The sequence below is a fragment of the Ascaphus truei genome, chromosome 5 (assembly GCF_040206685.1).
Source record: "Ascaphus truei isolate aAscTru1 chromosome 5, aAscTru1.hap1, whole genome shotgun sequence".
Classification (NCBI taxonomy): domain Eukaryota; kingdom Metazoa; phylum Chordata; class Amphibia; order Anura; family Ascaphidae; genus Ascaphus; species Ascaphus truei.
Window position 1 is genome coordinate 101,692,261 of NC_134487.1, and position 144,179 is coordinate 101,836,439.

The 144,179-nt window shown below is 42.3% G+C and overlaps 1 protein-coding gene across 6 annotated transcripts; it reads left to right on the forward strand.

The window, feature by feature from the left end:
- Nucleotides 1–17,351: 17,351 nt before the first annotated feature.
- On the forward strand, nt 17,352–96,153 carry TBC1D30 (TBC1 domain family member 30). Of its 6 annotated transcripts, none has more exons than XM_075600350.1 (15): nt 17,352–17,476; nt 18,467–18,973; nt 59,019–59,183; nt 72,825–72,886; nt 75,351–75,416; nt 76,055–76,180; nt 76,741–76,926; nt 82,265–82,433; nt 82,844–83,012; nt 83,462–83,567; nt 84,752–84,864; nt 91,033–91,172; nt 91,678–91,878; nt 93,255–93,314; nt 94,024–96,153. In XM_075600350.1, the coding sequence occupies exons 2-15, from the start codon at nt 18,484–18,486 to the stop codon at nt 94,776–94,778; spliced, it is 2,808 nt and encodes a 935-aa protein (XP_075456465.1). In that variant the 5' UTR covers nt 17,352–17,476; nt 18,467–18,483; the 3' UTR covers nt 94,779–96,153. The 6 variants fall into 6 exon arrangements, with proteins under 6 accessions (XP_075456465.1, XP_075456464.1, XP_075456463.1 ...); XM_075600349.1 differs by lacking the exon at nt 17,352–17,476 and adding an exon at nt 17,491–18,372; XM_075600348.1 differs by lacking the exon at nt 17,352–17,476 and having other exon boundaries at nt 17,491–18,973.
- The last annotated feature ends 48,026 nt before the right edge of the window (nt 96,154–144,179 follow it).

The following is a 144,179-nucleotide window of genomic DNA, read 5'->3' on the forward strand; positions in this document are numbered from 1 at the left end:
GGGCGAGATCTGACGTCAGATCGGGGCGTTGCTCCCAGATGGGATAGGCCCAGCCTAGAGCAGCGTTAGTCAACAAGGAGAGTATGTACGTGACCTTTGATCGTGAGGAAGGGAAGTGAAAAGGAAGCAGCTCAAACTGTATGGAGCACTGGTTCAGAAACCCCTGACAACCGGTGGGATCCCCTGCATACCGGTTGGGCGTTGGTAGTCGTGGCTCAGAGGTAGGCGTCGTGGGAACGGGAGCGGTTGCGAGTGGGACGGTGTTGGCTGTAGATAAGGTCAGGCATCTAACTTGCTCGGTAAGGGTATCAACATCTCGTTTAAGTTGGGAGACTAGTGGTTCCTTAAGTGTGAATGATCCGGTAAGTTGCCGGAAGCATTCCTCGTGTGTGTCTAAACGTCGGGCCACCTCAGCGGCCATGTTTGTTGGGCTGAGCATATTGTTACGCTGCGCTCACCACAAACAGGACTGAAGACCGCGGGGCTGAGGTGGGGATGGAAAGACACCGACCCACAACCACGCAGTCCTGTCCGGAATGCGTAGTCCAAGTCGTACAGCGTCGTAGGGTTGGAGAGGTCAGGGTAGTCAGGGTACTTGCCGTCATTCAGGGTTGGAGAGTGGAGGATGGTAGATTTCCGTAGCCAAGGTCCAGGGTAATAGAAGGTAAAATGGTCAAGGGGCGAAGCCGGGGTCAAAGCGCAGCAGAGTGTAGGAATCCAAAGAACAGCCAGGACCAGGACAGGAGAGAACAGACAGGTAAGGCAGCGGTGAGCACAATGCATAAACAGGAGTTTATGCTCAGCAAGGAATGACAGACAAGAGCAGGTATATAAGTAGGAAGGATCCAATTACCTTGCAGAGATGTGATCCGGTCCTCCAATGGTGTCAGGAAGATACTAATCTGAAACAGACTGCAGGTCAGGCTTCCCTGGTGATTACTTTGGTTGCTGGGCAACCCGCGCGCATGACGTCACGCGGACGTGCGGCCGAGTTTCCTCCCTGTGGGAGGCGCCGACGGCTCCCTTCAGAGCGTGCACGTACCGGCTTGGCAGTGCACGGGCGCGTGGGTCTACCGTGTGACGCGTCAGCCGGGCGGTTTCCGGCAGGAGTTGCGGCGGCTGTTACAATAAAGCACAGAGAGCCAATGGGAAGGCTGCAGGCAGTGAGTCATCACAGGTAGACTGTGTACTGATAGGCAGGGGCGGAGTGATTCCCAGCTGTGGAGTAATGAAGAGAGTTAGCATAAACCCCTCGAGTGTTTCTGGTCATGCGACGCCGACGTGTATTGGAGACAGGAGCGTTGCGTCATGGGAGGCGGTGCATGGGCGGAGCCTAGATCCGGTGCCGGCAGGAGTACTGTGGTGCTCGCGCGAGAGGCGTCACCCAATGCATCACGGGACGCATCATGGGGGCGGGACTAGGGTTTCCAGGTATCTGGTTTTCACCCGGACAGGCCGGTAATTCTGCTGCCTGTCTGGTATAAAATTGGAGGTAATACCGGACACCTACGTGTCCGGTATTACCATTGTTGCGGCAGCGCGAGGGCTGGCATGGTCAGTGGCGAGGGCGGCGGCAAGCGTTAGTGCTGAGAGGGCGGGCAGGGACGGTGTCTGGGCAGAGCAAGGAGGACTGGTGTGCTGTCCCTGATTGGAGGAGAGGACAGCCAACCAGAGGACAGCGGGGGCGGAGCCCACACCCCGGCGGGCCAGAGACATGATCCGTGCTGTCTGTGTCCGGCAGGAGATAAGGTAAAGTACAATGTGGGGGGGAGGTGGGGGTATATTTAAAATATGGATATGGATGGTGGTGGTATATTTTATATGTATTGGGGTGGTAGGAGTATATTTAATATATATGGGGGTGGTGGTGGTATATTTTATATGTATGGGGATGGTGGGGGTATATTTTATATGTATTGGGGAGGTGGGGGTATATTTTATATGTATATGGGTGATGGGGTATATTTTATATGTATTGGGGAGGTGGGGGAATATTTTATATGTATTGGGGTGGTGGGGGTATATTTAATATACAGTATATGGGTGTGGTGGGGGTATATTTAATATATGGGGTTGGTAGGGGTATATTTAATATATATGGGGGTGGTAGGAGTATATTTAATATATGGGGCTGGTAGGGGTATATTTTATATGTATTGAGGAGGTGGGGGTAATTTTATATGTATATGGGTGGTGGGGTATATTTTATATGTATTGGGTTGTGGGGGTATATTTAATATATATGGGGTGGTGGGGGTAGAGAGTGGGTGGAGGGGGAGAGAGTGAAAATAGGGGGAGAGACAAAATGTAGGGAGCGAGAGATAATGGGGGAAGATAGAGAAAATGTGGGGAGAGAATCGTGGGGGAGAGAGAATTAGGACAGGGATAGAGAGAATTGAGGGATGATGGGAGAGAGAGAATTGAGGGATGGTGGGAGAGAGAGAATGGAGAGAGGGGGAGAGAGAATGGGTAGAGGGCGAGAGAGAATGGAGGGAGAGAAATAAATCAATAATACAGCATAGTTGGAGACGCTATTAGACAAATACCATTATCATAACTCTGTGCCCAGGACATACTTGAAAACGAGAGGTAACTCTCAATGTATTACTTCCCAGTAAAACATTTGTATAAATAAATCAATTATAATATTTATTTTGTCATAATGTAATTTTTTTTCATAAATAATTTTTGAATGTGTCCCGGTTTTTACTTTTGAAAATCTCGTCACCTTAATCATAATAGATTTCTGGATTAATATAGGTCAAATAAAATGTATGATATCATGTTATTCCAGAAACAATCCATTTACTGAATGTGTTTCAATGAGCTAATTTTTACGTGACATCTTTGGTATGTTCATATTTTGCACTCACCCATTTGCTAACATAGAAACAGCCACCACTTACATGGATATTATTATTTTTGTCTCAACAGTGGACTGTAAACAGGGTCTTCCAGGAAAATAGTGTCCAAATGGTTATGCTTTATGATGAGTTATATGCAAGTTATACAAGTTTTCTTGTATCTTAGCGGTGAGCTTGTGCACTTAGCGAATAGCTGTGAAGTGTGCAGAACTTGCAAATAAAAACAAAAGTATGTGCCGCATTTACTCTTAGTCATGGTGAAACATAACTTTTCCAATACAATCATTCCTACCTGCCATCTGCCTTGTACCGTACAATTTATGATTTGTGTGAAGAATTTTTTTAAAGGTCACTTCAATTAAACAGTAAGTCACCACTTCTAAGCTTCCTTGTTTTGCCCACTAATTCCACTCTCACATATGATTCACGCTCTCTGTTTGTTCCACTGTTGTAAATTTAGTTGCAATGGCCTCATATGTAGACCTGCCCACGTTACTACATTTAACGTTGACGTAAACTTTCCTATGAGCCTCATGCAGGCTCCTGCTGAAGATCTGTTTGCTTTTCTTAGATTTTTTGCTTGTATTGCAATGTCTCGGCTCCTGGTATATGGTAATCTCACTTTTCCTTCTGCTGTGTGGAACTCTACCCCTAAGAATTTTAGGGACTGTGTAGGCACTAAGTGACTTTTGTCTGTGTCTATAAGCCAGCCATGTTGTTTTAGAAAGGACATGATGATGTCTTTGTCTCGCATTAGTTTTTCTAGACTTTGCGATTTCACCAGGATATCGTCTAGATATGGATAGATCTTCACGCCTCTTCTTCTTAGTTCTGCTACCAACGGAGCCAAGACCTTTGTGAATGTTCTGGGGGAGGTCGCCAGTCCGAATGGCAGCGCCGTATTTTGATAATGTTGCTGGTCTATTGTAAACCTGAGAAATCTTTGATGTCTCTTTGCTGTAGGGATATGTAGATATGCATCTCTATTGATACCATCCAATCTTTTGGCTTTACTTCCTAAATGATGATGTTTAGAGAAATCATTTTGAACTTCCTTACTCTAAAAAAGTATTCATGGTTCTTAGATCTAAGACTGCTCTGCAACCTCTTGATGCTTTTTCTACCAGGAATATTTTGGAATAAATCCCTTTTCCCCTCTGTATTCGAGGAACCTTTATTATTACGTTGGACTGTAATAACTGCTTCAAGACAATTCTCATTTGTTGTACTTTTTACTTCGTCTGTGAACTTTATGTTGTCAGGAATATATCTCTTCTTGGTATATTCTCGAATTCCAGGTGGTACCCGAAAAGAATGGTCTGCAATACCCACCTGTCCTTTATCGATGGGGCCCATGCTGCTCCGAATTGGTTCAGTCTTCCTCCCACCGGGAACTGCTGGGCCCCCTGACCTTCATGCAAATCTTCCTCTGGGAAATGACGCTCTCCCTCTGGCGCCATGAAAAAGTTTACTTTATCCACCTCTCCATGTCGCCTGTCTTGCGAATGGTCTCCCAGGCCGATACGTCCTTGCTTCTCTATACTGATTTTTTCCCGTCTGCTGGAATGTAGGACCATATCTTCTATTCCTACTCTCTTGGGGTAAAAACGTACTCTTACCTCCTGATGCTTTAGTTATAATGGCATCTAATTTATTTCCAAATAGGAATTCTCCTTCAAAAGGCAGGTTGCACAGACTATTTTTGGACGCTGCATCTGCCATCCATTGCCTGAGCCACAGCGCTCTTCTTGCAGTTACCGAAAAAGCTATTGATTTGGCTGCTAATTCTACCCCGTCCAGTGAGGCTTCAGCTGTGTAGTCTGCTGCCCATCTAACTTCTGACAGTGCTTTTAAAACAGAAGTTCTCTTCACTCCTTTTTCCAGTGCTTCTTCTATATTAGCAATCCATATACGCATTGCCCTTGCTACTGACGTTGTTGATATTGCTGGTTTACATGCTGTGCCTGCTGTAACATACGCTTTCTTTAGAACGCTGAAAAGGCAGGATATTCAGTGCTGGTGCTGTAGTAATGCAATGTGGAAAATCCCTTTGCAGCATGTGCATGGAGCGTCTCCCCAAAGGCTCCTACTTCAAGGTGATCCCCCCTATGAGAGGGGGGAGGGCACCCTGAAAAACAAGGTAAGAAAAAATGCACAAATGCGCACCAGGGATTAATTAATGGTAATTTATTAAAAAATACACACAGATACTGAGGGGATCCAACCCCACCTCAGCAATAAATGCTATACAGCTAAGACACAGTGATCGTGGAATGTGACCTCTGATGCTAACTGAACCCTAAACAGTACAACATACAAAACACAGTAAAAATACACAGTAAAAATACATATGATAAATAAAAAGTGAAATTCTAACTAGCGATTTAGAATGAAACCGCCATAGAAGTATGAACAGCTGGCAAGGGGAGACGGACACTTACACTGAGGCAGAAATGCAGGTTCACGGTGTCTGCAAAGGGATCCGGATCTCGACACCGTGAAGATGGAACACACCGCTTGTGCCTCTTGCAGGCTCCGTCTCAGCTTGTCAGGAAACACGCGCAGGATGACCTGTCGTGACCTCTACGCGTTTCGCACCACGTGCTTCATCAGGAGGGACTTGAAAGTGTATCACTTTCATCGCAGGGGGCTGGATATCCTGGCTGGTATCCAGCCCCCTGCGATGAAAGTGATACACTTTCAAGTCCCTCCTGACGAAGCATGTGGTGCGAAACGCGTAGAGGTCACGACAGGTCATCCTGCGCGTGTTTCCTGACAAGCTGAGACGGAGCCTGCAAGAGGCACAAGCGGTGTGTTCCATCTTCACGGTGTCGAGATCCGGATCCCTTTGCAGACACCGTGAACCTGCATTTCTGCCTCAGTGTAAGTGTCCGTCTCCCCTTGCCAGCTGTTCATACTTCTATGGCGGTTTCATTCTAAATCGCTAGTTAGAATTTCACTTTTTATTTATCATATGTATTTTTACTGTGTTTTGTATGTTGTACTGTTTAGGGTTCAGTTAGCATCAGAGGTCACATTCCACGATCACTGTGTCTTAGCTGTATAGCATTTATTGCTAAGGTGGGGTTGGATCCCCTCAGTATCTGTGTGTATTTTTTAATAAATTACCATTAATTAATCCCTGGTGCGCATTTGTGCATTTTTTCTTACTTTCTTTAGAACGCTATCCATCTTCTTGTCCATAACGTCCCTAAGAGTTGCTGCTTCTTCAATGGGTATGGTTGTTTTCTTTGATATTCTAGAAATTGCTGCATCAATCTTTGGACTAACATCCCAGAATTTAACCTCCTCCTGCGCAGAAGGATACATTTTTATAAAATTTTCTGGGAATGTTCAATTTTCCATCTGTACGTGACAATTCTATTTGTATCATATCCTTGATTATTTAGTGAACCTGAAAAACTCTGTTTTTCTTCTGCCTTGTTCCAAATAATTTATCCTTTCTCTGAATTATTTCTTCCGTATCTTCTAACTCCAATGCTTCCCTCATTTACTTTATGACCAGATCCACCATTTCTAAATCAAATTCGGATTCTTCCTCTTGCATTTCTTGCTCTGATGAATCAAGTTCACCTTCTGACACCTGATAACATCTTATCTCTGAAGACGAAGCTCTCCCTTTATCTAGGCTAGTCTGAGACCTTGACCTCTTCTGAGCTGGTTTTACTGCTTCCTGTACAGCAGACTCCACACTTTGTTTAATTGTGTCTTTCATACAAACTAAGAAATTATTCATTTGGTCAGTTGACTCTCCTGCTGCATCTTTAAGACAGTCCGCACAAAGCTTTTTTTTCCCTCTGAGGCTGGCTTTTCACATGCCGCACACCACTTGTTGTTTTTTAGCAGTCTTCTTCTTCTGGTGCAGGGATTCTACTGCACCTTTAGAAGTTCCTTCTTCTGGTTGATTAACCATAGTACTCATTTAATAAAAACTAGATATAATTCCTATAATTGCTTGAAATCAACTCTCTCAATCTTGAACACTAATCTAAGGACTCACCTAGCATTGGATAGCGACCCTTTAACTCCTCCAGCTTACATACTGGCCTTAGTATCCTGTGTCTGGCTCCGTCTGCTGAACGCTCCATGCTGCAGCAGCACCGGTTCCTTCAAATGCTGTGGGCCGTTGCGCTGTCGCTCTGACGTCAGCCCAATAGGAGTGTTTTATCTCTCATGCGCTCGTGCGCACGCCCGCCAGTGGAACGTAGCGCGCACGTGTGAACTTGTGCGCGCCCGATACTACTCTGTGTCCCACACCGCTGCGTTCTCAGATGCGTATGCGGTAAACAGGGAGCCTCCACTCACACAGCTCCTGCTGTTTCCCCCCCGCGTTTAGCACGCATCCTCCTTGGGGTTGCCCGGTCGCACGGTCCTCTGTCTTGCCACCCCCTAGGGATGTCTCGACCGGAGCTTCTGGGCAGAGAGGCTGAGAACCCTGGCTGACTGTACTATCTACAGTCAGTTGAGTCCCTTCTTACAAAATAATAAAACCTGCTACTAGCTGTTAGGACAGGACAAAAACTAACTTCCAGGTAGAGGGAGGGGACTTTATGGCCTACCTGCAAAGATCAATTTCCTGTTCTACTAAGCTAAGGCTAAGGCCCCAGTGACTCCGCTGCACGCGCACCCACGAGGCTGGCGGCGCGTTCAGCCGATTCCCAGGTCTACAGTGAGCTGCAGGAAGAGAGACCGGGGGGGAGGGGGGAGTGACGGGGGCACGGGCATGATGTCACCTGGCAGGTTCGCCCTCATTGGCTTGGGGGCGTGGCCTAGCACTCCGTCACGAGTCCTGCTCTCAATTCTACTGAGAGCAGGAGAAACTCTCGCCACAGCGCTGCGGCCACCCCTCGCAGCGAGCCCGGCACCATTGAGGGGGGGGCTCTCGTCCCTGCAGCGTCCGCCACAGCGGGTGCTGCAGTAGCATGCGGGGACTCAGCCTAAGGAGGGAGTTAACCCAAGAGTGCCTACTGCCAGGGTGATCAGGAAATTACAATTTAAAATGTTAAATACACGGTTTTGCAATGAATTAAAATGGGATAAAGAAGTTGATTTTACAGTGACTGATGTCTTTGTCTTTATCTCCGATTTGATCTTGTACTGAATGATCTTTTAATCCAATAGTTTTGTCTCCTCCAGACCATGCTTTTTTGCTATGGGTAACTGAGACATTTCATGAATGTGATTAGTCATCACCAACCCACCATCTGATAAGCCTGAGAATAAAGCAGAGAGAGAGGGTTTAGAAGAAAAATGATTCATAAAGTAAACATTCTGAAATCTACATTTATTGCAAAGCCAATAATCACCACTGACAAGCCTCACACTGATGAGACCCAAAAGGTGGAAACAGCTGTCTGTTTTTTTTTTAACACAGGCTGGGCTGAAAAGCTGTGTAATGCGTCAGGCATAATTTTATAGGGGTCCATGTTAAAGCTGCAGACCAAGCAATATCCCACGTGTGTTTTCTTTAATAAATCCGTTCTGTACTATGAGAATATACATGTAGCATTTAAAAAAAAAAAAAAAAAAACTGAATTACATTTTTATGTATTCTAATATTCCAAGCATTTTTTTTGTTTCTATAGCAACCATTTACAAAGTCACATCCCCTTTCTCTTCTGAAACAAGCTCTGGCACAACCCTTTTTGAGCCCTGTCCTCTCTCTAGCAGTGCACCAATTGTATCTAGTGACTACCTGGCCACATGATCTTCCCACAGAACTTTGCATCGTTGCCCTCTTCTGCTGCACTGACAGCCATTTAGTGAACCCCTGAGCCGAATCTTCGCCGATCGATCACAAGAAAACGAACTGATCGGCAATTTAGCTACTTATCATTGTGTGGATTATATTGATGCACATATTAAAGCAAAAAAAAATAAAAAAATGGCAGCTTAGACTGCTGCTTTAAAATGGATTTGAAACAAAAGATGACACTGTGCTGATTTGCATGTTATTTCTCAGAATCCCTAGCTGCAGTTGACGCATTGTATGCAAGATAATGGTGAAAAGCCGGATTGCAGACCTGTCTGAGACATGTGAATGTGCTCACAAGTTATTCATTTATTGGAGAAATAAAAGAGACCTCTTGAGCTATCCATTCTGCAGCAATGCTGGTGACAGGGCACTGCATGCATTTATTACATGTGTTGGACAATGGATGTTTCTACAAGAAAAATAAAGAGAAAAACAATATAAAAAGTAAACAGTAGCCACTGCAGCTGTCATCCATTGTTGCTTTTTTCAAGTCATGGTCTCCACTTCACAGCTGTGATAGACAAGCTGTACTGTTTCACTGCTGCGAGGAGTATACCAGACTTACACAACATAGGTAATTATTTGAACAAGATTAGCATTTCCTTATAATTCAGTAACAGTTGTATTTCCGTGACTGCTGCTTTGAACACTGGTGATATGTGGTTTTGAAGGACAAATTGCAGTGATATGTGTAATAGGTTCAGTGTTGATGATGGGTGGTTGTTAATAAATCGGACAAGTATAAATATTTGTAAAATATAATTTCTACGTCTTCCTTGGCAATATGTCTGTAAGTGTCCCTTGTCCTGTCTGTCTTTCTAGTTGGTAGTATGGTATGCAGGATATGTGAATAGTCTGCTTATCTTATCATTGGTGAGGAGCAAACAATATTAGTCAAATTAACAACAACCCTTCAATGTCCCTATTATGTGCAAAACCAATACGCTTTTACAATGATGTAATATTCTAGTTTTATCTTACTAAGTCCAAGTTAGTCCTGGATAGGACTGGTCATTAATCGCAGCTCTAGCTCTGGCCCTAGATATTACTTATTGGCCTCAGAAACAAATGGTACCTGGAGGGTTAAACATTGACCCATGTGGCTCTGATGTGCCAGCATTAGTAACCTCTTCCATACAATCCGTTGCAAGCCCCTCCAGCACTTCATTGGCTAAGAGTCCAGACCCGACTATTTGCCACTTTCCTTAAAAATAATCTGACGGTGCCCTTTGTATTAAACAATACCAGCTAAATATTATACAGAAGATGCTACTCTGCATTACAGGGACATAAGACGACAAACAATAGGGTTGAAGTGAGGTCAATATGACCTGTCAGGGCAAGCTTCCTATTATTCTTAATATGGCTGACTGGCTATTGTGAAGTCCTTTTGCTGCTGTATTTATCAGTGACACCTCGGAAGATATCAGTTGCTGAACATGTGCCTCTCTGCCATTCACACAGATTAACACAGTTGATGCTTGGTATTGTTGATGATCACTGTTAAAAATGACACATGGTCTCTTTTTTGTTAGTTTATGACACTCCGTTTTTTTATTTAATTGTTTTTACATTCAGAATCTCATATACAGTATTTTGTATTTATTATTTTCATATATTTAAGTAGATCAAAGCTCATTTAATGTCTTAGGCCACGTCCATAGAAGGACAAGCCGTGCTGAGCCGTGCGGACGCTCCGTGCTCAGCCCCGGCATCCTCAATGAGGATGTCTTTAGAGGGGGCTCACGCGAGCGTCCGTAGGCGTGCTGAGGAGTTGGAATTTTCAGCCGACAGCCAAGCTGTTTTTCAGCGCACTGTCGGCTGAAAACATCCAATCAGCGCGAAGTAGCGTCAACGTCACGGCGCCGTGACGTTGACATCGGTGCGTCATGGGCGATTGGCCCAGCGAAGTCACTGCTCCGCCTCCCTCTGCCTCCCCCCACCTCCCGATCGCGCACGCTGGCTCGCCTGCAAGTCCATGAAATCGCACAGGCTTCAGCAGGCGAGCCTCAGCGTCAGCGCGCCTCAGCACTGCTCCCCCCTCTATGGACTCAGCCTAAGGCCTCGGGCATGTCAGCCGTGCTGAGGCGCGCTGGTGCTTACCAGTGAGCCCCTACAGCCGCAATGAGAGCGGCTTTAGTAGGGGCTCGCCTACGCTTCCGCAAGCGTGCGGAAGCGTAGGTCTTATACAAAATTTAGATTTGGCGCTCGCTGGAGCGCAGGGCCGGTCACTGGCCCGCCCCCCGACACGCCCCCGGAAGGCGCGCGGACCAAGGCCAGGGAAAGCACCCGCTTTCCCTCAGCCTCCGCGCGCCTAAGCACAGGAGAAGGCACCATGGACGCAGCCTTAGGCTGCATCCCCGCTAGCGCTGAACTCGCTGAGCGGGCGGCGCTTGGTGAGGTGACTGGCATATAAATATATATGCAAGTCCTCACTCACGCGATGCGCGCGCGCATAATGCACACACGCTCACCGGCGCTTTTATACTCTCCAGCATGCTCAGCTTCCCCTGCATCGTCCCCGCCCCCCACGAGCGCTTGCGAAATTTTAAAGGACAACCCGCGCTCATACTTGGAGAGCTCTCCAAGCATGAGCAAGCTCAGCGCCAGCGGGGACAAAGCCTGAAGGGAACATTTGGGATCTTATTTTCAATAGTGACACATCCTGTTAAGATTTTTTAAAACTCCCTTTTGTATATTTCTAATCATTATTATTTGTTAAATAGGTGTGAGTATTATGTTTATGATTGGTGGGTGTTGCGCCAATGGGGTGGCATCATTGCCATCGCGTCACTGTGATTCGCTGAGCTGCAACCACATCACGCATGCGACAGCACATTGCGATGCACTGTTTTTTTTTCTCGTGATTTTATGTGTGTCTGGCATGTTGTGTAGCAATGCGGCGATGGACCGTGGTGTCCGCGGTGATGCCGCCATGATGCAGGCCCGGGGACACCATTCTTTATTCAGCATTTTTCTGTCACCAGCTGAGGGCCTATTTAAAGGGGGTTTATGTATATATACTTTCATCATTTTGATTTACTGTGAGATTTTTTTTTTTGCATATTCTCCACAAAAGGCATGGGTAATGAGTCAGAGATCCATAACGCTAGTTTGCAAAACTTTGGTTTTTACATGTTTGAATTCAATACTTAATGCCGTCCAGTTTTTTAATCAATTATATCTACTACTCTCAGCGTAAATATATACTTAATCATTGTCCATCAATCCAACATCAACAGCAATCTCCAAGCCACAAAAACTTTACTTAAAATATTAATTTATCTGCCTAAAACAAATATTCTGTATGTTTGAATGGAGGTACTCATAAAATATTGATTGTTCTTCAAGCAACATCTGGTAACACAAAAAAAGTGTCTTTATCATCTCATTGGAACATTCAGCCTCCTGAAAACATGCCAATAAAATAATCAGTTTACATTAATTGTTGTATAATTGAGTACATTTGGTTGCGGAATTATATAGATTTGCTTGCTAGGCAGGGAAACGGTTATCAGAAGAAGTTATTGTCTCACATGGATTATAGCTCAGTGCTAATAGTTCAGTTCCTGCAGAAAAAATTGAATGCTGCTACAATTCTCAAGTTTCATTGACACGGATTGTATCTAACCTTCATCTACTGGCGTCCGTCTTGTGTATGAAAGAAACACCCGTCTGCTAGGTTACAGTGTAATTATCATCAAAACTTCCATAATGTAGCATTATGATCATGTTCATCTAATATGTATCTTCTTTTTTGTTCAGTGTTATCAATACAAAGATTCAAATCTTGGTCTTCACTAAACTGTGTTCAGACCCTAAACAATCTATGAGTAGTGTTGGCACCACATGGACAGGATCGTCTTATGTGGTGCCAAATGTAATGCATCAAACAAACTGTGGACTGCCAGCTTAATATAATTCCTCATTGTAATGTCGCTGTAAATGATGAAACTGTAAGTATTCCAGAACTCATTTTGAATGTATTAGTCCAGTAATTATATATTAATGTTTATTCTTATACGATATGTTGACAATGTTTACATTTCTGTGTAAAACCTGATGCGTTAAATAGTTTGGTGGAGGTTTAGAATGGACTTCTGGTTAGAAAGTCTGACCAAGTCTAGCAAAATATAGGTAAATCCGGCCATTATTACCTTGGTATGACTTTCTTAGTGGATACTCCCCCAAAAATATCCATTACAACTCCACGGTGCTGCTTTTGAAGGCGAAGGAAGGAAAAGGAGTGAGAGGAAGGAATAGAAGGGAAGCATTTAAGATTAAAGTGGTTTAAGGCTCACTATCAAAGTTGGCTACAATTGTATGATTAACCCCTCCCTGCTTAAACTTCCTCCAATGCCTTACCATTGACAGAAACACAGACAGCAATCTTATGTAAGCATAATTGATGTGCCATGTTAGCCATCATCAAGGAATGTTCTTTGATGTCAAATACCAAATATAAATTTGACAAGTGTAATACTTCAGTTGTTCAACTGATGTTTAAAGGGGCAGTCTCTCATAAGATGCAAGTGAACTAAAGACAGGGACATGTTTAATAATGTAGGTTAAATGTAGCTGATTGAATTAAACAACAAAATATGTTGTATACATTGCTCAGTGTTTACAATGTACACTGCTGAACAAAAGCTTCTTCTGAACCGGCAACTTGTTTGTATTCATGTGTCTCTTGAATAGCTACAAAACCAACACAAAAGGCGTAATACATATTGGATAAACATGGGGAACAAAGGAACAAGAGGGACGGAATGTCGTTAGTGGTAAAAGTAGTAGCAGTAAGTTAGTGCATGTTTAAAATAGAGTTGAACCTGCAAGTCAATGTACAGTCATCATTTTTCAAACGTAATATTTCCATGGTAAGCAAATGCTTTGGGTGTTTTGTTTTGTTACTATCTTTATCTAATATCTTTTGGTGATAAGACTGTTTGTCAGTAATTTAAAGCCCCAGGTATATTTTCAGATTTCTCCTGTTTTTGTTTTTTTGGGGGTTTTTTTGGGTGCAAAGAAATGGTGGTGCCATTATTAATCAGACAGACAGACATAAGTAGCTCATATGCTTGAACCAAGTGTTCCCGAATAAAAGTGATACATATCTATTATTCACAGGATAAGGCCGAGTCCATAGAAGGACAGGCCGTGCTGAGGCGTGCGGACGCTCAGCGCTGAGCCCCTGCATCCTCAATGAGGATGCCTTGAGAGGGGGCTCGCGCGAGCGTCCGCAGGCGTGCTGAGGCTTTGGAGTTTTCAGCCGAGCGCCAAGCTGTTTTTCAGCGCGCTGTCGGCTGAAAACCTCCAATGAGAGCGGGGCTGCGTCAACGTCACGGCGCCGTGACGTCGGCGCCATGACGTTAACGTCAGTGCGTCGCGGGCGATTGGCCCAGCGACGTCACTGCCCCGCCTCCCTCAGTCTCCCCCCACCTCCGATCGCGGACACTGGCTCGCCTGTATGTGCATGGAATCGCACAGCTTCTGCAGGCGAGCCTCAGCGTCAGCGCGGTGCAGCACGGCTCCCACCCTCTATGGCCCGGGCCTAAGTCAGTTACTTTAAGGGTGACTGAATCTTTCTAACAAAGCAATTGACACTAAATTGTTAAAAAAAAAAATGTTTTGATCCACAACTTGAGCCAGGAGCGGATTGTACTTACCTGCCGGCCCGGGCAATTCCTTGAAGAGCGGCCCTCATCATGCAGCGTCGCGGCATCATCTGACGTCCGATGACTTGAGCTGCCTCTCAGGTCTACCCTTTAGAAATGAGCCCACATCCTAAAGATTAGAATCCAGAGTTTGAATGTGATTAACACTGTTTCAATAGGATCAATACATATTTTGTATATGATTTAATATGATTATCAGTGCTGATTTTTTGGGGCTCAAAGCAAGAAATGTTTGCCTTGGCATTTACTAACACATCACTTGTACACAGCCATGTGAATGTTAACTTAAAAATTATAGATACAGTATATATATATATATATATATATATATATATATATATATATATATATATATATATTCTTTGCACCACAGGGTTAATAATACGCACGTGGAAGACTGTACATATCACCTGCGCCGCTCCTCCCTTTATGAAGCATGCTGCTGGTAAAAGGATTGGCCTTACATTTATGGAAAACAAAAGAACAGATCAATTGGGCTAAAATATACCAGTGATGTGAATATCAGCATATGCTTCATTTATTTAACCCCTTTAGAGCACTTTCACACATTTCACAAAGTTTAGTCCACAGGACAATAGGAAATGACATATATTCAGTGTAGGTACCTGCGAAACGGAGTTTACCATGACGAGGTTGGCAGGCTTGAATCATGTTTTTATGAAAAGATGCAACCAAATGACTCCTTTGTCACACAGACTTAGGTTCCAAATGTAAACATGTCACTAGTATATTTTAGCCCAAATTGGTAGGAGCGCAGGATCTGTTCTTTGGTTTTTTAATAATATGCACGTTCATCCCAGTAAGCAGGAACCCACTTTCTGCAGATACCATCAAGATATCCTTATTATTCTACACATCTACATCTTTTGGCATACATATTTGGTCATGTTCCTTGTCAACTGTGATTGATGGTTGCAATAGTACATTATTGACAATGTTTTTTGCTCTCAAACAACCAGTTGAAATGAACCTATACATTGTTGCAATTGTTACACACTGTTGCAATTTATACTATGTCTCTAGACCAGTGACTCACAACAGTGGCGATTTTAGCCGTGGCCGCAGGTCCCATTCCGCAGTTTGGGGCATTATTGTGCATGTATTTTCCCCACAGTACTGCCTGGGATCGGTCAAACAGTTTTATTAGCAATACTCAGATGAGTAGGTAATAATATTTATTAATTAGGGTTCGTGGAACATATATTTTCTAGCAAGTGTGGCACAATGTAAAAAAAGGTTGGGAAACACTGCTTTAGATTATCTGGATCCAGTGTGCTGTGTGTTATTTGTTTTGCTTTTTCTTCTCTTGCACTTATCACTGTACCATGAAGCTTGTCTATTACATATGCTAATCGGGAGTGAGATCATCACAGTGGATTTGTGGCGCTGTGCTTGTACCTCCTCCTAGGCCTCGGACATGGTAAAAAATACCGCGCCCTGCCGTGCTGATGCTCTCCTGCTCAAGCAGGAGCTTTTTTGTGTCCTGGCGTGAGCGCTTGAGAGGCGGTGCGGGAGGCGGGGCTAGTGCGCCACATCACGGCGTCGACATCACTGAGTGCCATTGGCTTTTGCCGGTCACGTGACCGGCCCTCCGCTTCCCTCAGCGCGAAAACTAAAATCAATCTGTCTCCTGCAATTCCGCACGCCTCAGCACGCCTGCGGAAGCGCCTGCTAAAGCCACACACAAATACCAAATGCAGGAGGTAAGTGTGCTGGCTCAGCGCGGTATTTTTTACCATGTCCGAGGCCTTACTGTTAGCACCTGAGGAACAGGCTCTTCTCCCCTAAAACATAGTGCTGTTTTTGTGTTCTTTAATACACAATAAATGGTCTGAGGATCTTTCATCATTTGTGTGCCTGTATCCCCCTTCTTCTCTCTATATACAGCAAGGGAGATTTGAACGTTATGAGCCAAACAGCAAGTGAATCTTAAACTGTTTTGCTGCAAGGGGTTAATTAAATAATGCTGGTTTTAATCCCTGAGCATTATACGTGTCCGCATGCCTAATTTATTAACTGTTAAGACTGTGTGTGTGGCTATTAGAAGCTACTGGCAACTTAAAGATGCCATCATTAGCCAAACTAATAAAGTGTGTCAACCAAAACGTATCTTATAGGCTTGAATTTCAGATGCCCTTGTAAAAACAATTAAAAAAAACAGCTATTTATTTGAAGTGCCGAAGTTGTAACTTAGAGGTAAAGTCAGTGCCTTTGAAGCTGGTGGCCTTAGCATCCAAGTGTTGGTTCCTTGGGCAAGTCACTCAAACTCCCTGTACCCTAAGCACCAAAAGTATATTGTAACCTCCTTTGGGTCAGGGATGCACGGTGCCTGCAAAAATCTAGGTACAGTGCTGCCTACATTGTCAGCAGAACATAAACATATTATTTTATTACCGTGCACAAATAAATACATTTGATACTCTAAGGTTGCATAAATCCTTATAAAGAAATGTATTACTTTGATAAGACCTGAGTTAGTGGGGCCTGGTCACCGTCTATGATAGAACCCTTTGACACGGGGCTTTGCTACTGATTTTCTCCTGAATTAGGTTGTTCTTGGTCATTAGAAAGCAATTGCTCGGCAGACTAATTTTAAATGTAAAAACAAAAAACATAATAATAATAATGATAAAATATAAGCATGTACATGGGGGATTGCTGTTCATTTTACGTGCCCTTTTTTAACCTATGAACCCAGCCGAAAATCAGGTGTATCATTAAATCAGTACAGCATTTTAAGGTGCAGATTTTGTGTGCAAATGCTTTCAATATCCTAGCACATGATGGAGCCGTTCCCGGGGGCTGTGTCACCGTGATAAATATCCTCTCATATCCTGCCAATACTTTTAGACCAGTTATGAGCTTGTAGTGATGACGATTTCCCCCTCCTACTGTTCTATTGTCGCTAATTCCCTATTATTTCCCAAATAGCCGCCGCCAGCAGCCGCCCTGATTCTCGGGCACAGAGTGCAGCTCCGCCCCCTCCCCCCACTGAAGTTTGCTGCGGTGCGGGGGTCAGTTTGCTGCAGGCACCAGTAGATTCAGCAGCAGCAGCAGCCTGGGAGGGAGCAGAAAGTGACCGGGCTGCAGTAAACATCAGAGGGGTTCTCAGGGGGTGCAGCTAAATCCAGGGCTGCCAGGTACACATGGGGTTAAACCCCCGTAGCAGAGGTGAAGCTGTTGAAGGATTGTTAAGCAATGGTTGTGTAAGACTGACACTGACTGTGTGTGATGGTGTACTTGTCAGTATTTAGGCTGTATGTTTCAGTTTGTGAAGGACATTGAATATCTATATGTGTTGGTATATGAAGTACTATTTTTGCAGGAAACGCACAAAAACCTGCGTTTCCTTTCTTTTTCTTGGAGCTCAGCTAAACAGGAACTGCCATATAATGTTAAATACATTAGTTATGGTGTTGGGATTCTGTGTTTTTTTTTCTTAGCTACTTTTCATTAAAAAAAATCAAAACTGTAATCTTTATTGTAGTTTTAGATATAAATATGTTTCTTTGCTTAGAGTTTCTGCAACCTTATTCCTTAGAAAAACAGAGTGCATCTGTGTTTATGTACTGAACAACTGTGTGTGTTTGTGAACAAATGGAAAAGTAGCACAAAGAACTTCAGAGACAAAGCCCCTGGCCTTTTATTCTTGTTATTGAGGGCTCCTATCCCCTTATACCATAGAAAAGATTTGTTAGACCTCATAAGTGCATGCCATTCCCTCAGCCCATCCCACTTTATCACTTCTGCCCCACCTCATCCTGAAAAATGAGCAGGGAATGATGACGACAAGCATGCCTGCGAGCTGCAGCAGGTGGAATGATCGGAGACGTCACTTCTTATTCACCTGTTAGACAAGTAGCTGAGAAAGTTACCAGACAGGTTTGCACCACCTGAGTCAGAGGGAGATAATGAAGCAGCTTAACTGTAGGAGCTCAAGGAATGGAAAGCGGACCCACCCCCTGTTGCTCGGCTTGGTATGATCCCGGAACTCTTTCCAGAGTCAGAAAGTTTGATCTGCAGGTGGTGTGAGAAGGTAAGCAGCAGGTAGGGCATGGGTGGTGTGTGCCCCTGTCTGTGCTGCTCCCTGTTTGCTTTCCTCTGGGTGACATGTCCGTAACAATTCCCAGGGCAGAGTTCTGCAATCATGATGTCACCGGTACCCCACAACGGAACCGCAGAGGTGGCTGCTCATGAAATATTGGATGACAGTGAAAGCGATGTGTTTGTCAACGAGAGCCACGGAGAACCTGGCTTCCCTCCGCACTTTTACCAATGGCCCAGCACTTTCCCAGTTTTGTGGCCACTACCAACCCCTGAAGATTGTGGAGGTGAGGCGCTGCCCAGTGGGGCATCAAGTGGCAGAGGCAGTACCGATAGCGCCAATTCTGTCTGCCCCCAGGAAGGGCACAGTCGTACCTCATCAATTGTGAATGGGCTGCTTACGGAGCTCTACGACACATACCGTGGCGGAGCTGGATCTGGCCGGGGGTTCTACCAGGATAGTGTGGACAGCTCAACAGAGGCATCCAGTTCTGATGCCTTCCTCAGCAGGAGCAACCCTGAGTCTGGCTTCCTGCAGGAGCTTTCAGAGAAGCAGAGCCGCAGGCATCAGATGCAGTACCTGAGACAAAAAGGTGAGTGTAACATGTTGCATGTGTGTACGACTTAGCGAAAATGTAAGAATATTGTTTGCAAATAACTACTTCAGCAGTATAAAAATGTGCTCTCCTGAATTCAGCATGGGCCTATATTTTAATAATGCTTATTTTGTAAAATCAGGCTTAACTAGGCTCTTATCACAGTGGCATTCACCTATTTTCAGTTAAAACATTTTGCAGGAACTTTTCAATTCAATTGGTGGAGAATAACTCCCTCCAAGCTACCCAGAGCCTCAGAAACTTCCCCAATATTCGCTCTAATATCTAGTGTATAAAGGCTAAGGTTTCCCCTTTAAGTTTCAAAAGGAGACAATCCCTCTGTAACCTTTCAATATTTTTGAAGAAGCTCTTCGAGTCCCTCCTATGATGTAACTGTGACATTGTGCAACTTCACAGTATGATATTTTGGCTAGTAAGTACTGTCGGGCAGCCCTCTGGGTTAATGAAGGTATGGCAGGGAGTTCAGGTTGGTTTGTGAAGGCCATGCAGCATGTCTGCGATTTACAATACTGCTCTATATCTCTCGATTTAAGGGTATTGGGGACAAATTACAAGACAAAGCCAACTCTCACCCCATTGTGTTTGTACAGTATGTGGATAGAAATAACAGCAAGACACAACTTCACAAATGCTATTACCATGTTGTGTGTCAAGTCGTCCGGTAGCAGCAATTGTTGATGGAAATATGGAAAATCAGTATTGTGAATGACTCTCTCTTAATAGTAGTAATGAGGGAGTAGGTGGTATGATACATTTTATTGGACCAACAAGTAGTTATGTTACAAGCTTTCAAACCTCTCGGGGTCCTTCATCGGATATGGCAGAAATACAGAAACAAAATATTATGTACAGTCTTTTTGTAAGAGGGATATCTGGTTCCAATGGATGTTGAGAGGAAGTGGGAAATAAGATAAGGCAGAAATTGGTAGCCTAGTGTGAAAATAAACAGATATAAGGCTTAACTCCTATTAAAAGCAGGCTAAACACGGCTACTCACCCCTCTGAGTCTCCATGTAATTGTAAAGCGTGAGATAACTCTGCAGAATCTATTCTACAGCGATGTGACTATTGCTGTTGGTAAAATGACAAACATTTGCTACTCTGTTTACCTACCACTTTAATTTTCTGCCAGAAGGTCTTGCAACATAGTAGCCCAACTGAGAGGAGGGGGGGGATGCACATTTGCACACCCCAAGTATTAGTGTTGCGCTTACAGAGGCCCTGCGCTCTTCCCCCACAGCAATGAACTGATTGCCAGGGGAGAGAGTGGGGCCTCTGTAGCAGAGCAGCCCTCCTCATTGGTGTTGTTGAGACGCGTTGTCATGGCAACCCGCCACCATGTGACAGTGACATCATGCCGATGGGGGCCTGCAGTGTTTACGTGCCCTCAATCAGAGCTTCTGATTGCATCCCTGTTGCAACACATTGCTAAGTGATAACCTTCTCTGGCAACGTTGGGTTAACAAGAAATCATTTGTGTCAATGCATTAACCTACTTGCCTTCAGAAGAGGCCTGCAACACATTGCAAACAAATGCATTGCTGGCAGTAAATTGGCTAAAACAATTGTGCAACTGCTTTAAAAAGCATCACATGTCCTATACATGTGCTCAGTTGCTTACAGCCCTGAAGGGGTTTAACCCCTTGAGTGCCGGAGGGGCTGTGGTACCTGAGGGACATTTTTCAGGAAATGGAAGAGGAGTCGTCCTGTGTCGTTTCCGCACAGGGCAGATCGCAGACGCGGTTGACCCAGGAAAAACAACCTTCCTTGGGCATGACGTTGTGACCATGTCCTTGGGGCACCCAAAGAGTTAACACCTAAACAACGGACTGCTTCCCAATTCGGCTCTAACTGGTGGGGGCTGTGCCCATGAGATACTTATAGCTGGGCCATGTCGCTGTTTGCAAATCTGGTGCTCCTGAACGCTGTTATTGTCATCTCCTGTTACTTTCATAAATAACCCAGATTGTCTAATTTCGGGAGTGTATTAAAGCAGCAGTTCAAGCAATATCCTACATGTGTTTTTTTTTTTTTTTTTTTTTAATAAATCGGTTCTGTACTATATGAAAATACTTGTAGCATTTGAAAAAAAATAAGGTTTTCAAGACATTTTTAATGTTTCTAATGTAGGAAGCATTTCCAAAGTGACAGCCCCCTTCCCCTTCTGATAGGCTCTGGCTCTGGCTCTTGAGCGTCGCCCTCTCAGTGAACCAATTGTATCTAGTAACTGCCCAGTCAATCATATTCCAGGACTACATTGCCCAAAATGCTGTGCAAGAACTGAATTTAAATAGCCCCGAGCAAGCGATTGGTTACAGGAGAACAGATCGATCTGCAGCTTAGCAAATCACTTGTCAGTGTACAGATTGTATTGATGCACATATTGAATGGGGGAAAAAATAAAAATAAAATATCAGCTTGAACTGCAGCTCTAAAGTGTCCCTGCTGCAAAACTGGGGCATACAACCTGCTCCCCCTCCCTGGTCCCTCTCTCAATCCCGGAGGCAGCAAATGGGTTAATTTGGATAAACATTTTAAAGGGGTAATTCCTCCTAGTACCAAAGTGAAAATATTCCAGTGGCGTTTATAAGGTCTCAACTGGGTAATTGGTATATGTGTGTTGGGTTATTTAAAAAAAATGTTTTTTAACCTATGTCTATAGATTTTTGGGAGTAACTTAAACTCTTTTGGCTACTTTTTGATTACCTCTGGTTTCTTACGTCTCTGTATTCAGAAAGTGATTGTACAGCCAGGAACCCCTACTCATTGGTTCTCTGATAAGATCAGGGTGGTATAGGGGTAAAGAAAACACTTGATTGACAAACATTCCCCATTTCAGAGGCTCCTAAGAATTTCAACCTGTAACTAATTTACAGAAAAATGAAAGCAGCCCAATCTTTGCTAGAGAACATTGTTAAATGTGTATAGGGAAGCCTGTAAAAAGAATGTTTTCTGCTCAACTATGTATGTGAGATTGCATCTTCTAAACACCAGGAACTAACTAGAACGAAAAACACTTCGTTACCCTTATTGACGCTCATCTCTTGCTTGTGCCTTTGAACATTGGAAGACGGCAGCAGAAATCACGTGTATTGTGAGTGTTTAGAAAAGGGTTTGATTATACACATGAATCAAAGGTGTGTGTTTTTTTTAAATTTATTTTTTATTATATATAATTAAGAACTTTTACTGGTGCAGAAATACAGATTCATGTAGTGTTTAACACAAATGTACTATAAAAGCATCACCTCCTTGTCCCTTGTAATACGTTTACCATTTAACTATGGCCAGAGGAGCCTATTCCCACTACCCATCTGCTAATCCAGTGTTTTTCAACAGGGTTCCTAGGAACATTTGGGTTCCCCTGCATCCCTAAAAGGTTACCTGCCAAATGCAGAAGAATTTATAATGCATCTGATATCGGACGCAGGATTAGAGAGGGTTGGGGTTCCTCAGAATTTCACAATAATAGGGTCCCTTAACAAAAAAGGTTTGCAAACCACTGTGCTTCTCTAATGTTCTGTAACCGATTCCAGGCACCAACAGAAAAAACTACTATAGAGCAGGTGTGCGCAAACTGGGGGGGTGGGAGATTGTGTTTTTTTTTGGGGGGGGCGGGGGGGCTTGGAGTTACAGAGGCTACACACTCTTAAGCACGAGGCCTCTGTAACTCACTTACCTGAATTCAGCCGGCTTCGGGCAACGCGGGGCCACATGACCATGCGGCATCATTTGACGCCGGATAAACGTAAAGGGGGCGCGACACTAGGAGAGAGCAGGCACGGGGGCGCAGTGCAAAAAGTTTGCGCACCCCTCTAGAGAATTATGTTCTGCAGTGTTGGTATATATATATCTATTTATATAGCACCCAGTGTGCTCAGCGCTTTGCTAAAGAGACAATAGAGGAAATTATAACAAAATCAGACAATAGGAAAGGAAATGCCCCATAGAGCTTACAATCTACGTGGTGTTATAAAAGTGTATCTATCTAACACACACAGTTGCTTATTTAAATTTAAAAAATATATATATTTTTTGCACAGGAACATTTATCCTGTGTGCTGATCTCCAAATGAGAAAACAAAAACGTTTCACACAGACTGTGATCTGCTGTTCAAAGAGAAACAAGTGGTTGGTTTTATTAATGTGGTTTATTCTAGGCATGAACTTTAATGTCTCAATTTCAGTGTATAAATGAAAAAAAAAAAAACCCCACTTCTAATCTTTTATTAATCAGTCCTCAGCGATGCGTCTCCAGTATAAAATCTGTAATCTCCTCTGAAGCAGCTTGGAGGCCGCAGGTCTTATTTCTTTCTTGTCCTGCTTTTTTGTTTATGGAGTTTATTTTGGTGTGTCGCTAACCAGTGTTACAAAGAGGCAAGAGGAGGTCCCAAAGTGAGGAAGACATCCTGAGGCAGTTACACATTTTGTAATGAGCTTCCGTGCATTACCAGATAACACTTCCATCTATGCTCCCAGGCGCCACCCCTCCCCCTCCCTTTTTCCTATATTCTTTGCATTGCAGCTACACTCCCGGGTTCTGGAGCAATTTCTACCAAACTTTGTTTCAGCAGAAATTCCCACCAGAAGCCAATAAGAGTTTAACTCGGGGGTAGGCAACGCCAGTCCTCAAGGGCCACCAACAGGTCAGGTTTTCAGGATATCCCTGCTTCAGCACAGGTGGCTCAATTATTGTGACTGAGCCACCTGTGCTGAAGCAGGGATACCCTGAAAACCTGCCCTGTTGGTGGCCTTAGAGGACTGGAGTTACCCACCCCTGGTTTAACTCATCATGTTAATGTCTTGCTCCTTGGCATGTGCTGCTCCCTTTTTTTTATTTAGGGTGCGTTTTTTTTTAAAATAATTATTTTCTTTACCGCTAGCGTATGACGTTACCATGGTAACATTCAGATTGCACTGGGCTCTGGGGAGAGCTCCATTTTTAACCGCCCAGACACTTAATATTTCAAATGCTTCTCTCCTGAACAAAAAGCATCACTTGAAAGGGCAAGAAAAGATCACTATTTTTTTGCATTTAATTTTTAGAAAGAGAACTGTGAGGGCTGCTGCTTTTTAATAGTAAAACTGAAAAAAAAAACCCATGCGAACGATAACGGTCATCAGTCACATTTACAGACTGTCTCACTGTGCCCTTTGTTGTTCGGGAGGCTTGCCACCTAGGAACAGTTGGTGGATATGCTGCAAGAATGTATGCTGTAAGCAAAAACCACGCTGGTCGCGACTGCTTATCACGTGTCAGATTTTTTTTTTTGCAAGAGAAAATTGGACATTGTTTCTGTAACTGCCAAAGACTCGGTGGTGTTTTTTTTCCCCCAGGGAATTTCTCCATTTCCTCTTCTAAAAAGGGCAACACATCACTTTGTTCTGGTTGTCCCCATGGCGGTGGTCACCAATGGGTTGAGCTCCACCCCCGCAGCTGAGAGAGAACAGAAACCTGTACCTGTGTGAGGAGGATAAATAGCTCCACCTCTTTTCCTCAGGTAGTCCTTCCTTTTTTTTTTTTTTGGTCGTGTTTTCGATGTAGTAGCTGTTGGTTTAAGCAGAAAGACGGGACTTACCTGACTTTCTTAGGTAGTCCAATCCAGGGGAGTTGCCGGTCCGTGGAGCTGAGGGAATGACTATGCTGTTTGGACGGAATTCCTTTCGCAGGCTTATCTTTCAGTGAGGCGTGTGGGAGAGAAGCATGCTTGCGCACGTGACTTGTCCTCCTCTCTCGCCGTTACTGCTGCCGCCGCCACCCATGTGGCCGGGGATGGAACTACAGTGAGTGATTGCAGCCAGACAGGAGTGTCCATGTCCAGAAAATTCACTAAAATGTACTCCCCATTTGTGGGGGGGGGGGGGGTGGTAGAGAAGAAGGTACAGAATCCCAGTCTTCTACATCAAGTGGGCACGGCGAACTTGAGATTCGAGAGACATACATTGCTGCCAGTGGATGACACAGACTCATTTTGGGACTCTATAGGACAGACCGATAGAGTGGTCCTTGAGAAAATAATTTACAGCAACAGCTTGTAGGCCATCAGTGGCCATAACATCAGTGGCCATAACAGAGTGGCCAGAGCACTAAAACGAAGGAGTGCGAATATAGAAGCCCTAGGGAAGGGCTTCCAAAAGGTCTCAGATCATCAGGGCGCTCTCTGAGCTGAAATAGGCGGTTGATATTTATATCCGAGGCATTGTTTGATTCCGTAAGGCTGGCGGGAAGTACTATAGCGTTGTCTGTAGCAGCAAGGAAGGCATTCTGGCTACAACGTTGAGAAGCAAGAATTTGTTTAATTTCTTTTGAGGGTCATCGCCACTTTAAGTGGTGACAGAAAGTTAGACTCCATAATCGAAAAAAGCACTAGGAGTGAAAGTATTTTTCTGCTACAAGAAGATGAGTTGGAAGCCCAGCAGTAACGAGCTAGAGAGGCACCATCTGGACCTATATGAGCTCATATTCCAGAAGTGGGTATTCAAGAACAGACCTGGCGGGCTGTCAGGGTCTCCTAGACCTCCTGCCTAGCCATAGTTCTTCTTTGTCCACTGGGTGTGCTGCTGTCTTCTGTTTCCTCTAGGTTCCTCTGTCTGCCTGTCTGTCTTCTTGTTGCTCCTGTCTCTGCCCTTTATAGCTTCTGCTTCCTGGTTTGTTCAATTGCCTTTGCTTCAAGTCAGACTCCTATCACATGCCTCTGTCTTTGATCCTGATCTGTTCCTGTACCTGTGTATATATATATATATAGTCTGTTCACAGTAAAGGCCCTTGCTAGTAATCTGGCTTGTCCCTGTTTGTTCCTTGCTCCCCGGTCTCAGTCCCTGCTCCCCGGTCTCAGTCCCTGCTCCCCGGTCTCAGTCCCTGCTCCCCGGTCTCAGTCCCTGCTCCCCAGTCTCAGTTCCTGCTCCCCGTTCTCAGTCCCTGCTCCCGGACCTGTCCTGCCCCGCCTGTCCTGTTCCAGTCTCCTCGTTGCCGACCTCTGCTTGTTACCTGACTTCGCTACCTGCTGCCTGCCTCGGACCCCTGCTTGTGACCCCTACTTCGCTTCCTGCTGTTCCGGCCACCGAGATCCTACCCGCCACAGGAGTCTCCCATGACAGAAAGCAAAGGCCAATTCTGGATCTCGCTGGAACAGATTCTTCTTCTGCCTGCACCCTTTCCTGCCTGCTGCAGCAGACCACATCCGCATGGTTGAAGATAAGTACTTTCGTTTCTTTTTTGGAAATCCCAGTTGGGAAGGTTTTTTTTTGCTGCTTAGTGTTCTGCAAGAATTATTGCAACCTTTTTAGACTCTGACTTTTCATTCCCTGGATAAGGCTTGTCTCTGCATCACTGGTTGGACCACTGCTGTTCACAGGGTTCCCATTTCAAAAGACAAGAGTGCTTCTATTATTTTGTTACTGCATACTGTGATTTTTCCTGCAATCTGTAGTTTTTCATATGATTGGTTCTAAGGTTTCAGGTTTACCTGCAAGTTCCCCTAAAGTTTGTTTCTCTGCAACATATGATATCCCTACGCCTGATATCAAAGGTTTCAGATTTAACTGCAGGGTTCTCTGTCTGATATCCCTACGCCTGATATCTAAAGTTTCAGATCTAGCTGCAAGTTTTCTCTGTAGTAGTTTCCTGCTGTCTATGATATTTCTATGCCTGATTTCTAAAGTTTCAGATTTAAACTGCAGGGTTTCTCTGTCTATGTTTTTTCCTTGCATTTATAAATCTCCGTGACTGATGCTAAAGTCTCAAAAGGTCAGTCCTCCCATCTTGTGTCTCTCTGTGTCTAATATTCCTGTTGTTCATTCTAATGCTTCTGTTTTAAAAACCCATTTCCTCTTTACTGGTTTCTTGGGAAGGGTGGTTTCCCCATGTCTGAAATTATGGCTCCTACTCAAACAGTCTTGAGCAGTAAATGTGAACACAGTACCACTGATTCTTCAGAACTTCTCAAAGCAAGGAAGAAGAAGAAAAAGAAGGGAGGCATTACTGTGGAAGTTGCAGAAGAAATTAAGAATGAAAATTTAACCCCAGAGTCTGCATTTAATGAAAGAGATATACTGCAGCTTAAAGCAACTCACAGACGTATCCCAAGAATAGTGGAAGAAAAGAAAGATGCCCTAACTCAGACGCTTCAAGCTGAACAGAAAGCGATTGATTGTCTTTATGGACGTTTAGATAAGGAGCAAGAAGCCAAGGCTGCACTACAAAGCTGTCTATCTTCAGCAATTGCTAAGTGTGTTCTCCAGGAGAAAGAAAAAGAGCAGTTGGAGAGGGACAGGGTGATCCTGTCAAGCAAGCTGGAGAAGGCCTATGCTGATAATGCCCAGTACCAGAGTTTCATGGCTCAAGTTGCGCAAAACTGGAAGCCTCTGAGGAGAAGAATTGCCACTTCAACACAGAACTACGTTATTTGAGAGAGATCTTCGAAGGGTTAAATAGCAGTTTTGAAATGGTAACCCAGGAGTGCAAGAATCTCTATGTCCAAGTCAGTGAAGGAGATAAGAAACTCCATGAATTAGGAGAGGAGAAGAAACAGTTGGCCCAGGAAAAGTTAGATGTGCAGACAGCACTGCAGAATGCAGAGAGAGTGCTGCAAGAAGAACGTGTCTCCCTGGAGCGGCGCACACAAGCAGAAAATATGCTGCAGAGTCAGCTGCAAGAACTGCGTACACATCTGCAGGACACCAAGGAGAGATGGGTGAATGCTGAAGAAAAGCAGCGAGTTCTGCAGGAAGAAAGTTTCCAGACTGCCTACAAAATAAAGATGCTGCAAGATTATTTGAGTACCCAGTGTGTCCCCAAAGAACAGCATGAGGAGCTGAAGGCCACACTGAGCATAACCAGAGCCTCGCTGGAGGAAGAGCTAAAGCTAGCAGCTGAACACACATCTCAGCAGCTCACAGCGCTGCAGGCGCAGATCGCTGAGCTCAAGACACAGCTTGCCAAAAAGGAGGAGAGAGAGAAGGTGTCCGTCTGTCAAGTGGCTGGCCTGACACAGTGCTATGAGGTCAAAATGGCCGATGCCTGCAAATTATTGGACCACACAGCCCGTGATAAGGTCCGGCTGCAGCTGGAGCTGTTCAATGCCCGGGAGGAGTACCGGCAGCTGCAGATCAGAAATGAAGAAGATGAAACATATTTAAGCTTTACTCTGAGTCAGCTGGGAGATATGGAGTCGCGACTCAACTCCAAAGAAGCCGTACTGACAACTGGATTGAGTGGGAAAAGAAGTGCAGAAGGACAGCTTCAAGAGCTGAAAAATCAAATAGCTGGTCTTAATGAGAATTTAGTTGATACCACGAAACGGCAGTCACAAAAGGAGACCATGGAGCGTGAATTCTATGTTCCCACTTACCCATGTGAAAGTCTGCAGCCGTCCTTGATGCCCACATTCCTGATGTCCATGCCTCAGCAATGGAGTTGAATGTATCCATTGGGAAGTTCCAAATTTCAAAACTAAAAGAGATATATTGGTCACAAAAAGAGACCACGGAAAGTGAATATGTCCCCTCTGCCGCATGTGAAGAGCCTGATGTATCTGTTCCCGATGCCCCTGCTATGACGTTAGACGGATCCCTGGTGAAGTTCCTTGCTATGCCTAATATTCTTGATGCTGATGCCAACGCTCTTGTGATGAGGATAAATGCACCTCTCACAGATTTCCCATCAGCACTTGACGTACACATTAAGTTGGCCTTCCATCAAGATTTCCCTGAAGAGCCTGGAGGGTTGTCCGGAGTTGTTGCTGATCCCTATGTTCCTGCAAAACATGGAGTGTTGTCCGAAGGCCATCGTGAGTCAGCCTTCCATCAGGGACACCTTGCTAAACCTGGAGGGTTGTCAGGAGGATCTACTGGCTCCTCTGCTCCTGCTGTGAAGACAAGCGCACGTTCTTCCGTTTATCTACGAATATCTGATGCGTCCTCTGCTGAGCCTGTGACCTACTCTGCAAAGTCAAGCTTACTGCTCACAGATTCTCTGGCGTTTGGGTTGATGCATCCTGACATTCAACTGTTCCGAGAGAGAATTGAATTCCTCTGTCGGCTTTCTGATGGACTTTTTCAGTCTGTACCTGTGGAGTACTCTCTGCCCGCTGACAAACCACCAGAGGTGGGTCACCTTGAGTCCACTTTTCATCAAGGCCTCCGTGAAGAGCCTGGATGATCGTCCGGAGAATGCTCTTGAGAGGGGGTAGTAATGTCAGGGTCTCCTAGACCTCCTGCCTAACCATAGTTCTTCTTTGTCCACTGGGTGTGCTGCTGTCTTCTGTTTCCTCTGGGTTCCTCTTTCTGCCTGTCTGTCTTCTTGTTGCTCCTGTCTCTGCCCTTTATAGCTTCTGCTTCCTGGTTTGTTCAATTGCCTTTGCTTCAAGTCAGACTCCTATCACATGCCTCTGTCTTTGATCCTGATCTGTTCCTGTACCTGTATTTGTAGTCTGTTCACAGTAAAGGCCCTTGCTAGTAATCTGGCTTGTCCCTGTTTGTTCCTTGCTCCCCGGTCTCAGTCCCTGTTCCCCGGTCTCAGTCCCTGCTCCCGGACCTGTCCTGCCCCACCTGTCCTGCCCCACCTGTCCTGTTCCAGTCTCCTCGTTGCCAACCTCTGCTTGTAACCTGACTTCGCTACCTGCCTCGGACCCCTGCTTGTTACCTGACTTCACTACCTGCCGCCTGCCTCGGAGCCCTGCTTGTGACCCCTACCTCGCTTCCTGCTGTTCCGGCCACCGAGATCCTACCCGCCACAGGAGTCTCCCGTGACACGGGCTGGCCAGAACTCTTTTTTTTGACGACCAAGATGACGTGGCCCCTCATACAGAACAATGAAGATTTAGATGAAATGAGATGACTGACAATCCATGTAAGAGGGAGACGTCATCATTTTTGAGAGGTCTGTGCTTGAACCATTATAATAATCCAAAATCAAACAGATTCTGTTCGAGGATATATATATATTTAAAATATATCCAGAGGTAGTCTGTGTGGACTCCTTTTTTTGTGTGTGTGTATTCCAAACTGGCCATGCAGAACCTGGTCTCTGCAATTGGACAACGTGCTGCGTATGAGACACACACACACACACACACACGTGCGCGTCATAGCCTGTCGCTCGCAGCACGGACCCATACACACAAAGTGTGTGGCACGAGCATTCGTGCGCGCGCGCCCCAACTATAAAACAAGCTTTAGTTGTGAAGCAGATTTCATTTGAAGAAGCTGTGTGCAACTGGGAGAAGCTGCAGTGCACATTGCAGGAAGACAGACAGGGAAAATCTTGTTGGGGAGTTTCCTGCATCTGCGTTTATAGGCTACCCCAGTTTTCCGTGTGTGTGTTTTACTTTAAATAGTTTTGGATATTTTTCTAATAAATTAATTTGATAAACTCTGTGTTTCTGTCTGGCAAACTGATCCCTGGTGTGTTGGTCCTGTCTCCCGTGACAGCCTATGTTCCCAAGTCCTTCTGTCCCAGGGCCCCGTTCAGCATTCCAATCCAAGAATCTGGAGTTTGACGGCATGGAGATTGAGGGGAAGCCGCTCAAAACCAGGGGGTTGTCCCAGTCATACAGACATTAATGGCAGCAAGGAAAATGTCAACATCTGCAGTTTATTATAGGATTATTATTTTTTTTGGGGGGGGAGGGGATAGTGTGAACACCAGAATATAAAAGCACATTTGGAACCACCTGTTCCCACAATTCTGAAATCCTTACAAGATGGCTTTGAATTGGGGCTCCATGTTTCCTCCAAATTACAGATCGGCGTTGCTGGGAAGACCAGTATCTACTGTGGATCTTATAGTGAGATTTTTTTTTTTTTTTTTTGCAAGCACTGCGGAGAATTTAAACCTGCACTTCAAGGGTCCAATTGCCTCTCGGGATTTGTTATGCAGGGCAGCAATTTGGACTTCTATTCCTACCTTTTTTATGCAATACTATCATGTGGATGTCCATGTCCTTGGCAGACTTGTGCTTTTGGCAGGCAAGTCCTCCAATCAATTCTGCTCCATAAAGGTTTTGCTTCAAGATGTGGTAGTTATTCTAAAAAAAACCCTCCCACGCCCCTTTCGGGTAATGCTTTGGCAGGTCCCATTAGTGACCACTGCCATGGGGACTGTGACGTTATGGACAATGAGGCTCTTATAAAGGTGAAGCCCAGCCATTGCCCAAACGTCCGGATGAATATACAGGGTTGCCCTGCATATACATCCCATAATGACTCATCTGGCCAAATATATTATGTGAATGTATGTGTGTAAACCTTTGTTTTCTGTCTACTGTAACTGCAAATAGAAGTGTGATCAAAAGGGCTCAAGTACCAGGCTTGTGGTAACTGCAAGCATAAAAATGTGTTTTGACGCATAGCCCAGGGCTCCAGGGACCTCCTGCCTCTCTCATATAAAATAAAAGGGGCAGGAGGCAAAAGGGAAACTTCTTAACCTTTGTGAATGCCTCGAGATGTCAAGATGTTGCTTCTACATGACGGGCCGGGCAGTCCAAGGACCCCATGATGTAGCTGTCCTTTTGAGTGCTCATTTTCCAGAGGAGAGCGTGATCTGAAATGCAGGGAGATGGCTCTTCTTTCTGGCTTAATGGACGCAGCGGTCAAGTGACCAGTGAGGAACCGCCCCTCTGCTAACCAAATGGTTAACGGGTGTAGTCTCAAATATATATATTTGAAAGAATGTTGTGTAATTGGCTACCTGTTGAAATATTTAATCACAGGTCTGTGAAATGTAAGCATATCTGGTACTTTGTTTGAGGAGTAATTACTTCATAATTACTATACAATGGACAAAACAAAGTTTTTGAGGTCGATCAGTTTTATCCCCAAACGACATTACATAAAAGCTTTACCATGGAAAAGTTAGGTTTACAAAATGTATTTTAAAACGTGTTAAATTTCTTTACAAAATACTATTAATCCTCTTTCAATACTTCTTTTCTTTTTGCTTTTATAATAGAAAACATTTACTGAGCTAGATATATCAATCACGCCCTCCCTGATGGATTATTATGCATTAATAGGTTGTTTTACATTATTTTTCAGATACCTGATGTGCTGTGCTGTCTTCTTCATTCCGTATAGGTGTGTGTGTTTGTGTGTGTGTCTGTGTGTATGTTTGCGGCACATACAAAATAATCTTGTCTGGGTGCATAGAAAACAAAATGAAACAGGCAAAAAAAACAATCCAGTACTCACTGTAGTATATGTAACAGTGCTTTTAAAAAGTAGTGATTGTATGTTGGATGCAGAGGGGCGCCTTGTGTTCAGTGTTTCCACTTCCAAGGAAATTTGATCCATAACTGGGATCAATTTTCAAACACTGGGAAATGGGAACACTGAAAACCCAGCAGTAAAGTGTGCATGCGTAATCATATCCACGTGCAGGTTACACGAGCTGGAGTCACTCCCCATCCAGCACTCGTTGCCGCCTCCTCTGTCCCTCACTTCCTCGCGCTTCCCCTTGCCCCCCATTTGTCTCCCCTTAGTTCCCCCTGTCTGCCCTTGTTCTCCACTGCCCCCCATCATCACCCCTCCCCTTCATATCACCTGTTACCCCATCCCTTTCTTGTCTTCCGTGTCACCCCCTTCCCCCCACTTGTACTCAGTGTAAGGTTATACTATGTGTTCGTGTATTGTGGCGTCAGATTATACTGTGTATAGTGTGGTCTGGTACTATACTCTGTGTCCATCTATACACTGACCCTGAGTATAACCTGACTAGACACGGGATATAACCAGACTGTATTTGTGCAATGCCAGGCCACCTCTGCAGCATGCTGCACTTTGTGCGGTCCTTGGTTGTTTGTTTGTATGTTGTTCTGGCGGTGCATATTTAGTACTCCAGCACCAAATGAAAATGTGCCACAATCCTTGCTACGCCTCTGGATATAGCTATTATGTATCACCATGATGAGATTGGGTTGTCACTCACTTTAAATTAGCCGGGCCCCAGGGCAGACAGACTCACACACTGACTGCAGCAGATTTATTACCTGCAGAACAACAGACAGCAGGAAATCGCACACCAGCAGCTCTAACCCCCTATAAGTTTTTTAATTGCTGTTAAATTGTCTCATCGTCTTTTTAAGTACGTTTTTTGGACAGAAAATTTGATCTTTTGCCCAAGAAATTTAAGGTTTGGACCAGGAAATATGAAAGTGGAAACACCGGTCTTGTGATACAATTCAGTTCTGCAATGGCTGCAGACTCAACAACACTCTACATGTACTTTTCAGTTTACATGTTGTATGTTTAATAAACATCATGGTTTAAGAAATAACAGGGACCTGGTATGCTGACATACAGTGGCGAGAGTTTCTGAACCTCTTATGTGAAATCCTAAATCCTAATAATAGATTTAAAGATAACCTGATCAAATAAATGACACACAAACCTGATAATGTTTTCAACATTTAGTTATCCACAAATGATTGACCATTCAATATCCATGTGTCAAGAAGTATGTGAGTCTTTAGATTCAATACCCCTTCAGCAGAAATGGCTTAAACTAAGCATTTCCTGTAACTGTTGATCAGTCTCACATCGGTTTTGAGGCCATTCTTCCTTACAGAACTGCTTAATCGCAGTGAAATTTAAGGGCTTCCTTGTATAGACAGTTTGCTTTAGGTCCTGCCACAACATTTTGATGGGGTTTAGGTCTGGACTTTGACTTGGCTTTTCTAAAACGTGGAATTTCCTTTTCTGCAGCCATTCTTTTTGTAAATATGCTTGTATGTTTAGGACCATTGTCTTGTTGCTTCAGCTGGAACGAATGACCTGATAGTCTCCTCTTGAATTTTCTGGTACAATGCAGAATTCATAGTTGTGTCAATTGCAAGTGTAGCCAGGGTACCTGAAGCATCCGGTTACATCCATGCACGTGGATGGCGACCGCGTCGGCGGGGGCCCCGGAGATATTGCTGCAGGGCGCCGCCATGTTGCGTGTGGTTGCGCATGCGCAGGAGAGAGAGTGTTGCGGCGACCCTTCCGATGGTTCGCGCAGGACAGATGCACGCAAAGGGGGACAAATCGGGTACAGGCTCAGAGCTGGGACTACAATTCCCATGAGCCTCAGCAGGATCACGAGGTGCCACGCAGCCAATAGGGCTAGAGAGTTGCTGTAGACCGGAAAGGGAAGCGTGCAGCGGAGACCACGCTAGCCAGTGAGTCCTGGGAGAGCAAGGGGAGAGGAGGTGCGTAGTGCAGGGGGTCAGTGACCCACTGCGTAGGCCAGGAAATCCCCTTAGGCCCCAGTACAGGCCCTGAGTCACCACCAGCTTGTGGTTCTGCAGGGAACAGCCCTAGATAGGGAATTACTCACTTATTGATAGTGGCAGTCTGGGACACAGTATCGTCTTGAGCTGCATGGTGATCGGTAGTTTGTGATCAGACTACAGAGCGGAGTCGAGACTTGTGAGAGGCCTCCCTGATCATGAGGAATTACTCGTGAGAGACGACGCTGGATCTGCGGATCCTTTTTGAAGTATCGGCGACCGGGTGCTGGATCGCCTGGCAGGTATTATTATAAGTGCACCAACACCAGTACCTGCAGGTACGGAGTACGCCTTGGGGGTGGGTTCTTTGGGGACACTGGGGGTTAAGTGACCAAGGAACTGGTACAGTACATTGGACACGGTGTGGGGTGCACACGGTGGTGGGAGAGGGACACTGGCACAGTGGTGTGTATTCTGGACTACTGATATACAGTTATATCAACTGTAGAAGTGTATATGTTCATTATAGTTGTACTTGCCATATGTGATATATGTTTATATACTGTTCAATGTTATATGCAATACATGTGTATTCATGCCCACATGTATATAGTAAAGGTTACAGAGTTGTGGATTGTTGTTGTTATTCTTGTCCAGGGGAATCTCACCTAGCGGGGATCCTGGGCAAGTGGAGGCGCTGCCAAGTTACTTATTGTTGCCCCAGGCTCCCAGGTAGCGGAGGCTCAGATCTCTGTGAGCTACAGGTATATACAGCATCAGTAGATCCGTATAGTTATAAGGAAAGAAGGCTACACAAGCTATCCAGGTTCTGGGGCAGCAAAGCAGCCCCAAACCATCACACTCCCAACACCATGCTTGACGGTTGGGATAAGGTTCTTTTGTTGAAACGCAGTTTTGGTTTTCACCAAACACAACGTTTCTCAATTGAGGCCAAAAAGTTATACCTTTTTCACTTGACTGTCCAGAGAACATTGTTGCGGAAGTATTGTGGATCATCTATATGTGCTTTGCCGAACTTCAGACAGGCATCAATGTTCTTTCTCTTTAAAAAAAAAAAAAAAAAGAGCAATGGTTTCCTCCTGGCTATCCTTCCATGAACACCATTCTTGTTCAGTCATGACTTATAGAACTATAAGAAAAAGAACACTCATATTAGCCAAGGTAAAAGTTGCCTGCAGATCCTTTGCTGTTACTCCTGGGGTTCTTTGTGACTTCCAAGATGATTTGCTATCTTGTTCTTGGAGAGATTTGGTAGGATGACCATTCCTGGGTAGAGTGACTGTAGTCCTTTTGAACTTTCTCCATTTGTCTGACAGTGGATTGGTGGAGGCCCAAATACTTAGAATTGGTTTTGTAACCCTTTCTAGACTGATGAGCTTCAATAACTGTTGTGTTTTTGTGTGTGTTGTGCTTCCCAAACTCATACTCGAAGATCTACAGTACCTGATTCTAATTATCCCCATTAATTTAGTTTTTTTCACATGCCCTGACTCCCTTAATTACACATTGTGTAATTCAAGGGAGCGCAAACTTTTGCTGCTGCTGTGTCCCCTGTCTTCTCTGACTCAATGCTCGTGCCCCCCCCCCCTACCTTAGAGCTGCGTCAAATGATGCTGCGGGGTGATGTCAAGTCACATGCGGAATGACCAGCAGGTTTAATGTTAAGCTGCATACTTAACACCCCCCAAAAATGAATGAAAAAAGACTGACGTTTTAGTTCAAATCAGAACTTTTTTCAATAGTATGATAACATATTTTTTTATACTTATGGTATGATAAAGAACTAGGCAAATATAAGCCAAAATGCACAATAATCACGTGTGTAAAGTTTGCAAGCTTATTTAAAAATAGTTTTGTAAGCCATTATTCACACATGTAAAGCGGCAGTCCCCATAGTACAATAGTTTTATAATCGCCTATACTATTTATCTCTGGGGGACGCTCCTGGTTCCGAGATACTTACCGGTGTAGGAAGCATGACACCAGCCAATGGGAAGCGGCAACATCTTGTCGCGGCTTCCTATTGTAGTAAACAGGAATAAATGGAGAAACAAAGCGCACAAGCAAAAACGGAGCAGGAAGGACCCAGAATCAAAAATAGGAAGAAGGGGGTAGGATGGTCCGTGGTTCACAGCAACTTCAGCAGCCAACGCATGGATGTCTAAAAAAACTTTATTGATCGCTAGCAGCAAACATCAGGCAACCACTCTAACATGTTTCGTCCAGGCTATGGACTTTTTCAAAGAGTGCTGATAGTGTATGGCAGCCAAATAGATATAGGGAGTGGTGAGTGTATGCCACCAATAGAAACAGGGAACATATTTAAACCTCACCTGTGGTAGATTAATCATTAAAGTGGATAACTATCCCCCAACAATCCCCATAGCAATGGCTGCACAACAAGGTATTTACAACATACACATGAAAAATCTTAAAAACAAAACAGAACATATAATGGATAAATTTAAAAACACAACTACTGATGTTTTAAGTTACCAGCATCATTATTATTACTGTATATAAAGCTATATCAATTAATGGAAGTATACAGATGTATAACAAAGGATTTCATATATCTAGTACTTATAAAATCTTTTCAGTACTTATAAAGCATTTTCAGTATCAAGATTCACTTTAAAGGGATATAAACATTTTATCAATTTATTCACATAATTCATATCCATGAATACAGTGGCAACCGCATGACAGACAGTAACTTAATATGTCACCTCCCAGATCACAATGTAATTGGGTGAACACTGTGAACCCACCCCAAAACTTAGCCATTACCCCATCAGGAAGTGTTTCAGTTCCCACTCCTGATTGATGCCGGCCGGATGGAGTGTGTTCAGAGTGTACACCCAATACATTTCCTGTTTATTTAATACCCCCTCTCTATGGCCTCCTCTAGCGTTACAAGGGATATGTTCAATTGCCATATAGGAAAAGTTGGCTATTCCCCCTTTAGGGCATCTGGAGAAGTGTCTGGGAACTGGATGAGATACATCATTTTTTTTAATAAGCCTGACATGCTCGGCAATGCGGGTCTTGACTGGCCGAATGGTTCGTCCCACATACAATTTTTTGCAACCACATCTCAAAAGATAAATGGTGTAGGATGTATTACAATTCAAAAATTCTTTAATAAAATATTTTTTTCCATTGATGTCAGTTTGGACAAATTTTGTACTATGAACATATTTACACATGGAACAATTTCCACATGCATAAAAACCTTTAGGAATACTACCAATTCTTTTAAGATCAGTTTTAGTTTGAAAGTGACTTGGCGAGAGGTGTGATGCTAGTGTCTTAGCCCTACGGAATGAAAATTTTGGTCCCTTCAAGGTAAACTCAGCAATATCCTTATCAAGGCACAGGGTGTGCCAATGTTTATGCACAATGTCGCATATAAGCTTGGATTGGCGACTATAAGTCGTGATGAATAATGGACTCATATCACTATACTTGCTCTTAGATTGTATGTACCCCTTATGATGTTTGTCTTTTTTCTTTTTATCGAGGATTCCAGGGCGATCCAAAGTCATAGCGTACTCGTATGCTGTCTGGATATCTGTATATTTGTAACCCCTGGCTTGGAATCTCTCAAATAGTGCTTGTGACTGCAAAGAGAAATTCTCGTCATCAGAACATATCCGTCTCAACCTTACAAATTGGGCCCTCGGAATACTTTTGATTAAAGATTGTGGATGACAACTTTTGGCTGACAGTAGTGTGTTTCGGGAGTTTGGCTTGCGAAATATGTCAGTTTGGATTAGCATGTCATGGTCTATGTAAAGGAGCAGGTCCAGATAATTGATGCAATTTATATTTTGTTCATAAGTGAATTTGATATTAACATTATTGATATTAAGTGTGTTTATAAATGCTACAAGTGATGATTCATCGCCGTCCCATATAATAATGAGATCGTCGATGAATCTTTTATAGTAAATAATTTGTGAACGATAAGAATTATTACTGTGATATATATATTGTGCTTCCCATAACCCCATGAATAAGTTTGCATATGATGGTGCAAAACTTGTGCCCATTGCAGTGCCTAATAATTGTAAATAAAAACGTGAATCAAATAAGAAATAATTGTGAGTTAATAAAAATTTAATAGATTCTAATAGAAAAGTGCAAAGTGAAGTGGACAGATGTGATAAATTTAAAAAGTGCGTGATAGCTAATAACCCGTGATCGTGATTAATGATGGAATACAGAGAGATCACGTCAAGGGTGACCCATCTGTATTCTTTTTTCCAGACCAGATCCTTTACATCTACCATGAGGTCCGTGGAATCCTTAATGAATGACGGTAATGCCAGTACCAATGGTTTGAGATAAGAGTCCACATACCGCGATAACCCATCTCCCAAAGATCCAATACCTGCCACTATAGGACGACCAGGAGGGTCGACCAGTGACTTATGGATCTTTGGGAGATGGTGGAATACCGGAATCACGGGATGTGGACTTCTCAAAAATTCAATCTCATGTTTGTCTAATGTACAAAGTATCTTTCCAAATTCAATAATTTCATCTAGTTGACTAATAAAGTCCTGTGTTGGATCCTTTTTAAGAAGTTTATACTGATCCGGATTCCCTAGCTGCCGTAATGCCTCCTGTTTGTATTGTAGGGTGGATAAAACCACAAGGGCTCCACCTTTATCAGCATTTCTAAACATGATGTCTTTGTTATGCTTCAAGGTGTCTAGTTCATGAATCTCCGTGTATGTCAGGTTATTGGCATGCATAGATGAGCAGGAGAAACCTTTAGATAAAATTTGAAGGTCTCTTTCTACCAACCTTTCAAATGCCGTAATGAAAGGCCCCCTATTGGCATTGGGGCAGAAGATAGACTTCTTTTTAAATCCTGAGGAGTGGGTGCCAAAGAAAGGTTGGGAGAAAGCATTGATTTCTTCGCCTTGCTGCTCAAGTAATGCGTCCAAGTCTGATAATACACAGGTTTCCTGAAAGGTATCAAGAGAAATATTAGTTAATGCATCATTAGTAACAATATTAGGTAGTTCATCATCAGTATTGGGTAATACAACATCATTATCAGAGTCAGACAAGTTATTAGTTTGAAAATGTCCTCTTGATATAAAAAACTTTTTTAAGGATAATTTGCGAGTAAACCTTTGGAGGTCAATCACAGTCTGGAACAAGTGGAAGTCCTGAACCGGGGCAAAACCCAGTCCCTTATTTAGTAGAGATAATTGTGCATGGGAGAGTTCCACTCCTGAGAGATTAATGACGTTATTATCACTCTCATCTATGTGTACTTCTTTCTTTTTGGTCTCCCGCGAGTTTCCACGTTTTCTCCGCGATCGTCTGGTTCGCGGCGTGATCGTGTTCCTGTGGATAAAAAAGAAGACGAAGAGGGAGCCTGTTCCTGATTTTTTGATCTGGCCCCATTAGATGTGATGGATGACCTGCTGTCGCTCCTAGATCTCCCATGGTTATCTCGTATACTCTCAGTAGAACCTTCAAAAGATACAGAGTGAGATCTCAATTCGCACTCTGAGTAGTCTGACTCCGCACCTGAGTTGTCAGCTGATCTTCCCTTTAAGATAGACTTATTAGGGTTGCTTTTAGACCATCCTTTGGATTGAGGTTTAAACCCCCTTGCTGTATTGGATCCCACATTCTCTCTTGTTTGAGGTTTCTGCCAACAATAAATTTGTCCTTTTATATAATCTACACGGTCTCGTTCGAACTTGCTGTGTTTTTTGTCACTTATTGTGTCCTCTATGGTCTCAATATTAGTCAGCAGGGTTTTGTCGTTTTTTATAAATTGATCCATTTTAATAAATGGCTTCAAGTTGTTCCTCAAAAGGTTTATTTCCAACATTAATTGCTCCTTTTCTTTTGACTTCTGCTGAATGATTAGTTCCATTAGCTTTAAAGAACATTGGTTTAGAGTATCAGTCCAGTCCTGCTCAAATTGCATATTGGTAAAGCCAAATGTTGGTGTCTTTTTTATTCGCAAACCTCGTGGTATTCTTTTACATCTAATATAGTTGTTCAATGAGGTGATGTCCCACCATAGGCGTATATTCAACACCAACAGTCTTTCTAGCTTTACAAAGTAATGTGTGAGGTCTGAAGGCTCCTCACATATAACCTCAGTACTTTCATTAAACAAGTGGGCAGCTTTTTTTGAACGTTTGGCATTATCCCCGCATGCATTGACATATGTATCCACATTTGTATCCTCTGATTCAACATCAATATCTTCCATGGCAAAAAAACAATATAATAGTATTGAATTAAAAATAAAAATTATTTATTAATATCTTGTTAAAAACTCTCATGCGTTGGCTGAAGCCTAAGTGCAAAAAACAGTAATCCTTAAATTCTTGAGTAAATAATGTCCTTTATATTTTGGAATTTTCCAGGATAGTCCAAATAAGCATATACAATTTACTTATTCACTTATTCACTTGCCCGTGAGCCATCAGGTAGAAATAGATTGCTAGAGAATATGGAATTACCCAGTATACCGAGGCTGCTAACAGGTAGTGCACACACTTTATGGCAACTTGATTGAAGAGAGACCCAGCAATGATTAATGAAACAATAAGCCTCCGGCATTGAAAACAGGGAGTTGGGTAATAGTAAGCCGGATAGAGGTACAGGGGGACACCTCCCTAAGGGGCGCCCCCAAGTAAATCACAGCCCGGCACTAACCGCCTCAATAATCTCCCTGAAATACCGCGTGGAGGTTAGGAGTACTCACGAAAAAGCCGTCCCTGTTGGTGCAGGGAATTCTGCAGCGGCTTCCTCCTCTGGTGTAGCTGGCGTCAGCGTGCTCCTCCGGAAATGATGACACAGGAAGAAGGGGGTAGGATGGTCCGTGGTTCACAGCAACTTCAGCAGCCAACGCATGGATGTCTAAAAAAACTTTATTGATCGCTAGCAGCAAACATCAGGCAACCACTCTAACATGTTTCGTCCAGGCTATGGACTTTTTCAAAGAGTGCTGATAGTGTATGGCAGCCAAATAGATATAGGGAGTGGTGAGTGTATGCCACCAATAGAAACATAAATATGTTCCCTGTTTCTATTGGTGGCATACACTCACCACTCCCTATATCTATTTGGCTGCCATACACTATCAGCACTCTTTGAAAAAGTCCATAGCCTGGACGAAACATGTTAGAGTGGTTGCCTGATGTTTGCTGCTAGCGATCAATAAAGTTTTTTTAGACATCCATGCGTTGGCTGCTGAAGTTGCTGTGAACCACGGACCATCCTACCCCCTTCTTCCTGTGTCATCATTTCCGGAGGAGCACGCTGACGCCAGCTACACCAGAGGAGGAAGCCGCTGCAGAATTCCCTGCACCAACAGGGACGGCTTTTTCGTGAGTACTCCTAACCTCCACGCGGTATTTCAGGGAGATTATTGAGGCGGTTAGTGCCGGGCTGTGATTTACTTGGGGGCGCCCCTTAGGGAGGTGTCCCCCTGTACCTCTATCCGGCTTACTATTACCCAACTCCCTGTTTTCAATGCCGGAGGCTTATTGTTTCATTAATCATTGCTGGGTCTCTCTTCAATCAAGTTGCCATAAAGTGTGTGCACTACCTGTTAGCAGCCTCGGTATACTGGGTAATTCCATATTCTCTAGCAATCTATTTCTACCTGATGGCTCACGGGCAAGTGAATAAGTGAATAAGTAAATTGTATATGCTTATTTGGACTATCCTGGAAAATTCCAAAATATAAAGGACATTATTTACTCAAGAATTTAAGGATTACTGTTTTTTGCACTTAGGCTTCAGCCAACGCATGAGAGTTTTTAACAAGATATTAATAAATAATTTTTATTTTTAATTCAATACTATTATATTGTTTTTTTGCCATGGAAGATATTGATGTTGAATCAGAGGATACAAATGTGGATACATATGTCAATGCATGCGGGGATAATGCCAAACGTTCAAAAAAAGCTGCCCACTTGTTTAATGAAAGTACTGAGGTTATATGTGAGGAGCCTTCAGACCTCACACATTACTTTGTAAAGCTAGAAAGACTGTTGGTGTTGAATATACGCCTATGGTGGGACATCACCTCATTGAACAACTATATTAGATGTAAAAGAATACCACGAGGTTTGCGAATAAAAAAGACACCAACATTTGGCTTTACCAATATGCAATTTGAGCAGGACTGGACTGATACTCTAAACCAATGTTCTTTAAAGCTAATGGAACTAATCATTCAGCAGAAGTCAAAAGAAAAGGAGCAATTAATGTTGGAAATAAACCTTTTGAGGAACAACTTGAAGCCATTTATTAAAATGGATCAATTTATAAAAAACGACAAAACCCTGCTGACTAATATTGAGACCATAGAGGACACAATAAGTGACAAAAAACACAGCAAGTTCGAACGAGACCGTGTAGATTATATAAAAGGACAAATTTATTGTTGGCAGAAACCTCAAACAAGAGAGAATGTGGGATCCAATACAGCAAGGGGGTTTAAACCTCAATCCAAAGGATGGTCTAAAAGCAACCCTAATAAGTCTATCTTAAAGGGAAGATCAGCTGACAACTCAGGTGCGGAGTCAGACTACTCAGAGTGCGAATTGAGATCTCACTCTGTATCTTTTGAAGGTTCTACTGAGAGTATACGAGATAACCATGGGAGATCTAGGAGCGACAGCAGGTCATCCATCACATCTAATGGGGCCAGATCAAAAAATCAGGAACAGGCTCCCTCTTCGTCTTCTTTTTTATCCACAGGAACACGATCACGCCGCGAACCAGACGATCGCGGAGAAAACGTGGAAACTCGCGGGAGACCAAAAAGAAAGAAGTACACATAGATGAGAGTGATAATAACGTCATTAATCTCTCAGGAGTGGAACTCTCCCATGCACAATTATCTCTACTAAATAAGGGACTGGGTTTTGCCCCGGTTCAGGACTTCCACTTGTTCCAGACTGTGATTGACCTCCAAAGGTTTACTCGCAAATTATCCTTAAAAAAGTTTTTTATATCAAGAGGACATTTTCAAACTAATAACTTGTCTGACTCTGATAATGATGTTGTATTACCCAATACTGATGATGAACTACCTAATATTGTTACTAATGATGCATTAACTAATATTTCTCTTGATACCTTTCAGGAAACCTGTGTATTATCAGACTTGGACGCATTACTTGAGCAGCAAGGCGAAGAAATCAATGCTTTCTCCCAACCTTTCTTTGGCACCCACTCCTCAGGATTTAAAAAGAAGTCTATCTTCTGCCCCAATGCCAATAGGGGGCCTTTCATTACGGCATTTGAAAGGTTGGTAGAAAGAGACCTTCAAATTTTATCTAAAGGTTTCTCCTGCTCATCTATGCATGCCAATAACCTGACATACACGGAGATTCATGAACTAGACACCTTGAAGCATAACAAAGACATCATGTTTAGAAATGCTGATAAAGGTGGAGCCCTTGTGGTTTTATCCACCCTACAATACAAACAGGAGGCATTACGGCAGCTAGGGAATCCGGATCAGTATAAACTTCTTAAAAAGGATCCAACACAGGACTTTATTAGTCAACTAGATGAAATTATTGAATTTGGAAAGATACTTTGTACATTAGACAAACATGAGATTGAATTTTTGAGAAGTCCACATCCCGTGATTCCGGTATTCCACCATCTCCCAAAGATCCATAAGTCACTGGTCGACCCTCCTGGTCGTCCTATAGTGGCAGGTATTGGATCTTTGGGAGATGGGTTATCGCGGTATGTGGACTCTTATCTCAAACCATTGGTACTGGCATTACCGTCATTCATTAAGGATTCCACGGACCTCATGGTAGATGTAAAGGATCTGGTCTGGAAAAAAGAATACAGATGGGTCACCCTTGACGTGATCTCTCTGTATTCCATCATTAATCACGATCACGGGTTATTAGCTATCACGCACTTTTTAAATTTATCACATCTGTCCACTTCACTTTGCACTTTTCTATTAGAATCTATTAAATTTTTATTAACTCACAATTATTTCTTATTTGATTCACGTTTTTATTTACAATTATTAGGCACTGCAATGGGCACAAGTTTTGCACCATCATATGCAAACTTATTCATGGGGTTATGGGAAGCACAATATATATATCACAGTAATAATTCTTATCGTTCACAAATTATTTACTATAAAAGATTCATCGACGATCTCATTATTATATGGGACGGCGATGAATCATCACTTGTAGCATTTATAAACACACTTAATATCAATAATGTTAATATCAAATTCACTTATGAACAAAATATAAATTGCATCAATTATCTGGACCTGCTCCTTTACATAGACCATGACATGCTAATCCAAACTGACATATTTCGCAAGCCAAACTCCCGAAACACACTACTGTCAGCCAAAAGTTGTCATCCACAATCTTTAATCAAAAGTATTCCGAGGGCCCAATTTGTAAGGTTGAGACGGATATGTTCTGATGACGAGAATTTCTCTTTGCAGTCACAAGCACTATTTGAGAGATTCCAAGCCAGGGGTTACAAATATACAGATATCCAGACAGCATACGAGTACGCTATGACTTTGGATCGCCCTGGAATCCTCGATAAAAAGAAAAAAGACAAACATCATAAGGGGTACATACAATCTAAGAGCAAGTATAGTGATATGAGTCCATTATTCATCACGACTTATAGTCGCCAATCCAAGCTTATATGCGACATTGTGCATAAACATTGGCACACCCTGTGCCTTGATAAGGATATTGCTGAGTTTACCTTGAAGGGACCAAAATTTTCATTCCGTAGGGCTAAGACACTAGCATCACACCTCTCGCCAAGTCACTTTCAAACTAAAACTGATCTTAAAAGAATTGGTAGTATTCCTAAAGGTTTTTATGCATGTGGAAATTGTTCCATGTGTAAATATGTTCATAGTACAAAATTTGTCCAAACTGACATCAATGGAAAAAAATATTTTATTAAAGAATTTTTGAATTGTAATACATCCTACACCATTTATCTTTTGAGATGTGGTTGCAAAAAATTGTATGTGGGACGAACCATTCGGCCAGTCAAGACCCGCATTGCCGAGCATGTCAGGCTTATTAAAAAAAATGATGTATCTCATCCAGTTCCCAGACACTTCTCCAGATGCCCTAAAGGGGGAATAGCCAACTTTTCCTATATGGCAATTGAACATATCCCTTGTAACGCTAGAGGAGGCCATAGAGAGGGGGTATTAAATAAACAGGAAATGTATTGGGTGTACACTCTGAACACACTCCATCCGGCCGGCATCAATCAGGAGTGGGAACTGAAACACTTCCTGATGGGGTAATGGCTAAGTTTTGGGGTGGGTTCACAGTGTTCACCCAATTACATTGTGATCTGGGAGGTGACATATTAAGTTACTGTCTGTCATGCGGTTGCCACTGTATTCATGGATATGAATTATGTGAATAAATTGATAAAATGTTTATATCCCTTTAAAGTGAATCTTGATACTGAAAATGCTTTATAAGTACTGAAAAGATTTTATAAGTACTAGATATATGAAATCCTTTGTTATACATCTGTATACTTCCATTAATTGATATAGCTTTATATACAGTAATAATAATGATGCTGGTAACTTAAAACATCAGTAGTTGTGTTTTTAAATTTATCCATTATATGTTCTGTTTTGTTTTTAAGATTTTTCTTGTGTATGTTGTAAATACCTTGTTGTGCAGCCATTGCTATGGGGATTGTTGGGGGATAGTTATCCACTTTAATGATTAATCTACCACAGGTGAGGTTTAAATATGTTCCCTGTTTCTATTGGTGGCATACACTCACCACTCCCTATATCTATTTGGCTGCCATACACTATCAGCACTCTTTGAAAAAGTCCATAGCCTGGACGAAACATGTTAGAGTGGTTGCCTGATGTTTGCTGCTAGCGATCAATAAAGTTTTTTTAGACATCCATGCGTTGGCTGCTGAAGTTGCTGTGAACCACGGACCATCCTACCCCCTTCTTCCTGTGTCATCATTTCCGGAGGAGCACGCTGACGCCAGCTACACCAGAGGAGGAAGCCGCTGCAGAATTCCCTGCACCAACAGGGACGGCTTTTTCGTGAGTACTCCTAACCTCCACGCGGTATTTCAGGGAGATTATTGAGGCGGTTAGTGCCGGGCTGTGATTTACTTGGGGGCGCCCCTTAGGGAGGTGTCCCCCTGTACCTCTATCCGGCTTACTATTACCCAACTCCCTGTTTTCAATGCCGGAGGCTTATTGTTTCATTAATCATTGCTGGGTCTCTCTTCAATCAAGTTGCCATAAAGTGTGTGCACTACCTGTTAGCAGCCTCGGTATACTGGGTAATTCCATATTCTCCAGAATCAAAAATAGAATAAAAGGGCACTTTAATGTGACAAAAGACCCATCCAACGCGTTTCAAACGTCACAGCATTTTTTTTTTTTTTTTTTTAAATACCAGTAATGGATAGATTGTGAATTCAACTGAAGAAAAACTATTGTATGTCTTTTTATATAGGGCCATTAATGTACATAGCGCTTCACAGCAGTAATCATATAAATAACAAATAATATATTATGATGTATGGATTCCACCTTTTCCTTGAAGTAGTCGGCAAAGTCCTGAGGTGAGATGGAGGACGAAGAACAGGCAGCAGAGGGTGGTCTGAGTAGGGAGCCAAAGACAGAGACAAGTCGTCGTGGATTAGACTTGTGCATGTAGATTAGTGAAGAAAAGTAGGTTTGTTTAGCCTGAGAGAGGGCAGAATTGACACAGGACAGCATAAATTTGTAGTGAAGGAAGTCTGCAAGGGTTTGAGATTTCCTCCAGGGGCGTTCAGAGGAACAAGTGCAGGAACGCAGCATGTGCGTGTGGGAATATAGCCAGCGTCTGAGGTTCAAACAGTGAGGGCGGCAGAGAGAAAGCAGGGCATGTAGATCAAGAGAGAAGGATAGGCCAGAGTTGTAGTTCCTGACCAGGTTGTTGGGGTCTGGAGCTGAGAGAGAAGAGGGAGGAGCGTAACATGGACTCAAAAGCTGGTAAGTTAATAGAGCGCAGGTCTCTGCAGAGACGAGGGGTAGATGGAGGTGGGGAAGGGGAGAAGTGAGAGAGAGAAAATGTCTATATCGCTGCTCAAACCCTTTGAGGGACTGTTTCTTGAGTGTCCAAGTTACCAGTTTTTTTCTTTTGACGTAGGGGAGCGCAGTATCAACACAAGATAGAAATGCAGAAACATACAATAGTGTAATACGTTCTCAAAAAAAATGGGGAACTTTGTAGATCAGTGGTGAGTAATACTCGTATTTTCACAGATCCAATGCGCAAATCCAAATCTGTGGCAACTTTCAAACTTGTAATCAAGTTGTCAGCAATGCTTAGGGATGATATAGAGGGAATGCGATAGTGCAGGCGGCATGTACCAGAAAATCTTTATAGGTCAATATGAAATCTTAAATGTGCACTCTCATTCTTTTAAGCATGTGTATCCCTGTTTTCCCCTAAACAAGATGGCAACTGGTGCTGCCTTTACCTGTTGGCTCACAGAGAGCCTGGGCCTCCGCCACGGAGAGCCTGAGGTGCAATAATGACGATATTGGTGCAGCGCCTCCACCTGAGAGGGATCCCAGCGTAGTGGGAGGAGCCCCTCGCAGGACCAATTAACAATACTAACACACAGGGTAAAATAGCAATAATCTTTACTTGCAACATATATATCTTAACCGCTCTAAAATAACTAAGAGGTACAACTACCCACCCACCTCACACGGCTGTACCCCACCACCGTGTCCCAAGAGTCCCACACCCAAGCCCAATGTGTGAGACTGCGCGGTCCACTATGGAAAGTGTAGTAATGGTTGGTGCACTTGAGGAAAAAGTTACTTGAGGAACTGTACCAAATGTACACTGATGATTTTATACAATTGGGGAAGCAGCAGTCTGCGCTGATAATATTTATTTTTTTATTCATGTAACCCTCCCTGGCTCCCTAGTGAGGTTACATCGGTGTAGTTGTCAATTGAACGTCGGCATAGATTTACCTTGTGTCAGGGTGCCGACTGTGGTTGGCTGGGTGATTGAAAAATGATGGGTGCCAAGAGCTTTGTTGTATAACTTCAATCTTTATTCATGTCTCCAGGCTTGAGAACACTGCATTCACAATTACAATAAGATTGACATGGTTGTACCTTGTTTCATCCATACAGTTATCACTCTATACATAGCTCTTTGCTGGGTGCCTTCTGTTATCACTCCTGAGAGGTGTATACACTTGTTACTGATAGAAATACATGTACTGGACTAGGACCCCCCCCCCCTTGTTTCGCTTGCTTAGCATTATCCATGTGATCCTGCTATTTCTGACCCCTTAAATACTGTCCTGTTCTGCAGAGGTTATTCTTACACTCCTTTCCAGACTGGTTGCTGCTACTTTCTCAGGGCTGTAAACTTTGTACATGGAGATCCGCTTGTAGGGCTGATCCCCTGACATCCTAGTGTCCTATCTACGCAGCTCTCTGTGGCATGTTTGCATTCCCCCTAAGGCAGGGGAGCGCAAACTTCCCCCCCCCCTGCAGGCAGTTCCCCTCTCTCCGCCCTCCCCCCCCCTTTGCTTACCTCGGCACCGGCGTCATGACGTCACGTTGCCATAGCAATGTGACATCGCATGACCTCGTGGAATTACAATGGGGGTCAAAATACTTCCATCATTGTTGGGGGTTTAGTGAAAACAAGAACTTTTATTATGCTATTACTTGATAAACGCAGTAAACCTTAAATGTAAAGGATTAGAGTAGAGACTACCACTATAAACACTTCCTCATACTAAGAAAATTATAAGGCAAACAAGTTCTCTGTAGTACATCTGACTCGTGTCATGACGTGTGTCCTTGATTGCACCTACAGTAGATTAGTTTTTTTCCTTTTAGTAAACTTTTCTTACAATAAATTGTGTATTTTTACATGAAGTCTATATATACAATTTTGTTTTGTTGTCTCTAAACAGAGAGAGGGATCTGGGAAGGTCTGAAGCATACATTTATTTTAGTTCATGGTTCTTTATAGCCTGAGATTTCGACCTCCCAAGGACAAATATCGGTGAGATGTATGGGTTCTGGACCAAAACAAATACAGTAGTATTTTAATGTAAATGTTCTGACTTCTACCATTGAGATCTCCACTGAAGTGTATAGGACTGCTGATGCTGAAAGGAGCAGTATCATGTTGTTACACTTAAAAAAAATAAAATTAAAAAAATAACACGATTCCCCCCCCCCCAACCTAATTTAGGGACCCAGGCTGGGGAATAGGCGTATTACCAGGTGTGTGTGGTGTTCTACCTGTAGGCTTGCAGGAGTACTGAGTGGTCTGACAGATGGTAAGGAGACAGGAAAAGGACTGGCTCGGACAGGTCTCTGGTTTCTTCTGGGTTGGTGTCAGCGCCTCCAGCTGTGATGGAAGCCACGGGGTGCGGGTGTCAGCCACCATCACTGCACGATCATACCCCTCCTGCCCAGGAACTGACACCACAGGCAGAGGTATCTTTGAACGGATTTTATTGCGGTGCATGCTGCAGCAGCTCTTCCTTACAGCACATCCTCTCCTCCACTAGCCCTAGGAATTCTGGAAGGTGCATACCCGTCAGTACTGCTCTGATCCGTGTGGTCCCTAGGCCAGCCGGCCTAGAGTGAGCATGCTTGCCCCGCCATGGGTAAGTCTGACAGCTCAGTCCTCTCTCCCTGAGGAGCTGAGGACAAGGACCCTCTCTCTCCTCACTCTGAGGAGCAGAGACCAACTCTCTCCCTCCTCACTCTCTGAAGAGCTGAGGGAAAGGCTTCTAACTTTTGGCTACTCCCCTAGAAAACTCTGGAATGGGCGGGCTCATGAACTGTACCCACCTACAAGGGGGCTGTACACATGCCTTGAGTCACCACCTACCTTCCTTCACTTTCAAGGGAAGCAGAAGGGGGGTCACTGGTTCCTATTTGCCCTCAGCACGTGGGAGATTTAAACTCTCCAAAGGTGCAGTCATTATCTCTGGAAGCAGAGGTCACGTGGAGAGGAAATGAGTGACATTCTGCTCTGGAGACCCCTGCCTCTCACTTTTCCTTTTTCAAACATGGAAGGAGTTTTTAAAACTGTGAGACTGACCCCAAATCCGTGCTTGCTCCGTATCTGTTAAAACATGTGGAAATGTTTGACCTACTGGTTCTAGTTCTATAAATATAGGGCATTTGTATAAAGCACTGCCCCATTCTATAAATATAGGGCATTTGTATAAAGCACTGCCCCATTAAACATGTCAAAATTATATTACCAGTTTTCTTATTCTCGGTCATCTTGAGTAGGGGAGCGCAAACATTTGCTGCTGCACCCCCCCCCCCCCGTCTGGTGGCCTGCCCTGGTGTTCGCGCCCCCTCCCTCTCCTCCCTTGCAGCTGCGTCAAATGACGCTGCAGGGTCATGTGACGTCACATCATGTTATTCACGTCATTTGACGCGGGTGACTTTGCGTCACATGACCCTGCAGTGTCATTTGATGCCGCATTGCCATGGCGACGCATCAGTGTCTGAATTACGGTAAGTTTTTAGTGTTGCAGAGGCCCCACACGATCCCCTCGGCATTTAATTTAAATGTCTTGGGGAAGAGCACGGGGCCCCTGCAACTTCCCGCGTCGCCCTAGGAAAAATCTCCCCTTGTTCGCGCACCATTGATCTAGAGCAGGGGTACACAAACTGGGGGACGTGAGTATTTGCGGGGGGCGCTGGGTAGTCAGTGGCCCCACGCACTTCCCGAAGGCAAATGACGCCGCAGGGTCATGTGACATCACGATGTGTCCAGAACGCCGGAGCCGAGTTAAGGTGGGGGGGTACACAGGCGACAGGGCGACAGGGTAGCGCAGGGAAAAAAAGATTGTGCTCCTCTGGTCTAGAGCTAAAAATGAATTCCAATTTGCTTAACATTTGTTCACTAAAACAAGCTTTTTTTTGGTTAGTGGAAGTCTTTTAGAATAGGATGCAAAAATGAATAAATGCATAGGAATCTCTGTATGGCAGTTTTGGAACAAAATGGCTGCATTTTCATCTTGCGTCAATGTGTCGTGGTGCTACTATGCTTCAATTTTCTCCATGTGCCCCAACTTGTGACAGAAAAGACACATGATGCACGTATTCTAATGGGATGTTCCCTAAAAAGCTGTTTGTGTATCAATTATTCCACTACATGCATTAAAGGAAATGACCTTTTGCTTTCAGTATCATTTTTGATGACTCATAAAATATTTATATATTTTTCTTCTCATAGACAGTATACACCGTGCACTGACCTTTAAGTGACATTTTGCAGGTACAATGAGTCCCTGCCCCGTAGTGCATACAATGTTGTTTTTGCTGCCTGAGGCACAGGGAGGTAGTGACTTCCCGAAGGTCACAAGGAGCTGACAGTCTGTGTAATGTTTTAAGTCAGTGCCTAGACTCACTGAGCTACTCGCAACCCAGGAATCTTCTGGTACAGATCAAGAAATGTATCCTTTACAGTGCTGGGGGCCTCTGGAACGCCTGTCATGTGATCACATGCTGAGACCAGGCCCCAGTTGCTGGAAATGAAAATGGAGGGGGCTCCTCTTCCATTTTAAATAAGCTTAATCACCCCCTAGAAATGGATCATGTACCTGGTATGTCGACATTAGTACAATGTAAGGATTAAGGCGGATGTTGCATAGAGTTCCTTGAAGAAGTGAGTTTTCAGGTAAACTATAACTGAATGAAGGGTGAATCTTCCCAGGGCCTTCCCCAGTCACTGCCCCCATTCAGGTCTCTGTGCATGCTGATAATACTCTATATTCCTCATCAAATTCACAACACCTTGTATTTTCCCCCCAGATGTTTTGTAACGGATGTTTCCCTAATGAGCTCACAATAGCCATCATTAGCAGTTGGTCAGATTAGCCTTTAACATTTGGAATGCAGTGAAATAATTCCATTGTATTTTTCACTCCGTTTCAATACTTTTTAATGTATTTGGTGAATAGAAAGGCTTGGAAGATAAAACTAAGAGTTTAATGGCAGTGTGTTCTGGCCACCTTAATGTTGAAAAGGAATGGAGCTGTAGAAAGTTGACAGTGGCAATGACATTGACGAGGGTAACCAGACGTCAGTTTTTCTTGGGATTGTCTCGGTTTTTGGCATTGTCCTGGTGTGCCAACGACTTTTTTTTTTTTTTTTTTTTTTTTTAGAAAAGTGCTAAAATGTCCCCTTTTTTTTGTTTGCCAGCTGGGCATGCGCAAATGGCTCGTGCCTATTGCACATGCGCGACAGGCAAGAGCTGATTCTGCTCTTGCCGTTGGCACATGCCCGAATGAACTGAGCAGATTGCGCATGCCCAGCCGGCAAAGAGCCGATCCGGCACCTGCGCAATCGGCTCTTGCCAGCACCGGGGAACAGAAAATTTCCATTCAAATAAGATTATAATCTAATCAAGCACAGGGAAGGGACCTCTGCATACCGAACAAGGTTTATATTCTCTCTGAAGATTGTTCGTTAGCTTTTTTTTAATTTTTTTAAAAAAAAATTTGATTTTTTTTTTTTTTTTTTTTTTTACAAATAAGGCAGAAGACCAAGCCGATTTAGGCAGAACTAAAATCTGCAAATGTCTTTGGCCGACAAGTTAGTTTGTAATTTAGTAGTTTTTACTTGGTTATCCATTCACATGCTATTTGCTAAACTCCCCAAGTACAGCAATCCTAATCCTACAGGCTGCATTTATTTTTAACACACACATTCCCAGTTAGCTCAAACTCCAACACCCACCACATCATGAATATATATTTATGTCAAAAAGAGTGCTACTGAGCATGGCAAATGTATACAACAAAACACAGGGGAGCCCAATGGACTGGCAACAGTTGTAATGGCGGTAGGTGGCACCTCCCCCCAGAGCTCATCCCTCCTCACCTTTTTCACTTGGGAGGTCTTTTCATTTTGCTGCAAGAACAGAATCTACTATGGTTCTTTCCCCTCATACAGAGGTAAAAGGGAAGGTTCACAGTGTAGTGTTAGGACCTGCAAATTTGGTTATACCCTGACGTTGGTATGCAGGCTTATGATGCTTTGGCCAAAGGATCTAACTAACCAAGAAAATATTATTGAAGTATTCAAGTTTATACTTATTACCATCTATGTTTTGTCAATTGGATGTAGCATTGGGCACCTCTGTCTTTTGTTGTATGCATTTATTTTTACCCAATCCAGGATGGCAAGCTGGCCAGCGTTTGGAAATCTATATGATGGTTACAATAGAAGACAGAGTGAGTGAGTGGAGGGAGAGGCGAGAGCACAAGATAATACCCCCTTGAGTATACACTCACAACGGACCCTCCTCCTCCCCTGTTAAATATAACTGGTGGTTAGCTGGCATTCTCACTCACCATGAGCAAAGTCTTGTGCGCAATCTTTGCTTTAATGTTGCTTTGTTTTTCTAGGGCAACAAGTGTACTCTTGAAGGAAGATACAGAGGTGTGTGATAATTCTCATCACATTCTTGTAAAGCTGCTTCTCTTTCTTCTCAATACTCCCACTCCTATGCAGAGAAACAGATTGCATTCATTGATACCAATATAGGCAAAATGTGTTTACTCCATGAAGGATATTTTAAACAACGCAAACATGGTTTTTACTTACCTGGTATCATGTTAGGTCAGATACAGAATTACAGAATATTGTTTTTTTCCTATTTATAAATATACTGCCACGGTAAAAATATTTTTCTGAGAATCGTCCTCCTGTAACCATGACATCGGTAGACTTGCAGAAGGTCACCATATGCTACTGGAAAGCCTTGATTTATATATCTGATCAGTTTCCTATGTACTTAGGGAAATTGTATTTGCATTATGAGGAAGACGTGTGGCACAGCTAGAGAGGGTTTGGTGCATCCAGGTCCTTCATGGATTTACAGTATTGGCAAGCGTTTTGCCGCCAATGTGTTCAGTTGTTTGTCATCTGTAATCCTTAGAAGTTGGTCCAGCCCTGCTACAGTGCTTTTTGTTACCGGTTATTCTTTAACACAGATATATTTTGCTTGGGATTTATAGCACCAGAATGTTTTTTTTTATGTTGATTCCAGACTGTATAAACTTTTTAATCTACAAAAGTACATTTTGTATAGATGTCTAAAGATGTACAATTTGAACTATTTGTATAGCACCACCCATGTACATTCAATAGCGCTTTACAGCAGTAACACAATAATGAGACATAATGGGAATAAGCGCGGCAGACATAAAAGTAACAATTAGGAAAAGGATCCTCTGCCCCGAAGAGCTTACAATCTAAGTTGTAAGAAGGGAGAACTAAGGCCGCGCTTATAGTGCTGGTGACACGACCAATGCCATCGCCACCCACAAAAGTTATAATTTAACTTTCAGCGACGTGGTCATTGATTGGTTCAGAGACAGTCACATGTGGCGACTGTCTCTGAAAAATCAAATTTACACGGCTGTCAAATTTTTGGTCGCTCCGTCGCGCTTATGATAAGCACTCGCGTCGAAGTAAATTGTTTTGTTTTGGAGTGATGTCGCGTCGCCGGCACAATAAGCGCAGCCTTAGAGAGCATAGGAGGGCTTGTATCAAAGTTACCATTTAGCCATAGGGCAAATATCCCTAAATGAAACATTTTAAGATTACAGAGTAGATAAGGTTGTAGTTTACCGTTTTCGTAGCTGTATTAGTTCAGGGGAAGAGTAGATTTGTTGCAGGTGGGGATGCCTTTCAGTGGACTAAAATTATTTTGTAGTCCACAAAAGAAGCTAATGCATATCTGCTAGTTGTTGCAGTTACCCGCTCGCTTTCCAAAAGACATCCCATCACATTCCTTGAGGTTCCTTTTAAACTCCTGAGCCTTTTTATGTGGGAGAAAGTCAATCTGAAACTGTCTGCTGCCTGAGATACAACAACATGGCAGAATATAAATGAATGAATCAGAAATGCAAGACCTGTTGAAGGTATTGCCCTCACATTGGGGGATTGTGCTGCAAGTATAAGACGAGCAGGGGGGATGTGTATGAGAAAATAAGAGTGTGCCTGATGCAGTGACTATCCTTAAAACTAAAATAGTTTTTGTTGGTAGGGTTTTGAGATATTTTGGAAAATGTACAGCCTGTAATTGGCCAGCCTTTCAAATTGTTAGGCTCAGGTTTGGGCTGTCAATGTGTTGGATACATGTGAGTGGGGGGGGGGGGGGGGGGGATGGGGGAGACAGGGAGAATATTGTGATGTGTTCTGTCACATTTCTCTTTGAAATAATAGGCATTACAGCACTTTCATGGGAAGTGGAGGCCAGGATGACAACCAGGGAGGGAATTGTCTTTCAATCCTCAGAGTGGGCATCAGCAAGAAAATTGGTTTCACAGTAGGGATCCCTGTTAATTACATAGTTACATAGTAGATGAGGTTGAAAAAAGACTTCCGTCCATCAAGTTCAACCTATGCTAAATTTAGACAACAGATACTTTATCCTATATCTATACTTATTGAGAGGTAGGCAAACAAAAAACCCCATTAAGGGGAAAAATTAGTTCCTTCCTGACTCCAAGAATTGGCAATCGGATTAATCCCTGGATCAACATCCTTCCCATGTATACTTATTTGGTATATCCCTGTATACCTTTCCCATCTAAAAAGTCCAACCTTTTTTTGAACAAATCTATTGTATCTGCCATCACAGTCTCCACGGGTAATGAATGCCACATTTTAACTGCCCTTACTGTAAAGAACCCTTTCCTTTGTTGCTGGTGAAATCTCATTTCCTCCAACCTTAAGGGATGGGAAACTGGACAAGAAGCAAAAAGTGATACACTGAGAGTCCTCATTTGCATGTTATTACCCCAAGTTCCTGGCTGCAGTGTATGCTAAGATATGTAATGGGGAAAGGCAGGTTTGCAGACGTGAATGTGGTATTATTATTTGCTGTTTCAATAAATAATTACAATAAGTAATGTATTTATTTGCAGTCATTGTCTCATACACTCACTTATACAATTGTCTCCTAACTTGAATTACCTGTTCATTGTTTGTTTTTAACAGATGTAATCAGCTGGGTGTTTTTTTTTTTTTTTATAACTTGCACATTCCTTTCAATTGCTAGGCCTAGGTTTTTGACAAAGTGCAGAGGATGCACGAAACGCGTCAGTTCCTCTGAGATGATTTGCTTTTACTGATGTTGCTATAGTTCATTACATTTTTCATTCGAAATCGTGATCCAGCATCCGATTTTACTTCCTACTTCCGAAACGCACGAGGCACTATTTGGCACGCAGTGCACTGCCATTACCTTCCCCTTTGGAGGAGATCTTCACTATTGTACTTATACTTGTGAAGGACCCTGAGAGGTTTGAGGGCTTGTAACATTTCAACTACTTGTTGGTCCTATAAAAGGTATCGTACCATCTACTCCCTCTCCCTCTTTTATACTTATGGTGAGTAAATATTCAGAGAGACAAAACACCCGTGTGATTGTCACTCAATAGAAAGATCCAGGCACTAATTGGTATATAGAAGTCATGATCGCACCATTGATATTTTTTTTATTAACCACAATATCTGAAAGCATGTCCTTTAGTTACAGATGATACATAGTCATTTATATTGTCCAATTTCAGATGACTGATTTAGAAAATGTTCTGGATGAGCATAAGTGGGGGCCAGTACATGTAGATTAATTAAATATGGTGCTACTTATTTAGCACTTGAATGTGGCAGAGGACATACTGTAGTGCCCACGGTTATTCTAACACAAACCAGTGGCTATCGCCCAAAAGACCCAGGTACACCCAGGTACATGCTGGATACATGCCTTAAACTAGACCCAGCATTTCTGCATTGATTAATGGACCATCAGATTAACAGCGGGTGTCCCTGACAGTCCCATTCAAACTGAATGGGACTGCCAGGGACCCCTGCTGTGTTAATCTCATGGGTCATTAGTCAATGCAGAAATGCCTTAAACTTGCCTTAAACTAGCCAGGTTACACCCAGCACATACCCAGAATGTAACCGGGCTAGTTTAAGGCAAGCTTTAGAATACTCGTGGTCTTGTCGGTACATGTGGCACTATTGACTTTTAGGATTAATAATTATTCAAAAGATCTTGTGTCCCCCAACTGCAGTTCACTTTGAAGCATGCTACTTATATCTAGTCTATGTACATATGAAAAAAACATATCACTTGCCCTGAGCAATCAGGATTAATATTTCTCATATAAAGTGTCTATGCGTATCCCTGCAACAGTAATCAATCAGGGACCCAAATCCCCCCTTGACCCCAAAAATAGGTAATGTAATAACCGCATTGTAAAAATTCAGGCCAGATACAAAATTGTGTTTATTAGATTTAATTAATTTACACACTCTTCTGCCCCTCCTTACATCTCAGCCCTAATTTCTCACTATACACCATCCCAACTCTTGCGTTCTGCTCAAGGATGTCTTTTCTCTCTACCCCTTTTGTGTCTTAAGCCCTCTCCCGTCTCAAACCTTTCTCACTCGTTGCCCCATACCTCTGGAATGCCCTTCCCCTCAATATCCGACTAGCACCGTCGCTATCCACCTTTAAGACCCACCTTAAAACACACCTGCTTAACTAAGCATATGAACAGCTCCGTGACTTATGCTATACACCTTATACATCGACCTTGGCCCCTTGTGGATGCACTTATCAGAACACCGTCCTACTGTCTCTGTATGTCCTTCCTACTTATCAATTAGATTGTAAGCTCTTCGGGGCAGGGACTCCTTTTCCTAAATGTTATTTTTTTATGTCTGAAGCACTTCTTTCCATTTATATGTAACTAGCTTATATACCCGGCGTTGCCCGGGATGTACATCACTAATAGGTATTATTACTTATAAATAGGTTAACAGTAGGTTGAGTATTTGGTGTAAAGTTTCTATAAAATTGTGAAAAATATGATATAAAATGCCTGAGAGCTGGGGGTGATGGGTGGGCGGGTGGGGGAGCCGGCGGGGAGGTGAGCTGCGGCTGAGGGGGTTGATGGGAAGGGGGAGCCGACGGGGAGGTGAGCTGCGGGTATGGGGGAAAGGGGTGATGCCGGCGAGTGAGCTGCGATCACTGATTTTGGTGCGCAGGGGTGTGAGGCAGCCGGTGCCTGGCTGTGAGGAGGCGATGTGAGGGCTCGCGGTGGTTGCCGTTTACTGCGTTGCCTGGGTGTGCGGTGGGTGGCTGGTGACAGCGGTTGCTCAGTGACGTCACCCCACCTGCCAACCAATCAGAAAACGCACAACACCACAAACAACGCCGCAGACAAACATTTCCCTTTTACAGATATAAATATAGATTTGTATTACTTGTTGTTTATATAATTATCACGTGTATTACCGCTGTGAAGCTTTATGTACTGTACATTAAAGATGCTATATAAATAAAGACATGCATACATTACATATAACCCTCTGAGGTGCCTTAGCTGCTGTGTATTTAAACATAGTGGGCCTTACTAATTTGATAGGGGAGTAGGTGCTAATGGCAATTCCCTTCTTATAAATCTTACGGTATATTTTAATAGACTTCCTATCAGGATTATCCCACATACTTTAAAGTGTATGTTCCTTTTATTTTTTTTGTGCTATTGACCAGTACTGTTTAATGTTGTCTCCCCAAAAACACCAGTTTGGCTAACGAAGAGGTCAAACAAACTGCTCATTGCTATGCCGTATTGTATATTTTTGCATTTCTTTAAAACCATTAATTTTGCAATTACAGATACCAATGAACTGAAAGCCATAAGGGAAGAGCTTAACCATCGGATCGGGGTTCAGTCTGCCAAGCTCCTGCGTCAGCTGAGGCAGAAGGACAGGCTCTTGCACAAGCTGCAGAAGAATTGTGATATTGTTACAGCGTGTTTGCAGGCCGTCTCACAAAAACGTCGTAAGTAAGAACTTGCAAAGTGCAAGACAAAGTGTCCATAATCACATAATGACAGATTTACATTCTTAACGTGCAGTACAATGTTCTTGAAAAACTTGACAATCTTAGGCTAAGTTTCCTCAGACATATCAGATCTAATACTCACAATCGTATTTTAGAAACCACCTTCTGCGGGGAACATATTTTTCATTTTTATACTGGTTTTTTTTTTTTTCCAACATTCTGCGTTGGTTAAACAAATAAATGAAAATATTGTCACAAATAATTGGTGTTCATGTATAGGAGGGGAACACGAAGATAGTTTGCTTATAATGAGCTGGATTCCATCACTGGATTTTTGGACCACTGCTTTAATCGACCAACTTACTCAAGTTTAAGATGACAATATACCAAACATTTTAGGAATCACACACTAGCTTTTATAATTACTGTGAAATTGGCACGGTGGAGTAGCTGCAAGGAGTAGCCGAAATATCATAGGTTAAGGCTAATTAGAATCTATATCGACTAAGCTAACATCCCTGTCTTTGTTTTGTTGACATGCAGCTGCACGGCAGTACATTATGTTAAGGTACAGTAAACATATTAACTGAAAGCATGATTATTGCATCAGGATGTTTTGTAACAGTGTTCAGTCAACTCGTCTTGGTGATGTCTCTGCTATTGATGATAGTGATTTTTTTTTCTGATTGTCCTCTTAGTCCTGGTGGCTAGATCTGAGGGAATACATCTGTCATAAGTAATGGCCTTATATTCAAGAATATTTCAAAATGTAATTAAACAGAAAATTAATAGCAATGCCGTTAGTGTAGGCAATCACCTAGAAAAACTAAATGTTGTTCTCCAGAGTGACTGTTTTCGTTCCATAGGAAATCTTTGGTATAAATGATAAGTAGAAATACAATTGTATGTGTATTGTGAGCGATAGTAATTGAGCGTAAAAAGTAAACCTTATTCATAACCATTATTATAATTTATTAAGAAGCGCGACAACATATTCAATTAAGTTTAATCTTTTGTTTTGCTGTTGTACAGGGTGAGATACTTCTAATTTTATTGACCAAAAAAAAATAAAATACTATTGCAATGTTTATTACAGTGTATTTAAAAACTGGAAATCCAATTCCTACTGGATGAAAAATTGGGCCCAATATGAGAATAATCTTATTTTTTAAATTTGCTTGGCATTTCTTTTAATAACTTTTCTACGGCTACAGCACATACAATCTCTTCTCAAATGTGTCTATTGTATCTGCCATCATCGTCTCCAGGGGCAGTAAAATCCATATGTATGAATAAGGATAAGGTTATTTGCAGTTAGGACATTGAAAGGGCAGTCCCATGTAGGACGATGTAGTAATAAGGCCATAAAGTAATTGTCACACACAGGCCTCCCGTAATTGTCACATTCTTTAATATCTGCTTCTTAATATTTGTTTTGCATAATTATGTCCAAAAGCCTCATTGCTAGAAAGTTAATGGTATATTACAGAATATACCAGTGGTGCTCAACTCCAGTCCTCAAGGTCAGGTATTCAGGATATCTCGGCTTCAGCACAGGTGGCTCAGTCGAAGGCCACCTGTGCAGAAGCAGGGCCTGATTAAGCCACCTGTGCTGAAGCAGGGATATCCTGAAAACCTGACCTGTTGGGGGGAGACTGGCGTTGACCACTCCTGGAATATATAATACATAAGAAAAGACTATTACAAAGCTAGAAATCTTGTCCTATTTAAAATGAAGGAGGAAAGCATCTGTGGTCTTATGAAAGCGGTGTTTTAAGAAGAGGTCGATATTTCGATCCTTACCTCAGACCTGTCTCAAGCCATATTTCTCATAGGTGATCATTCACTATACAGTGTTAATATAGGGTCACCGGTAAATAGCTATTAGTTTTTAGTGATGGGGATTGTAATCCTTACAGGTGTGTTCACTCTTTTTGAAGGTCCAAATCAATGTGTTCAATGCATCTTGAGACAAACTAGAGAGAAACCCCCGCTACAGCTTAATTTGATGTGGTAATGTTAACGTGAGAGTGCTATTTGGGGCAGAAAGGCTATAACAACTGTGGAGGAGAAAGTACCCCAATTGTGAAGCACTCTCTCACTGAACTTGGATGATAAGTGTGGAAATTAAAATATACTGTATAATTCATTAGAGACAACCGATTAAAATAAAGGGCTTTAAAATGAACAATGCAATGGCGCATTAAAGACCCAATAGGGGTGTAATAACCTCGGATAAAGAATAAATCCTGGATACAGTGTTATAGTATAAAACACTGTGCCTTGGTGTATGACTATATACAACCAACTATCAAGGAAAAATTGGGTACAAAGGGGGAGAGGGGGGGGGGGTAGATGTCAAACCATGGATAAAATGCCAAATGCTGGTCTGGGTACACCAATGGTTCACAATATACTGTATAACTTAAATATTCATGGTGGGTGATGCTATAACATATATTTTTCTTCTACATTGTCTAACAATATATACAGTATATATATTGATTGATTGATCTGTGTGATCATGTGGCCTAGAACAACAGGGGTAGGTGAACCGAGGTGATATTGGTTGGCAACAAATCACCAAAGTGACAGTAGCCTGCTGTATGGGTACAAATTAACCTGCAGTGGTTAATAAAAAAGTAACGTGGAGTACCATAACAAATGTGTGAGCAGGATCTTTGTATAGCAGATCCGTGCAGACACTAGAGACCCAGAGTCCAGAACAGCTATATAAATAGATTGTAGCATTGCTGCAGTTCCCATCAGCAAGAGGGAAACCGCAACATACCGACACACTGTGTTTAAACAATGTAGAAGAAAGTGTCCTATGAGGGAGAACACTGTAACACATTAGTGTGCCGACAGTATATGCATGGTTGTGGAAAAGCACCTCGGAGGTTGTGAGTACTAAATCAACTCCTTAATCCGAACGCCAAAGTCTGATCTACAATCTATACCTGAATAACCCAAGGGTAGGGTTATTGTACTAATACACAGTAGCGAGTGCAAATAATAATCTACTGCTGCCTATAGTACTAGGTATGCGAGTAGATTGGTAATGAAGTTCATATTGTATATACTCTGGTAGAGACTGGTGGGGCTTAGATAATCTCCCCTTGGGAAAAGGAGCTACGTTAGATCGTCGGATCTGTCGTAGCTTGAACTGTGCCAGGGCAGCGCAGACGCTCCCATGTGTAGTGTCAATGCTGCGATCACAGTGGTAAGCCGTGCACGTGCACGTGTAAGGAAGTGCCGACGTGCGTTTTGCTGAAGAACGCTTTCCCAAAGCCACACAGGAGCATCTGCGCTGCCCTGCTCTGGCACAGCTCAAACTACGACAGATCCGACGATCTAACATAGCTCCAGAGGACCCAAGAGTACTGCAGAGAGGCTTTTCCATAGACATGACATCCAAATTTCCTTATATACACATGGAAAAAAATTGGGGTGAATAGTCGCCACAAATTCTATACGCCTGTTTACTATGGCCATGCTTCTGATCCTGCTGTGTTTTTTAAAGAACAGCTTTCATATCTAATGTTTACTTTAAGCTTGGATTCTGAACTGCATTTTTGAACCACGTGGCTCTAGAAGGCTGCCCTAAGGAGGAAGACGAAATTGTGCACACCAACCAAAATGTATTTTCAATGATGGGCACCATATAGAAAGGCAACGGGCCAATTTTAAAAATGTTGGTTGGCACTTAATGAATCCAACAAAATAACAGAACATATTTTGTTATATGTATTTAAGAAAAAATATTTTAAGGGCTTCATCAGCAGATGGGAGTGCACCCCTGCATAATGTAAATTGGTAAACATTTTTATACACCTTGTGTCTTTACCTTTCTGCTTTAGTTCCCTTGGGTGATCTGCTTTTTTATGTGTTTTTTTTGTTTTCTTTTTGGGATGGGGAAACAATGACTGCCAAGTATCCGTGGAAATAGTGGTAATGCTGCCAAAATGCCTAGATGGATAAATGTGAAATATGTGATCCCTAAAAGAGATTTAAAAAGTGAGAACCGTGCCAAATACTTTTATTTCTCGTGCTTCTTAAAGTTTGGCACAAATTGCACCTTTTAATAAGGAAAATGCTGCAACACAATTGAATGCAGAGTCTTAATAATTCATTTAATAAAGAAAAATCTCATGAATATCATTTGTGTTCTTAGTTTGTGAAATGCCTCTCCATATTTTAGCACTTTGTGAGTGGTTTGTTGCTTTCCAAAGTTAACAGGGTACTAATCAAATGACTGTAAAGCCTTCTGCAGGTGTTTCCATGGCAGCCACCTCCGTATAAAGCTTTAACTACAGCACCATGAGCAATGGTCTAACGCATTTGGCTCATCTGTGAAGTGCTGCATGCTGGTGACTAGGATAAGTTAATGGGCATAAAGAGGAAGCGGTGATTAATGGAAGTGATGCTGTAGAAAATAGGACCAGCTGCAGCCAAGCACAGCATTTTCCATTGTCCAGGCTTGTGGTAAATGCTTATCATCTGCTTTTATTGAAGGCGGCCCAGCTCAGATAAAAGAAAAATGTACCATACAGTGCTAAATACAATCTACAGTAAAATCTTAAAGCACTGAATCATCTGTTTAAAACAAAAAGCACTTCATATTATGCGGTGTGTGTGTGTGTGTGTGTTTTTTCTATTGCTAGTATAAATTATTTGGTCTAATGTATGTTACAAATTACAAACTTATTGTGTCCATATTTTTCACTCTTATCGCCTACTGGAGCTCAAATAAAGTAAAAAAAAAAGAAATGAATGCAGTTACAGCTGTATCTGACGGAAAAGTGTATTGTCATAGCTGCGACAAAGAAAAGGACCTTTCTCAAAGGCCTTGTGTAGCTGATCGTTTCTGGTAGTATACATTTAAGAGCAAACCGGAAGATCCAGCACTCAAAATAGCATCCATCTGTATCCAAACGGTGTAAATGTCTCTAATACTGTGGTGCTACCTGGGATCTGACCAATACAATATACCACAATGTTTCCTTTAGTGCGAAGGGGACAAAGTGATCCCACCAACTGAGCACTACAGGATAAAGTCAATTAACTTTTATTATATAAAAAAAAACCCCACACAATTAAAAAGAATCACTTTGTGACATGATCCTGACAAATACTAATCAGATATCAAAATTACCTGAGCAGCAATATACACAATTAAAACCATCTGGAGGGAGCAACAAAAGATGGAAGAACCAGATAGCAGTGTGGCAAAACGCTGAGACTTAATAGGAGTGTATAAGGCTGCACTTATAGTGCCCGCGACGCGATGTTGTTACAAAACTAAAGAATTGACTGCATCTCCAGCGCTTACAGTAAGCACGACGGCGATGGAACAACGTCGCGACCAAAATTTGGAAGCTGGTTAAATTTGATTCTTCTACAGACACTCGCCACATGTGACAGTAAATCAATCAATGACCGGTCGCTCGCGACGTCGCTGCAAATTGAATTACAACTTTCGCTAAAGCTCGTGGCCGTTTCTGCGTCATGACGTCACTTCTGTCATGCGTTTTTGTGCCAACAAAGGAAATTTTACCCATCAAAACCCTATAGGTGCCAGCAAAGAAGTTTCACTTCAAAAACTGGGAGTGACTCCAAGTCTCAGTCTTCAGATACTCCATAGGAAGCTCCAATCAGCAGCTCTCCATCCAGTAGCAGTCATTTAGATGTGTGGATCCACCATATTGTTATATAACACATCAGCATCTGCATGTTGTAGACCCCAGATCTAGCGTCAATCCGGCAAGTGGTCAGGACCGCTCCATACACCCAACGTGCATTTAACGTATACATTTGTTTGATATGCCATCAACTATATTCAGTAAGAGGTAGATGAATCAAATTGACTGCCGCTCCAGGTAGGAAAAATGATGGAAACTCCCCAGCGTTTGAAAAATAAAATCAAATTAATGAGCTACATAAAAAATAGAACAAAACAGAACAAAACGCCTCTACCCACGCCCACTATGGTGCTTTCTCAAGGAGTGACACTCCTTGTGAAAGCACCATAGTGGGCGTGGGTAGAGGCGTTTTGTTCTGTTTTGTTATATTTTTATGTAGCTCATTAATTTGATTTTATTTTTCAAATGCTGGGGAGTTTCCATCATTTTTCCTACCTGGAGCGGCAGTCCAGTCGATCTATCTACCTCGTGCAGTCATTTCGATCGGGGGGCACAGAGGGGATTCTGGTTGTGATCACTCACTCACTGCAGCAGGAGGAGAAAGATGGTGCTTCATAGTGAGTAACGCTTACTCCATACCTAACCTATCGGAGACGCAGGGGCGAGGATCAGGAACACTGACGGTACATGATACAGTGGGCACCTCTCACTTTATGCAAGTACTTTCTTAGTGCCCATATACCCCCCATAGCGTCTCCCCTATCTCCTCACTCAATATTTCCCTACCCGCCGAAAGCTCTGCTACTCAGCCTATATACACACTACATTTTTCACTACCTTCCTTGAGCTGATATTAGTTTTGTTTCTTCAATATGTTCAGTAAACTGGTTCAGATGCAGGTAATGTCTACTCTATTCTAGAGAAGCCATAGACTTAAAATGGTAAACTAGTGCGCATAGCATGAAAAGGCCTGGGTCTTCTTACCCAACACTTCCTACTCATCTCAAATCAATTCAATTCCAGAAATCAATTCATTGACCAAAAGGCCATGGACAGGACTGAGACTTGATGGCTGCAGCACATCTCTGTTTGTTTTTATGCTCCATTATCCAATATCCTCGTCTCAAAAAGTACATATAAAGCAATTTCATTTTTTGTGATTTATTTTTCATAGATATTGTGCGCTTCCAATATTGTAACTTCAGTATATGTTCTTATACCTAATGTCGTTACATAGTAGATGAGGTTGATAAAATACATGCGTCCATAAAGTTTAACCTATGCTAAATTTAGACAAGATACTTTATCCTATATCTATACTTACTTATTGATCCAGAGGAAGGCAAACAAAAAACTCCCGTGACATATCATTGAATGATGTACAGTTAGGTCCGGAAATAATTGGACACTGATACAAGTTTTGTTATTTTGGCTGTGTACCAAAATAAATTCAAGTTACAGTTAAATAATGACTATGGGCTTAAAGTGCAGTCTATCAGCTTTAATTTGAGGGTATCCAAATTGAGGAAGGGTTTAGGAATTACATCTCTTTAATATGTAGCCCCCTAATTTTCAAGGGACCAAAAGTAATTGGACAATTGACTCAAAAGCTGTTTCATGGACAGGTGTGGACTATTCCTTCGTTATTTCATCATCAATTAAGCAGGTAAAAGGTCTGGAGTTGATTCCAGGTGTGGCATTCGCATTTGGAAGCTGTTGCTGTGAACCACAACATGCGGTCAAAGGAGCTCTCAATGCAAGAGAAATGGCATCCTCAGGCTGCAAAAAAAAAAGAAAATCCATCAGAGAGATAGCAGGAACATTAGGAGTGACCAAATCAACAGTTTGGTACATTCTGAGAAAAAAAAGAATGCACTGGTGAGCTCTGCAACACAAAAGGCCTGGACGTCCACGGAAGACAACAGTGGTGGATGATCGTAGGATCATTTCCATGGTAAAGAAAAACCCCATCACAACATCCAGCCAAGTGAAGAACACTCTCCAGGAGGTAGGCATATCATTATCCAAGTCTACCATAAAGAGAAGACTTCACGAGAGCAAATACAGAGGGTTCACCACAAGGTGCAAACCATTCATAAGCCTCAAGAACAGAAAGGCCAGATTAGACTTTGCCAAACAATATCTAAAAAAGCCAGCCCAGTTCTGGAAGAGCATTCTTTGGACAGATGAAACTAAGATCAACCTGTACCAGAGTGATGGGAAGAAAAAGGTATGGAGAAGGCTTGGAACAACTCATGACTTGAAGCATACCACATCATCTGTAAAACACAGGGGAGGCAGTGTGATGGCATGGGCATGCATGGCTTACAATGGCACTGTCAGTGTTTATTGATGATGTGACAGAAGCAGCCGAATGAATTCTGAAGTGTATAGGGATATATTGTCTTCTCAGATTCAGCCAAATTCAGCGAAGTTGATTGGACAGTGCTTCACTTTACAGATGGACAATGACCCAAAACATACTGCGAAAACAACCCAGGAGTTTTTTAAGGCAAAGACGTGGAATATTCTGCACCGGCTGAGTCAATCACCTGATCTCAAGCCAATCGAGTATGCATTACACTTGCTGAAGACAAAACTTAAGGCAGAATATTTTGCAATGGTGTGCAATGGAGTGGGTGTAGGAGCCGATACTTATCCACTTGAGAGGAAGGGGGGTTGTTCTCTCCACAGCAGTGTAGATGGAAGCAGCCTGGAGATGACCAGCACTCACACGAAGCTGTGGTATCCAGTCCAGGTACGACTAGGAACTGCGCCTTCTCTCTGTGCCTCCTGTGTAACAGCACAAGCCGTCAGTGCTGCACACTTGCCCTCCTCTCAGTAAAATCAGCAACATTCAACTCCAAACCCTCACATAGCTGCTACAGGTTCCTCCACACTCTTTCCTAATCAGCCGATGATGTCAGTGCGTCATGCGTCACGATGTCTGACGCGTTTTGTCACGTGAGTGACTTCTTCAAGGGATGATTGGCTTCTAGCTTCCCTGTCTCTTTGTAGCTGTCTAATGATTTTGCCAAGTGATTTCTGGCTGTGACAAGGGGGCTGCAGCCAATCATGTCGTGAACATGCTCAACCAATGTAATTGTACAATAAAAAACTTTAACCAATGCACATAATAAACAATAAATGGCTGAACATAGGATTATCTACAGTGTCAGTCACAAATGTAATAACATACTGAGCCTATACAGAATTATAAATAACCTAATGCGTAATTAAAAAGATGAATAGATGTAAGTTGCAATTATTAACCTGTAAAATAACAAGGAGGATGTTTGGGATTGAATATACCATACATCCAATATATACAAACATTCCTGTTAATGATATATAAACTAATCTATGCAGCCTACAACTTCTCCAACTAAAAATAAAATTAAATCTAATTATAATACTACAATCCTGATGAGACAAAAACAGATATGTGTATATATATAGTCAAGAGTAAAAATTATTATATGGGTAAAAATTGAATAATAAATAAAACAATTTATAAAATAAAAATTGTAATGATGTGTATTGATAGGTAAATGATGCAAATGTAAGAAACCAACTATTAGAGATATAGGGTGATAAACTATATGGATTATATCTCTCTAATAGGTACACCAACTTGGATTTAGGATGATGGCAAACTGAAAAATATGATCAGAGCAGTGGAGACACCCTGGTCACACGGGACTGGAAATCTAGATTATACAAGTATGCTAGTATCCATGCATTCGTTTAATCCTTGAGGTACCAACGTACCTAACTTGTAAATCCAGTAGGATTCACGAATGCATAGGTTCTTAAATCTATCTCCTCCCAGTTTAGAGCTGGAGATACTCTCGATCCCTATGATCTTAAGACATGCAGGGTCCTTAAGATGTACTTTAGAGAAGTGACGTGGAACACTGTGATTTAAATTCCCTCGAATAATGGCACGTCTGTGTTCCAAAAATATAAGACAAAGGGATCGCTTGGTATGCCCAACGTATTGGAAATTGCAAGAACAAGACAAGATATAAACCACATGAGTGGTTTGTCAGTTTATGGAACTTTTAATGGGATAAACAGACCCATTAGAGGACGACTGAAAGGATGGTGACACAGTAAGGTATCCACATGTAATACACCTGGATCTGCCGCATTTAAAGCTACCAACATGATCACTTCCCAGGTCATGAACAGGGACTAATTCATGAAATTTATTGGGGGCCAGTTTGTTTTTAATGTTGGTAGCTTTGTGGAAGATAACAGGTACCCTAGGTGTCAATAGTTTGTTTAGATGTGGGTCACACATAACTATGTTCCAATGTTTATTAAGCACCTCAGTAATTTGTCTAGAGTATCCACTAACATTTGTAATAAATTGAACACCTCCGTGTGCTGAAAACTGACTATTCTTCCTTGATCATGTGTCTTTATTTACTGATCTAGTTTTCGATTTGTTCAGGAGGAAAGTTCTATCCATATTCCTCACCCTATTGTGTGTGTGTGTGTGTGTGTGTGTGTATAGATACAAAAAGAAGACAGAGAGCGCACGAATAAAGTAGCGCCACTCATAAACCAGTGATAAAAATATAATAAACCCTTTTAAAGTGCTAAATACAAATTACAAAACAATCCTATAATGAGTGTTAAATAAAAAGTTAATACTGACAAACTAAAATATACACTCTATTTATATACATTAAAATAAATAATAAAATAATAAACAGTCCAAGTGTAAAAGTCAAAACCCCAAAATGAGTCCTGATAGGCGATACAGGAAATAATACAGAATCCAAGGGTCCACGGCAGCTCTCAAATGGAAGAACCACTTCCAAGGCAGAATCTATAGATACAAAAAGAAGACAGAGAGCGAACGCCCCATAGTGTGATCCTGTACATTTAATGATGGGAAGGGGTTGGTGGGGGGGATTAAAAATATATATATATGTGTGTGTGTGTGTATATATGTATATACAGTATATGTATGTATATATATATATATATATATATATATATATATATATATATATATATATATATATATATATAAATATATATAAATATAAATAAAATGTGTGTACACACACACACACACACACACACACACACACACACACACACACACACACACACACACACACACACACACACACACACACTTACTTTATAGGAGAGGGGTATATGTAACACCAAAAGTGTCCTCCAAATAGGAAGGACAGGGCACTTCTTGAAAAGCTCAAATCCGGACTAGACCCAGAGGCATCACCACAACGTATGTCGAAACTGGTCAGGTGACCATGACATTTCTTTTAATATGAAGAAATAAAAGTATACAGTTTTTTTTGTTTGTTTTTAATGCAGTGTCTTAGGTTTTTACATATTATCTACTATTGAGTATTTCTTGTTTTACATCTTGTGATACCTATGATGGTCTATATCAGATTCGAGATTTTTAAGAGGAGCCCTGCCTTTCCTCTTCCTTTTTTGGTGCGGGTACCTTTTATGTGTATCTGTGTATTATTTTTTCCACTCTGCAATATTGAAGCAAAAAAATCAGAACCACATAAACAATAAGATTGTTTACTTTCATATAATGCAGTTTTTGCTCAAATCTTGCCCCAGTTTTGCAGCCAGGTCAGTTTAATACATTAATTTCTCTATTCTAAACCAAAGCACAATTTTTTAATAGAGTGTACTGCATGTAGCCAGGACCTTATGGCTCATTGACTCTTAATCTATACTATGCTCTTTGTCTCAGTATCCAATATGTGGGCTAGTGATGTAGAGCGATTGGGGCAGGGAAACTGCAGTATTAAGTCTTATGTGGTCTCTGTGTGTGTTGTAAATTATCTTGCACGCCAGCTTGTTTCTAGTCCAGGATACCAGAGGCATTACAATACATGATGATTTTTATGGCTGGGGAATCATTTTATATTCTGATTTATACATGACTTTATGACAACAAATGGGTCTTCTGGTTTTGTTTTGCAAAGCGTGGTTTGGTTTGCAGCAAAACATTTGATTATAATATATCATGTTATAGCCTTCGGCTAGAAATCAGAGGATCGCCTCTTTAATTCGTGTGCATATTTTATATGGTATCGGTGAACATTAGCGTGTACAGTAGATGTGAGATAAATCTTGACAGCTGACACACATACAGCTGGATCCTGTGTAGGATGATGATATAATTGTTGGTAGGTGGAGCTGTTTCGTTTTCCTTCCCTCCTGAATCTTGACTTGGTTGCATCTGCAGTGCAGATGCCCTCCGCAGAAGACAGCTTCTAGAAACCGAGCGCATATCCCTGGAACTGCTCACCGATCCCTTTTTGGTTAAAGGATATTGCGTGAGATTTCCTCTTGTGACCCTCCCCTGGTAGCCGCACAAAGGGAGGACGTCTCCCAGACTGTACACAGATGCATTTGCGTCATTGATGAAGCAGAGTCTGCTTTGCAAGGCAGGTGAAGCCAGCAGCTGTCGCTGAGGAATACGGTAGGAGCGCTTTTGGGGGGTGGGGAAGAGCTGCACCCTCACCCTGCACCGATGAGACAGGAGAAGCTGACGTGCTCCTTCCGGCGTGGGGGAAGATGCCTGAAAAGGCAAAATGCAGGAGGAGTGGGTAACATCCTAAGCAACGTGCTTAAGAAGAGGAACTGCATCTCTAGAACTGCTCCTCGCCTACTCTGCACACTGGAGCCAGGTGAAGTCATGTGAAGAGATCCTTCAGCACAAGTTCCACCCCATAACTGGTGGGGGGACCCTGCCCATTGTAAAACAGAGCTGGCCCCTCCAGCAACTAAGGGGGTAACCTTGCTCAATGAGTGTCCCATTCTCCCAGAGATTTAACTGTGGGGTTTCCTTGCCTTTTGAGCGAGAAATTGGTTGTATTTAACCCTACCCATCATGTAGAGATGGTATTAATTATCATTGCATGCTTTGAACCCATGCCTATTCAGTGTGGAGAGACGGCAATACATTGCTTTGCTTGCCCATCTGACCCTGAAGGGGTAATTAGTCGTGTCTTATACTGTCTGTGAGATCTAATCGGCTCAGCAACAGTTGCATTTTTATTTCTGTATGACGATGTATTGTAATCCGATGAGGATTAAGGAGCAGAGGAAGAGAAGACAGAATTATTTGTAGGAGTCGCAAAATGGAAACGCTGGGTAAAGAGACTCATAGGGGAGAGTGCTTGTTGTGTTCTAGTTGGTGCTGATTGCTTGCTGCAGACAGATGACAGCTCTTTGTCTCCACAGTGAGCAGGGTGGAGATTTATTTACACTGTATACTGCACATACAAAGAGAGATGGGGAGTTATTGAATGATGCAAAACCCTGTTAAATATACAATATTGTATGTGTTGACCACCCTTCATTTAGTTAAAATGAGATCCCAAAATAATAATATTTACAACGTTTTTGAGCATGATGTACATAAAAGGTATATTCTTAAGGTGGGAATGAGCTTTGTGTAAATTACTTTATGCACCTTTTCAATGAAGTGATGTTGTTGGATACATGTTAGTTAGTGTCTATAATGCGCCAGCTAGGTGATGAGAGCCGTGCTCGGATACAAGTATGTTTCAGCACTTAGGAACTGGACAGCGCCCCTCTGCCTGACATTAATTCTATCATTCTACTAGCGTGATGGAATACCAGTGCGGGCCTTCATAGCTTGTCCCTCACCTCTGTGCCAGTGTAGGAAGGTCAGTCTGCATGAGCCACACGGCTCCCAACACCAAGCCCACATCCTGTATTAGCATCTCTATAAGCGTGTTTTATTAGGCGGATACTCTGCAAGTGTTTTTACGAATCATTTTGGCCTCATTAACTAGTGTATTTTACCTAGTGAATATAATATAGTGTTTTGTCTTTATTTTTAAGAGCATTATTTAAATTACTTGTATGGACATAAGTTCTTGTCTTTGATAGATGGCAAGTTGCTAAATTCAGGAACATTATTTTGCCCTAAAAACAACAAAATCCTGTTTCTTTCCAGGAGTGGATACCAAGTTGAAGTTTACTCTTGAACCATCTCTAGGGCAAAATGGCTTTCAACAGGTACAGTATTTTTTTTCAGTTCCATTTTAATTCATCTAGTGTTGGGGGGCAGTGTTGGCATTTAAAAAAAAAAAAAATATATATATATATATATATATATATATATATATATGCTTCCAACAAATGTAATTTGCAGAAAAAATATCAATAGTTTTAGTTTGTTTGCTTTTTGCATGAGGTGTTTTGATAAAGGTAAGTTATCTTTATCCCCTTCGCTGCCAAATCAATGCACTGGAGACCCCTAGGGCAACAAAATGATTCATCATTTGTACACTGGCAGGTTGGAAAATGGCTTCCAGCATTTCTTTGCATATTGATATGGAAAGATTTCTATTTATGCCAATCTTTTGTCGTGCTCCTGTGAACAGGTGTAGGAAACTTGTTTGGCTAACCACATGTAAGTGGGAATAAGCCAGTCCATGCAACATAGTGTATGTGTTTCATGGATTAGCAAAGATGAACTGGTCCCTGACATGGGGACATCTGAAATTATTATTATAATGAAATTGAATGCTCTTTGCAATATAGAACACTAATGTTTTAATGTTTGCTTAAAAAAAGAGCTCAAAAACAGAAAAGGGTAAAATGCTCAAAAACTAAAATCGCAGAAGTTGCAATGATTAGGGCTAATTTATTCAGCAACCTTTACAAAATGGCACACTGTTGTATGCCCAATTTAATCATAATTGTATTTAATCATGATTGTATTTAACATGGAGAGTTTGCAATTCATTTGTTGTCTTATGTTGGATGCTTTCGCTACATTAGAAAGTCCTTAATTTTATATCTAAAACGATATATGGTATTCTCGAGCTTATAAAGAATTGTATATTAAAACAGAAAACATTCAAGAGTGTTTGTCTCGCTCAGTAGGTTCACTGCACCTGATTCATTTGCTAAAATATCACAACACTGGATGCCACTTTTTTTATTCCAAATTGGCCGTTGCTTCCTTCAGCCTGCTGCATTTCAAAATGAAACACAAAAGGGTGAAAAGGCTGTCCTTGAGTGGGAGTGTTATGTACTTTTCTCACTCAAGCTTGGTTACACAAGACAAGTATCACACCCACCTAAAAAATCTATTTTATATTGGTGTTGTAGTTTTAAAAAAATTATTTTAATTTCTTTTGGGTTAGTAAATGTGTAACTTCTATCTTCTCTTTGCACCCACCTAAAAAAATCTATTTTATATTGGTGTTGTAGTTTAAAAAAAATTATTTTAATTTCTTTTGGGTTAGTAAATGTGTAACTTCTATCTTCTCTTTGGAAAAATGATTGGAGATAACTGTGTCCTTAAATGACTGATTTTGTGCTTTAAATGCACAGGGCTGACATGTTCCTCCTTGTAGATTATCTAGCAGGATAAATACTTCTAACGCTGGTGATACATCACTGCTAAAGAAATTCAGTCCTAAATGAAAATATTCTACTAAAAGCACACCCCATCTTGCTGTTACCCAACAGTCCCCCTCTCGGGCAGATTCCTAAATGACACGAAGAAGTGCCTGTTGGGCTGCAGAGTGATGCAGAACACTGAATATGGCAATGCACAAAGGAAAGCCATGAAGTTCATTACTTGGTATAATTTAGCTAGATTTTTTAAAATTAGATTTAGGGTTTTTTGATAATACACATGGCTTACTTTACATGAAAACATTCAGATTGCAGTTTTTCTTAATTAGGATGTAGCCTGCTTTTTAAGACACTGTTTTTTTATTGGTTGGTAACAAGGGCAGACGTTCTGAACATGTAAAAAGACACTCTTTGTCACTTTTATTAGCCCCCATAAAGTACATTTTTGTAAAACATTTACTTTTTGCACTTTTGATAAATAGCATTGATATATGTACTGGCAAACTCTCCAAGCATTTTTGAGAAGAAAAAAAAAAAAACTGAACAAGGATGTGTTACAGTACAAGTTAGAATAGCAAAAAGGCATTTGGTATTGAAAATGTTGAGTTAACCCCCTCATATGTAGAGTCGCTTGCAGCAGATTGTTCCAGGTTTAATCTAGCAGTGAAAGTGGTAATATTGCAGGCGTTGTGTTTTCATAAGTCATTTCTACCTTCTTCCCATTTGCGACCTGCGTGGAATTTTGTTTGCATTTTTTTAAAAACAATTTTTATTTGTTTTTCAGCTGTATTTCGGGTGGGGGGTGGGTACAGAACAAAAAAGAGAAAAGGTGGAAGAGGGCTAATAAAACCAACATAATTAGATCAACAATAGAGAAATAATATTAACAATAGAAATAATCTTTAACAGTACTAATAACAAAATATGGTGGAGAGGGGACAGCAAGAGACACTGGTGGTAATAATCATAGTAATTTTTTTGCATAAATTTGTTTAGATTTTTATATCTTGTATTGTCGATATGTCTTCTGGAAAGGTCCTTATTGTATTTGTTTTTTTTATTTGACATTTAATACTTGGATGTCTCATCACACACTTTTTTATGTTTATAGTGGTATGATGCTCTCAAAGCTGTGGCCAGGCTGCCAACTGGAATACCCAAAGAATGGAGGAGAAGGGTAAGTTTTTTTTTTTTTTAAATATCTATCTATCTATCTATCTATCTATCTATCTATCTATCTATCTATCTATCTTATGGACTTTAATTGCTAAACAAAAGGTGCACAACATAATTAGAGGTTCTGTGCTGTTTGCTGTGACTCTTATTTGAACAGTAGGAGGTAGAAGGACACTATATGAGAAAAACTCATGAACTTTCATTTTGTGCATTTTCAAGTTCGAGAAGATTGGTGTTGACAATAAACCATGTTAACAACAAATATGTGACAAGGCACAGCTTCTAATTAAATCTGTCCAGAAGACACTGACTAAGGGGTAATGCAAAGTTACTGTTGCAAAATACGACTAGGATAAATTCAATGGAAACTGAACCACATAGAAGCTGCCCAAATGCAGGAAAACGAAGATGCTGAAATATATAACCATCATATTGGCAAAGATTTAAAACCTCTTTGCTACAATGAGAAAAACACATTTTTCACATTCAAATAGTTTTCTTTTGTTTTTAAAGATTTAATTTTGATTTTTTCATCAATGAATGTGAAAAGGTATGAGGTAGATTAAACCAACCATGTAGCCCGTATGTTAACAAATTCTGTTTCTGTCAATTATTTTCTTCTTGGTTGCTTTTCTTTAGGTATGGCTAACTCTAGCCGATAATTACTTGCATAGTATTTCCATTGACTGGGATAAGACAATGCGTTTTACATTCAATGACAGAAGTAATCCGGATGATGACTCCATGGGTATTCAAATAGTTAAGGTAATTTCTTGAATAGACCACGACAGTAAGAATCTTCGCTGTGCAACAGTCTTTGAGATGAGCATACCCTTTGTGTATTGTCATAGTTTTTCTTTAATGACTAATTTTTGTACATTATATTTTTGCATAACACCACCAAACGCAAGGATGATATCACTGTACTTTCCCATCTTCTTCTCCTGTATTTTTTCTGATAATTACCTGTTTTACACAATTCTTTGGTACTTGATAATGGAATATTGCTTTCTCATTTCTCATATTTAGAATCTTTTATATAAATATCTTACTTTGGCATACAATGTTTTTTCCATTTTTTTTTTTAACTTTTCCTATAGTTCACAAGCTTCAATATGCATAGGAGCAATTGATAGGAAAAATAGACAATACTCAAAAATACATTGCTATTTAAAGAAAATCAATCAAATTTAAGCATGATTCCAAGCCACATACATGGGGATATAATGCTAATTATCTCTCTGAAATACCCTTCATTGGTGAATATTCTATTGTATCTGTAAGTAAAATGAGGCACAATTAATTCTTCTGTTTTATCGTCTTAGGATCTTCACAGAACAGGCTGCAGCTCCTATTGCGGACAGGAGGCAGAACAGGATCGAGTGGTGTTAAAGCGAGTATTATTGGCCTATGCCAGGTGGAACAAATCTGTTGGGTACTGTCAAGGTTTTAATATACTCGCTGCACTTATACTGGAAGTCATGGAAGGGAATGAAGGTGATGCACTAAAGGTCTGTATAACTACTTATTGAACCGGAAAAGGGCTTTAAAGGATCAGTTCATGCAATATCCTACACGTGTATCGTTAAAACAAATCAGTTCTGTAGTATTAGTTAATATTTACAAATTTTTTTTTTAAATTCAACTCTTAATGACATTTTAATGAGTTTTAATATACTAAGCATCCTTTGATTTCTACAGCAGGCTTTAGCACAGGGGTGCTCAACTGGGGGGCGCAGGGTTTATAGAGGCCCCGCGCTTTCCGAAGGCACTTAAGTTAAATGCCGGGGAAGTGGCGAAGGCCTCTGTAAACTAAACTGCACTTACATTGGCTCAGCCGGCTTCTGGAGACGCGTCGCCATGGCAATGCGGCGGCAAATGACATCACGTTACCATGGCAACGTGACGTCACGACGACTAGAACGCCGGAGCCGAGGGGCGCGAGGAGAGGGGGACAGATGGCGGGGGCGCAGGGAAAAAAGATTGCACTCCCCTGCTTTAGCACACCTCCCTAGCAGTGCAAAGTCTTTTCTGTTTAATAATTTGTTGCCAATATTCCCAGCAGTTTGAGCTGTAAACTGTAACAATAGATAATGTTAACTTAGTAATATAAGAATACATTGTAGCTGCTGAGTTACACTGACTGAAGATATGATTTGAAAATGAAAAGCAGCCATTTAGTGAACTCTGGGAAGCAGGATCTTTGCGATACTGGAGAACTAATTGATCGGCAGTTTAGGTAATTGGTTCTCAATAAAGGTAATAAAAGGCTGCATATATTAAAGGAACTATAGATATAGATATATAGATAAGGTGTTTTCACTGGACAGTCGTGCAGGAAAAATGAGACATCACACAAAGAGAAAGGTCCCCCTGTGAGGACCGAAACGTCGGTTTGTGCGCCACATACTTCAGTACAGTTTTTTGAACTACTACCTTTGTGTACTGTCTCGTTTTTCCTGCACGGCTGTCCAGTGAAAACACCTTATCTATCTTACCTCTAAGGGATACGCACCAACATGAGTGCCAACTGACATATATATATATATATATATATATATCTCAAGATACATACAGCAACTCCAAACAATAATCCAAAACAGTAATTAATACAAAAACTGTACCTGGCCAAGCCAAAATAAAACTAGGTATTAACCCTTTATATACTGACTGACCCTGATAGATCTGCTGCCACGCATGTCCACGGCTCCACAATTGCCGATAGTAAATGTACGAAGAAGAATGACCTAGGCGCAAAAGAACCTGGGAAAGAAAGAGAAAAAGAACCATCATAGGGTAGTATGTCCAATAGTCAGAATCATAGAAATGGTGAGATATGCACTTACAGTGAGTTTGAGCAATGTCAGCCTTTTATCCACTCTGGGATCAGGAACTCGGCTTGAAGAATTCTTGTATTTCTGCCAGGGACTCTCTGCACTTCCAAGCAACTGTTTTCACAGTGCTTCACAACAGTCGCGGTGTACCTGTATGTATAGATGGATATCCATACAGGGATAAGGTAGGGAAAAAAGGGAACAGTATAGTGTAAAACCTTTTATTAAAACAGTGGTTTTTAGACCTAGATATATAATCTTCTCACACTTTGTGAGTTGTAAAAAAGCAGTTGAGAGTTTTATATATGAGTCTCTCACACTCAGTGGTGGATTGACGCCGGCTCTGAATACAGCAAAGTCACGCAGTCACTTCCGCGTCACGTGACCTCTGGTCTCGCGGGATCTTCCCTATGCTGCTGAAACTCGCTGCTTCGGCTCCGTGATGGAAAATCAGCTTGTCAGCTTGTCTCTCTCTCTGCTTGCAAACCGCACATATATACATACATACATATATACATATATACATACATACATATATACATATATATACATAAAGGAGAGAGCGCACGCCCCATAGTATAAAACCGTAAATTTATTGAGGGGAGGGGGAAGGGGGGGGGGGGGGGGTAAAAAATGCACTCACAAGGGTACAAGTATTAAAAGCATATCGTGATCATAATCACCACCATCCGGTAACTGTATTGATGCTGTAGAAGACCCTCGGTCCCAAAGATGGATGAACCACACTGTTGCAAGAGTTCCTGGGTAGGTGGATGGTTAGGTGACAAGTTCCAAAGATCCCAAGGAAAAACAGCTTTGCTCGCAGGTCTCTGTGGTGTCCGGCGCTCGAGTAGATTTCCTCCTGCGCTCCGTGATGACGTAGTGTCTGTGCGTCTACGTGATGACGCTCTACGAAACGCGTCAGGGAGCGTCATCACGTAGACTCACAGACACAACGTCATCACAGAGCGCAGGAGGAAATCTACTCGAGCGCCGGACACCACAGAGACCTGCGAGCAAAGCTGTTTTTCCTTGGGATCTTTGGAACTTGTCACCTAACCATCCACCTACCCAGGAACTCTTGCAACAGTGTGGTTCATCCATCTTTGGGACCGAGGGTCTTCTACAGCATCAATACAGTTACCGGATGGTGGTGATTATGATCACGATATGCTTTTAATACTTGTACCCTTGTGAGTGCATTTTTTACCCCCCCCTTCCCCCTCCCCTCAATAAATTTACGGTTTTATACTATGGGGCATGCGCTCTCTCCTCTCTCCTTTTTGCAGATTCCTTTCGGATGTGGTTTATCCCCCTGAGAGCAGCCGGAGACCCCCAAAACCAACCTTTATTTTTCATCATTGGACTATTGCCTTGAGGACTGGTTTTTACCCTCTTCATTATATATATATATTTTTTCATATATATTTTTTGTAATTGTATCTAATGTGTATGTTATCACTCATCACAGTATTATATGATATATAGGATATATACTGTATATTCACTATATAGTTTAGGCACTTAGTTTAGTATTTTTATATTAGCACATATATTCAATACATCCTAATTATTTCACTCACACCCTCACTAGGCGCTGCTTTATTGTTTTGTTTGTCTTGGATGGATATATATATATATATATATATATATATATATATATATATATATATATATATATATATATATATATATATATATATATATATATATATATATATATATATATATATATACAAATATAGCTGTATGCTCATCTGCATGTCTTAGGCAGGTCTGCAACCCCGCCTTTCCCCATTATCACCCTGCATACAGCACTTCCACTGCAGCAAGGGATTCTGGGAAATGACATGCAAATGAGCACACAGTGTCACTTTTTGCCTCAATAACCATTTTTAACATGGTTCCCTATAGGCTTAAGCTTGCTGCATGGTCACAGCTTTGAGCACAGCCAGGGTTAAGATGCATACCCAGAAAACCACCCACAGACAGCTGTTTCGACCTTGATGGGTCTCATCAGTGTGGGGTTGATTTTACTGGGAATGCTTGCTGCATTTCACAGCTTTTGAGCACAGCCTGGGTTAAGATGCATAGCCAGTAAACCCACCCACAGACAGCTGTTTCAACCTTAATGGGTCTCATCAGTGTGGGGTTAGTTATACTGGCTTTAAAGTGCTGCTTGGATTGCCTCTAAACTTTCTCCAACCAATTCTTTCACACGAAGATGCCTGCTAATGATTAGTGTTGTGGTGCTCTGCTAGTTGCTTTGTTGAAAGCTGCGGTGCCACATTCTGTTCTAAGCAACATGCATTTTTTTTATTTTTTTATTAATTGCCTTTATTTTTCTTGTTTCCGTACTTTATTATGAAATTGTACTGCATTTTTCAGTACAAATCAGGACGATCATGCTTCTGCAGACCACCACATGTTAAGGAGAGAAAAATGAACATTATAGATTGCGTTAAGCTTTTTTACCCAGTGAACTGAATTATTTGCTCAACTGAGTTATTTTATGGCATTTTGTGATTTCAGCATCTTAATTTACCTAAATACGTCTGAAAGTTAAGAAAATTATTTCGTTCCTAGTGCTCTTTCTCCCCCTCCCCCCCCCCCCCCACTAAATTAATAATTTACTGTAGTTCTGGGGTAATTTGGGACACTTCCCCTATTTTTCTATTAGAAGGGGTTCAGATATTCAGATGGAATATTCTAATATTGACATTTGGTTTGGCGTAGCTTTCAATATCCGGCTGTCCCGGAAGAAAATGCATTGTTAGAGAAGACATATACAATACGTTGTAATATTATTCTTTTGATTTGATTTTTAGTTGTGAACAGTATAGATTTTGTTTTCCTTTTTTAAATGAAGGACTGGAGAGGCCGTGTGTTACTGTAGCTTGCTTTTACATAGCTGTAAAACTCTTGTGACCCATGCACTTTAAACTACTAAGGTTATATCATTGTTCAAATCCAGCATAATTCATTATAGAATGTGCCATGTCATGATTAATACAGTAATTCAGTTCTTGCTGCAGCTTTTGACAGTTGCATAACCCATGGAATGCATTAATTAAGTAATGTGTTAATTTCTGCACATCTGTGGCATTTGACGCTTCTTGTAGATGTATTCAGAAAGGTACTGTATTAAAGGAAAAGTGATTTAATTGCATATGCTTTGTTGCCTTCTTATCTATGCCTTAATTGTGCAAAAACCAAATGAATTATTCATTCTTTGCTGGCTATATCACACCTTAATCGTGTTTTGTAACAATGATTCCATGAATTGGTAAATAATATTAAATCACTGGGAATTACAAGGATAGACGCAGTGAGTCATGCAGGTGGCATCTAATTTTATCAACTCAACTGCTACCTCTATACCTCCCATTCGCCTATCACTTAGTTTGCTTTTAAACATGAGTTTGCCCATCACATTATGATGAGTTGAATGGTGTTTTGAATAAAGATCTAGTATTGTACTTTTTGAAAGTGATCATTTGTAATTATGCAAATTACACATTTTTGCCTTCTCTAAAAGAATTACCATTTTGATAACTTGTGTTTATAAAATAAAACGATTTTCATTTCAGCATACCAATAACAATGAGTTATCAAACCACAATATGCTGAAACAAACATTCTTTAATACAACACACACACACACACACACACACACACACACACACACACACACACACACACACACACACACACACACACACACACACACACACACACACACACACACACACACACACACACACACACACACTTTTTAAGGGTGAATGTGTGCTATGTAGGAAGATGATCACAGGTTTTTGCACCTAGTAAGTGGCACTTTACAAACCATACATTTGCTCATACTGTACTACCATTGATATTGGTCCTTGGAGCATGTGTAAGAATTGTAGTAGTTGTTTCAATTAGAGTTAAAATATCCATTCCCTGAAATATTGTATGGGGTTATGTGCATTGTTTTTCTGACCGTATGTCCATGTTTATTTCCTTTTATCAGATAATGATTTATCTCATTGACAAAGTGCTTCCAAAAAGCTATTTTGTCGATAATTTGCGTGCGTTATCTGTGGATATGGCTGTCTTTCGGGACCTCTTGAGAATGAAACTGCCTGAACTATCTCGGCACCTGGATGTCCTCCAGAAATCTGCAAACAGGGAAAGTGGTGGTATGTTGATCTTCTTTTGTTGCTAATGCCTGAGACTTTTTTTAAGCTGGAATAGACTGCCCAACATGCTCAAACACCGACTGTAAGGTCCACCCGAAGCAGAAAAAGTGACACAAGATACAAAAAAGCTGGGGTGAAAAATACCATTCATATGAGAGCTCAGATGTATAAAGTGCTCTCATATCCACAAGCCAGCAAAATAGTTCATAACTGACTTGTTAATATTCAAACACCTCCTTCACCTATTAGTGTCCCTACGTGATAACATTAACATAATGTGATAATGAGTTTGTCGCAGCTTTTTATCTACCATTGTGCTGTGCAATCTGTTGCCACCTTACCAACTGAAGTAATATGTTTCTCTCTGTACATACCAGACCAATGCATGTCGATATTTTCTCTCATTGCAGGAGGCTATGAGCCCCCACTTACAAACGTCTTCACCATGCAATGGTTCCTGACTTTGTTTGCAACATGCCTTCCTAACCACACTGTCCTGAAGATCTGGGATTCTGTGTTCTTTGAAGGATCTGAGATCATCCTGCGGGTGGCATTGGCCATCTGGGCAAAACTGGGAGAGTAAGTTTTTTTTCCAATTTTTCGTAATTACATTTTTTTTACATTTAGAATTATTGCAACTCCATATGATTTGCTGAATATTTGCTAGTAGAATTCCCTTTATTAGTGGTATAATGTGGTTTAAAGTTATTTTTAGTTGGTATATATGTGTAAATCCTGTCTACGCAGGGGGGGAAGGGGGTGTATTCTTGGTGTTGTAAATGGGTCCATGTCCTACAATTCATTATTTAGTTCTTCAAAATAAAACTTCCCCCAACCATCCTTTGTGGTATTTAAGTATATATTTTCATGGATCACCAAGGTAAAATCTGACACCACACCCACTTTCTGCTAAATATATACTACAGAAATGTACATTTTTTTTAAAGGTTGAGTAGGTATGTTGAATCCTCAACTTAAATCTGATGTTTCGGCTCATTTTAGGTTCAGTTTTTACTATTTTTTCACAGACAGATCGAATGCTGTCAGAATGCAGATGATTTCTACAGTACAATGGGAAGACTGGCCCAAGAGATGCTTGAAGACGATCTAATAGAGAGCAATGAACTGATGCAGGTTATAAACCTCTTAATACTGTTTTGTTGGTTATTTCAGGAGCGGGAATCTGCACTGTCTTCATTTAATAATTCACTCAAGGGATTCTGGGATTTGTGGTCCTGTTGCTTTCAACAGTTTTTTCCAGTATAAACTATGTACAAGCAGGACTACCAACTCCCAGAGGCCCCTGCTAACAAGCAAATGGATCACATGAAAGATACATTAGCAGCCAATCTGTATAGAGGCATTACCGAGAATGCAGCCAGGTAGGATCTGATCTCTAGTAGAGGTGAGAGACAGAGGTGGGGCACAGGTGAGAGGTGGGAGACTTGACCCAGGGAAAGGAGAGGCATAAGGCACAATGCAGAGAGACCCTGAATAAGAATAGAGAAACAAGTACATGGGACCGAGACATGACAAAGTGTAGATGAGTAATAGGCAGAAACATTTGAGTGAGACGAATGAGAAAGCTCCCAAAGGTAAAAAGAGCTCGCTATCAACTCTACTCTGAAAGCAGATCTGAGGCAGTCTCCTAGTTGGCGTTCAGAGTTTATATCCATTGTGTGTGTGTGTGTGTGTGTGTGCACTTCAATATTGCTAAGCAATTTGATTTATTCAATGTTTCGGCTCCCAGCTGAGCTCTTCTCGAGTACAGAACCACTTCCTGCATCACTCGCACTTCTACAGATTTCTTCTTGGCTTATTTGAAAGCAAAATTCTGTATCATGCTAAAATTCCATATGTATTTTCATCATGATTATAGCTCGGCTTTTCTTTGTTGGGTGGATATTAAAGTAAATAGCCCATGGGTTTGTGACATGCGACTACAATAGCGGATGTGCCTGTTATTTAATAAGTCATTAGGAGGCATTTAGATTTGTACTGTTTGCCAAGTAATCTGCACCAACAATGATAAATCCGATTTATGAAGCATATTCAGCTGATGCAGCCACAGTAGTTAAAATGGTGTTTGTTTGTCAAAGCAAAAAGTTATTTGAGTTCCATTTACCCCAATGCGGTTAATATATGGATGAATGAGACCTAATTGGCAAATGTCACTGCTTCAGAAATATAAATATAGGATTAGCATCTCACCCAATAAAAATTTAACAAAGGTTGAACTCAATAGACATGTATTTTTTTTCCCCCAAGCCAACAGGTGAAGTTGATTTTTACTTATTTAATTTTTGTATTTCCTTTAGACTGTTTACTCTATGGCTCAGTTCCCATTCCCACAGCTGGCTGAACTAAGGGAAAAGTATACGTATAATATTACACCTTTCCCAGTGCCTGTTAAGTCTGCTTCATTTTCTGGGTAAGTTTAAGTGTAATGTGTGTTCCCTTCCATTGTATGTTAGCAGAACAGAATGTGTTCAATCTTGTGCTTTGATTAATGTTTATTAACTTCTATTTAATTATATGGAAGTTCTACACACTACAATTTCAGCTTATAATATATAACCCCAGGAAAGTGAAAACTAATCGATGTAACAGTTAACATGTTACTTAGAGGCTCATTCTTATTCAAGAAACTAAAACTCCCCTTGACTTGAATTGCAGTTTTTGACCAATCGCACTGAAATTGTTGAATAAGCCTCTAACACTGTCAGCTTCCACTTTGTAAAGTGTAAGCATATAAAAGACTGTGTAACAGTGTTTATACAAATATTTCCCATGACTGATAAGAATAAGAATTATGTGATAGGCTTTAAAGCTGCAGTTCAAGCTGCCGTTTAAAAAAAAAAAAATTTCCCCATTCAATATGTGCATCAATACAATCTTTGGTGCACTGTTAGAGAGAGGGTAGGGCTCAAGAGTCAGAGCCTGTCTCAGAAGAGGAAGGGGGTGTGACTTTGTAAATGGTTTTTATAGAAACAAAAATGCTTTTTTTGTTGTTTTTATTTAAAATGCTACAAGTGTTTTCTCATAGTACAGAACTGATTTATTAAAAAGAGCTATTTTCAGCTGCAGGGACTGCCCGGTCCTTAGATACTTACCGGGGAAGTTACCATGTTTTAAAAAACCCATAGGAAGCCACATTGTCATTGGTGGTGGCTTCCTGTTGTAGGGCAATTTTAAGTTTCCTTTCAGAGGCTAAAAATAGCACGGTTCATCTCTGGAACCAGGGGGTTCTCCTGATCCTGTAAAGTAAAAAAAAATTCTACTTATATAGTATAGTATATAGTATAGTATATAGTATATAGTATAGTATATAGTATATAGTATAGTATATAAACTTTCATATGATTGCAGCTATTATCTGTTCCCCCTTCTCTGTCCTTTCGATCCTTTGAGTTTTATGGTATTTGACTTTTTTTTCTCCCCTTGTCTTCCATATTGCCGTCCTTCCATTACCTCTACTTTTCTTTATGACTTTATATCCTGGCTGTCATATTGATGACTCCCCGTCTTCCAGTTTTCTCTCTCGCTTCCTCCTGTGGCCTTCATCTATAATGATGGCCACTACTTACTCTATGTCGTAACTAAAAACTGTACTCTTTCTTCCGACTTCTCCATTTCCCCTCTTTCAATCTTGGAAATGCACCTCATCTCCTTTGCTGTCTCCAACTCATCTTCTGCTACCCTCCTGTCTCCCCTCACCCGAGACTTGCGATCCACGGATCTGGAATCCTCCTTGAGCTCTAAACTTTCTTCTCGATCTACCTTTGACCCTGCCAATTTGGTCCCATCCTCCAACTCCTTCCTTTACAACTGCCTGGTTCAACATGCTCCCCTGCTTCCACAGTGCACTCGCTGCTGTATTCCTCCACCCTGGCTCAATACTTTCTACATTCCTGCACTCACTCACATCTATGGAAGAAATGTCGCACGCTTGCTGATTAACGCCAAAGCACATTCCTCCTGTCCGGTTATGTATCAGCACTATTTCTATGCAAGCAAAGTTATTTCTCTGCACTTACCAAAATTCACAGGTCTAACTCACAGCACTATTTCTCTGTATTTAACCTTCTTCTCAAACCTTCTACTAACTGTCTCTCACCTTCCATCACTCCTCCAATGTTTGCAGAGTACTTCAAAAGGTGGACTCGATCAAATAAGTACTCTGTGCCTTTCACTACACCTATTCTCCTGTATCCCCTTCATCTACTAGAGGCTTTCTTCCCTGTAACATAGACAGAAGTATCTCAATTACTCTTTTCTTCCTCTACATCTGCCAGCTTGATCCCATTTGTTGCATTCTCCTTCCATCTCTCGTTCTCACTCTGATCCCTACACACACTCAAATGTTCATCTATTCCCTCTCTTCTGGTATCTTTCCTTCCTCCTTTAAACATGCTCAATAACAACACAATTGATCCCACTAATCCATCTAACTACTGCTCTTTTACCGCTAAACCTCTAGTACAGGTGGTCTCGTTCTGTACCTGTATTCAGACGCTATCTTTCCTCAGCTCTTGCGCTTTCCTAGACCCCCTCCAATCATGTTTTCGCACTGCTCACTCAACTGAGATGCACTTGCCAAAGTAGTAAACAACCTCTACTCTGATAGATCCTAAGGACATTACTCCTTTCTCATTCTACTTGACCTGTCTGCAGCCCTTGATACTGTTGACCACGTACTGTTTTTACAGTCTCCCCTCCTTTTGTGGTTCCTTCTCCTACCTTTCTTGCTACCTCACTCCTTGTTCCTTTAGTGTATCCATTGCCAGCTCATCTTCTTCCTCTATTGATCTATATGTTTGTGTACCTCAAGGCTTGGTTCTGAGACCTCGACGATTTTCTTTCCATACATTCTCCCTTGGTGACCTCTATTAATTTGTTTGACTTGGTGTCACCTGTATGCAGATGACTCACAACTGTATGTATCCACCCCAAGCCTCACATCTGCAGTATAGTGGCCGCACTTCAGGGAATCGGTACTGTATGTACCCTTACTAATATTGAGCGAGGGGTGGGGGGGAGGGGCACCGCTGCCATCATGCCGCCTTGGGCCCCACAAAGGCTAAAGCCGGCCTGGCGGAGGGACTGTCACATGATCACTTTTGTCACTAATTATGAAAGGGGTGGAGTCATCCTCTGCTATTCCCCATCATTTCAGATCGCGTCCGCAATCTCCCCTAGTAGAACGAGCAGGATATTTGTATGTAGCTACTACGTCATGGGGCCTCCTGAGTTAGAGTGACCAGATTTTAAAAAAAGTAAAAAATGATTTCTAAGACAAATTACATCACTGAAAAATAGGTATAATGGTATTTGTCTAATAGCATCCCCATATATGCTGTATTATTCAGCTTCTCTCCCCCCGCATTCTCTCTTCTTCCCACCCTCGTCCCCACCCCCCCCGTGCTCTTTCCCCCCGTGCTCTTTCCCCCCGTGCTCTTTCCCCCCGTGCTCTTTCCCCCCGTGCTCTTTTCCCCCGTGCTCTTTTCCCCCGTGCTCTTTCCCCCCGTGCTCTTTCCCCCCCGTGCTCTTTCCCCCCCGTGCTCTTTCCCCCCCGTGCTCTTTCCCCCGTGCTCTTTCCCCCCCGTGCTCTTTCCCCCCCGTGCTCTTTCCCCCCCCGTGCTCTTTCCCCCCCGTGCTCTTTCCCCCCCCCCGTGCTCCCCGTGCTCTTTCCCCCCGTGCTCTTTCCCCCCCGTGCTCTTCCCCCCCCCGTGCTCCCCGTGCTCTTTCCCCCCGTGCTCTTTCCCCCCCGTGCTCTTTCCCCCCCGTGCTCTTTCCCCCCCGTGCTCTTTCCCCCCCGTGCTCTTTCCCCCCCGTGCTCTTTCCCCCCCGTGCTCTTTCCCCCCGTGCTCTTTCCCCCCCCCGTGGTCTTTCCCCCCCGTGCTCTTTCCCCCCCCCGTGCTCTTCCCCCCCCGTGCTCTTTCCCCCCCCCCACCCGTGCTCTTTCCCCCCGTGCTCTTTCCCCCCGTGCTCTTTCCCCCCGTGCTCTTTCCCCCCCTATGCTCTTTCCCCCCCCGTGCTCTTTCTCCCCCCCCACCCGTGCTCTTTCCCCCCCGTGCTCTTTCCCCCCCCCACCCGTGCTCTTTCTCCCCCCCCACCCGTGCTCTTTCCCCCCCCGTGCTCTTTCTCCCCCCCCACCCGTGCTCTTTCCCCGCCCACCCGTGCTCTTTCCCCCCCCACCCGTGCTCTTTCCCCCCCCACCCGTGCTCTTTCCCCCCCCACCCGTGCTCTTTCCCCCCCCACCCGTGCTCTTCCCCCCCCCACCCGTGATCTTTCCCCCCCCACCCGTGCTCTTTCCCCCCCACCCGTGCTCTTTCCCCCCCCACCCGTGCTCTTTCCCCCCCCACCCGTGCTCTTTCCCCCCCCACCCGTGCTCTTTCCCCCCCCACCCGTGCTCTTTCCCCCCCCACCCGTGCTCTTTCCCCCCCCCCCCCCCCACCCGTGCTCTTTCCCCCCCCCCACCCGTGCTCTTTCCCCCCCCCCACCCGTGCTCTTTCCCCCCCCCCACCCCGTGCTCTTTCCCCCCCCCCCACCTGGGCTCTTTCCCCCCCCCCACCCGGGCTCTTTCCCCCCCCCACCCGTGCTCTTCCCCCCCCCACCCGTGCTCTTCCCCCCCCCCCCCACCCGTGCTCTTCCCCCCCCCCACCCGTGCTCTTCCCCCCCCCCCCCCCACCCGTGCTCTTCCCCCCCCACCCGTGCTCTTCCCCCCCACCCGTGCTCTCCCCCCCCCCCACCCGTGCTCTTTCCCCCTCCCCCCCACACCACCCGTGCTCTTTCCCCCCCCCCCACCCCACCCGTGCTCTTTCCCCCCACCCCACCCGTGCTCTTTCCCCCCACCCCACCCGTGCTCTTTCCCCCCCCCCACCCGTGCTCTTTCCCCCCCCCCCACCCGTGCTCTTTTCCCCCCCCCCACCCGTGCTCTTCCCCCCCCCCCCCACCCGTGCTCTTCCCCCCCCCCACCCGTGCTCTTTCCCCCCCCCCACCCGTGCTCTTTCCCCCTCCCCCCCACCCCACCCGTGCTCTTTCCCCCCCCCCCCCCACCCACCCGTGCTCTTTCCCCCCACCCCACCCGTGCTCTTTCCCCCCCCCACCCCACCCGTGCTCTTTCCCCCCCCCACCCGTGCTCTTTCCCCCCCCCACCCGTGCTCTTTCCCCCCTCCACCCGTGCTCTTCCCCCCCCACCCGTGCTCTTTCCCCCCCACCCGTGCTCTTTCCCCCCCCACCCGTGCTCTTTCCCCCACCCCACCCGTGCTCTTTCCCCCCACCCCACCCGTGCTCTTTCCCCCCCCCCCACCCGTGCTCTTTCCCCCCCCCACCCGTGCTCTTTTCCCCCCCCCCACCCGTGCTCTTCCCCCCCCCCCACCCGTGCTCTTCCCCCCCCCCCACCCGTGCTCTTTCCCCCTCCCCCCACCCCACCCGTGCTCTTTCCCCCCCCCCCCCACCCCACCCGTGCTCTTTCCCCCCCCCCCCACCCCACCCGTGCTCTTTCCCCCCCCCCCACCCGTGCTCTTTCCCCCCACCCCACCCGTGCTCTTTCCCCCCACCCCACCCGTGCTCTTTCCCCCCCCCACCCGTGCTCTTTCCCCCCCCCCACCCGTGCTCTTCCCCCCCCCCACCCGTGCTCTTTCCCCCCCCCACCCGTGCTCTTTCCCCCCCCCACCCGTGCTCTTTCCCCCCCCCACCCGTGCTCTTTCCCCCCCCCACCCGTGCTCTTTCCCCCCCCCACCCGTGCTCTTTCCCCCCCCCACCCGTGCTCTTCCCCCCCCACACCCGTGCTCTTTCCCCCCCCCACCCGTGCTCTTTCACCCCCCCAATGCTCTCTCTTCTCTCCCCTCCCCAATGCTCTCTCTTCTCTCCCCTCCCCAATGCTCTCTCTTCTCTCCCCTCCCCAATGCTCTCTCTTCTCTCCCCTCCCCAATGCTCTCTCTTCTCTCCCCTCCCCAATGCTCTCTAGGGCAAGCCCCACCGTTGTCGTCCTCCTTTTCACCCTACTCCTCTGCCAAATCCTGGATGTTTTTCAGATTTTAAAATGATTGTCTGGATGCCGGGACATTTGCTGCAAATCCGGGACTATCCCAGCTAAACCGGGATGTCTGGCCACCCAATCCTCAGTACCAGACCCCATGGCGTATTAGCTACTGTACACCCTTGGGCGCCAAAGGGTTAATTAGTCCATGTTGACCACTCCACACTAACTACAGTATTTATGCTCTTGGCAATAGTATGTTCTTATCAGCCCTCTAACCAAAGCACACACATTTGCGCTAATTGTAATAGGCTCTACGCATGCCAATTAGATTGTAAGCTCTGTGGGGCAGGGACTCTTTTCTCTCATTCTTACATTTGTCTTGACACACCTATTCCATCTGCATTATTATTTTTATTGTACTGTAATTCTAATGTTTGTCAAAATTGGAAAGTGCTATTTAAATCATGGGCGCCATAAAATATACATATGATTAAAAATAGATGACTTAAACATAATGCAGTGTAAATGCTTTTCCAAGTGGACAGCATTACTCAAGAAGAACAAGTAAATGGCTCTTTTTGTACACAAGTGACCCCTTGCGTTTTGTTTTAGACCGTTGGGCAAAATACGAGACAGTGATGAAGAAAATGATTTAGACGATGAAGATATTAATGCCAATTCTGTGGGTTGTCTTGGACCATTCAGTGGGCTTCTGTCACCAGAACTACAGAAATACCAGAAGCAAATTAAAGGTAACCTTTCAATTAATAAAACAGAAGCTTGGATTTTACTCAAATGTGTTGTACTGTTACTTTCCATATTTGTTGTTGTGATAATCATTTTAGAATAAAGGATATGTTTGTTGACTGGATGTTCTTTGTATCTCACAAACGTAAATGTATTTCTCAAGGGCAGCTTCTGTGTAGTTCAGTAGCCACTCCTAGGTGCTAATGTATTGTACTGTTGTAACAGATGACAGAAAGTAGGTGGTATGATACCTTTTTATTGGAACAACAAGTTGTTTGATATGTTTACATGTTTTCGAACCTCTGAATCTATCGGGTTACCCAATTAAGGACCTTGAGAGGTTCGAAAGCTTGTAACGTACCTAATTCTTGGTTCGATTTTAAAAAGGTATCATACATACCACACCTCTCTTCTTGTGTTACTACATGGAAGAAAGGACCAACATGGCTACCCACACTACTTTGCTCCTAAATGCTAAATAACCCCCCCCCCCCCTCCCCCCTTCGCCAGATCAAAAACAGAGCCTGGGACCTAGCAACATTGCAGAGCTGAGCCCGGGTGCAATAAATTCCTGCCGAAGCGAGTGTCACGCGGTGTTTAACAGTATGATGATGGAGCGCATGACTACTGATATCCATGCCCTGAAGCAGCAATACTCCAGGATTAAGAAAAGACAACTGCAACAAATCCACCAGGTGTACATTAAATCAGGTAATGGCGTAAAGAAATGGCCTTCTGTTTGTCACTATACTGCATGCCTTGTCTCTGGAAAATAATGCTGTTTTTGCAGTTTTGCACTGTTGAGCCTTGAATGGTGTCTATATCAAGAATCTATTGAAATAGTTGGGTGGTCCAATTTGTCTTCCTAAATGGGAAACTATTCGCAGCAGCTTCAATGACTTAATGTTTACCAGTGCATTTGTTTAATAAATACGCTAGCCAGTACCTTGACAAACCAGTGAGGCACTTCCCTGGGTTATTTTTTATTCTATTACTATGTTGATAGCCATGTTTTATTTATTTAGTTCGTTATATACATAGTTTGTTACTATCTCTTTAGTGTGTTGACACTGCCAGAGTCTTGTGATTATAACAGGACCTTGCTAGCCCTGTGACTACAACAGGGGTACATCATATTAAGTCTTAAAACAGGACCTTGCTAATCCTGTGACTATAACAGGGTTACACCATATTAAAGAAAACACCATACTGTATGTGGTTTTTCTTTTCTTTTTAACTATGTCCTCCGAATGCCTTTCTTTTAAAATGTAGACTTAATGAAGCTATTTAAGGCAATTCATATTTCCAACATTTTCCTGCTGTGTACCATAAAGGGGACTCTTTTTCTGCGTACCCATGAGTACTGTAACCTTTATAAATCCTCTTACCCGGTAGAACACATTATCTTTTGTCTATTATAACTAATAATTACTTATTTGATTTTGAGCGAGGTGCTTTTTCAAAATAACTAAATGGGAAACTAGCAGGGTGTTTTTAAAGATAGTAAGGTCTTTGCCTTGGCCCTACTGCTTTCTTTGTTTTAAGACAATTGCAGTTGTTAGTAGTGTCAAAGATGGTTGCAATACTGGCTGTACAGCGAATCTTCCTTTCACTTGTAAAGTGTAGAAGCTGAAGCACTTTATGTGCATATGATGATGTAATTTTTGGATTCTTTTAAGCACGTTCGTGCAAAAAAAAGCTATTGCAGTTCCGTCTTGGTAAACATGGACCTAAATCCCTTCCTTTTCAAGTGTTGCTATTACAGTACATTAAAAAACAAAAACACCTGGTGCTGGATTACACGTTCACATCAATGGGCCATAGGGTACCATATGGAATATGCTAAGTAAAGTACTGCTAAGTAAATGAGGGCCATACGTGTTATTTAGAAATCTTTATTGGGTGACATAAAGTCAACACAAATTTCAACAGATGTCTGTTTCATACATCAAATCAAGGAGATTAAACAACCAACTAATTAGGAAGAATGGTCACGTAACCTAATTGTGCAAATCATGTCCGTAATGTTATTTTTATTAAAGATCCGATGTCTCTTGTTTTTTTTTTTTTTTTGTTTGTTTAATTAGGGCCTGAAGAAGAAAAAGACCCTGGGATCCCATTTGATCCCAGGGATCAACAGAGTAATGGTATTTAAAGAAGTTATTACTTATTTAATGGCTATCTTGGTGCTCTGGTTGTATTTAACATGCCAAGTTATCCTTACCCTTGGAACATCTTGATCATCATTATTTCTAGAAAAATAGTATAGTAATGTCATATGCATTTTGTGCATAATGTCAAGAAACTTTTTTTATTTTTTTAATTGCTGGAAAAAGGGCACTTTCAACATGAGATGTAGATATATATCTCAAAATATTTATCAGTCAAGATTATTTCCTCTGCAAGGGATTACCAGGCATGTATTTTTTTAATAAATCATTACTAATAAATCTTCTTTGTTGATTATAATTATTTCCTCCAGTTACTGTCAAATGTATCTTTTTGAATACGATCAAATCATGTAGGCTACTTGTCCTTTGTATATGTAATAATTTACTAATATTCCTTTCTTCTTGAGGTTTTCCATTGGTGGATGGTGTTTTTTTTCTCTTCATAGTTATTGCTATACTGATTAAGTATGAACTGTTTGTAATGCTGTTTAATGTCTGATACTGTAGCTAGTGATGTGCAAACTTTTTTCACCAAACGTTTGAGTTTGCTACAAAATCAGCATATCTTCACATAAAGGTCACTATAAAGTGGCAAGGCTGAGGCTTATGCATCAATGCTTAATGACTATTTCAGTTTGACTGTATGGTCAGTTGCTTTGTTCTGATTAATTTTTCTTTGTTTCAGATAAAGGGCCCGTAAACAGCATTCTGCCTTCTCAGGTTAATCATGCTCCAGTCATAAATCATCTCTTACTCGGTAAGAAGCTGAAGCAAGTTAATCGGTCTGCCAAAAATGTCGTCCAGGTGCCAGCAACCAAAACGTCTCTGCCCAATGAAGAAACCAAAGCCAAGCTGAACTCTCCCTGGTGCACCCACATCAGAGTTCATCGGAAGAACATCGCAAGAGCCAAAGGACAGCTGGGCTATGGGGATACAATTGGACTGATAGAGGAGCAAAATGAGGTCCCAAAAGATCAGATTAATAATTTAAAAGAAACCGAGGAAACTGTGCAGCATCCTGTCACATGGGTGAGAGACGAAAGCGGCTTAGATAGGACTGTTATGAAGGTTGATGGCCGCTCTCCAGAGCCCGTTTACCAAGATGAAAATGCAAATGTGACTGTTGTGCAGAGCAAGTTGGAAGCACTGGAGCTGAACCAAGATGATGAAACGGAAGTGAAGACAGAGATGAATCAGACGTTCCAGGCACCTTCATCTGATTCGCAGAGCTCTTCTAGTGAAAGTGGAACTTTAACAAAATCCCCCAAAGGGCAAGTTTTTAGCCCATTCCCAAGTGTCAAACCACTTAGAAAATCCCCTGCAGCCAGAAATTTGGGGTTGTATGGGCCAAACAATAGAACCCCAACTGTACATTTCCCACATATGAGCAGAAGCTTCAACAAACCTGCCAATGGTACCACTGGAAGCAAGAAGCGATAAACTAATTCCACAGTAGCACTTCTCCGAGACTTTTTGTTCTGGCTTTTTTCTTTGTCCTTGAGCTTTCGTTCTTTCACTGCTTTGATGGAAAAGGTTGCCAAAATGTTTTTGCAAACATAGGTGCAGATTTGTGTTTCTTGGTGAGAATTACTGCTTTTGGTACAAAGTGGCTCTGTATGTAAAACAATGCTGGGTATCAAAGTTCTGCGGGATGTTTAAGATTGTAGTTTGCACCATGAAATATGCTGCTGCTTTTGACAGATACCTGTGGAAAGATCGTAAAAAAAAAAAAATCACACAAAAGGTGGATTGTGTTTGATTTAGTCGTGCGTAACATTACTGCGTTACACTGTGTTGCCTTTTTCATTGCTTTCTTTTCCAGTGTAGATGACATCTTATGAGCTCATATCTGGCGATATCTCACTTCTCGAATATGGTATGGAGCACAGTGATGTGCGACTAATATGTTTACTTCCATATGAAAACATTATCAACTGTCTGCTGCCCAACTTGACACCATTTGAAATAGAGGCCTATAACCGAAGGGACAAACTAGGAAGACAAAGATGTGGTGCCTTGCACCAATTGTTGCCAAATTGCAAAGTATAGAAAAAAAAATCACAGGTTTACCAACCCCTTTGTTGCTACAGAGTCACTGCACTAACTTGGAAGCGGCGAACATACCTGAATCCCATTCAACTCTATGGATTCGCCACTAAAAATGTGATAGAACAAAATATTGCACATTGGTAGAATAGTTGGAATATATTTTTGATGTGGTGGAAAATCCATGGCATCCCTGTAAATCATGTATTTAGGTCAAGAATAGTTCTGAGATTCCTCAGATTTTTTTCATGGAAGACAATATGGAGATATGTGCACTAAGGCATCTTGGATAGTTAGTTGTGTCTTTAGTCTTAAGAAAAGCCAAGGAAATGCAATTATTTATTTAAAGATGAAAGTAAAGAATTTCACATTGATGCTTATGGGAACGGCAGCTTAGATTTTGCATGCTTTCTTCTTTTGCATCTTGTGTTGCCTTGTTCTGATATTTAATTGGAGATATTAGTTTCCTTTTAGAGAATGCAGTTAAGATGTTCTTGGTAATCTAAGTCTTAGTTCCCATAATTAATTGATTGCTAAAACCCTACTCTGATGCTGGGTTTGCTTTAGACTTTACCTGTAAGATGTCAGCCAGCTAGTGTTTCCAAAATGTTGTCCCTTCATATTTAAAGTGCCAAAAAATGCATGGTTTCTCTATGAAGGTAACATTAGAAGATGGTAACTAAACATAAGGTTGTGTTGTCTCATAGCTTACATTTTCTTCTGCATCTACCTAGCAGGCATCTTTTAGCAATAAAGTACTTAAACATCATTGTTTTTGTTGTCATGTTTGTGGATCATATTTTGAAAGAACATACATTTATTTTTTCAGGCGTTTGGGTACAGATTAGCAGAACTTTCACGCCCAGTTTCAATGTACATAATATCTCATGATAAAGTTGATAGAGGCAAATAATATTTAATCGCCCAGTGTTTTTTTGCCCTTTTTGCATACTTTATCTGAAGGCCGTGCATCCCATTACACTTGGACTACATATCTCATCAAATCTCGTTTGCTTATTGATGTATTAATCATGTATGCATGTCTTTATATAGCGCCATTAATGTACATAGTGCTTCACAGCAGTAATACATGTGCCAATTATATAAATAACAAATAATACAAATAACACATAATGGGTAGAAGTGCTTCAGATATAAAAGTAACATTTAGTAAATGGAGTCCCTGCCGAAGAGCTTACAATCTAATTGATAGGTACAGTAGGAAGAACATACAGAGACAGTAGGAGGGCGTTCTGGTAAGTGCGTCTGCAGGGGGCCAAGCTTTATGCATCAGGTGTATACCAGTAGTATTAGCCACGGAGCTACTCGTATGCTTCGTTCAGCAGGTGGGTCTTAAATGTGGATAGAGAGGGTGCTAGACGGATATTGAGGGGAAAGACATTCCAGATGTGTGGGGCAGTCAGTGAGAGAGGTTTAAGGCGGGTGAGGGCTTTAGATACAAAGGGGATAGAAAGAAGACATCCTTGAAAGGTAATTATTTAGTATCTAATGTATGTATGTATGTATGTAAGCACATATTCCGCAGAAAATATAAAACGGCACAATGTTTCGGGCTGTCCCCTTTGCCATACACCTGACAAAGGGGACACCCCGAAACATTGTGCGTTTTTTTAATCTTTTCTGTGGAATAAATGCATAAGTGGATGTGAAGATTGAGATCTCCAGATTCTTTTCAAGAGCGAGATGGGAGGAGTATATATACTTATATTTCAATTTGGAGCGTTGGATCGTACTCTCCCTCTCCTGACCAGCACCGCATTAAACTGCAACTCGGAAAACGGAGTAATAGGGAGGATGAGTGCAGACTTTACCTTCATTCATTATATGGACTGCTGAAATATTTCGAATTTCCTGATATATATGACACACAAAAGATGCCGCAGTCAAATCACCCCTATTTGACTAAGTACTCAGTTAACCAAAGGTCAGGGTAAAAAATGACCGACCCAAAGGAAATATATACCATAGAAAAGGAAAATGTAGGGTCAAAAAGGTGCACTCAAACACCGTATAATGAAAAATAGAAAAAAATGGACTTTATTAGCAAAAAGTATACAGTTGTATTTGCATATATATATATATATATATATATATATATATATATATATATATATATATATATATATATATATATATATATGTGTATGTATGTATGTATGTATATATATATATTTTTTTAATGCACTTAAGAGTAAATAATCTCCAATGTTACTGGCAAAGCAGTGCCAATAACTGCACTATTGAAACCCATTAAAAGCAGCTGAGGTTTTTCTTTTGATAGACCTGTTACAATTATGTTGTCCTAGTTTTGGGACACTTGGATAAATAACCCCTCTTGAATCATGCTAGCACTGATCAGGTATGTACCGGGTGCTCATGAATTGCCTAGGGCCCTCTCAATCTACTGTAAATCTGTGTCTGTTTATATAAATGACTTCATTTTCGAACCTGCAATCCCATCAAAAATTGACTTTTTAAAATATATATACATTTTTTTTTAAAGAGACTGGAACTGGGATACTTAGCAGTGATATTATCGTTATTACTTCTCATGGGGATTTAAATGTCTATCCAATAGGAAGCCGTAGTTGATCCATTGCAGTTTCCTATTGGCTTGTCAGAAATGCAAAGTTTGATTGGCCGTTTTGCTTACACCAGAGTGGCAGAGATACTGATAACTTTACCAATATGTATCCCGGGGGAACATCAACAGGGGGTTCCCTGGAGCTGGAAATAAAATGTGGTTCAGCTCCGGAGTTCCCTTTATTAAAACAATAAATGAAAAAAAAAAAAAAGAGCAGCTGAGATTGCTGCTTTAATCACATAATTTTACTGCAGTTACAGTAAATTTGTTAATGAATCTGTCCTACTAGATAGTTGGCTTTGATCATATGTCCGCTATTGTACAGATCTATATTACTCGCACACATCTCTTTCAAGTGGATAATCATGAGTCTGTAATTACATTCCTGATTAACAACTGCACAAAGAGCGAATAACGTGATCCAATCTCTCTCGCGTTATGAAATCTATTAATCGTTTCTATTCAAACCCAGCAGCGCTGCGGAGGCGTAATAGCTTCTTGTTAAAAGATGAAAGCAGCGTTTCTGAAACTGGATAGCAACTATCATCTTATTTTAAACCGCTGCCAATTATGTATATTTCCACAAAGTGGAAGGAAGACCATTTCTGTTAATTTATTAGCAAAAATGCACTCCAGATTGTATAGAGCATTTTTGCCTAGTTGCCACTAGGAGTAGAGATTCCCAAACTTGCCAAAATTCAGTCCTAAATGTATTTATTTATTTTTAAGTTTGCAGATTGGTTAAAAGTTTGATTTCAAGGAGCAATCCATCCCATATCATACATGTTTTTTTTAAATAAATCGGTTCTGTAGTATTAGATAATACTTTTGTTTCTTTTTAATATACTGGTCATCCTTTGATTTCTATAGCAGGCTTTAGCCCACCTCCCCAGCAGTGCAAGATTTTTGTAACATTTTCCTGTTTGGGATAGTCTGTTGCCAATATTCCCAGCGGTTTGAGCTGCAAACTGTAACAATAGATAATGTTACCTTACAAATATAGGAATGCATTGTAGCTGCTGATTTACACTGACTGAAGGATTGATTGAAATGGAAAGGCGGCCATTACGTGAACCCTCGGAAGCAGGATCTTTGCTGGTTGATTGTCTGCTTAGGTAATTTGTTTTCAATAAATGTAATCAAAGGCTGCTTGTATTAAAAATATATATATTTTGTTTTAAAGTGCCGCTTGGACTGCCTCTTTAAAACAAAAAGTTGTAGCAAAAATGTCAAATTTTGTCAGACAATGAGAGAGAGAGAACAACAAACAAACAAAAACACACTATTTACTAGAGACCCATTAACTTGTATACCTACAAATAGTCAATTATACTCGCCTGGGAGAGGTGGTGTGTTAATATATATCAGAACCTGGGAGATAAGCTAATTTTAAATATGCAAACTATTTAAATAATGTAAATTGCCGTATTTCCCAGGTATCTCATGGGTTCACTGGTATCTCTCCACAAGGTTATGTGACTCAACTTTGAGGTATATATGTCATTGGGCCATCTTTTTCTTGTTGAATGAGGGAAACTCCACTGGTATATTATACAGTCTTTCCTTTGCTTAATGGGGCCAGTGCCAGATTTTACACCTGGACCTTTCTATTGAATTTCTTCTGAATACATTTGAAAAAAAGTATTATTTATACATACAGGTGTGTGAGAAAAGAAAGTACACCCTCTTTGAATTCTATGGTTTCACATATCATGACAATAAAAATCATCTGTTCCTTAGTAGGTCTTAAAATTAGGTAAATACAACCTCAGATGAACAACACCTGACATATTACACTGTCATGATTTATTTAACAAAAATAAAGCCAAAATGGAGAAGCCATGTGTGAAAAACTAAGTACACCTTATGATTCAATAACTTGTAGAACCACCTTTAGCAGCAATAACTTGAAGTAATTGTTTTCTATATGTCTTTATCAGTCTCTCACATCGTTGTGGAGGAATTTTGGCCCACTCTTCTTTACAACGTTGCTTCAGTTCATTGAGGTTTGTGGGTATTTGTTTATGTACAGCTCTCTTAAGGTCTCGCCACAGCATTTAAATCGCGTTGAGGTCTGGACTTTGACTGGGCCATTGCATCAGCTTGATTCTTTTCTTTTTCAGCCATTCTGTTGTAGATTTGCTGGTGTGCTTGGGATCATTGTCCTGTTGCATGACCCAATTTCGGCCAAGCTTTAGCGGTCGGACAGATGGCCTCACATTTGACTATAGAATACTTTGGTATACAGAGGAGTTCATGGTCGACTCAATGACTGCAAGGTTCCCAGGTCCCGTGGCTGCAAAACAAGGCCAAATCATCACCCCTCTACCACCGTGCTTGACAGTTGGTATGAGGTGTTTGTGCTGATATGCTGTGTTTGGTTTTGCCAAACGTGGCGCTGTGCATTATGGCCAAACATCTCCACTTTGGTCTCGTCTGTCCAAAGGACATTGTTCCAGATGTCTTGTGGTTTGTTCAGATGCAACGTTGCAAACCTAAGCCGTGCTGCCATGTTCTTTTTAGAGAGAAGAGGCTTTCTCCTGGCAACCCTTCCAAACAAACCATAGTTGTTCAGTCTTTTTCTAATTGTACTGTCATGAACTTTAACATTTAACATGCTAACTGAGGCCTGTAGAGTCTGAGATGTAACGTTTTTTTTTTTTTTTTTGCATTTTCTCTGAGCATTGCATGGTCTGACCTTGGGGTGAATTTGCTGGGACATCCACTCCTGGGAAGATTGGCAACTGTCTTGAATGTTTTCCACTTTTGAATAATCTTTCTCACTGTAGAATGATGGACTTTAAATTGTGTGGAAATGGCCTTTATAACCCTTCCCAGATTGATGGGCAGCAACAATTGCTTCTCGAACATCATTGCTGATGTCTTTCCTCCTTGGCATTGTGTTAACACACACCTGAATGCTCCAGACCAGCAAACTGCTAAAACGTCGACTTTTATAGAGCTGGTCACACTTGCTGATGATCAATTAATCAAGGGCATTTGATTAGCAGCACCTGTCTGCTACTTTGCATCTTAATTCCTATGGAAGCAGTAAGGGTGTACTTAGTTTTTCACACATAGCTTCTCCATTTTGGCTTTATTTTTGTTAAATAAATCATGACACAGTGTAATATTTCATGTGTTGTTGTTCATCTGAGGTTGTATTTACCTAATTTTAAGACCTGCTAAGGACAGATGATTGTTATTATGTCCTGATATGTAAAACCATATAATTCAAAGAGGGTGTACTTTCTTTTTCACACAACTGTGTGTATATGTATAACAGAACCATCAACTAAATACTGTACATACAAGCACTAACCTAAATAAACAAATAAAGTAACCTGTGCCTAATAACTAAAATTAAACCACCCCAATCAAGTCCTAAAGTTCTCCTCACTAGAACATTTAGAATTTAACCCACAACAGTTTCTGGCTGACCTTATCAACTGCCCTTGGTCCAGAATCGACGTAATACCTGACCTTGATTCTGAGCTTGATTATTTCCAATCAGAGTTTTAAAAACTCTGATACCCATGCTCCACTATGCAGAATAAGAGTACGGGGACCACCTTCTGTGGGTTACAACAGACCTTATAGTGCTCTACCATTTTAGGGATGATTTGTGGAAAAGCTACAAAGTAACTAGCATTACCAAGGATCTTAACTACAGATGCCTGCGGAATATATGCACAAGACATGCAAAAGACCAATATTACTCTGACAATCTTCACCAGAATACAAATCCAGCAAACTTCTGGAAGGTCATCAATCATATATTCCAGCCATCAACAACCATGTAATATCATTAAGTGTGATATTACTCTGACAAACCCCACTGACATTGCAAATGCTTTCAATTAATATTTTGTGTACTACTAACTTATGAGCAAAACGCAACCCGAACTACAAATATGAATCTTATTCAGAGAGTACCCCTATAGCCCCACCCTCTCCCAACACTGCCCACAATTTTCAATTTGTCCCAGTATCTGGAGGAGAATACACAAGCGCTCCTCATTAAAACTAAGCCGCCAATGTGGACCTGCTTTACTGCAATCTAAGTTCCTACGACTTGGTGCCCCAGCCATTGCCAAACCGCTTGCCTCCCTAATCAACTCTCTTCCATCTGCAGGCCATATCACTAAGACCTGGAAAACTGCCAGAGTTGTCCCAATCTTCAAAAGTGGGGACAAAAACACTGTCTCAAACTACAGGTCAATCTCTCTTTTCCCAATACTATCCAAACTCATGAAAAAATGTGCTCACTCCCAATTAAGCGATTACTATACCAAGACCAATTTTCCTGGCCAATTCCAATCGGGCTTTCGCCCCAAACATTTCACAATAACTACCCTGCTAAAAGTTTGCAATGAGATCCAGTGTGAAATGGAACTGGGACAACTTTACTGGTGCAATATTCCTAGATGTTGCAAAGACTTTTGAGACTGTTGATCATGCTATCTTGCTAAACAAACTTCAATGCTCTGGAATAGGGAAACATGCTTGCATTAAACTGGTTTAATTCCTAACTATCCGGTAGATCCTGACATGTGTATCTCAGGCATGAACTCCAACCCCTTGGATATCACCTGAGGTGTCCCGCAAGGCTCTGTTCTGGGGCCCTTACTCTTCTCAGTGTTCATCAATGATCTTCCTACAGCTTGTAAGGGAGCTTCAATACACATGTATGCGGATGACACAATCTTATATGCACACAGCATAGCCTCTCTGAGCTTGAACACATACTTCAATCTGATTTTTTGAAAATTGGATTGCCCAAAACAAACTTTTTAAACACTGACAAGACTGTACTGGTATTTGGGACATATACTAAATTTCTAAAGCTAACATTAACAGAGCTTCAGATCAGGACCTGCTCTAATTCCATCCTAGCCCCTGTTACTAGTTTTAGATATGTGGGCATATGGTTTGACTGCCATTTAACATTTGGGTTGCACATTGATACCCTGACATCCAAAACCTATGCCAAACTAGGTGTACTTTATAGGAACAAATCCTCCCTAAGTCTGCTGGTCAGAAAGCGTATCGCACCGCAGATGCTAATGCTAATGCTAATGCTAATTATTGACTATGGGAACATAGTATATGGTTCAGCACCCCAAACCTGCCTTAGCAAACTAGACACCCTCTACAATTCAATATGCTGCTTTGTCCTCCAATGTAACTACAACACACATCACTGCGAAATGCTCAAATAACTAGTTTGGTCATCACTTGTCCAGGCGCCACGTTCATCTTTCCTGTATTGCCTTCAAATACTTTCTGGGCAAGCTACCCACTGATCTGAACAAGCTCCTCACCCCACAACATGTAGCACTTATCATCTGTGATCTGACTTCAAACGACTGTTCAAGGTCCTGCGGTTCAATGAAGTATCCGGCCGCTACTCCTCTGACTGTGCATCTCACACCTGGAACAATCTACTGGAGACTCTCACAGCCACCACCAGTCGAAGTTCTTTCAAAACTAAAGCTGTCTCACATTTTAATCTGGTCTGTAACTGTTTCATACGCCTAAAAGATAAAATATGTTAAACTCATGCAATGTCTTTATACTTAATGTATAACCCTGTTCACTTAATGTAACGTGTATTTGTAATTATGTGTAACAGTGTTTCCCCCACCCTCTGGGAGATCTGCCTGTTACAGGGTGTGCAGTGCTGGGTACCTGCTGGTTCACAGGATGCTGAGCATTCCGTCGGTGGTATGGGGAAGACAGGGCAGGGTTTTGTGGTGATGTTTAGTTCTTCTCTTGGTGGTTCAGCACCTCCATCTCTTGCAGGCTCCAGGAGTGCCGGAGACAATCCCTGCAGAAGGTCCCTCTGATACTCCCCCTGATAGATTGCAGACTCAGGCAGGAGTATATTTTATAAAACACGAACAGCTTTATTCAGCAACTCTCAGGAAACAGCACACAGAGTCCAGTCATTAACTGATTCAGTTATCTTCCAAGCCTCGGGATCATCCCTGGACTCAAACCCCCAGGCATGGGCCCCAAGAGTCGGTTCTAACTCTTCCACTACTCCCTGGTGGAGTATGAGGTATAGTCCTCACTCCCACTCCCCTAAGAGAGGGGATGGAAGGTGGCCAGAGCCCTGCGCACACTCTTCCGTGCAGGCCCTTAAGTACCCTGGGGGAGGGTCCAAGGTCTGAGCCCAGGATTGGACAGAACACAGGCCTTATCTCCCCCCCCCATCACTCAAGGGAGCTGCTCACTGCAGGGGAAAACCCGGATTGGGCCTAACACTGCCTGCACTGATACCAGGACTTACATGCTAGACAGGGCACATTAGTAGCCAAAACCAGAAACGGCTACACAGGTATTTGTCATTATAATGCTGTGCCCAGGACATACTTGAAAACGAGAGGTAATTCTCAATGTATTTGGTGTATGCTGCAGGGGAAGGCCTTAGATAGGGACTCTTTCCCAGTAGTGTGTCAGTAGAGGCCTCCGCTGCAGGACATTATCTCTGACTGGGAAATGCGGCCTGCTGCCCATGAGTAAAGCAAGGACACTCCAACAGAGACTATGTTAAAGGGGTACACTCCAGCTGGAATTACCCTAATTTTTATATATATTGTCTAATCTAGTGAACAAAAGTCCCTGAGGAAGCTCCGTAGTAGGAGGGAAACGCGCGCTGGACGCGTGTTGATGTCAGCCCCCTTCATGGGGCTATTTTAATACAGTGCTTGTCAGCCGTTCACTAGATTAGACAATATATATAAAAATTATGGTAGTGGCTAGGCAAGGATTCCTGGAGTAGGTTAAGACCTGATTAGGAGGCTATACTGCCAGTATCAAGTTATAATCAATGATATTAATAGCCACTACGATATTCACTATTTATTAGGCTAATCGGTGAAGTGGTGGGCTTGTTTGCTCACTCCGGCTGTGTGCACCCAAGCAGCCTCTTATTCTCCAGTTTTAATGATATACTGGAGCATTTACACATTAGAGACTGGCTGTCTGCACGAGTTACTTTATTTAATTTATTTTTAAACGCTATCACATTTTCACTTTGGTAATATATGTTTTAAGTACTTGATATTAAAGGTTAAATTAAAAATTTAGGTAGTGTGCATTTGAGTGAATTTTCTTTGGAGTACAGGCCACTGTACCCCCCACTTTCTCTGATTCACTTCAGTTCACAGTTGCACCTACTTTTCATTATCAATTGAATGTATTATTATTAACATTTTCTACACAATTAGTATGGTTTAGTCGATCACTCCCTTATCCCCTCCCTGTTGCTTGCATAGCCAGTAACCAACCCCACACTGATGAGACCCATTAAGGTCGAAACAGCTGTCTGTGGGTGGGTTTACTGGCCATGCATCTTAACCCGGTCTGTGCTTAAAGCTGTGACCATGCAGCAAGCTTAAGCCTATAGGGAACTATGTTTAAAATGGTTTTGAAGCAAAAAGTGGCACTGTGTGCTCATTTGCATGTCATTTCCCAGAATCCCTTGCTGCAGTGGAAGTGCTGTGTGCTGTGTGCTGGGTGATAATGGTGAAAGGCGGGGTTGCAGACCTGCCTAAGACCTGCAAATGAGCATACAGTTATATTTCCATTTAAAAAAAAATAATATATATATATATATATATATATATATATATATATATATATATATATATATATATTGTGCACGTGTTTAGTAAAGACTGTTATAATAAGCTTGTGTATATTGGTTCTGGTGAGGGGCTCCTCCCATTACGCTGGGATCCCTCGCGGTGGAGGTGCTGCACCGAGACGATAAGTATACCCCAAGCTCCCAGTGGCGGAGGCTCAGACCTCCTGTAGCCAAACAGGTCTTTACTCTGAGGGGGAGGGGGTTATGAGGGCTACACATGTCATTACCCAGAATACCTTGCTGCAGTGGAAGCCTTGTATACTAGGAGATAATGGTGAAAAGCAGGGTGGCAGACCTGTCTGAGACGTAAATGTACTCACAAATGTGCTTAATTTGCTCGTGTAACAAATTGTGCTGTCATAGTTTTGAACACCAGAGGTCACTGTTGCACCTTTTTTGTTGGAAACACAGGGTCGAAGCATATCGGTCTGTCTTTGGATTTGTATTTGTGAACCCAACTAAACAAAATTCAGAAGTCTTTGCAACTGTTTTACCTTTGAGCTTTTCCAGGCCACATCCAGGATTGCTTTAAATGATCTTAACCATCATCCAACTTTACCGAATCGGATCTTTTCCCATCTGCTCCTTCTTATTAAAATTGTTTTGTACATCTGTACATTTCTTACAATCACTAGCCTTTGAAGTACATTACCTTGCTTGAAATCACATAATCTTTTCTACAAATGTTGACATACACATAATCCGTAACTCCACTGTATATGTATTTTATACATTATATTCACTTTTAGGATCAAGATCATTCTGTGTTGATTTTGCTCTTGCTTTGTATGTTCATAATAGCTCCTCCTACAGTATATGAAATGTCTAGTAATAGAATAATTATAGGGAATGCACACCATATGTTGTATAATTATGGGACATTTGCTACATAGTCTATGTATGTTTATGTAATGTGCCAACGAGCATTTCCAAGATTGGTAGAGTAATATCGGTGTTAACTGAACATAGGGCTGCCGACAGGGGGGGGGGGGGAGGGACTTCTGATCCGCCTGGGCCCTTTCTTCTGTGGGGCTTCACCGAAGGGCCGCACCACCCCTGTCTGCTTAACAACTTGAAGGGCCCTGACCCTACTCTGAGGGTAAAGTTAGTACCCGAGCACCGGGGGAACCTAAAGGGAGAAAACACTGGTTGTGTCTGAGGCAAGAGTGGGGAAGGGGCTACAACTGGTACAGGCAGTGCTGGGGGGACACACGGGAGGGTGGAGTTTCGACCCCGGTCTGTGTGAATTGCCCAGGAGGAGGCAGCGCAAGAGGAGACAACTTCACACTCCCAGCAAGCTCTTCACCCCCCTCCCCAACCGCCACATTGAGGGGCCTCCTCAGGACCCAGGTCAAAAGTTTAATGCTGGATGCTGGGAGCCATGTCTCCTGCCCTGAGTGCACAAACCAGCAAATAATGGTCATAATGCAAATATGAAACAGGATAATAATAGCATGTTCTTGTATAGCGCTGCTAGTTATACATAGCGCTTTACAGAGACATTTTGGAGGCACAGGTCCCTGCCCCGTGGAGCTTACAATCTATGCTTTTGGTGCACGAGGCACAGGAAGATAAGGTGACTTGCCCAAGGTCACAAGGAGCCAACACCAGGAATTGAACCAGGTTCCCCTGCTCCAAACTTTGTACCAGTCAGTGTCTTTACTCACTGAGCCACTTCTCCCTGTATTTATTTCTGTCCTCTAATATCTATGTAACACAGTTTCCCCCCCCCCTCTACTGGTTACTGCTGTTTGTGGTGTGGTCATACCTGTAAGGGTCCAGGAGATCTGAGTGGTCCGCGATGGTGTGGGGAACAGGACAGGCTTTTGGTGATCCTTAGTCTTCCCTCATGTGTGTCAGCTCCTCCAGTTGTGGTGGGCTCCAGGTTTTCCAGAGACAGTCCCCACCAGAACCGACTTCTTTCACACCCCTGCCCAATAGACTGTAGACTCAGGCAGGGGTATATAAAACAAAGGGCTTTATTTGAGCAGAAACTGCAGATGGAATACTGCGGATGCAGATGGATATCAGAGGGTCCCAGGCCTCTGTATGATGCTGGGCTCTCTGGTAGTCTTGAAGCCTCTGATCTCTCTTTTACCAGCTAGCCCAGGAAGGACTGACTGGCATGTCTCACTCCCAGCAGGGAGGAGCAGTACACACCTCCTCTCCCAGGGAGGGGTGAAAGAGAACTCCCTATCATTTAGCACTTCCTATCTGAGACTCCAGAAGGGGAGGGCACAAGGTCTGTACCATAATTGGCTGTACACACACCCTGAGTCACCACCACTTCTGTCACTCAGAGAGTCAGCATGACGGGGGGCTCAATGCCCCTAGGATAGCCTGCCACAGGAGGCAGAGAGGCAGTCTGGACCAGCCATGGCTGCATCTAATAGTACATGTTGAAACCTGTGTATGATAATCAACAGTGTTGATTACATTGGTTGGTATAGAGAACCACAATTTTTTATGTTTATCAGACCTATGGCGTTACCTTTTTAAAATAATAAAATAATGTACTTAGATATAAACATTCTTCTATTTTTTCAATGCATAACATTTTTAAAACTTTATATAAAGAACAAGCCTTCCTTTTGTTTCGGCATTATGCCAGTGTATGTTTCAACTACTTTTAATACAAAATAACAGTTTAAGCAATGCCTAGTGCGGCTTTTATTTCAATGACTGCATGTAAAACAGTGATGTAAAGGGTTACATACTGAAGCCCTATTCATCCAAATATCATTTGCTCACCTAATTAGCACTGCAATACTTTGCTAATGAACAACAAAATAGCTAACCTGCACCAGAACAAACCCATACAAAAATATAATGCAAAGCGGATAAATACACTCCATAAGCCAAAACTCTAGCTATAGTGTCTTGAGTCTAGCAGTGCATCCAGGAAGAATAAATAGACACCCAAAGAAATCCACAAACCCAAAGAAATCCACAAACCCAAAGAAATTCGCAAACCCAAAGAAATCCGCAAACCCAAAGAAATCCGCAAACCCAAAGAAACCCGCAAACCCAAAGAAACCCGCAAACCCAAAGAAACCCGCAAACCCAAAGTAACCCGCAAACCCAAAGAAACCCGCAAACCCAAAGAAACCCGCAAACCCAAAGAAATCCACAAACCCAAAGAAATCCACAAACCCAAGGGTCCAGGAGATCAGCAGAACTCTCCAAAACAAGACACCTCTCAGAGTGGAAAAATTCAAAAAACAATGTATTAAACAATTCATGGGCACAACAGGCAATCGATTACCAGTTCAAAACCACTCAAAAAACCCATATACAGAGGTAACAAGACTTGGCATCTTTGGTGTCACGCTCACTCGAGGGTCGGGGCACCGAAGGGTTAATGCTGTCGGTTGAGAATCATGGATCTTCCACAGCACGACCAGAAACTCCGCAGCGCGGTGAACTTTTGTTTGCTTGTCTATGGCACTGGGGACAGTAAAGTCTTGCTGCATCTGTATAATAGTAGCGAGTAGAAGCACTACAACTGTAAAGCAAATGGAGAGGGCGGGACAGTGGGTAAGTCATTCATAGTCCTATAGCAGGGGAGCGCAAACTTTTGGAAGCTGTGCCCCCCTGTCTGCTCCCCCTCGCTCTCGCGCCACCCTTACATTGTTTGGCAGCGTCAAATGGTGCTGCGGGGTCATGTGACGTCGTGTGACATCACTCCGCATGACACCGCAGCAGCATTTGACGCCACGTTGCCATGGCGACGCGTCACAGCAGCTTCTGAATCCCGGTAAGTAGAGGTTGCAGAGGCCTCACGCGATCCCCCCGGCATTTTATTTAAATGCCTCGGGGAAGAGCGCGGGGCCTCTGCAACCGCCCGCGCCCCCCCAAAAATCCCTATAGGATAGTGGAGTAACTGGAACTCCACAAAAAAATCCAAATAACTCCATAAAGAAGTACCCGGGTACTTTTTATTAGTATAACAAGTTAAACCAGGATATCATCCACATCTTGTGCAAAGCTGTATCTACAGCTGTTTTGCCTTGTGAATATAACAAAAAAACTCAACATTTTTTTTCAGCGGCAAAATCACACAGTCCCTAGATCAGCAAATCTACAATATACACTAGTTAAAAAAATAATAATTCAAGCATATAGACAATTCAGTCCCCATGGCTTCCTCCGGGAAGCAGATAAAGTCCTCAATCCAGCGGCATATCTCCCTTCCCCGCGTGGGCCACTTGACAAGTGTTTCCTGCGAACCATGATTACTGCATTCTCCACACATTTTAATTTTTTTGCAAGTGTACCAAAGACTATATTTGTGTGGCTCAAGACGAACTGTGTATGTTTACGGCTCTGAGCAAAACTGTTATGAGATTTTTTGTTATATGCACTGAGGGAAGACAGCTCTAAATACTGTAGTACAGCATACTGTATGTTGCACGTGCTGTGGATGACATCCTGGTTTAACTCCTTATACTACAAAGTTCCTGAGTTCTTCTTTATGGAGTGCTTCTATCTAAACCATTTGTGGGGTTCCAGTTACTCCATTATCCCATGTAACATATGATTATGAATGACTTATGCCTGTGCTTTTCAGTTCTTGTGGTCCTAAAACCTGTCGTTTTTTCCCTCGGTAACATTGCAAAGATACGCCCTTTCCTCTGTCGCTCTACTGCTAAAACTTTAACGCAGGCCCTCATTCTCTCCTGTTAGACTGTTGTAACCTTCTAGTGTCCGGCCTTCTTGCCTCTCACCTGTCTACCATACAATCTATTCTAAAAGCTGCTGAAATCCCTCTCCTGACTTTCTATTAAATCTTGTATTACATTCTCCTCTTTTAAGGCTACAGACTCCTCTGTCCCTCCTTACATCTCAGCCCTAATTTCTCACTATATACCTACCCAACTCTCATAGGGTAAATAAGTACAGTGACAGTGAAAATGTAAATAATGCACGTACAAGAAGATTAATCAAAAAAGCCGGGCAGGGCATGTTTAGGGTACATGTTACCACTTCTGGACATAGATGACTTGCTTCATAAAGATTCCTCTGCATGTACAGCCTTCGAACCAGTCAGGGGCTCCTCTCATCTGCAGCAGAAAGTATCCAATGGTTCTTGTAGCAAGAAGTCCGTAACACAATCCCCACAGGGGAGAAGTTTGGAGCACACTGGAACAAAACCTCCAACACCGCGAATACCCCGGCTTAACCCGCCAAGGAGCCGAAGTCCTCCGTGCTATTCAAAATCAAGTAACGGGATGGTGACATCACTACAGTCCGCCGCACAATAGCAAAGTCCCGAAAATTACTTGAAACGGGGTCAGAAACGCGGTGATGATCTTTTAGGAGAGAGTGTCCATAATAAACAATCCTACGCGTTTCGTAGATAACTCTACTTCGTGTGTTACTGCTGTGAAGCGCTATGTACATGGATGACGCTATATAAATAAAGATATACATTCAAAAAAGAATGGGAAGTCGGCGTTAATCTACTACCACGTGCGTCTATAATATAATGCAAAAAATATATATGAAGAAGTGTTTGAGAGAAAAAAGTGAAAGTGCAAATAGGACAAAAAATATATCTATCATATGACACAGTCTGTGAATGTCCACAGGAAAAAATAAATAGTTACTATTTTTGAGCAATTTTCTCAATTTAGAATCTGGACCCTGGGGCAGCTTTTCTGGGGAAGGACCACATCAACAAAAATACATCTAAAAGGCAAAAAAAGGAAGCATGCGTGCTCCATGGTGTTTATCAATAAAAAAATATGAATTTTAAAGACAAATGCTCACTCAGTGTAAAAGAATATAATAAGCAGTGGGTATAAGGTTAAAGGAACTTCAACCGGACAATCGTGTGCATATTTCAGAATCGGGGGCATCTCCTAGGCTGACGTCTTCATAGTAGAAGATAGTCTTTAGTCCTGTGTACTTATCTTAAGTCAAAGTTTATCCTAGTAAATAGTCAGTAGAAATCAGGGTCCAACCCTTAGATAAGGGGAGCGCAAACTTTCCCCTCCGTGCCCCCCTGCCTGAGCTCTGCCCCTGCTCGCGTCCCCGTCCCCCCATCCTTACCTTGCCTTCTGTGTGAAATGGTGCTGCGGGGTCATGTGATATCACGTTGCCATGGCAACGTGATGATATTGGACGCCATGTTGCCATGGGGACGTATCGCCGAAGACAAGGTAAGGGACGTTGCAGAGGCCTCACGCGATCTCCCAGCAGCATTTAATTAAAATGCCTTGGGGAAGAGCACGGGCCATCTTCAAATGCTGTGCCCCCCCTGAAGGATCTTGCATCCCCCCTGGGGTGCGCGCCCCCCAGTTTGCGCACCCCTGCCTTAGATGATACCTGGATTAACTTGAAACAGACTGCCAAAGCATGTTACTTGCCTGTCTCAGTTCCACAAAACCGAAATCAGTATGTCGCTGTAAAGAAAAGTTCCTGTATATACCAATAACTTCAATTGCTCACTGGAATATAAAACATCCTGGCTCCTTAGTCCCTTGGCGTCCCGACCAACCCTTCTCCTGTCAAGACTCGCGCGTCCATTTTATATATTTATTTATAAAAATGGTTTACCAGGAAGTACATTGAGAGTTACCTCTCGTTTTCAAGTATGTCCTGGGCACAGAGTTATACAAATACGTGGTTACATTAAAGAACAGGGTTATACAGTCACTTTACAGACATTTCATGGGCAGAGAGAGTAGGAGCTGCAGCTGAACCTGTGATATTGAGTATAGCCCTGTGCGGTCCAGGTGACGTCACTTGCAGGGACTACGAGAGCTCCAATAGACATACTCATATGCAAAGACATATTAATTGTAGGTTGTGATACCTTTGTAACCCTTCTATTTGACTGTACCTCAAACTATACACCTGGTGTTGAGATGGGGGCCCGAGTCCTAAATCCTATGATAAATACCCTACGTGCGTGGAGCAAAAAAGGTTTGTATAGATGTATGTATTCAGCGGTTAATGGGAACTTCGTGGTCCTTAGACATGGGATCACTATACACATAATATACATTCTCATTATAGTTCACATACATGCTGCGTGTCTGTGTGTGTGTGTGTTTGTCAGCTTTAGAGGCCTCCTAATCCTGGGTATGCTGGGTATATTTGAGGTACCGGTACACCGTTGGAGCTCGTATTTTTGTACTTGGGTGTAGTGGGCCTGTGCTTCGCAAAGGTTTGTTTCGGTACCACTATATCCTGTGACCATTGGGGGATCCCCTTAGTCGGCATTCTTCCTCTGTACCTCTTCTGAATCTCGGCTGCCGGGCTAGCCAGATCTTTAGGCCACGGCCATGGTGCGAGCGACGGCGCTTGCGGCTTTAACAAAATGCAGGGGATGTATGGGTCCGGCCATCGAGCACGCGAGGAAGCGCCACGGAGCGGCAGATTTTTCAGCAGACAAAGGATTTTGTTTTGGTCGCGCGACGGCTGGGTCACTTGAGCGGTTCAGCTAATGAGGGCGAACCAGCCAAGTGATGTCACGACCACGACTCCACCACGCCTCCCCGTCACTGTAGATCTTGAGCCAAAGATCGCTCAGCCGAAAGGCGCTAGACGCCATGGCTCCATTGCTCGTGACGCCATGTGCTTCGTCGCGTGCGTCCACTATATCTGAGGCCCTAGGCTGCTCTCTGTCCACTCTGAAATACTTCAATAATAATAATTTCTTGGTTATTTAGTTAAACCCTTTGGCCAAAGCGTCATAAGCTTGCATACCAACGTCAAGGTATAACCAAATTGGCAGGTCCTAATACTACACTGTGAACCTTCCCTTTTACCTCTGTATGAGGGGGAACAACCATAGTAGGTCCTGTCCATAAAGCAAAATGAAAAATCCTCCCACGTTAAAAAGGTGGGGAGGGATGAACTCTGGGAGGATGGGCCACCTACCTCCAAACAACAGTTGCCAGTTAGAAATTGATTAACACACACTTTCCCAGCAAGGTTCAAGTGTAGTGTTAGGACGATTTGATTGCATGTTGCCCTTTAAAAATCACCTCTATCCACCTGTGATTATACTGAGGTTTGCAGGTTCCTACTCATCCTCTGCTGCCACCGGTTCATTTAAGAACTGTATCACTACAAATCGGGTAATGACCTTGAACCTACTGTACCTGCTACCTGTTTTTATATTTTCTTTTTTTAATATATTTTCCGTAAAAATCTTGTATTTCACATTTGGATTCCGGGTGCTTTTTTCCCCCATCTATTTTTCTTCTTCAAGTATTCTGTCACAAGCTAAGACCGATACATATATTCAAATTTCGAACTACTAATGAAGACACAAATAGAGGATTGGTAACTGCCATTTAGCAAGAAATGTTAGAATATTTTAGCAAAGCAACAGTTGTGCCTCCCTGGAACGCCCCAAAAATGGTATCTGTGCACCAAAAATCAGGCATAACAAAGGCTAGTGTATTTAAACAATGGGATTAAACCTTCTGTTGCTATATCTTCTACATGTATATCCTCTCCTGTTTCATTCATCCTCCACCTTCCAATGAACAAATACGTGTTCCCATTTTCTCCACTATGGGTGGTCGTCGCCACAAGTAAACAAGCGAATTGATGTCCTAACAGCAAAATGTACGATTCTCTAGGGATTCTAAACTTCTAAATGTCTTGGTAATGTAGCCAAAATAAGTATTATTGCTAAAACGCCATATTGTCTGAATACGGTAGATCTCCTTGCAGAGAGAGAAACTATAACCCACCATTGAAATAGTCGTTCACCTTGACTATTTTAGTTCTAAATGAAAACATTAGAAGCCTCCCACTAGATTCTGTTGATTTGCTGCTAGATTCCCCCGGGAGGACTTCCATCAAACGATTGTTCCACAACTTGGCAGCACAATCCCATAATAAATACCATTAAGGCTTAATTATCAAAAGGGAAAGTCAGACCGCTGTTAAACATAACATATTTCTTTAACCTTATTGTCTTTCTGCTTCTGCTTATGACATGCTAACTTTACTAGTAAAAAAAATGTGTTACGCTGGTATTTTGTATATATAGTGTATATATATAGTATAGTATATAGTATTTAGCACTAGTCAGGGTTGTAGCATACATGTGTAGCCAGGCCACGCCTGACTACTATTCTGCCCTAGGACTGGCAGTAAACCCTGGTACTATCATGTTGCCAGTAGTTGGTATGGGGTGTTCACCCTCATCTTTAGTATTGCACTTAAGTGACAGCAAGGGGTGGTACATCCTGTTGTAGCTGGGACAACGGTGTGCCCACCTTCTGCCTGTGATTAAGGGCAGGACCGCCCTAAAGTAGTAGTTGTTCCTTCCCCTCTAAGGAAGGCAGGTCACACAACTGGGAGCCTGAGATTGGGGCCTTCCTATGTGCTCTTCCCTCCGGGGGAGAGTGAGTGTGGACCATACCTCTGTCTCTGCTAGGGAGGTGGGGAAGAGCAAGGACGGCTGCGGGTGCTGCCGGATGGAGGATGGTCCCTGGTCCTGTAGTGGCGGTCCAGGGACCATCCTCTGGTAAATCCTGAGAGACTGTATTGGGCAGATCCTGCCTTGTTCCTGTTACTACAGTTTATAGTAATACACCTGTTCCCTTTTGCAATATACCTCCTGCCTGGTGCGTGACCTTACTGGGGGGAGAGGTAATAAGTTCTACCGTGGAAGATCACCTTCAGTTCCTTGAGTCCACGGCAGATGGAGGCGCTGCACTGCTAAGGAGATATGTGGGGTATGAACCCCAGAAGCCTGTTCCTGTGTCCCCACTACCATCGGTGGATGACAGTCCTCCTGCTGCCAGCAGCTATATGCACCATAGACCCTGTAATGGCCCTATCTGCAATTGGGTGGGGGAAACACCATTACACATGCATTCACCAAAATATTCAAAGTAATAGTAGAAGTAGGATGACATAGTATCCTAACACAGCAATGTAATGGAGGGAAATGTGTAAGGCACTTCTGATAAGATATTTGAACACTGTGAAACAGGAATAATATTCATCGCTGAAATGTAAAGTGTGGGGGAAATTAATTTAATCAATGTTTATTTAGGTTCTGCAGGAAGGCAACAGAGCCAAACGACAAATCACTGCACTATAGTTCTGAGAAACAAGGGCAAAAGATTATTTCCTTCTGTTAGATATTGCTGAATCTTTGACATTGTGAAAAGAAAAAAAACAATTTACACAGAATGATGTGTTGTGTTTTATGAAAAGAGTATTCTGTGTATTCTGAAACCCGGAACACCGTTTGTTTCTGAATATGATGTCAAAGACATTTTGGGTTGGAGCGGAGAGTCTGTCTGACAGAAACACTGCTATGTTTGTCCATGTGCGATCCACTGCTGGGTCATTTTCTACCCAACTTGTTTATCTTTCTATATTTCAATGTATTTACTCCACATTTCCATGTTTTGTATTAACAATATATGTACAAATAAAGGCATGACTTCCAGCAATAAAGCATCAATGCTGTGAATAGTGGTAACATACATTTGCCCATAATAATAATAATAATAATAATAATAATAATAATAATAATAATAATAATGGTACTTTCTCAAATCTCATGACAAGAACAGAAATAGTTTTCTCTGCAGCTTTATTCTGCTCCTGGAATCAATCTCTACTGGGTTCTACACTGGAATGTCCCAGAGGGACCACTTTTAATTGCAGTTGTTGGCCTGATCACTTATCAGTTTGAAATCATATACTATATGTCTCTCAAATTTTACAAAGGATTTGGAAGTCTTAGTTAAAAATGGCATATAAACATATTAACCACTAAACATAACATTCACATGGTTTATATTACACTAATCTTTTTTGGACACCATATCTCTCATTTTACACCACTTCAAAAGGACAATGTTTGCTATGGTTAAGAACTGGATACTAACGAGTTCATCTTACTGCAGACTTTAGTTTTTCCATTTTCCATTTTATTTTTTAAATGGAAAAAAAAAAAATCCTGATGTGCACTAAGTTTAACTAACTGCCACTGGTTTGTAAGTGTTACAAAGTTGGCCGATGATTTTATAAACTGAATTATTGTTTCCTAAACAATATATAAGTGGCTCTATTAAGTTGAAAAACGATATAGGTTTTAGTGTTAAGGGAAACTCGGGTCAAGAATTCTTTACAAATGTACTATTTTAGGAATATCGATGTAAAATATAGTCTGAGCCTTTTAAAAATGCCACATACTAATATTTTCTATGAGCTGCATTATATATGTGCCCTTATTACTGCAACAGTAAGATCAGAAAGTAAAAGTACTTTACATGCCACTAACAAAGTAGTATGTATTGTATATTTTGTGATTTGTATTGTGTTGTTTCAAGTTAGAGTTTTGAACTTAAATTTTAAAGAATATTAGACATAACTACAATAAGAGGACACACATTATAAATGGTACAGGTATTCATGCTTAGTCCTTTCAGTTATTGCCACTTCAGTACATGATGCTTAATGGAACTGAACTTTAAAACCTTGAGTTTGTAAGGGAATTGAAACTCCAAGCAGCCCTCCCTGCTAAAATATGTTATAGGTAACATTGTCCTACTGTCTAATCTAAGGAGGCATGGCTCGCATATACACAAATTCCAGTATAATGCAGAACACGTGCCAATGATGTGAAATCCTTTTTACACAGTGGCTAAAATGGGTCTAGAATTTAATACCATCTCTCTTGTTTATGTCCGTTTGAAGTACATCTGGACGCATGATGTATTTTCACAGGGCTGGGATACACCTGCATGGTACTGGTTAACTTTTCCAATGCAGTTTTACATTGACTTTCTACTGGAATGTGAGCAATTTAAGACCATGGCTGGAACATCTTAACAAGAATGATGAGTATTTGTAGCCGCCTGTTTCATACACCATACTGCTACCTTATGCCTTATCCGTGCTTACAGATCATTAACCCCTTTTTGTTGAAGGCATTTTATCTGATAAATATTTCAATCGGTTTTAACCATACTCCTTCATCTATCTCTTGAATTGATGCAGGAAGGAGACAGATAAAGCATAACTTTTGTAGCTGACAAACAGTGTCAGCTTGAGTTTTTGTCATGTAAAGTTTTGTTTAATGATGGTACTCCTTCCATGTATTTCAATTATCTGGGCTTGTTACTTGTCTACTGCCTACATCACTTTCCTTGCAATTATTAGGTCAGATTGGCATCGCAAAGTTGGAAGGGATTAAGCTATTTGTCCTGAGGTGCAGCCTGAGTAAGCCAAATAATTTGTGGTCCAATGGTTTCCAGTCTGGAGGGGTGCAGCGAACACATTCAAAACTGACACTGCAATTTGTGTTAAGTAGCTATTTCCACGTTTATAAAATATTTAAAGGGTTTTATTACTACTGTGGCTCAGCCGTGGCATATGTGCCACCAATCGCAGCGTTTAACATAAACGTGCCGCATAATGAGCCACAAAGAAAAATACAATCCTTTCATGTCTGTAATACCTAGTCCTTCATGTTAGCAGAGAATCACTCTTCGCCCTTCTCAAAGTTGCTGCTCAGTAGGCAGTAATGTTACTGTGATGTAATACTATCATCTGCTATACATTAGTACTGACTGCCAGCACCACTGAGGATAAGCCAGGCGGAATTGTGATCGCTTTGTACATAGTTCAGTTGCTACCTGACTAGCCTGGGAGAGGGACCCCAAAATCCCATAAACATTGGCATAGATGTATCAATGCAATCAGAATGCGCAGTAGCCAAAAGGTAGGTAATTATGGTGACATTTTGCTTGTGTTTATCTAGTAGATTTGGGCAATGATATAAACCTCTTATGAGCACGATCACATGTCTGAAACGGGTTCACAAACCGGCCTTCCCGCATAATCTCATGGCAAATGACGTGCAAATGAGCACACACAGTGTGTTGCTTTTTGTTTCCTATACATTTATCATGGATCCTGTAGGAGGACATGTGCAGAGGTACACAATGGAGACTGTTGTAAGGTGAAATTAAAACAAGGCTTTATTGTGCCTGTCGCTTTAAAAACAGCAAAAAATCAACATAAGCGAAATAGTGAGCCAAACAAAACCTGCTCCACTTTGGCATATATGTATCCTTATATTCCAGCCCCTTTTAACTGGGTGGCTACCCAGGCTATTCATCAGCCCAAGTCATATATATATATATATATATATATATATATATATATATATATATATATATATATATATATATATATATATATATATATATATATATATATATATATACAGTGTTCGACAAACCTATACATTTGCTCGCCCCGGGCGAGTGGATTTAACCCCCGGGCGAGTAAATATTGGCCCAAGCAGCACACGTTTGGTACTAGGTGGCGAGTAGATTTTTTTGTGTGGCGAGTAGATTTTTTGGTGATTTGTCAACCACTGTATATATATATATATATATATATATATATATATATATATATATATACAACAGTCATTGGAAAATAAAGTCTTATCTGTTTGCTGGGTTACTGCCTTTTCTCCAGATAATCAGCATCCAGGTTTAGAAGTCTTGTTTGTCAGCTCCAGAGATCTGTGTTCTCTCGATCAGTCTCACCTGGGAGACTCAGGAACCTCTGCTCTGTTTCCTTGTTGAGCTCACATGTGAGCTGAGGAGTCTCTACTTCCTGTCTCAAAGGCAGGCTTTTTCTAACACCTCTAATCAACCAGGTGCTGGTCAATTAACCAGCACACTGCTGGATTAGAGGCAAATTTTCTGAACAGGGTAAGTCCCCTGTTACATACCTCCCCTGTTTGTGGGAAGCTCGGGCTTGCCACGGCCAAAGCCCATCCTTCCACTCTCACTCGAGATATCTCTGGGACTTGAATGAGAGTGGATAGAGGAGAACCCTCAGTCCTGCTGGGATTGGAGCCCTTCCTTCAGTTTAGTAGTGTCTCCTCCAGAAGGTGTTTGAGTTCAGCAGTCCTCAGTCGCTCAAGGAGAACTTTTCCCAAGTACAGTCTTTCTACTGACCATGTGGTCCTGAGCTTTCCCCTGTGTCGGGCACTCCTCTTTTTGTAGGCAGACTGTATGGCGACAGTCGCAGAGCGCCAATGCGAATCACTCTCTCTCGCCATCCTTCCCATGTGCTCCACTTTTGCACAAAATGTCAATTTCCTGGTATCACCAGAGCACCCTATAACAGCCATTTGAGCCCTCAGTTCTTGAAGCTGTCTTCCTGCACTTTTCCCATATAATGTAGTCGCCATTTCAGCTTCTTTGGGATTGAGTTGCGATTCCAGCTCCATTTCCAGAGAATATCCTATCTTTTCAGCTTCCTCGGCTAAGGATTCTTCTGGCTTAGATTCTGTAGTCCAACCTCTGTTTGTTGCCTGTTGGGCGATTGCAGGTTTGGCTCGTGCTTTCTTAGGTGGCTCAAACTTCGTAATCTTGTTTTGAAGGTGAGTGGTGTCCCCAGCTCTCACTGTACACTTGTCCTCACGGGCCTTAGTTACTGTGGGATATCGACGCTTGGACAGAGCCAATACCTTTTCCTGCATTGGAGGCATCTGTAAGTTAGTGGACTGCAGAGTCTCACTCTGTTTCTTGAGTGTTTCCTGCCATTCTCCTTTCAGGGTCTTTATTTCTTCCCTGTGCTTTCTCCCAGCTTGCTTCCACCTTTCATTCTTTATTTTGTTGAGCACTGTGAACTTCTTCGCTTGGGCTGCAGATACTCGTCTCAGTTTCTGGACCTTTTTGCGCTCCCTCTTGTACCGAGTCACCTGGTCTCTAAGCTTAGCCTCTAGCGATGCTTTGGTGATGGTCAGGGTAGCCTTCAGTTTATCCTGCTGCTTTGCGAGGACGCACTGGGTAATCAGATGTTCCTGCAGCACTTTTATTTCCTTAGCAGCCTGCAGATTTTCTTCCTGCAGAGTTCGCTGCTTCTCTTCGACATTCTTGAGGTGTGTACGCAGACCTTGCAGTTGGTTCTGCAGTCTGTGCTCTGCTTCAAATTTCTCATCTTCCAACCGTTTCTTTATTTTTTCAAGCTCGTCCAGCTTTTCATTCTTTCCATTGACGTGGTTTGTCAACTCCGAATTTACTTTTTTTAATCTTAAATTTTCTTCTTTTTCAGTCTCTGTACTATTCAGGGCCTCCTTGCAGTCCACCTTCCATTTTTGCACATCTGCTTGGAGGCAGGCTGTCTCCTGGCATGAGACTTCCATCTCCAGGTTTAGGTTCTGATGCTCCTTCTGAGAGACTTTGAGATCTAAGTTAAGATGTATAATAGTTTTCTTTGAAATGTCCAGCTCCTCATTGAGACTGTGAAGTTCCTTTCTGGAGACTTCCAGTTCTCTGCGGAAGCTGTTGATCTCATGATGTGAGGCATTCAGTGCTCTGCGGAGTGTATCAACCTCCTTCTGAGATATGTCTATGTCTGTCCGGACACTGTTGACCTCCTGTTGTGAGGCATTCAGCTCTATGCGAAGAGTGTGAACCTCTTGCTGGAAGACTGTCATCTACTTCAGTGCCTCCTCATACTTCCGCTTCAGCTTATCCATCATTTTATCAGATTGGCTCTGCTTTTCATCCATGGCGGTAATAGTAGAGTTTGCAGTATCTAGCTCAGTCTTGAGATCGTCCAATTCTGTCCTGGCCAAAGAGTACATTGTGAGCACATCTTTCTGTAGCTTCACGTTATTTTCCCGGAGCCGATCACAGTCACGCCTGACAACCTTCAGGGCATCCCCAGGGCTGCTCAAGGGATCGTCACTCACCGGTTCCTGCTCCACTTCCCTGGGATGGTTGGTTGAAGTTTTTTCACTATTAGCAGACAGACAGACACTTCTTTGGGGTACACGATTTCTGCCTTGGGCCCTCTGGATTTTCGGTCATCTGCGGGACGACTTCTCCATTTTCTCTAGGCTGCAGGGCATTTCAGACCCCCTTTTCCTCCGCAAGATCTGCAGATGTGTCTGTTCCTTCCACGGTAAGTGAAGAACCGCTTTTCTTTTTCTTTTTTCGCCTTTTTGTTTTGGATGACACCGTCCCCTCAGGGATACTTGGGTCTCCATCTTCTTTTGAGATTTTAGCAGCGTCACTGGATCCACCTGGCTTTTCTTGCAACTGTAAAAACTGACGGAAATATTCGGTGATCCCCTGCTCCCGCTCTTTCTCCTGCCGATCATATTCGTCATCATAGGGAGCGGTCTTTTCGGTTCGTACCGAGTTCAGGCACCCCCACCATTCTTGGGGTGTTTTGTGGGTGTGACTCGGTTTGGGTTCCCCATAAAGATGTCTTCCTCCTCATCGGACTGGAAAGGCCACTCTTCCGTGGGGTAGGGTTCATTACAGGAATGCTGTATTTTGTCCTCCATTTTGGGGCTATTGGGTATATTTTTCTTCTTGACCTCAGGAGGTGCTATTGCAGCTGTTGTCACTGTATTTGCTAGAACCCCAAATGGTTGTAGTCCTACAGGTGGGCATATTTTGCTTGTAGAGGTCGTAGCTCTCACAGGCCTCTCTGTAGACTTTTTCTTCCCTTGGGTAAGTTTTACAACATTAGCATTACTTTGCATGCATTTATTCTCATCGTCTGAATAAGGCCTGAGGGGACACTGCTCCATGTGGTGGGGTTCTTTACAGCAGGAACACATTTTCTTCCCTATTTTTACAGAGTCTGTATTTGACTTCAGCTGGGTGGCCATTTTAAATTCCCAGGGTTCTATTTCTTTGCAGTGGAATATTTCTTTCACTCCCAGCAGGGTGACTTAACACTCAGCAATTGGCTTTGGGATACCTTTTACACAGTTAAGCAATCCCTTTTTCCCCGGTAGGGCAATTTTACACTTAGCATTTGTTTGTTGAAAATTACCCTGCTTCAGCACAGTCTTGCATCAATTTTCACACTTTTCTGCATGTACTCCATTCACAGCTGGTAGTCCTATGCGGTGTGGCAACCTTTATTTGCAGAATCAGTACCGCTCGTGGGTCACCATCTGTATTCACTGCTTCAGCGAAACATTTGAAAACAACAAACACCTATCCCTTTTAAGGGCTAACTCACTTCTTGAACCCTGACTACGGCTAGAAGGCAAAACCCCTATTTCAATGACCATATTACACTTTATTGTGATAGGCAAATAAGGTTTACCTGCTTCAGCAGTCTCTCTTTCTCTCCTCTTGGGATTGGGAAAAAGAGTCCATCTGTGGTTTTGTGAGTTTCAATGCAGTGTAGATTTCCTGCCTGGGTGTGTCGCTTTAACTCTGATCTCTGCTGCATGTGATTGTTTATGTTGCTCAGGCTGTTTGTAGGCAAAAAGCACAAAAAAAATTCCACAGGCAATCTCCGGGCCCTTTTAACTTCAAAGGCCACCTCTCATCCCACTTCTAACACCATATGTAGGAGGACATGTGCAGAGGTACACAATGGAAACTGTTGTAAGGTGAAATTAAAACAAGGCTTTATTGTGCCTGTCGCTTTAAACACAGCAAAAAATCAACATAAGTGAAATAGTGAAATAAGTGAAATAGTGAGCCAAACAAAACCTGCTCCACTTTGGCATATATGTATCCTTATATTCCAGCCCCTTTTAACTGGGTGGCTACCCAAGCTATTCATCAGCCCAAGTCATATAGAAAATAAAGTCTTATCTGTTTGCTGGGTTGCTGCCTTTTCTCCGGATAATCAGCATCCAGGTTTAGAAGTCTTGTTTGTCAGCTCCAGAGATCTGTGTTCTCTCGGTCAGTCTCACCTGGGAGACTCAGGAACCTCTGCTCTGTTTCCTTGTTCAGCTCACATGTGAGCTAAGGAGTCTCTACTTCCTGTCTCAAAGGCAGGCTTTTTCTAATAGCTCTAATCAGCCAGGTGCTGGTCAATTAACCAGCACACTGCTGGATTAGAGGCAAGTTTTCTGAACAGGGTAAGTATTGTTACAGATCCCTATTAGCGTATACCTGCTGCAATACACAGTTTTTATAGCACCGCATGGGCTAAAGAAGTGCATGGCCAGCAACCCTACTCATAGACAGCTTTTTGACTTTTGGGTCTCATCATTGTGAGGTTGGTTTCTGACCTTGCACTGTGAGGCTGAGTGTGGCTAGAGACCAGGTACTCCAGTAAGTTATAGTGACACAAATGAAATTGTTTCATTTTGCACATACAATTACACACTCTGAATAACACTTCAATTGAAGATTTGTAATTCTATCCACATCATGGGATGCTTATATTGGTTTACAGATTTGATGTAAAGGTTTAAATGAAGCTTTAGGAACTACAGTGCATGTTTCTTTCTACACATCATTTTACTGTAAAGGGTGAGTGTGGTGGGATTCAAATTAGGCTTTGAAATTAATAAACCTATGAGCAAAAAGGTTCATAGATATATTTTTCTACAATCTTAATTTCCATTTCCTTTCACATCATGATCACAGGCTTCACAGAGAACCCCTATCCATGCCCCCTTCCCAAAAAGTATCTGTCTTGGAGTTTCAGAGCTGCATTAAAACTATGTCCTCTATAGATAAGGTCCACTATCCATGAATGTGTTTCATTCATCTATTCTGCTGGTCCCCAAACCTGCTTCATTCACCCTATTGGCACATGCTATACAGTAGTTAGGTTGCAGATGAGGATTCTGGGTATTACATGTAAAGTGAGCACACTGTGATAACCCACTTTTAGGCCTCTTCTGAAATTTCTGCAGCATTCTTTCTCTGAGTGTGTTTGGTCAAAGTAAAGATCTCATATTCCCTTCTATCAGGGCCACCAACAGCTTTACCCGGGGCCCAGTACTAGAATTTCCACTGCCCCCCCCCCCAATTTCTCTTACAATCCCTCCTTCACACACACCTCCTCGCTCTCTCTCACCCCCTCCATTTCTCTCCCCCATTCTCACTCTCCCACCTCTTATCTCTCTATCCTCTCTCTCTCTCTACCTCCCCCTTCCGTCCTCCACCTCTTTCTCCTCTTGCTCGCTCACTCTTTCCCCTCACTCCTCTCTACCTTTCCCTCCATCTCTCACCCCCTTCTCTCATTCACTCTCCCTCAATCCTCCTCTCTCACTCAATTCCCCTCCTCACTCAATTTCCACCCACACTTATTTCCCCCCCTTCCCACACTCAATAACCCCTCCCTCCCCACCTTCAATAACACATACACACTAATTTAACCTTGGGGGAATTCCTCCGGTGCCACGTCGGTCCCGCGGCAGGTTGCGTAAGTTGGGTCTTACGTCCGGTGCTCGCGTGGTGTGGCTTGTAGGGAAGGCTGGGCTGCAGCTGGGAAGAGCCTGGGACCCGGCAGCAAACCGAGGCCCAGCAGCCGGAGGTGAATGTTGGGGCCGAGCTCTGGGTCTAAACTAAAAATCTATCAAACAAGTCCTGAAACCGTCAGAGCAGCTGCTACATATATAGAACAACGAAAGCGATACCACCTCCAACAATAACCGTACTTTTTAATAAAATATGAAGTTCTAATAATATGAACGCCATATAAATATAAAGGTTTTGGATGTTGCGATACATTATTTTTTCTTATTCTAATGTCATATTTGCAAACGGATTTCTATGCTATGGAGAAACAGATTGTGGACTGATTCATAGGGAAATCGTTGCAATTACCCCAAAGTGGTTACAGAAGAAGTACAATTGAAAAGTTTATTGAAGAAATATGATTGGCTGCTTGCTGTTTAGGCTACCGATGAATAAAACAAAACTATAAGTGCTGGAAAATGTGCTGAAGGCAAGATAACTTTTTTGATGTAATCACTACTTTTGTAGTGTTGTCCCCATCATAATTCTTTTGTCCTTTGTTTAAACTTAGTTAAAATAATGCAATTAGCCACACACACAAAAAATTGAAGACCAACGAATACGCCATAAGAGGCCTCTGTAAAAATACAAATAAGTTTCAGCCAGTGATCTATTTCCCAGGTCCCTTCTGTATCCTGGGATTCAGCAGCAATAGAAGGTTCCCCAAAAATAAGTTGGTACTGGTGGATATTTAAGTTTGCAAGATATCATTATTTGGCTATACATTTGAATGTACTAATTTTTAAAAAATGTTTTAATTTACATATGACTTAGGGCAGTGTTTTTCAACCAGGGTTCTTAGTTACCCGTGGGTACCCCAGCCACCCATAAAGGGTTTCCTGTAATTTTCAGGTAATTTTAAAATAGTACCAAATACAGAAGAATTTACAATGCATCTGATGTCAAACGTGCTATTAGAGAGGGTTGGGGTTCCTCAGAATATCACATAGGGTTCCTTAACCACAAAAAGTTGGAAACCACTGACTTAGGGACTCATTTTAAAATTGCAGTAACCAACAAATAACTCCTATTGACTTGCTTCGGAGTTCATAGAATCAGAACCATAGACCTGTGCTCTAAGTTTCGTCTAAAAATGGCATCTTACAACATGAATAATATAGGGCACGTACCGTAGGTAGCCTAGGTTCTGTAGGTGCACAATACATTCTTAATGGATTCCGCAATTCTTAAAAGAAAACACTCACATAGATACGTTTTTCTTTTAGCAAAGAGTCCTCTTACGTGTTTCGCACCCGACTTGGCACTTTGTATGGCAGTGCTAGGATGCCCATTATCCGCTGGTCTCTAGGTCTGGCCACACCTGGTGGTACCGAGTGATCGTTCACGATCTGTGTTTCGTTTCCCGATTACCCTGGTGGGTTTATTTAACAAGTAGACTAGTATTCAAAATATTTCTACTCCTTACACTTGGGATCGCATCTACACTCACTGTTTCAAGAAAGAGATCATTACTCCGTCCACACAGCCATTTATCAGTTTATAGGTTTATATAGTTTTGTTAGTTTATATAGTTTATATAGTTTATATAAGCGGAGCTGCTCAGTGAGTAAAGACACTGACTCTGGCACTGAGTTTGAAGCAGGGAAACCTGGTTCAATTCCCAGTGTTCACTCCTTGTGACCTTGGACAAGTCACTTTATCTCCCTGTGCCTCAGGCACCAAAAACATAGATTGTAATCTCTAACGGGGCAGGGACTGTGTCTGCAAAATGTCTCTGTAAATCTAGCAGCGCTATACAAGAACAAACAATTATTATATATTATTCTTTGACTATGCAATTTCTCTGAACTATCAAGACTACCTATTCTATACAACAGTGCTCACTAAGTGACACTGCTCTTTTAAACATATAAAACATGTTTCAAATGGTTGGGAAAGTGTTGCTTGCATTGCATTTATACTCCAATGTAAATGGCTAGTTGAGATGATCAGTAACCAGCCTGTAGCTACATCAATTTCATTTTTTCAAAGCGTCCTCGATTTAATCAAATAAAATTCCTGTGCATAATCTAATGAATTAACCTAGTGCTACAATGGGAAACATAACTGCTAGCAGTGAAAAATAGCAGCTTTGGGCTTTGATTCCAATGGATGGGGACAGGGGGTAGTCCTGATTTCAGAAATCAATAGAATTTCCTTTAGGAAAAAACACAACACAAGTGAACGTTTCTGCCTTGTTAAAACAAGCTTCAGAGGTAGTATTTGTGTTAAGAAGCAACGGAGGAAAACAGACAGCAATAACTTCCATTTATTGTCTCTAAACAAAAGCCAATGTGTGGACATTTCTGTTCCATACTCACTGCACTGTTTGAACCAGTCCATTTGAACAATAAGCCTCCTCTCAAAGAAAGTGCCAACTGTTAGCCAAGTGTTCATTTGAACTTCCTCCAGCTTGAAAAGAAGGGGAAAAAAAAAATTCCACTTAAAATTCCAGTGGGTCTTGTATTTGTGATTGACAGCGCTGAGGAATTCCAGATGGATTAACCCATTCTTTTGAACATGCCTTTTGATCTCTGTTAACTGTCCTTTTCATTTCACCTGCTCCATGTTTATGGAGTGGGGGGTAGGCAGGTGGGCATGATACCCTACCACGAGACGCTGGGGGAATATTCATGCTCCAAGCAGGAATCAGATGACATAACTGGAATAGTTCAGATTGATGTGGAAGTAAAGAACCAAGGAGTCTGAGGCTGTGATTTACAATACGGAAACTGCCATGTAATTTGTACAAACAATGAAAGAAAAAAAAACATCTGCTACATGTATACAAATCTAGTATTCCCCACTGAGAAAACCTCAATTTTCTTCCCTTTGATCAGAAATGTTCCTATTAGCTTAAAAGAAAACAGAGAGGGAGTCGAAGCACCGACGATGCGGAAACTATACAGCAAACAAATTCCATTTACATGCACAGAAGTTTGACATTTTTTAGATCTTTCCTCTTTCTGTTTGATAAGCAGGTTTTTGTTTTTCTCTTTCATGATAAACCTGGATCAAAAATCTGCGGGTTTCATAAAAGTCTTTAATAGGTTTAAAAAAAAAAATTGTTTTAAAGAACAGATTGCACGTTTGTCAACAGGAAATAATTAATAACAGCCACACAGTAGAATAAACTGTCTTTTTATTTCTCAGATGGTAGTCTACAGAAGTGCCAGCACAGCCAGGTATTAATAAAGATTCATATTTATCATATAGTATTTATAAATTATTTTGTATTTCATATTTGATTACCTGACATTCTTACTATTTTTTATTATTGGCCGTACACAATTCAAGCAATACTTTATTCAATGTAATTTATCATCAGATGCCATTGCAGACTGGTAGACCCAATTGGTGGATTCTGGGTGAGGAATAATAATAATAATAGCATGTTCTTGTATAGCCCTGCTAGTTTTACGCAGTGCATTACAGAGACATTTTGCAGGCACAAGTCCCTGCCCCGTGGAGCTTACAATCTATGTTTTTGGTGTTTGAGGCACAGGGAGATAAACTGACTTGCCCAAGGTCACAAGGAGTCAACACCGGGAATTGAACCAGGCTCCTCTGCTTCAAACTCTCAATGCCAGTCAGTGTCTTTATTCACTGAGCCACTATATGTTAGCAATGTTTTGGAGATGGAAGCTGCAAAAATTGGTGAGCTACTGTACTGGATTAGTGATATAAAAGAGAGGGAGAAGTCAAGTATGACATCTAGATATCTGGCTTGTGGTATCGGGAGGAGAGTGGAGATATTTATTATCAGAATGAGGTAAAGCATAGGTTTAGAATTAGAGGGAGTAATTACTTCAGTTCTACAAATATGTAGTTCGAAGTAGCGGTGGAACGTCTTGGAGAAAATAGCATTACGACAATAAATGGCACAAGAGAGCGACAGAGTTCATAAGAAGACAGGTAGATTTGGGTTTCACCAGCGTGGACCTGGTAGTGAAAACTAAAGAAAAAAGAGAAGAAGAGGTCCAAAACAAAGTCCTGGAGAACACCAACGCAATGGGATGAGAGAAAAGGAGTTGCCAGCAATGGAACCACTGAAGAAGCAGTCAGATAGACAGGAAGAGAATCATGAGAAGACTGTGCCACAAAGGCCACTGGTAAGTTAAATATATATACTGTATATATATATATCTGAATCCCATACTACACAGATAATATCCTAATTAGAATATAAATATAATTCTAAAAGAGTCATAATAACAGATCACATTTATGTTAAAAATGCATTGAAATCAAAGTCAGCATTTAATTAAATGCTATATCTGAATCTGAAATATATATCTGAATCCCTGTAGTATGGGATTCAGATATATATATTTAACTTAGTATTTCACCTCTCTATTGGAGTTTTTTTTAATGTTGGTTTTATTTATACTCCCACATTAATGTTAGGGCTGCCAACTGTTTAAAATTCTTAGGTAGCTCAATTATTATCTGTATATACTTATTCACTGTTTCACTCATTTATTGCTAAGCCAAATATGGGGCAGCTAATATGTCTTTATGGCTTGTTCTTCACTTTGTTATTCACTCTCATCATATTTACCCCTTATTAGCTGCGTGTGGATCGCAGGCACTTTATATACCATTTATTATGCTCACTTGACGATATTCACATCACACACATACTGTATGTCACACTTAATTCTTGTATTTGTACCATTTATTATATGATGAGGCAGAGCTTTGGGGAATTTAATATGATTTCCTTAACTCTGTTACTCACCTGTTACTCACCATATCATTGTGCTGGTCGTGTGTGAAGTGTAGGCACCTTACACACGATCCACGGTGTATCTGCGCGATGACATCATAGACGCGACGTCGCGCTATAGCTTGAAACGCATGAACAAATGGAATGCAGTGTGCAACCAATGGAACCCGGATGAACCGAAAAAAGGCGCCAAATTTGAAAGTACTTATAGGGAAAGGACAGCAGGACTTTTAGAAACCCCCTGGAAGAAGTCTGTTGAGACAAAACACGTTGGGATACTATTTATTCACTATACAGATTGCATAAGACCCTTTGGGAGTTCATTTGGAGCACTGCTACCTCCTCCTAGCTATATCCCCTGGTGTATGGCCATCGATGGGGTTTATTGGGAGTTGGGATCCAGTTGCTTTAGTGTGGCTCCCTTTGGTTATCTGATTGCTTTACTGCTTTTTGTTTTTATATTATAAAGATTTTTTCCTTTTTTCCTGCGTCCTTTTCCTTTTTTGGGACTATCCTGTTATTCCAGAACCACCCTTATAAGTTGGTTACTTTAACAACCACAAGCCTTTACATTTTCACATAAAATGTGAGTGCACATTCTGGTTTATCACTCTACTAATACCCACATATACAGTATTACACTATCTGTGGTTTTTATCTGTTCCATTGAGAGTATCCTGCTACCGTGACCCTGTACAACACTGCGAGTCCTATCGTTGGAGATGGTGTGCATTGCCGGAGGTGTCCTGTTCACGGAGAACCTACAACATCAGTGTGGTTAAACTTAGTAACCGAAATGCCAGTTTGACTTCATAAAATGTGAGTGCAATACCTTCTTTGCTCAAATTGCATTATACAATATTACACTATTGTGTGCCTTTTTCCTTTTTCCATATATACTCTGATGAGACTGTGCGCATTTAGAACCCTTTTCCTCAAGGTGGCAATAGGAATGTCAAAGTCTCCAAGAATATGATAGAGGGAGGCAGAAGAGAGAGTACGGGCCAGGCAGTAAAGTTATCCAATAACTGAGAATTATATATAACGGTAACACAAAGAGAGATGGGGAGAAGAGATGAATAGTGTTAGCTTCAAAGGAAGGGAATGAGAAGGATGGATAAGTAGATACAATTTCACTTGAAAGGACCAACAAGGAGACAGAAGTATGACTACTCTCCCACCATAATTGTCCCCAGACCTGAGTGCATGACAGAAGGAGAGGCTACTATAGGACAGTTGTGCAGGTGTCAGTTAGCCACGTCTAAGTGATGGCCAAAATGTTGAAAAAATTGGAGACAAAAGGGTCATGAACAGCAGTTAGATTTGTCCACAGAGAGCATGTATTCAACAGTGAGCAGGAAAAAGGGAGGGAAGTGACGAAGGGAATGTTGATAAGACTTATTTTGAAAGTGCGCTTCATATATTGCTCTTTATAGCAGATTATTAACCTTAATTTTTTTTCAAGCTGTTTGTTAATTTAATTTACATTATTATCTAACAAGACCCAAAGCCTGCAGTTGAGTATCCACATTACAACTCCTGCTGTGTATCCACACTCTCTTCATTCCTCAACAGAGCAAAGTACTGTTTTCCATGCAGACTACAAATGGATCAGAAACAATGCTGTATACTAATCTTGTCAGATAAGGTTCTTGAGATTTTTAGGCCCCGTTCACACAGCGCACTTTGCAACGCTGTGTGCGCGAGTCCGCGTGTGCGCGCCTTCGTCTGCTGGGAGATGTGTGATCATCCCCAGCAGACCGAATGATGCGGGAGCGGGCGGGGGGAGCGGGCGGGGCGAGGATGAGAGTTTATGGCAGACAGTTGTGGGTGCTGTGCCCCGTTCCCCCGGTATCCCCCCCGTTCCTCTCCCTTTTTTATTATTATTGTACTGCTGAGAGCGGGGGCCGGAGAGCGCTGTGTAAACATAAAACAAACATAAACATAAAAGAAAAGTGTGTGTGTGTGGCTGGAGCAGGGAGCTGCCGAGTCTCTGGTCACTTTCAGCAGCCAATGCATTGATAGGCTGCTGAAACTGACGTCACGCTGCTGCAGCCGGAGATCACACTTTCAAAAGACTCCCGCGACTGCAGCAGCGTGGACGCCGTGCTTTGCAGCCAATGGTAGTTTCAATACTGAACACTAACATTGGCTGCCAGGGGTCGGTGACGAACGTTGCGAAGTGTGCAGTGTGAACGCGGCCTTAGGGGCCTATGCTAGTAGCCTTCATAACCCACTTATCGAGGCTATTTAGCTGTTTTCGGACAAAAATGCCTACAGCGATTCAGAAAGCCTCGATAAGTGGATTGAATCTGCTGTTGAAAACAAATTGCCAAGTGAGCGGCGATAAGCCACTTATCGCCAGTTTTGAAACTCGTGCAATTCTAGTAGCCTCAATAAGGTTATCGAGGCTTATCGAGGCTCTAGAATGGCTATTTCGTCCCAAATTCTTCTCGCCAGAAAAAGTTGACGTGAAGCCAAGAAGCTTCAGAGGCAGTGGCAGCGGCGGCGAGAGAGGGACTTAGGAACAAAAATGCATTTTACCTGCATCGGATTGATGCCGGGGTCTCCGGAGCTGATACACATTAATATCAGCACCAGGGGCCCCCGGCATGAATCAGATGCATAAAAAATAACCACTAACCGCTAAGGCAATGAAGGGGTTAACTACCAGTGCCCGATTTATTGTGGGTAGCGGCAGTGGGTGAAGGTGGTATTTGGCCCTCAGTGGGTGTTTAGGCCTTGTAGGTGGTTGCGGGTGGAGTTAACCCCTTCATTACCTTAGCTGTTAATACCACTATGGTAATGAAGGGGTTAACCCCTCCCGCGGTAGGCCTAACCACCCAGCAAGGGTCACTATACCCACCCTCTACCCACTGATTGGCACAGTGGTAAATCATACCCATATAATATGGGCATGATAAGCCACTATAGCAGTCAAGGGCCAACCTATTAAAACAATCAAGCACAACAATACACAACAATTAAAGAAATAAACAAGAACCTAAACACCACAACAATAATAGAACTAAAAACCCTCAAATACACATCAATAAAATTATTCGAACACTAAAACCGTTAATTAATAAAAATTATATTATACCAATATAATAGAATACAATTTAAAGAAACAACGAACCAGCATAACAAATCAAGAAATAAAACCATTAGTCAATCCACAAATGTACTATAAACAAGCTATCCAAATACCAAGCAATTTAGTGAAAACAATAAACATAAATAGAAAAAATAACAATCAATTCAAAACAAGCATTTGCCAAAAAATGCATTGCCTGTCACTGTATTTATCTGTACCCTAAAGGGGCACAGATTCATACATTAGCAGTCAACGGGCAATGAAAAACATAAAAATAAATAAAAACTATAAAAAAAACATATACATTCAATATTTATCTTACCTTTAGAAGTCTTCACCCTCCGAATCCCGGCGTATCAGGAAGCTCTCGACCGTGATGTCATGCACTGCAATTCAACTCCATAGTGGAGACAATGCATTTTTGGGCAAATGCTTGTTTTGAATTGATTGAATTTTTTTTATTTCTCTTTATTGTTTTGATTAAATTGTTTGGAATTTGGATGGCTTGTTCTTAGTAAATTTTAGGGTTGGTTAGGCATTTAAATTAATAATTGTTTTGTTGGCTAGTGGTTTTATTTATTTAATTGATTTGTTGGCTAGTGCTTTTATTTCTTGAATTGGTTGGATTAGTGTTTATTTAATTGTATTCTTAGGTTTAGGAATAACATCATTTTAATTCTTTTGCTGTTTTGGCAGGGGTATTTTTTATTTACTTTATTTATGCTGGCTGGCTAACGTTTGATTTTAGAATGGGCAAATGAGCTATTATCTATATGTGGATAATAGTTATTTTGCCCATTACTGTACTGTACGTGTTGGGGGTAGAGGAGGTGGGTAGTAGGGTTGTTATGTTTATTTTTGTTTCTTGGGGTATATGGATTGGATGAAGGGGTAGTTGCCCCAAAGGTGGGTTTTTAGGCCTACCGTGGGGGTAGCAGGACTGGTAAACCCGTTCATTACCATAGCGGTTCCCACCGCTATGGTAGTGAAGGGGTTAACTCCTCCCACAACCATCCAGGCAGGCCTATCCAGCCACCCTGCGGCTACTACCCTCTTCATCCACCCCCTCTGCCACAAATAAACAGGCTATTGAGGTTGAACCCAGAAAAGAAGCACAGGAGCGCACCAAGGTAAGGAAAAATTGTAAATGTAATAAACAGTAAGGCAATAAAATAACTTACATGTAAGTAAGAATAAATGAGTATCCAGGTCAGCGAAATGTTCAACAGATCGGCATCATCATCAGTCAGACAAGGGGGCAATTTCAGTTCCGTTTATGTGGAGATCCCGCGCGCTGGGACTCACTCTATGGCACTTGCTGCAGGAATCGCCTCCGCATGTATGCAGGTTGTGGCGTGGTATCCAAAGTTAATGCACATGTGTGGAAGGAAAGCCCCCTGTAGGCGTCTGTGGATGCCGGTTAGGATTGAAAATCGTGACAGGGTACACAACGGTGTAAACTGGCCCCCAAAGATGGAATAGGGAAGCTAGTTGCACAGTTCACTCGCGACGCATTTCATATAGTAAATATACTTCATCAGGCAAATTCTTGGGCACCCGTGTGGGGTCCTTTTGTATCCCACCAATTGCTATCGGGATGGGAGACTGCCTGGGAATACCTGGTGCTCTATGTGAATCACACATTTTTCCCCTTTTTTTTTTTTTTTAACTTTCCCATTTTAATCTTTTTTTTCTTATTTCTTTTCTTTCTCTTTCCTTTTTGTTTTCATGTTGTTGCCATTTGTTATGTAATTTATATTTTATTTATGTGATTATTATTACTTATGATCATGTTTTTATCTTTGTTGAATGTACACTTGTTATTCTTGGATACCAGTGGGTGTGACTGTGTGTACTCAAATCCAACCATTAGAGTATCTACTGTCCTGCCATCTCCCCTTTTTTGAGATGTTACCTCCCATTTCAAAAACAACAATAATATTGTCTATTAATAGAGCTATCATTTTACCACTATAGCAGCCATAATTATAGGTCTGCTCAAGTGTTGTGGATTTTAATGAATTACTCATTCTAGTCCTCTGATTGGCTTGTAATTTGAGAACGAACAGCCAATGATAGCAGTTGGTGGGATACAAAAGGACCCCACACGGGTGCCCAAGATATCGCCTGATGAAGTATATTTACTATACGAAACGCGTCGCGAGTGATCTGTGCAACTAGCTTTCCTATTCCATCTTTGGGGGCCAGTTTACACCGTTGTGTACCCTTCCTGTCATGATTTTCAATCGTAACCGGCATCCACAGACGCCTACAGGGGGCTTTCCTTCCACACATGTGCATTAACTTTGGATACCACACCACTACCTGCATACATGCGGAGGCGATTCCTGCAGCAAGTGCCATAGAGTGAGTCCCAGCGCACGGGATCTCCACATAAACGGAACTGAAATTGCCCCCCTATTTGAATGATGATGATGCCGATCTGTTGAACATTTTGCTGACCTGGATACTCATTTATTCTTACTTACATGTAAGTTATTTTATTGCCTTATTGTTTATTACATTTACAATTTTTCCTTACCTTGGTGCGCTCCTGTGCTTCTTTTCTTGGTCATTCTGTTCGCCGGCGGGGTCTTCCACCGGAGTTCGTTTTTTGGAGTGAGGGGATACACTTCAAGCCATAGGAGCCGCAAGAGGAGGGAGAATAATTCATTTCTGCAACACTAGGAAGCAAGAGCGCGGACTGAACTTTCTATTGGAGGTTGAACCCCTTCATTGCCTTAGCGGCTAGCCGCTAAGGTAATGAAGCTGTTTTAATAAAAAATGTAATACTAGTGTGCGTGAGCAGGGAGTCTCCAGAGCAGAACCGCATTGATTTCAGGTCCGGGAATCCTGCTTCCCGAGATACAGACCCCGTTATGGGGTGCCGGTATCTCCTATGCATTTAAATCCCACGGTCACGTGATGTGAGACATTTCAATGCATAGGAGATACCGGCACCCCATAACGAGGCCTGTATCTCAGGAAGCAGGGGCTCCCTGGACCTAAAATAACACGGTTCTGCTCTGGAGACCCCCTGCTCACATACACTAGTATTAACATTTTTATTAAAAGCCTGCGATCGCTGGTGAGATATGCACAGGGAGAGGCGGCTCTCTCTGTGTAGCTCTCTCTGTGAAGCTCTCTATGCAGCTGGGTCGGATGGCTGCAGATCGCCGGGTGAGCCATTACGAGAGAGGAGAACATCACGTCGCTGGCTCCTCGCCAGGTTTGGGCATTTTGCTATCGCAGGTCTTCGGAGCTTTCTGAATACCGTGATAACAACGCCGAAAAAACTGGTGGCGTGACAGGACCAGCGAGTTGCTACTAGAATAGGCCTCTTAGTGTCTAATGTCACCAAGCTAGGCCTATTCTATTAAGAGCCATATTGATTTAGATTTTGTGCTCATTTGTAGGACTAAAATACACAGTTTAAAAATCGGTGAGCAGGCAGAGAACTAGAGATGAGGAAACAGACATCCTACTGTACAGTATTGCGAATATTTAAAAAAATTAAAACTATAAACATGCATGGGGAACTGCCCTTTTATGTCGGCTATTTTGTAATTGTCATTAGTAATGCTGATGTGTAATAAAATCAGGCGACAGCAGTATATAGGAGCTCTGTGAAGTGTTGGAATCTGATCCCCTGCATCCAGTCTACATATTTCACTATTCTCTTTTCTTCCTTTCCCAATAGCTTCAATATGCCAACCACCAAATTGGTGCAGGAGAGGGAGAGAGAGGCACCAATGGATCTTTACTAATGTCGCCCTAATTCCATGATGAGCAGTGTGGGGACACTTGAGAAGGAAGGGTGGAGATTCCAAAACAATGTGGGACAGATGCGGTCAACATTTGGGGCATAACTAAAAACGACTGGGAATTGCTGCTGATGTTGGAATATGCCGCTCTGATCGATGTATCGTAGGTCGGCTTTCATACTTGAAGTGTACAGACAGCCTTATAGTGAGGCTCACTTCTGCGTAAGTGCTCCAATTATTCTGCTCCTTCACATTAACAACAACAGAGACAAAAAATGTAACCATTCCCCTTGAAACTGTCTATGAACAACTGGAAGTAAAAAGGTTTGTTTAACCTCTCCACTGCCAAAGAGGCACGCAAAGAGGTGCAAAGTATTGTGTTGCAGGCCTTTCTTCCAGCAAATGAATGAAGATGTATTGTGCAATGCAGTTACATTTCCACGTATTTGTGATTTCTTTTGCAGTACTTATTAGAAATGAACTAGCCTGCAGCATACCCAGGAACGTAAGAAGGAAGAAATCGCAGAGCACTGGCAGGTTTGCTATACTCTAATTTATTGAAGCCAAAACACTAATTAGCTTCAATAAATTAGAGTTTAGCAAATCCATCAGTGCTCTGCGATTTTTTCCCTCGGACAGGAGAACAGACCAGGGCAATTGTTTTCTTCAGGCACGGCCACGTCACATGAGCGGTTCAGCCAATGAGGGCAAACAGCTGACGGCCATGCCTCCCAGTCTCCTCCGGCTGCCTCCTGCCTGCAGTGCACATGCCGCTCTGCCGGATCTGATTGCTGACATCACCAGATTGCGCGCACGCCCAGCTGGTATAATCGTAGCCTAAGGGCTTGGTCCCGCTGTGTCCGGTGGCGCGTGCGCGTGCGCCACCAGCCCCTTACCTGCAATCCGTTGGTCCCCGCTGCCTCCTCCCTCCGTGGCTCACTACGTGCTGTGACGCATCAGCCGGCCAGTGCTACCAGAAGAAGGTGTTCTGGAGCGTTGACACGTCACTTGGTGCGCGTGTGAGCCAATGAGGTAAGCAAGGAAGGAGCTCCTAGGGAGGCGGCCTGCTGAGCTGTGTGTCACGGCTTGTTTTTTTTTTTTTTTGCCGTCTCAGTTTTTTGCCGGCCCAGATCACGACAGAGCGTGATCGTAACTCCGGGCTCCTGCACACCGGAAGAGGAGAGGGGGGTACGAACGGACGGACCCTCCGTTCAAACCACACACCCCCTGCTCAAACCACGCACCCCCCCGCTCCGGCTCCCGCTCCCTACAGACCGCAGATAGCGGTCTGTGCCTCTCAGCGCACTGCCTGCATGCAGTGCGGGCGCGCTGACTGAGGGAGTGGGGCCTTAGCCTTATGCTTCACCAGTTGCTACAATAGATATACTACTCACTAGATGGAAATGTAATGCCATTTATTCTCTAATTTAATAGGTTGTGATTGTGAAAGCCCAAACAATAATTTTTTAATTTATATTATTTGTGGTTCTTAATTTAATTGTCACAGAAACAGCATTCAATATTTGAACTATGTTGGTTAGAGATGCTTGAAAAGGAACATGTTAGAACTTACACTCACCCACTCTCTCTTCAGCAACTTTCAAAATCACTGCATTCTGGTGGTCAGGTCCTGATGGAGCAGCACTTTTAAAAATAAATTTAAGTAGACAAACTCACGCGATCCTTTTGGCTGTTTTTCGAATCATCCACTTTATAAAGCACACTATAAAACTATAAGGGATCTGTCCGAATACCCAAGATGGCTGCTGACAGAAAGTGACATCACACCCTCAATGATACATCAGTGGCCATCTTGCTTCCTGGCAATTCCTGCCCTCAGTTCCTTACAGGAAGTCAGCTTATCTTTGGCTCTCTTTGCCAGCAGCTGCCTCTGGCCTTTACATAGCAGGCAGTTGCTCGTGCAAAGTACTTGGTACCTTGTCCTGTTTGAGCTCTGCCGTTGCCTCTGTATTGCTTGCCTGTGCTTGTCCTCTGCCCTGACGCGACTACCCCTGCCTGCTGCCAGTCTTGACCTCTGCCTGGACCTGACATCTTTGCATCCTTGCCTGCCACCTGCCTCGACTTCTGCCTGTACCTGACCACCCTTCCCTGTTCCTGAGCCTCCCCCCTGTTCCTGTGGCTTGCCTGTTCTTTTGGATTTCCTGTTGCCGACCCTAGATTTGGACTTGACTACCTTTGCATCTCAGGCCCCAGATCCCAGGCCAAGGTCGGTGTACTACTCCATACCTCTGCCCTGCAGGTCTGTATCCTGTCCTGCAGTCAAAACATTACAAAAACATAGCCAAGGTCTATGGACATGCAGGGCTGAGAAACCCTTTGTGGAACCCGTCTGGAGAACTGGCTATTGCTGGGACAGAAGGGGGAGGAGAAGTACACGGAACAATGGGAGAGTGGGCAGGAATGGAGATCAGACCAGGGGTCCATCCACCCAAAAAGCGAAGCATTTGGCCTTTCCCTTACACATGCTTACAAGGTAACTGAAAATGCACTCACAAATGCTGGATAAAAACAGGCAGAACTCTGGAGCCGTCATGGAATACACACTGTTCCCCCTTCCTGCATTGTTCCCAGACCCGTGGTGGTGTTACTGCTTGTTTTTAGCCAATGTTTGCGAGTGTATATTAATTTACAGATGTAGCCAGACTTGGCTTATCGTGGTCACGGGAATAGGAAGTGTAAATCCCCAGCATTTTATTTGCAGATGCGGCAACCATGACTGAGCCGCGGCTGTAAAAATGTCGTTTAGAATTGGCCATAATAGTCTGCAGTAATGATAGGTGGCGCTAGTGTATGTCTTTAATCTAAACGTATTGTAACCTATCCCTTATTCCAGTTCAATTCATATGATATGATATTCCATTCATTTCAATGTAACCCACCACTTATTCCCATAAAAACTTCAGATTACTAAAGGTTTTTTTTAATGTAGGACATTTTTGTATTTGTGTACAGTAATTGTAAGTTTATAAATAAATAACAAAGACTTTGTGAAATAGTACAATCTTCAACCTTCTTGCAAAAATACAATCTTCTTCAACCGACATCTTTTTCGGGCTGTCACTTGTGCAATTTCACCTGTAAAATAATTGTGAGAATGTTGTTATTTATTAATAATTGAGAAGGAATGCTTGAATTACATGGTGTGTAATGCTTACTACTGATAAACTGCACGTGCACTATGGAACCTGTATTGAATGCATATACGTGTCATTGAATTTCTGCGCATGCGTGTTCTATGGAACCTGGTTGAAACACATATGCGTGTCATTTGAAGTAATACAATCTTCTTCAACCAACATCTTATTCTTTGTATCTTTTACAAGTTCAAATGTTAAATAATTGTGAGATTGTTATATACAGAAGAAATAGATGCATGAATTACATTACTTTACAGTATCTCTGGGTGTGTTTCTTACACAAACATGGTGTTGGTGTTGATTAGCCTGTCTAGTCTTTATCTAGTGAAAGCATATTTGTAGTATGGTCTGCATTCTTTTACTTCTATGAAGGGAGACTTTACTTTGTGATACTGAATCACCTTCTGATAAACTACTGCCTCGGCTAAGAAGGTTTTATTCTCAATCTGCCTGACTTACTCCGATACCACGTGAGTGGGAAAACAAAATATTTTGTTACAAAATTATCTTTTAAAGTGTTGCACTATATTCCTGCATACTCTCTTTTTGCATATACACCCTGGGACTATTTGGGCTCCGTGTCCTGTATTCACATACTACCCATGACCACAATATATTATCAACTAAAACACAATACAGTGAATCAAAAAACATTTGTTTAAAAGACCAAATCTTACCTAAAATATAGCTAATCACATTTTTTTACTGGGAAATATCCAGTATCACCTTCCAAAGCCTTTATTGTCAGATCAGGGCTATGTATAACATCTACATCCAAATTCTTAACCAAATATATAAGGTTGAAAAGGGGCACCTCCTATCATCTCTGTAGTATCTAGACATGTTAGTCAGATGTATCTAGAGATCCCTCATATATATGGTCCCTGTAGGCTATGTAATTCAAACATGTCTCAAACTATTGACGCATAGCCTAAATATAGGCATCATAACATATGTGGGAAAGGGAGATACAACATCAAAGATCTGCCAAAAGAGATAGGGATATCTTAACCAGGGGATTTATGTAGCACCTAAATTAGAAAAGCCCAAAGCATGTCTTATGGTCAGGCGAACACTAGTATCTATAACTATACCCCTATACCAGTGTAGAGATACTCAAGGACATAATGACTCAGAACACGTGACTTGTACAGAGATCACATGTGAAGTGATAGAGAATACACCGTCAGGAGGGGGTAGACTCAAGATGAGACATTGCGAGGACAGTCTTTGTTTCTATTTTTTTGTTGGTTTTCTGTGTATTTCTATACCATCTGTTGATTATTAATGAATTTACAATTTACCTGCATGTAGAGGAGTTAAACGGGAAAATAAATGATTCCCCTGCACAGGGAACTCAAATAAATAGCTGCCACTAACACAGCGGTATAACAAGTGTTGGTGCATCCAACTCAAGTGAGTAAAACAACATGGGCAGTGTGTCTTCTCCATACACAGGAGTAGAGACACACAGGTAAGTATAGGAGCACTCTCAGGACATAATAAAGTGTCAAATAATCAAAAGACCAAAAGTTCCTAAACATAAACAAAACAGGAGAGTGCAGTAAACCACTCCCAACATGATATGTTAGTACATATAATTAAAAACCACTCCATATAATAACTATTAATGTTGGTAGACTATCTCACAATCTTAGGATGCTCTCAGTGATTCCAGCTACACTTTAATATGCTGTTATTATACAGCTCTGGGTTTCATTGAATTTTTTTTAACCCTTGTGGTACCTGTGACTTTATCAGTTGATTGCGTTTTTGCCATTTTTGAATACACTTTGAATTTCAATGTGGGAAACTATGGCATTATATCATCTATTCGCTATTTCTAACATGTAGTGTGGCTGTGTGTTGTGTGTGTGCTCACTGGGCCCAGTGAACGTGTTTGCTACAATTGCAACCATATTGATGCATTTCTGGAACTATCTAAATGAATCGTTTATTATATTGAGTGGGATTTGATTATATTTATCACCATATCTCCCAGGCTAAACAAGTATCTCCCAGGCTAAACAAACCCACTTTTCTTCACTAATCAACACACACAAGTCTAACCCACGGCGTCTCGTCTCTGTCATTTGACTTCCTACTCAGACCATTCTCTGCTACCTGTTTTTATTCCTCCATTTCACCTCAGGACTATGCTGACTATTTCAAGAAAAGGGTGGAATCCATATGCAAGGACATCCCCTCTGTATCCTCCTCCCATCATATACCACTTGATATCTCTCCTCCTGCCTTCCTTGACTCCTTTTTTGCTGTCAGAGAAGAATGTATCGTTGCTGATCTCCTCCTCTTCTCCCTCTACCACTTGCCCTCTTCTCCCCATTCCCTCCCATCTCCTAAAACATCTTGCTCCCTACGCTCACACACATTTTTAACTCCTCCCTCTACTCTGGAACTTTTCCCTCCTTCAAACATGCAACAGTTACAGTATACCATTATTCAAAAACAGTACGCTTGACCCTATCTGTCTTTATAACTATTATCCTGTCTCCCTCCTGCCTTTTGCCTCTAAACTCCTTAAACGCCTCTTGCTTGCTCTATTTTCTCGCTGCCTATTCTCTCCTAGACCCTCTACAATCTGGCTTCTGCACTGCTCACTCCAATGAAACAGCTCTCACTAAAATAACTAATGACCCCCATGCTGCCAAAGACAAAGGTCACTACACTGCTCATATTACTCGACCTGTCGGCAGAATTTGATACTGTGGACCACCCTCTTCTCCTTCACATTCTCCATACTCTTTGTATCGTAACAAAGCTCTATCCTGGATCTCCTCTTACCTCTCCCATCGTACTTCCAGCATCTTTTGCTAACACCTCCTCCTTCTCTATCGATCTCTATGTGGTGGTACCCCAGGGCTCTGTCTTGGGACCACTTCTGTTTTCTCTTTACACACTCTCTCCAGGTGAACTTATCACATCTCTTGGGTTCAAATATAACCTCTATGCTGATGACACACAAATTTACTTTTCCACCCCTGACCTTACACCTGCTGTATAGCCCAAAGTTTGTGAATGTCTCTCCACTATATCATGGATGGCCCTCCGCCGACTCAAATTTAACATTTCAAAAATGGAGCTCCTCATATTTCCTCCCAAACCTGGCCCTACTACTTCCGTCTACATTACTGTTGGAAGCGCTATTAGACACCCAGTATCACAAGCATGCTGCCTAGGGGTCACACTCGACTCCTCTCTCACATTCAAAATTTAGCTAAAACCTATCGCTTTTTCCTCTGCAATATTACAAGATACACCCTTTCCTCTGTTGTTCTACTGCTAAAACTCTGACACAGGCCCTCATTCACTCTTGTCTCGACAACTGCAACCTCCTGCTGTCCGGCCTTCCTGCCTCTCACCTGTCTCCCCTACAATCTATCCTAAACGCTGCTGCCAGAATCACTCTACTCTTTCCTAAATCTGCTGAAATCCCTCTCCTGGCTTCCTATCAAATACCGTATCACACACTCAATTCTCCTACTCAATTTTAAGGCTTTACATTCTTCTGCCCCTCCTTCCATCCCAGCCCTAATTTCTCCCTATACACCATCCTGACTCTTGTGTTCTGCTCAAGGATGTCTTCTCCCTACCCCTTTTGTGTCTAAAGCCCTCTCCCGCCTGAAACCTTTCTCACTGACTGCCCCACACCTATGGAATGCCCTTCCCCTCAATACCCGACAAGCACAATCTCCATCCACCTTTAAGACCCATCTTAAAACACACCTCTTTATGAAGCATATGAGTAGTTCAGTGGTGATACTATACATCTCATAACTCGACCTTGGCCCCTTGCAGACGCACTTACCAGAACACCTTCCTACTGTGTCTGTACATTCCTCTTACTTACCAATTAGATTGTAAGCTTCGGGGCAGGAACTCCTTTTCCTGAATGTTAATTTTATGTTTGTAGTGCTTCCTCCCATGATGTATTATTAGTATTATTTGTTATTTATATTATGTCACGTGTATTACTGCTGTGAAGCGTTATGTACATTAATGGCGCTATATAAATAAAGATATACATATCATAATGGGGGAGGTTAACTGCACTTTATTATACGCTGCTGCTGTTGTCTTACTCCTGTTTATGTTTAGGAATGTTTGCTTTGTTATTTAACACTAGTTTTTGTTATAATAAACAGCGTTTTTATATTTTGATGATATCAGTATATCCGGGGTCTTCCTATATTCAGCTTTGTGTCTCTTTGTCAGTGGAGGAAACACACTTCTCTCTTATACAGAAGAGTTTACAAACAGCATTATCACAAAAGGGATTAGGTAAATATCAGAAAAATACTCCAGAGAATGTTGTTACTATGGAGATATTTAAATGTTTAATAATTTGTTTAGATGTTAAAAGGAACAAAGGGCACAACGGACTTTATCATCTATCCAGGACTGATCACAGGCTTTCGTACAAACATTGGAGCACCGGTAACTGTATCTATTTTGTTTACAATTTAAGGAGTGCAGCATTTCCCCTATCTGTCTAATAATTTGTTTAAGCATACTTC

Coding starts and splice junctions, on each gene's coding strand:
- TBC1D30 (XM_075600350.1), top strand. CDS start 18,484: ATGATGTCACCGGTACCCCACAACGGAACCGCAGAGGTGGCTGCTCAT. Junction 75,417..76,054: donor CCAAAGAATGGAGGAGAAGG/GTAAGTTTTTTT, acceptor GCTTTTCTTTAG/GTATGGCTAACTCTAGCCGA. Junction 91,879..93,254: donor CCAGGTGTACATTAAATCAG/GTAATGGCGTAA, acceptor TTGTTTAATTAG/GGCCTGAAGAAGAAAAAGAC.